Below are 132,423 nucleotides of genomic sequence, written 5' to 3'. Positions count from 1 at the left end.
TGGTCCAGGTCGCGCACGATCTCCCGCACCATGAACTGCAGGGTGCCGCGGCTGTGCTCCGGGTGCAGGAAGGCCAGGAACTCGTCCTCCGTCAGCAGCAGGTCGGCCGGCGGGTTGTCCGCCTGGAACCAGCGGTCCCGGAGGTTCTCAAGGACTTCCTGTGCTGAGAGGGGCAGCGCCGTGAGCCCCCCAGGGCAGCGCAGCCGGGGCGGGCCTCCCAGAGCCCCCGGGGCTGCGGCAGGGGCAGCCGCCTCGGGGGCCCCGCCGGGTTAGGACGGACACCCCGCGCCCCGACCGGCCCTCCCAGCAGAAACCCAGGAGGCACGAGGGCCAGAGAGGTACAGGAAGCCGTGCGGCTCCCGCGCTGGGGAAATGCACGTGGAGCTAGTGAGCTACCACCTCACGCCCCCCGGACGGCTGGACCAAAGAACCTGAAAACTGCCAGGGCTGGTGCAGAAAAAGGGTTCTCGTGGGTGAGACGTGCAGGTGCAGCCACCAGGGACGACCGCCTGGCGGCGCCCCGACGCTTGCACGCCCACACGCCAGGCGCGTTGCTGGAGGCAGGGCCCCGGGCAGGCCCTCGACACGCGGCGGCGATCACAACAGCCACGAGGGGTTAAGGGGTCGCAGCCCAGGCGCCCGCCAGCGTGGGCGGTCTACCGTGCAAGGAAAACCACCAGGCCGCAAACAGGGCGGGCGTCCTGACGCACAAGGTGACACTGTTGAGCCCGAGCAGACACGACACGAGGACGCTGCATGACCTCCCTGATGCGAAGAGGCTGAGGGAGGGTGCAGGCAGCTGCCAGGGGAGGGGGGGCCCGCTGCAGTGCATGCTGGGAGGCATGGGGAGAGGTCGGGTCTGTTACTGCACAAAAACAAAACTGAAAACAAGACAGAAGTCACCTGCCCACAGGCTGGGGTGAAGTGACCCGTTTGCTCGCCCCGACCCTGTGGGGCGCCCCAAGGCAGCCCCCCTGGACCGCCTGAGTCGGGCTGGCCATGCTCCCCCCCCACCCCAGCCGGCCAGGAGCCCCTGGGCACGCGCAGGGCACACACCTGCCCGCCCGCTGACCGCGCTGAGCGTCCCGTTCCTGGGCCCTCACGCTACTGAAGCCACTGACCAAGGACCAAGAGGCCTCAGCTCTGACGGTGACCGTGAAACCAGAGGCTTCTCCGCTGACCGCAGCCTCGTGGCCGGCCCGTGTGTCCCGTCCCATCTCTCAAGTCTTTTTGGTTTTTTTTTAAAGATTTTTATCTATCAGCTCCCTCTTGTTTGTGCTGTCTGCTCCTCTGTCCGTTTGCTGTGTGCTCTTTGTGTCTGTTCATCTTTTCTTTAGGAGGCACCAGAAACCGAACCTGGGACCTCCCACGTGGGGGGCACTCAATCACTTGAGCCATCTCAGCTCCCTGCTTTGTGTCTGTGTTTCCTCTTTGTGTCTCCTTCGCTGCATCATCTTGTTGCATCAGCTCGCTGTACCCGCCTGATGTTCCAGCCCGCTCTCTTGCTCATCTTCTCTAGCAGCACCGGGAACCAAACTCAGGGCCTCCCGTGTGGCAGGCGGGTGCCCAATCGTGTGAGCCGCATCGGCTTCCCAACTGTGAAGTCTTATGAGCACTAGACAGCCCGTGTTAATCAGTGAAGCCCAGAACTAACTCAGCCCAGTCCCTAGACCGTCCTACCAGGCAAAGCTAGACGAAGCTGAAGCGCAGCGGCTTCCGCGACGAGGCGTGACGAGGCGTGCCTTCGACGTGCTCGCGCTCCCCCGCATGAACCTGCCTGTCTTTGGGTCCTGCAGCTCAGGGCTGCTTTGCCGCTCGGTAACGCCCATTCTTTCTGAGCCCGGCGTCTCAGGCACGGGCACAGCAGCCCCCTCCTTCTTGTAAGAATGGAAACTACCGCGAACTCTGACTCACCCTAACCAGAACCTCTTCGCGGAACACAAGGTAAACTTCTTAATTCCTTTCAATTTCTTTCACCTGAAAATTACTTTAAGGAAAACAGGGCTCTAAAGAAAAACCCAGTTTCTAGATTTGACTAAAGCCTACGGTAAACAATCTTCTGAACTCTTCCTCTGCCCCACAAGAGAGGCCTTTGGGCAGCAAGCGTCCAGCCGCCAGGGGCAAAAGCAGGCTCAGCCCCGCCCTGGGCGTGCTGCCGGTGCAGGCGAGACGTGGGTGAAGGACGCAGATGCCCGGCCCTCCCGCCCTGAGGCCGCAGCTGTGGGTGGAGGCCCGCGGCAGGGCAGGGCTGCAGCCCTTCAGCAGCCAACCGTGGCACTTGCCAGCACGTCCCTGGACCGACCCGACCACCCATCTAGAAAAGCTGCTCAAGGGCGCCTTCGTCCCGAGGCGGCCAGGAGGGCCGTGCCCGGCTCCGCAGCGGCTCCAGGACACGTGGGCGTGGCCGGCCTCCTCTGTGCGCACGGCCCCGTGTGGAAAGGCCTTTGCGGCCGTGAACGCGTGAAGGCTCTCGGGTGGACCCCAAATCCAAGGGCAGGTGTCCTTCTGGAAGTGGGAGATGGCTGTGGAGCGGCAGAGCGGGCGAGGCGCTGCGGCGGGGGGGCTCACGGGGCCGCCCGGCGGGCAGCAGGGGTGGGCGCCAGGAGGGGACACGGCACAGGGCAGGCGAGGGACGCGGGGCTGACTTGGCCTCCCAGACCCCATGGCCCGTCTGACAGGAGTGCTTTGCTGAGACCAAAACGAGGAGCTTGTGCTCCTCAGTGCATGTGGGGACCTCAGGGCAGACGGGGCCAAGCAACCCCCGTGAGCGGGGAGACTTGTGGACGCCATGGGCGGGGGGGGGGGGGGGGGGGCCTGGCAGCGATGGGGGTGGGGCGACGGGGTGGGACAAGGGGAGGGGCTTGGCAGGTGTGGGGGGCAAGGAGGAGGGGCCTGAAGGGGATGGGGGCAAGGGGAGGGGCCTGACAGTGAAGGGGGAGGAGAGGGGAGGGGTCCTGACCAGGGTGGTGGGGACGGGACCCCCACTGCTGCACAGCAAGGCCTGAGGACAGGGGCTCTTCCTGGGGGCGGTGGAGCCCCCGCCCCGAGCCAGCACAGGGAGCCCAGGGGCTGCTCGGGCGACGTGCTTCCCTCTGGAGGCCTCACCCTGGCCGCTGGCGCCCCTGGCGGGCGGCTCGACCCTCGCCTGCTTGCGAGGACGGCCGCCCTGGGCCTCGCCTGGCGCACAGCCTCATGTAGCGACATCCGCCGGCACCGGCAGAGTCCAAGTGGCGCCCGGCGAATGGGGCCAGGGACCAGGGCAGCCCTCCCTGTGCCTGAAGACGTGGCTGCAGCACCCGCGTCACACCTGGCCGCGGGTCTGATCTGTGAAAGAACCGTCTACGAGTCCACGAGGCGTCCAGGGCAGGAGACAGGCTGGGATGGGCCGAGGGCGCGGACGGCGTGTGGCCCGGGAAGGCCGCTCGAGCCTGGGCACCCACCGCGTGCGAGGGTGGCGGCCTCAGCGCCTGCAGCAGAGCCTTGGGGAGGCAGCAGGGGCAGGGCAACAGGTCGGAGGGGGGGGGTCCCGGGCCCACTGGGCCAACACTGTGGGATGCACCCCCTCCCCGGAGCTCTGGGACCCCAGGACGGGGCTGGAGGCCATGCCCCGTCCAGCCCCAGTGAGAACGGCGGGGGGCAGGCGCCCCTCCCCAGCTTGGCTCCGCAGCTTTGGGGGTTCCTGCCATGTGTTCTGAGGGGCCCGCTACCTGCACGTCCCCCCAGCTCATAACCGCACAATGAGCAGAACGGGCGGCAGGTTGTGAGCCAATCAATCGCCAGAAGCGACAAGAGGCGTCAAGAGCCTTCCTGGATATTTTGTGTGTAACATTTACATAACCTAAGTTTCTTTTTAAAATTTTTAAAAAATAAATTAGAATAAAAAAAGAAACAAAAGAACCGTTCTCAGGGCAACCCTGGGGGCTGGGGACCCACATTCTCCCACTTCCTAAAGGCCGCAGACGACCTCTCCCTGGGCTGCACACGGCTCCCCGACCCCTTCCCCGCCATGCCCTCCAACCTGGCGGTCCCCCCATTCGACCCTGGCCCCCCCCTCTGCAGAGACGCCCCATCAGCCCCACTGACCCCATGGGCTGAGGGTCCCGGACCAGCCACAGCCAAAACCTGCTCGGTGCACTGCCTCTGGGGCCTCCTGCCTCCCCTTCCAGAGCCACATGCTGGCTCGTCACCGTGCCCCCGTCTCCGCACAGCCGCCCCCCGGACGCCCCCCGCCCCAGGAGCACTGGCCGCATTGCCTGTCCGTGTTTCTACAGCCTCACAGCTCCCCGACGACGCGTGCCCCAAAGACGACTCGGGCGCTGTCCAATCGAGGCGCTGGCCCGCAGGAGGGGCGCCAAGGAGATGCGCCCCCAGGCCCCGAGCCAGCCCTGGGGCTTGTCCGCCTCCACGACAGGCCGCCCGGGCACACGTTCTCATCACCAAGGCCCGCCCCGAGCCGCCCTCCACGCTGCCAGGACACACTTGGGCCCGCGAGCAGCTGACCTCCTCCACCCAGCCAGCGCCCCTCAAGCCCCGGCCCCTCCGCGAGCCCAGGTGGACCCGTGCCAGCACAGAGCACGGAAGTACTCACTTTCCTCGTCGATTTTCAGCTCCTCGTTGTTCTTTATCTTCTCAGCAACCTCTCCTTCGTCGTGGCCTTTGCTTGCCAGAAACTTCACTTTATACTCGTCCCACGACACGCGGCCTGAGAGAGAGCTGCACGGTCACCTTCTGCCGGAGACGCTTCGCTTCCGGAGGGCGGAAGGCCGCGTGCTGCAGGCGGCCCGGCGCCCGCCCGAGGACAGCGGCATCAGCCTGCGGCGCCCAGGGTCGCAGCCTTGCCCCACTCCCGCCCAGACCTAAGAACCAGCTGCCCCACCCCAGGCGGGGCACGCCCCAGCTTGGACGGGCCCCAGGGGGGCGGGAAAGGGAAGCGGATGCCAACGTCACCCCCAATGCACTTTGCAACAGCAGGAGCCACGCAGGGCAGGTGAGGGGCCAGACCCAGGCGGGGCCCCGCCCCCCACGGCCGCACTACGCAGCCAGCACAGCACCCCCGGGGACAGCAAAGGGCGTGCTGCACCCAGGCTGTGGGGTCCTGGGAGACGGGGGGAGCTGGGAGGGGTCTCAGGAGAGACGGGGGCACAGCTCACACCCCTCACAGCTCATCCCCAACAGCTCACCTCCCCTCAGCTCACCGTCCTCCACCACCCCACGCAGTGGCCACTGTTAAGTGAGTTCCCCCCAGACACTGGGTTCTTCCCTTCCCGGGTGTCTGGTGACCCCAAAGCTGAGAACTGTCCTGACACCAGGAGGGACCCGAAAATAAGGGTCTGTGGAGTGGGCCGGTCGCTTAAAGGGACACAGTCCCCACCCTCGGCCTCACGTGAGCAGCCGCAGCGCTGGGCCAAGGCCTCTGGGCCTGAGGCAACCTGGGAGAGGCCGGACCCCCGCCCAGCCCCCAGCTCGGCCCCCAGGCACCGCCCAGGCCCCAAGTGCCCACCGTCGCCGTCGGGGTCCACGGTGCGGAAGTAGAGTTTGTTCTCCTTCACGGCCTCCTGGAAGTGCTCGGCCGTCTTCTCCATGATCCACCGCTGCATCTCCTTGGCGCTGATCTTCCGGTCCACGTTCACGTCCACCCTGTGGGCAGAGGGCACGGAGGTCAGGCGGCCCCCGGGGGACACGCCGCAAACAGGTGCCCAAGGCCAGGGACGCCAGGGGACGTGGCCCCGACAAGGGCCTCGGTGCCCGGGGCCAGGGTGCACAGACGAGCGCCCTAGACCGTGCCTGAGAGCCAGGGCGCCAGACAGCACTAGGCCGGGGCAAGGCTGCCTGAGGGGCGCGGCGGGGGCCAGGGTGCGGCTCTGCTAAGACCGAGGGAGGAAGGCCGGGCCACGCTTCAACCCGCGAGGTGACGCGGGAGTCAAGCCTGTCGCCACAAGTAGCAACGCTCTCTAACCGCGGCCGCCGCCGCTCCAAACCCTACGAGGGCGCGAGGTGGCCAACCCGGGTCCCTGGCGTCGGCTCCGGCAGACCCTGCCGCGGCCCCCAGGACCCGCGCCGCCCAGACGCGCACATGTGGCCTACTTGGAGAAGATGACCATCAGCTTCCGCCGGCTCCTGCGCGGCTCGGCCTCCTCCTCGAAGGCGGCCCTGTCCCTGCCCAGGAACACCTCCTGGTGGAAGTCCCTGTTGAGGTGCCCGTCCGCCTCCAGCTTCACCCCATTCAGGTGGGCCGGGGGCAGCAGCTCGCGCTCCTCCCGCGCAGACGAGCGGTTGGCGGGGCGCGCGGACGCGTCGGTCAGCAGCAGGATGCCCAGGAGGCAGAGGCGGTGCGGAGCCAGGCTGGGGGCGGACGCCTGCCCCGTCATAGTGGCCCCGGCGCCGCGCGCCTGCCACACCCTGAGAACTGACAGCCTGCGAGGAGGACACAGCCGTCACCACGGGGCCCGGCAGGCGCTGCGGCGGAGACTTCCACCTCAAGGCGCAGCCCGTGAGACCCCCGCGCTCGCCTTGGCGGCTGCTTTATTTTAAAAGCTCTCGGTTTCCGCCTCCCCCCTCCCAGGAGTCTGCCTGGCCTCCTGGCCCACTCCGTCCCCTCAGGAAAGAGCCCTGCAGACCCCGACGTGCACACCCGCGACCTCTGTGCACACCCGCGACCTCTGTGCACCCGTGACCTCTGTGCTTCGGCTTCTCAACCAAGAGGAAGGAGCCCCCAACTGGGCTTCCTTTGGGGAGACAGATGGGATTGCCCCAAGTGCAGGACGCCCCACCCCCAGCAGGGCGCCCCCCCAGCAGGGCGCCACCCCCAGCAGGGCCCTCCCCCCCCAGCAGGGCGCACCCCCAGCAAGGCACAACCCCCCCAGCAGGGCACCACCCCCCAGCAGGGCGCCCCCCCCAGCAGGGCGCCACCCCCCAGCAGGGCGCCCCCCCCAGCAGGGCGCCCCCCCAGCAGGGCGCCCCCCCCAGCAGGGCGCCACCCCCCAGCAGGGCGCCCCCCCCAGCAGGGCGCCACCCCCTAGCAGGGCGCCCCCCCCAGCAGGGCGCCACCCCCTAGCAGGGCGCCACCCCCAGCAGGGCGCCCCCCCCAGCAGGACCCTCCACCCCCAGCAGGGCGCCCCCCCCAGCAGGGCCCTCCACCCCCAGCAGGGCGCACCCCCAGCAGGGCACCCCTCCCAGCAGGGCCCTCCCCCCCCAGCAGGGCCCTCCCCCCCAGCAGGGCGCACCCCCAGCAGGGCGCCCCCCCCAGCAGGGCACACCCCCCAGCAGGGCGCCCCCCCCAGCAGGGCCCTCCACCCCCAGCAGGGCGCCCCCCCCAGCAGGGCACCCCTCCCAGCAGGGCCCTCCCCCCCCAGCAGGGCCCTCCCCCCCAGCAGGGCGCACCCCCAGCAGGGCCCTCCACCCCCAGCAGGGCCCTCCCCCCCAGCAGGGCGCCCCCCCCAGCAGGGCGCCACCCCCTAGCAGGGCGCCACCCCAGCAGGGCGCCACCCCCTAGCAGGGCGCCACCCCCAGCAGGGCCCTCCCCCCCAGCAGGGCCCTCCCCCCCAGCAGGGCGCCACCCCCCAGCAGGGCCCTCCCCCCCCAGCAGGGCCCTCCCCCCCAGCAGGGCGCACCCCCAGCAGGGCACACCCCCAGCAGGGCCCTCCCCCCCAGCAGGGCGCCCCCCCAGCAGGGCCCCACCCCCAGCAGGGCACACCCCCCAGCAGGGCACACCCCCCCAGCAGGGCACCACCCCCCAGCAGGGCCCTCCACCCCCAGCAGGGCACACCCCCCAGCAGGGTGCCACCCCCCAGCAGGGCACCCCTCCCAGCAGGGCCCTCCCCCCCCAGCAGGGCCCTCCCCCCCCAGCAGGGCCCTCCCCCCCCAGCAGGGCACACCCCCCCCAGCAGGGCACACCCCCCAGCAGGGCGCACCCCCAGCAGGGCCCTCCACCCCCATCAGGACGCCAGCTCCTCAGGCCCCCCCACTCTGGGTCCACCACAATGGCCCTGAACCCGCAACGAGGCGGCCAGGAGCCCCAGGAACCCAGGAATTCTGCCTCCTGGGTGTGGGGAGGCTTGGGACACCCAGCCAGGAGGGGCACTCACAGCACCTTCCTGTCCATGTCTCTACCTCAGGGACCCCAGACCCTTGAGGAGCAAGCAGCCAAGTCACGGGGCCCCCTCCCCGCTGCCCCTCTGCTGCCAGCTGCTCTGGGCTCCCACCGGGCCTTCTCCCAGGGCTCCAGCTCGCTGAGCCCAGATGCGCCTCGGTGGCGATTCCAGCGTCACACTCCCTAAGGGCGCTCGACTGCCGACTGCCTTCCCGTCCCTGACCTGTTCCTGCAGGAGTCTGTCCGCCTGATAAACACCTGCTGGTGCTTCCAGAAGCAGGACCCACCCCCAGGCAGTTCCTACAAGGTGGACCAGCTGGCCCCCGGGCACAGCCACCCGGCCCAGGGCCCAGTTTGCGGCCACGCTGTCGGAGACCCCCCCAGGCGGGGCAGACACCTGTACTGGCAGAGAGCACAGGAACCCAGCCCAAGCCCATCTGTGACTGCCCTTCAGAGAGGCCGGGCCGTGGTACTGAGCTTTACGGCCCCAGCACCTGCTGCGCTGTCTGCTCACAGCAGGCCCTCGACAAACCCCCACTTACTAAATAAGAACAGGTGTGCCTGCCATAACCCAATATGTGTGTTCCTGAAAAATAACCACGTCCTACAAAAGTACACACTAGAAATCACACAGCCTGTTGTTACACTAAGGAGCAAATGACTTAATACCTACACGACTCTACATCCAGGGCCCAGAGAAGCCCAGAGCCGTGCCGCAGACAGAGGCCTCCTTGGGGACCGCAGGGCGGAGGCACACCACCGGAGCCCGAGGGGCGCCACCCGCCACCAGCTAAGAGCAGTTAGGGCGGCCACAGCAGGTGCTCCCGTTCGATTTTCTTAAAATGCTGAGCTCCTCTGCTCAGCTGCAGCCTGGCCGAGGGCTGTTCCCACCCCTGCTGCCTAAGAACTGATACGGCTGCACTGACTGCGTGCCAGAAGAACGCGTGCCAGAACGGACCGTACCTTGCTCGCTGAGAGAACAAAGTCGATTCCTGGTTTTCCTCTTTATGAATTTACAAGAGTTTTGTACAAAAACTAACCCAAAATAACTGCACAGCCAATGTGGGAGTGCCCCCCCAGTATTTACCTCCCTTACCGGGGGTGACAATGACACACAGCCCAGCTGACGTAGTAGCCAACTGTCTGCTTCCTTGTTCTTCCAACACCTTTCAAAGAGCGGGGTCTTTGCCTTGCTCCCTACGGAAGCCCCATGCCCTGGAGATGAACCAGCCCCGCGTAGTGAGCACGTAGTAGACCCCACCCCAGGATTTCTAGTTAAGTGGAGACCATATTTTCAGTCGTCCTAGGCTTTAATTCTGGTGGAACTAGAAAACTTCTTATAGCTAAAAATCCTAACGCTTGCTCTAAAAGCTTTGCCGACCTTTAAAATCGTCTTGTCCTGCCAGTGACCTGTGCCACCAGCTAAACTGACACTGGCTAAGAGCTTTGCTTCCAAGATCCCAAATCCTGCTAACTAGGAATACCGCCACATTTTACAGACGAGGAAAAGGAAGCACAGAGAAGTTGGGCAACTTGTCCAAGGTCACCTTGCTGGGAAGGGCCAGAGTCCGCCCCGGCGCCCGGCCCGCAGACGCTGCTCGGACAACCGGCCCCTCGGCCCAAGTCTCTCCACGGCGGCCGCAGGTTCGCAAAGAGCTCCAGACAGGACCGAGGGGAGGGGACGGGCCGTCCCAGGGCCGAAAGCGGGGCTCGGGATGCGGCCGCAAGCGGGGCGCGAGACCGCCGCCCACTCCCACCGTGGCCTCGCCAAGGAGCAGAGAGACCGACGGACGCTGTCCCCCAGCGCAGGGCGGACGGTCGGCGGCGACGCACAGCCCGAAGGCCCGCAGCCGCCGCCCGAGACGCCTCACTCACCGGACTCCCGCCCCTTGACCAAGATCCGAAGAGCGGACCCGGGAGCGCCTACAACGGGACGAAGCTCAGGCCGCGGCCATCTTTCTTCCGGGAAGAGGCGGGCCGGCGGGCCGGGGGGCGGTGCGAACGGGCGCCGGCCTCCGCGAAGGCGCGGGCGCCGCCATCTTTCTCGAGGGCGGAAGCGGTCGTGCGGGCGCCCAATGAGAGAGGAGCGCGAGGCCACGTGACGGCCAGGCCGGGCGCGCCCTCGCCGCCGCCGCCGATCGGCCTCCCGGCTCCGAGCGGCCCCGGAACTCGGTCCCTCGGGGCTCCTCCCGCCCCCCCGGGAGGCGCACGGGCCCTAGCCGCTGGCCGCCGCCGCCACCCCCCCTCCGGGCGGCCGCGCCCCCGCGCAGGCGCCTCGCCGAGCCGTGCGCCCCGGCGCGCCGTGCGCACGCGCGCCGCCCGGGCCTCGGCGCCTGCGCCCTCGCGCCCCGAGCGGCCGCCGCGGCGCCATGAAGCTGCTGCGCCGGGCGTGGCGGCGGCGCGCGGCGCTCCTGGGCGGCCTGGCGCTCGGCGGCGCGGCGCTGCTCTACCTGGCGCTGCTCCACCCGGCGCGCTGCGCGCCCCGGGGCCCCCCGCCCGCCGCCGCCCCGGGCCCGCCCGCGCGCGCGCTGCTGGCCGTGCTGGTGGCCTCGGCGCCGCGGGCGGCCGAGCGGCGCAGCGTGGTGCGCGGGACGTGGCTGGCGCCGGCGCGGCGCGGGGCCGCGGGCGACGTGTGGGCGCGCTTCGCCGTGGGCACGGGCGGCCTGGGCGCCGAGGAGCGGCGCGCCCTGGAGCGCGAGCAGGCGCGCCACGGGGACCTGCTGCTGCTGCCCGCGCTGCGCGACTCGTACGAGAACCTCACGGCCAAGGTGCTGGCCATGCTGGCCTGGCTCGACGAGCACGTGGCCTTCGAGTTCGTGCTCAAGGCGGACGACGACTCGTTCGCGCGGCTGGACGCGCTGCTGGCCGAGCTGCGCGCCCGCGACCCGCCGCGCCGCCGCCGCCTCTACTGGGGCTTCTTCTCGGGCCGCGGCCGCGTCAAGCCCGGCGGCCGGTGGCGCGAGGGCGCCTGGCAGCTCTGCGACTACTACCTGCCCTACGCGCTGGGCGGCGGCTACGTGCTCTCGGCCGACCTGGTGCGCTACCTGCGCCTCAGCCGCGAGTACCTGCGCGCGTGGCACAGCGAGGACGTGTCGCTGGGCGCGTGGCTGGCGCCCGTGGACGTGCAGCGCGAGCACGACCCGCGCTTCGACACCGAGTACAAGTCCCGCGGCTGCAGCAACCAGTACCTGGTGACGCACAAGCAGAGCCTGGAGGACATGCTGGAGAAGCACCAGACGCTGGCGCGCGAGGGCCGCCTCTGCAAGGAGGAGGTGCAGCTGCGCCTCTCCTACGTCTACGACTGGTCGGCGCCGCCCTCGCAGTGCTGCCAGCGGAGGGAAGGCATCCCCTGAGCCGCCGCTGGCCCCGCTGCAGGGGACCGCTCTGGACGCTGGAGTCAGAGCCTGTCCTGCTGTGCATTGGCACTGGACAGTAGAGGCCAGGGCAGGACACGAGCCCGCTGGGGGCTTGGTGATGACACTGAGGCTTGTTTGGGGACCTGTGGGTGACACAGGCAGCGAAGGAGAGTTGGGGAAAGCCCCTGGGCGCTGTGGGGGCCTCCTGCTGCCCTCGCAGCCAGGAAGGGGACAGGTGAAGCCCCCAGGGGCTTCCAGGAGGAGGCCAAGCAGCAGGTGGCTCCTGGGGCGTGCGTCTCAGCCACCTGGTGTTCGCCCCACTGCCTCGGACCTGGGTCTGGGAGACGCTGCGGTCTTAGCCGCGTGAACTCAACAGGGAAAGGCATCCTGCTTTGGGTGTGACCTCAGAGCAAAACTTTTTCCGTCCCAGCTGCCCTGTCCCAGCCAGAGCTGGCAGCACCTGCAGCACCTGAACCAAAAAGGCAGGCTCCCACTCCTCACCGTCGCGCACACCTGCTGCCCGTTTTATGTTACAGGGCAGGTGGCTTTTGCCGAAATTACTGTCCGGTTACTTTCTGGTATATCTCAAGTTGGTGTTACTTCTTGTGTATACATCAGATTTAATTTTGCTTCATGCTAATTTGCTTCGATAGTGCTTTAGTCTCTGTGTCTCTCTGGAGTGAATCTGCTGTAAATACAAACATTTGCCTGATACATTTATAAATATTGTAAATGTGTATAGATAAGAGTTTAAACTGGGAGTGTACAATTCTCAGTATTTTTTAAGTTATTTCGGAAAAGACTTTTACATCATAATTTGGAATTTGTGGATTAATCCTTTTTAAACTTGAGTTGTAGACCTCATGACTGCGTGTGTTTAAACTTGGAAGAATTTCAGAACTGTCCATTTGTCTTTCAAGTCTGCACATAAATCAGTCCCGTAGTCTCTTCCCAGAAACTTTCCTTTGCAGGCTTCCCATGGCGTGTGGCTGCTTAGGGTTCTCACGCTCGCCTGTTGTTTCAACATCAGTCCCTGGATCCAAGAATCCGAACTCTTAAAAGTGTTGACGAGGGTCCCACATTCCGTCTTTAGAAAGCCGCGTTTACTGGCAGTCATGTCCTCCTGGAGACAGACGCGTCTCCTGTCCACCTGGCAGAAGCTCGGGATGCCCATCTTTGCTTCCTTTTTATTTCCACTAAATGTGAAAAGTGAAGGCTTTGTCATCACAAAAGTAAAATAAAATGGCTCTGGAGACGCTGGCAACAGCCCTTCTCAGCCTCCTGCTGCGTGTGTGCTGTGCATTTTTATCCTGGTCTCCTCAGGAACCTGGGCTGTGTTCTTGACTGTCTGTCTGTCCACTTTGGAACAATTTTTTTTTTCCTTCCAGACAAGACTCAAAGGTACTTATCCAGCTGTCTCTCTACACGGTGCCAGACTTTCCCATTACCCGTTCTTTTGGGGTCTCAGGCTGAGCATAAGGTCAGGTTTGGGTAGTTTTTCTTTAAACACAGAGGAATATCTGCAACTTGCTGTTTCCGTTGGCACTGCGCAGAGCCCTGCACCAGGAGTGGGGAGGGGGCGGGGCGATGGTGACGGGTGGCCTGAGCTGCGAGCCTCCCCCCTGCGGGGGGGCAGGCCTTCTGAGCAGCCCCTGCGCGGGCCGGGCATGGGGAGGCCCGTGGACGGCAGGGGTCCTGCCACTGCTCTCCCCCGGGGCCCAGGTGCCTGGCCGGTCGTAACCGGGCCTGTCTCGTCCGAGCCTGGGTCATCGGAGTCTAGTACTTGTGTCCGACAGCCTGATCCCCCTGTGACCCCAGGTGCCCCTCGCGACCTGGCTCCACCACGGCTGTGTCCCGGGTACGGGAAGCAGCACAAACGCCCTAGGTTCTTCCTCCACAACAGAGATTTTAAGTCCATGCATGGTGGGTAATTGTCCAGGGAAGGATTTTGAGAAGATCAGTAGATGGCCCTGAGCTGGTGAAACGCGGCGCAGGTGGGGACTTGCAAGCTTTGGAGTAGGTCGAACCTCGTGGACTTGCCAGTAGGCCGCCTTTTTTTCTCCCAACAAAAATAGGAGTTCACGTTGTTCAGCCTAAAATACCGTAGCCCAGCTTGTCTTCGCATCAGCATCCAGCGGCCGCCCACGTGGCCTTGAGCGTGGAGCCCGTGAGCGTCGAGGCCCCATGGGCTGCTCGGGCTCAGGAAGCCGCCTCTGGTCCACCCCGCCTATGCACCCCCCCCCTCGCTGGCGGGCATCGCCACCTGAACACCCCTGTGCCCTGGAGACGGGGCTCAGCTCAGAGCCCGGGAGCCCGGGAGCCGGAGCCTTGAACTGGTTTTTACGGAGGAATTCAAAGCAAAGAACCTGCCTTCTGCTGGTGGCGCCTGCGCCTCCCTGTGCGTGGCCCAGAGCCCCTTTGGGTGGACGCAAGGGGCTGCTGCGGCCTGGGCCCTGGTGGGCATGGGGCGCTGAGGTGTGGAGCCGAGGACAGGGGGTCTTGGGGTACCCCCGGGGGGCTGGCACCCCCTCTACCTGGGCTGTGGGGGTACCATCGAGAACAGCAGCCCCCAGGCCCTGCACTGCCTGCCCCTCGCGGAGATGAGAGGCCCGTGAGCAGGAGTTCCCAGATCCACGGGGCCTGTGGGTGACGCCACCAACGTGCCGCGGGGGGAGAGGCCCACCTGGGAGGCCACGTGCCGCAGGGTCCAGGGACAGGACACAGTGGTGGTGGTGGCGCTACATGTAGATGTAACTAATGCCACAGAACTGGACACTCATGGTCAAAACGAGACATTCTATGTTGTGTGTGTGTTTTTAAGAAGCCCATAGAGGGAAGCAGATTTGGCTCAATGATAGAGCGTCCACCTACCACATGGGAGGTCCACAGCTCAAACCCAGGGACTCCTGACCCATGTGCAGCTGGCCCAGGCGCAGTGCTGATGCATGCAAGGAGTGCCCTGCCATGCAGGGGAGTCCCCCGTGTAGGGGAGCCCCACACGCAAGGAGTGCGCCCCACAAGGAGAGCCACCCAGCGTGAAGGAAAGTGCAGCCTGCCCAGGAATGGCGCTGCACATGGAGAGCTGACGCAGCAAGATGATGCGACAAAAAGAAACACAGATTCCTGGTGTAACTGACAAGAATACAAGCAGACACAGAAGAACACACAGCGAATGGACACAGCAGACAACTGGGGGGGGCAATAAATTTTTTAAAAGTCTTTAAATAAAAAAACCCATAGAACTGGGTACAACCACACTTCTTGTGACTGTGGACGTTAGTTGATGATAGAATTCTAGTCATGTTTGCTGATCAGTTGTAACAGACGCACTACACTAATGCAAAATGTTAATAATGGGGCCATCGGCGGGGCGGTTATATTGGAACTCTCTGTGCAATGTTTTTATACACTGATTAATGTATGTTCTATTAATTAATACTAAGGAAATGAGCTGCCCGCCCTGCCCAGGAGAGAGCTTGCAGGGCCCAGGGCTACGACGAGAGCCACTCCAGGGGACAGGGGTGTCACAGAGCGGGAGTGCCCACGCAGGGCCCCTCCGGGCTGCTGCTGTAGCCCACCGCCCACTGCTCCCTGGGGGCTGTGCCCAGTGGCAGGCAAACCCGGCTCCAGAAGGCCCCGGCAGGTGGGGCGCCCACAGGAGGCCAGTGGCAGGGGCCGGCACGAGGCTGCTTCATGCCTCGGGGCCGGGGTCCACTCGCTGCGGGTCCCTGCTCCTGGGACCCCCAGTCTCAGCTACCCAAGAGGCTCAGCCCACCCTCCACTCTCCTCAGGCCCCTTCCAGCAGGACCCTGCAGCCTCGGGGGCTGAACCCCTGCCCCTCCGTGAGTGTAGGGCGTCCCCTACTTCAGGGCGGGGGACCCCTGCCAGTCAGGGGCCCCTGTGGAAAGTGCTGGCCAAAGCTGCCCCCCTCTCCCCGCGGGCCCCACGTCCACCCGCCCCAGACAGGGTCTTGCCAGCCCCCTGCCCAGCAGCTCCTCCAGCCCTTCCCAACCCAGTCAGCCTGTGGCTGGGACTGTGGCCCCTCACGCCCCCACCCACCCCCTCAGACCTGCCAGCCTCGCACGACGCCCCCAGACCCTGCCCGTGCCCACACTGCGGCCAGATGACCGCTGCCCCTCACACCGGCTGGTGCAGGGATCACCCAAAGCAAACAGCACGCCGGCCTGCCCCTGACACGCGCTGAGGGTCCTCGAGGGTCCCCTCCAGGGGCTCAAGGCACCCTGCCCTCCACCCCTGCCCTCCCCCACCCCCCCTGCCCTTCTCCACCCCCCTGCCCTTCTCCACCCCCTGCCCTCCTCCACCCCCCTGCCCTCCTTCACCCCCTGCCTTCCATCCCCTGCCCCCACCCCTCTGCCCTCCACCCCCCTGCCCTCCTCCACCCCCTGCCCTCCACCCCCTGCCCTCCACCCCCTGCCCTCCACCCCCTCCCCTCCTCCTTCCCTCTGCCCTCTGGACCACCGTCTCCCGCCTCCGGCAAGACTCTGGAGCCCCCAGGGCCCAGGGCCCATAGTGCTGGGGACGGGCTGAGCTGGAGGCACTGGCTGCCTGGGTGGGGTGGTGCTGTGCATCCACCTCTCTGTGCCTGGTGTGATGGCTCCAGCCCTGACTCCTTCCCGACACGCCCCAACGCCCTCGCGGGTCCACCCAGCCCTCCTGACAGGCCAGGGAGCAGGGAACTGAGGCTCAGGGCCTGGGACCCAGGCGTGGCAGCAGCTCAAGGACGGGGGGGGGCTGGGGTGGAGATGGAGGTGGGGGGCTCCGCTGGAGCCTGCAGGCCCCGCCCCAGGGCAGCAGGGCAGCAGAGGGGCGGGAGCCGGCCCCCAGAGGGACGTGCAGGGCCCCCTGCACCCTGCCACTGACCCCAACCCCAGCCCCCCTCTGTGGGGGCGCCCTCCCACCACCCCAGCCCCGGGCCCCTGCTGCCTCCCCGTGGCCTCGGTTCCTGCGGCCAGGTGGTGAGGCAGGGCAGGTGGGCACCTGCGTCCCCCAGCCCGGCTCACCTGGCCCCAGCACCTGACGGTGTTCAAGGCCGGGAAGAAGCTGGAGGCCTCGGGAGAGACGGTGGGGCCCATCCTGGAGGGTGAACGGCCCCTGACCTCGGGGTAAACGGCCGCCCCGTCCTGGAGCGTGACGGCCCCTGACCTCGGGGTAAACGGCCGCCCCGTCCTGGAGCGTGATGGCCTGTGGCAGCCAAACCTCAAAGGCTGACGAGGGAGGGAGGGACAGCCTCGCGCCAGCGCCCTCGGGCCGACCCGGCCTGACCCAGCCCGTGACCCAAGAAGGAAGCCCCAACCCAGCCCCTCTCAGTGGCGTCTGAGGGTCTCGCCCGCCCGCCCGGGCCCCGCCTCGGTCCTGCGCAGGGAGTGATGGATGGCCAGGCCGTCTCCAGGCCCAGCGGGCAGTCAGCGTGTCCTGCCCAGGAAAGAATCGCACACAAGCTCCCAAGCTAGCTGCCCGGAAGTGCTTCACGAGTCTGGCCTTGGAGGATCCTGCTCCTTGGGGCTGTGGCAGGGACAGGCCTGGGGACAGGACCCCTCAGTGCTCGGGGGCTGGGTGTGGGGAGGGTGTGAGCCCCTAGGGAGGGCTTCGGAGGGAGGGGGCTGCTGCTGGGGACTCCCACTCCACGGCGACTGTTGGGCCCTCCAACCCTGCCTTCCCGTCTACCCCTCTGCTTGCAGCCCCACTGTGGGTTCTCCCCAGCACGACAGGGGGCTCATCAGCTGGGCCCCCACCCCTGCGCAGCTCGTGGCTGGCCCGGAGAGGGCAGGCGGCCCCTCAGCCCCAGGTCAGGTGTTGCGAAACCGATGTTATCACACCTGCGCCTCCTCAGATCCCAGCGGAACCGTGAGTCACTGCCCCAGAGCGGCTGCACCCCAAATCCTCCCGACAAAGGGCCTTTGTCCCCAAGCCCACCTGGGTGCCCGTCACACACGAGGCAGGCCACGTGATGGCCGCAGCAAGCACAGGCACGGGTCAGCGCCGTGTCCCGGCGCCAGGCGTCTCCCAACCCACCCCAGGCGGCAGAGACCTGGGGCTGCAGGGAAGCCATGGGGCCGCTCTTGTCCTGGGGAGCTGGGCGCCCACCCCCGACCCTCCAGTGAGGGGCAGGCCTCCTGGGCAAGCGCCCCGGTCTGTGCTCAGCCCTGGGGGGTGGGGGTCCCGCCCAGGCCTGGGACTGGGCCAGCACACACTGGGGGGCGGGGGCGGGGGTCCCGCTGGCCGGGTGGGTCCGTGCGGGGCTGAGCTCCTGGGAATCGGCACCGGGAGGGTCCGGGGAGGCTGGCCAGGCACCCCCGCTGCTCGGGCGGTCCGGGGCCAGCACTGCACCTGCCGCTCTGGCTCTGACCTCAGCAGCAGCCAGGAGCTGCCCCGAGCCAGCCCCAGGGTCCCCCGGTCCCCAAGGCCCCGGCTTCTTCCAGGACCCACTCAGGGGGGCTCCAGATCCCCCAAGGCCCCGGGAGCTGTTCGACCCCTGCAGGGGAGGAGACAAGGCTGAAAGAAGGGCAAGTGGGGGGAGGTGTCCTGGGCCGCCGAGTCGGCTCGCCCTACTGGCCCCGGCCTTTACCCCAGGCGCGGGGGCCGCTGGCGGCTGATGATCAATAGGGGGCAAGCGCAGGGCAGGATGGTGAAGGCGGGCGCCGAGACGCAGGGCCCAGCGTGGTTCCTGCCACCAGCGTCCGCCGGGGCCGCCTACCTGGGTCTCCATTTCATCTGCCGGAAGCCCCCGTGGAGGCGAGGCCTGGCCCCGCACCACTCTGGCAGGCGGTGGGCGGCAAGGATCCAGCACGCCCCGGCCTCCTCGTGGACCCCCAGGGGCGGACGAGGACCAGCGGTGGGTCAGACGAAAAAGCCCCAGCCTGGGGGGAGGGGGTGTAGGCCGGCCCAGGACCCCGCGCCAGGACAGGGCAGGCTGCCCGTGTCCATGCTCCCCCGTGGTGTGCCCCCCCTGGTCCCTCACCCAGCCCCCCCGGCCCCCCTGGCCCGCCCAGCCCACCATCCCCGGCCATCTCAGGCTGAGAACACCCGGTCTGCGGTCGCTGTGCCGCAGACGCCCCTGCAGATGCTGGCTGGGGCCGACAGGGCGTGAGGACGGCAGCTCCCCGCACCTGCCCGCTCCACGGGCACCCACCCTCCCTCTCCAGGCCCTCCTGCCGTGGCCGAGTCCCCCAGGGCCACGTGAGATGCTCTCGCAGCGCCCACAGCCAATCTACGTTCTTAGGTCTGCATTGCAGGAGCCGGGATGCAGCAGGCCCCCCGGACTCACCGAGGGTGCCTGGACCCGTGCGCACCCAGGGACCCCTGTGGAGCCCCATCTTGGGGTGCAGCAGCCCCAGCACCTCCTGCCCCGGCCTGGGAACCCCCAGCCCCCCACGTGTGTGTGCGCTCTGTGCCCGCAGGGCTGCCGTGGAGCCGCACACTTGCCTGCTGCCCACACCCCCAGGATGCTGCTGGGGCTCCAGGCCCGCCCCCTCCCCCACCCTGCGCCCCGCACCCCTTGGCATGTCTCCACGTGCTGCCCGCTCCCAACTCCTGCAGGACCGCGAGAGGCAGATGAGGGCGGGAGGCACCGGGCTTTACTGCCATGACCTTTTATTAACAGAGCATGGGGGCGCCCGAGAAGGGAAGGCGGGGCGGGCGGCAGTGGGGACCGGACACGCAGCCTGTCCTGACCCGCGGGCCTGCTGCTCCTCTCCTCCTCAGCTGCCTTCAGGGGCCCAGAAGCAGGCCCGAGAAGCTGGAGCCGCCCTGGACGGTGATGGACGCCCCAGAGCCGTTGTCCACAAAGATGGAGGCGTACTGCCCGGCCTGGAGCCCCGTGCGGGTCATGGCCAGTGAGCAGCTCAGGCCGGCCTCCCCCCCACACACACCTCCCTCCCTCCCACAGCCCACCCACACACGGGAGCGCACAGGAAGCCCCGGCGAGGTTCTGTCCTCTGCACCACAGAGCCCCCCGGCCCAGAGCCCAGCCCACCCCGCAGACCCCGGCTTAGAGGCCTGGAGAGCCGAGGCAGGGGCGTGTGGTCAGCGCTCAAGAGGCAGCTGCTGGGCGGTGGGCCCCCCCAGGGCCCCCCCCCGCCCCAGGGCCCCCCCCAGGGCCCCTGCGCCCACCTCCAGTCGCAGCAGCCCCTGCACCGACACCGTGAAGACTCTGCTGTTGCTCTCCAGGCCCGCGACGGCCTCCAGGGACCTGGCGGGAAGTGCGGGCGCAGGTGGGGCGCAGGTGGCCTGGGGGTCCTGACCCCACTGCAGTGCCCAGAGGCCCCCGTGAGCCCCAAGCAGCTCAGCAACCTGCACTTGGTTTGACACGTCCACTCTCCATGTGCAAAGTAGTCCGCCCCGGCACCCCCCCACCCACCCGCCCCCGGCAGCACCCCAGCCCTGGACCCTTGCCCCCCACCTGCCCTCAGCAGCCCCCCGCAGCCCCCGACCCACACACCCTGGCAGCACCCCGGCCCCTCGCCCCCCCACCCGCCCGCCCCGGCAGCACCCCAGCCCCGATCCCACGCCCCACGCCCACCCTCGGCTGCCCCCGGTAGCACCCCACCTTTCCGCCCAAGCAGCACTCCGGTCCCTCGCCCCCCCCACCCGCCCTCAGCAGCCCCTGGCAGCACCCCGGCTCCTCACCACCCACCCACCCCCGGCAGCACTTCAGCCCCTCGGCCCCCCACCTGCCCTCGGCAGCCCCCGGCAGCACCCCAGCCCCGGCTCACGCGTGGCGGTGACACAGGGACTGGATGCAGATGAGCACGCGGACGGCGTCCTGTGCCCGCAGGCGGCCCCGACCCTGCAGCTCACTGTGGTCTGAGGGGTTGGGGCAGAGGCCGTGAGGGCCCACCAGGACCCCCCTTCCAGGCCCCGCGCGGGGGCGGGCTGGGGCCAGGGTCTGTGTTCCCCGAGGGGACCCCGGCCCCGGCCGCCCCAGGCTCACCCACGTGCAGGCTCACGGAGAACTGGAAGACAGCGGGCGCCGGTGCGGTGAAGCGGCCAGAGGCCAGGCTGAGGCCCGAGCCCCGCAGGAAGGCGCCCTGGGCGGTGGGCTGCGAGGGCGGTGGGTGAGCGGCGGCTCCAGGCTGGGGGGCTGGGGCCGGTGGGGGTGTCTCCCCCGGGGCCTCAGGCCCTGAGCCCCAGGGGGCAGGTCTCCCGCTTCCTGGCCCCCCACCCCGCGCCTTGGTGTGGCGGCTGGGGGGGGGGGCACCAGCCCCTCCAGGCCCTCGGCCGCCCGTCCAGGGGCGTCTGTGTGTCAGTCAGGCACTCCCAGCCCACCTGTGGGGCCGGCCCAGAGCCCAGGCCCCCCGGCCCCCCGGCCCCCACTCACGGCCTGGAAGCCGTGCAGCTCCACCAGCGTCTTCTTGTCCACCCGCAGCGGGGCCCTCAGCCGGCAGTGGAAGGCCTCAGCCAGCAGCCCCCCGCCCAGCGGCCCCAAGAGCCGGCGCTCGGTGGCTTCTGCGGGGACAAGGGCAGTGGCGGCCAGCGCGGGTCAGCAGGCAGTCCCAGCCCCTCGGGCCCTGGCCAGGCTCCTGGCAGGGGAAGGTCGGCCTCACCTCTCAGCAGCTCCTGGAACTCGCGCAGGAGGGTCTCCTGAGGACCTTCAGCCCCGGGAGGGCCCGGGGGGCCGGGGGGCCCAGGAGGACCTGGGGGGCCAGAGAGGCCTCGCTGGGAGGCAGCAGGGGCAGAGCGTGAGGCCCCCAGGGGTTGCGGCCCCTGCCCTGGGCCCAGGCCCCGGGGGCCACCCGGGTCTCACCAGCTTCTTGTCCCTGGCTCGGCACCGTCTCTTCGAGGGCCCCTGGTCCGGCCGCCGGACGAAGCTCAGCCACGTCGTGTGGGCGTCTGAGAACTCGGGCCCTGCGGCCTCCAGCGGCTGCAGGGCAGGGGGGCAGGGCAGGCGCGATGGAGCGGCGAGGCCCAGCCCAGGGGCCTGCAGCGGGCGTGGTCCCGGCTGGGGTCCTGGCGGGGGCGGGGCAGTGGGCGAGAGCAGCCCAGCTTCACTGCCCGTCCCCCTAGGCGAGGATGGCTGCGCCAGCGACTGGGGAGGGCGCAGACCCTGACAAGGCCAGGCGGCTCCCACCGGGCCAGGGAGAGGGGGAAGCCGAGCCCCCAGTGCCCCCCACATCTGCCTGCTCCCACAGCCTTCCCTGCCCCTCTCCACGCTCGTTCAGGACCCCAGGGCCAAGGCGATGAGCAGCAGGTGGAGGCCAGGGACGGGGACCTGGAGCCACCAGCAGCAGCGGAGGCGCCCGACCTGGACAGGGGCCGCCAGGGCCCTTCTCAGAGGGGCAGCCCCTGCCAGGGGCGGCCAGAGGCCAAGGGACATGGCGGGCCTCCTCCTGCCCCCAGAGGCCCTGCTGGCCGCACCACTGCCTGCCCGGGGGCTGTCACCTCTTACTGAGCCAACCCCCCTCAGCTGCCCATCCTGGAAAATGGGGCCTTGGGCCTCGGGCCACGTGGGTGGGCAGTGGACAGGCCACCATGGCGATGCCGTGGGAGGGGCAAGGACAGGACATGGATGGGGGAGGCCTGCAGCAGTGACCACCTCTTCCCACCCCAGGGACAGACGCTGCTGCACCTGGCCAAGGCCCGGCCTCTCTGCGGGATGGCAGGACAGAGGGACAAGGATGACAGGAGGTCCCCAGAACTGGGCTCCCGGGGCCAGCCCCAGGACCTCTTGGGAGACCCTCAGCGTGAGAGGACTCGGTCAAGATGAGGCCAGGTACCAGCACGGGGGCCACAGCTGCACGTCGAGGACCTGCCTGACGGCCTGGGGCCCTTCCCCTCCTGAATCCGCAGTTGCACCGAAGGCCCGCGCTGACCAGAGGGTCGCCTGCAGCATCAGAGGCCACTGCCGTCCCCGGGAAGCCCTTCCTCCCCCACCCCTCCCTAGTGGCCAGCCCCAACCCCAGCTCCTGCCCCAAAGCCCCTCCCTACCAAGACAGGCTTGTGGTCCAGGGAAGGGGAAGGGGCCACTGGCTGCAGCTGGTGGGAGAAGCAGAGCCGGGGCAGGGGGAGGCTGGCACCCGAGAGCCACCCCAGCCCATGTGCGCCCAGCCCGTGTCCAGCCGGCATGCGCCAGCCCGTGTGTCCAGTCCGTACCCCAGCCTGTGCCCAGCCCATGCACAGTCCATGTGCCCAGCCCATATGCGCCCAGCCCTGTCCAGCCTGCATGCCCCAGCCCGTATGTCCAGCCCATGCCCCAGCCCATGCCCAGCCGTGCCCAGCCCACCCTACCTTGGAGGAGCTAAGCAGTTCCTCGCCGTTGGGGACAGTGGTGCTGGGGGGCTCTGTGCGCTGTCCGTGCGGCCGCAGCCTCTTGGGCTCCCGCCGGGCCCCGACGCCACCAGGGAGCATGAGCTGCGGCCAGAGGAGGGCCACGGCCATGGCCCAAACCCAGCCCCTCATGGCAGCCGGCAGGGCAGCCGGTGGACGGTGGCCAACGGGCAGCACGGGGGCCCTGCGGCCAGGGCGGCTCAGCACTGCGGCCCCCGGGGCCGGGCCCCCGCACGGGTGGGCAGCCGCGGCTCCGCCCCCAGAGCCCCCGTGGACAGGACGGCCCCCGCCACCGGCTGCCGAAGCATGTCTGTGCCGCAGGGAGGGCGCCTGTCCGGGCGCGGCCCGCTCCCGCTCCACCGCGCAGAGCCTCCCTCCCTCCCACGCCTCGCCGCCCCGGGGAGGCTCACACCAGTCTGCAGCCGCCCAGGAGGGAGGGGCGGGGCCAGGGACCAGGGACCCCCACGCCCCAGTGCCAGGGGCCCCTCTGCACCCCCTCCCCTCTGTGAACAAGAGCCTACTCCACCCCCAGCCCTCCCCGGGGGTCCGCCCCATCAGGGAACACTGCCTCTCCCAACTTGCTGCCCCGCGCCTCCGCTTCCCATCACCGGAGTGGCAGGTCAGGGCCCCAGAGGTGTCGGGGTACACCTGGAGACCCCTCTCTCTGCCTCCCTAGATGCCTCAGGCTCCCAGCTGCTCCCCACCATACCCAGCGGGAGCCCTGGGAGAGTCTGAGGGTTGCACCCCAATGGGGCCGTGTGGGCAGGGCAGACCCAGTGGCCCTGAGGAGCTGCCCCTACCGGGCCCTTTAGCTTCGACCAAGCTAAGCCAGTAGAAGCTCCGTCCAGGGTCTCCAGCTCCCCGTGCCGCCCCCCACCACCCCAGCTTAGGAAGCAGCAGGCGCCTCCAGGAACAGCTGCTGGTCGGGGCGCTCCCTCGAGGGAGCTCTCGAAGGCCTCCAACCCCGTCTCAGCAGACCCTTCAGCATCACAACCCACGGGAGCCAGTCCCTGGGTCCCAGCCTTCCGAGGGGTCCCAGAAGGCCATCGTGCCCTGCCCAGCGCGACGGGAGCCATCCCAGGAGTGGCCGGGTGGCACCGCTGGCAGCTCGCCCTCCTTCTGGCGCGGGCCAGCCACCCACGGTTTCTCCCCAAGGTTCAGGACAGGCTCCACGAGGTCGACAGGCAGATGCACGACACTGGCCCTCAGGACTGCGGCTCCGAAGGCCCTGGCCACACCCAGCAGCAGAGCCACAGCGCGGACCAGATGCGAGGGGCAGGACCACCTGCTCGCTGCCACCCCCCAAACCAGGCCATCCTCTGTCCCTGGGGCACAGTGGGCCCAGAGTGTGGGGCTGGCGGACAGGCCACTGCCATCTGCCCACACCAGGCAAGGCGGGCGCCTGCCCCCGTCCCTGGGCGTCCTGCAGCCCCCAGCCCCTCTGCAGCGCTGGGGCTGTCTGGGAAACAGGCGCTGACATTCTTGGCTGAGGAGCCCACGGGGGGCCGGAGGGAGGGCAGCCCCAAGCCCCGAAGGAGCCCTGGCGGCAGGCCCAGCCCAGCCTCAGCCTCCACACCCCACAGGCACGGTCCCCGGGAAGGGTCCTCCAGCGCTCCTGGCTCGCGAGGGAAAGTTTTCCCACTGCTCGGTCTGAGACCTCTCTGGGAATGTGCTGGAAATCAAATGGAATCCTAGGCTGGAGCCTTCCTGCAGATGCTCGGGAAACCTCTGCAGTTTTCTGCGCAGACAGGAAGCACTTCCCAGGCGCTCCCCACACGGCTGGAAACCACTCAGCTGAGGCCACACGTCTCCCTTTATTAGCACAGCATCCTTCACAGCGTCGCCACTGCCGCGCTGCACGGCACGGGACAATGGTGCCAAGGCGGGCACGTGCCTCAAGGAGGCTCCAGGCGGCGGGCCAGCCGCACGGCCCAGCGCCCGGACAAGCGCCGCCCTAGCCAGCCCCTGGGAGTGCAGTGAGGAAGGAGGCCCAGGCACACCTGCTCCACAGAGCACCTCCACTGCAGCTCACGTGAGACCACGCGCACCCTCAGGCTCTGTGCGGCGTGGGATGCGACTGCTGCTGACCGTGGGATTTTAGAAGTGGGGATTATTTCACAACTACGAGGTCAGGAAACCCTCCAGGTGCTAAACATTCCACCCCCAAAGAAACCTCCAGAAGCATCGAGTGTTTTGCTGATGCCGAGGACAGGGCAGGGGCCATGTGGACAGGCAGGGCTTGCGTCCAGCTTGGGGGCCGTGCAGGAGCCCTGGGACGGGGCTGGCAGTCACTGGGGTTGGGGTCATCAGGATCCCCTGCGCTGCAGACACTGCTTCCCCTCACCAGGCAGCCCGAGGCACGTGAGAACGCTGCATCCTCAAGCCGGGCACGGGGGAGACAGGACGCGCGCTCTGTGAGACGTGGACACCGACGGTGCAGAACTTAGGAACAAAGACGTTAACAGAAAGAGATTTTCTTCACAAGAGCAGGTTAAACACACACGAGTGGTAAATTATAGCGCAATTTTAAACAAATGGACCAAAAAACAAAGAGCCAAAGACATGTGAGGACGCTGCTCTGAGCACTCGTCCCTGCCGCCTCCTGTGGCGCCGCACCCACCGCGGCCGGTGGCTGGCCAGGAGCTCCCAGATTTGCACAGGTAAAATCTTTCCACGTGGAGGCACAGACGGGGGCGGCGAGGGCGATGCAGGGAGAGGCTGGCCTTGCCTGAGGGTGACGTGACGCCCAGACGCAGGCCCCGCTCCGTCCTTCGTGGCAATTTCTTCTCCCGCGATGCCTGGTCCGTTTTGTGTGCTGTCGTCAAACACCAAGTGACTCCCGGGTGCGTGGGACCAAGGCGCGAGGGCGTGCCCACCACTCGGGGCGGGGAGGCCGTGTAAGCAGGACTGGTGCTGCCGGCCCCCCGTGCCAGCCCAGGACACTGCAGCGCTGGAGCTCAGTGAAGGCGCCTGCCAAGATCAGACGGCCCCCAGCCCGCGTGGTCCCCAGTGGCCCCAAGGAGGCCTGGCCGGGACAGGCGGCAGCCTCTTGGATAGTGCCCTTCTGACCCCTGGCTTTTCTCTTACTCGAGGAATGCAAACAAAGCCACCCAGGCACTCAGCAAGGGCCTCCAGGCTGGCCCTCAGGTGACCGCTGACCCCTGGTGGTCAGCGAGCAGATGCCCAGTCCTAGCAGAGGAGAAGAAAGTGCTTTGCTGGAAGGAATCCGGTTCAGGCCAGGCAGACGCTGACTCTAGAGGGCTGAGGCCACAGCCATCAGGCCCAGTGGGGACCCCAGGGCTCCCGAGCTTCACGGAGCCCATTTAGGAAGCACAACCGGCACGGCGCGGCTGCGACAGGGACAACAGCCCTGCAGCCTCGTGGCATGTCGGGCGGCTCTGCTAGACTAAGAACGCACGTGGAGGACTGGGTAGGCTTCTAGTTTTATATTTTTTTAAGTGACCAAATCTAATAAAATGAGAAACATGTTTACTAAAACAAGTCCAAAAGACAATACAGGAAATAGGCTATAAAACCAAAGCAAGGCTGCACCCCGGCGCCGCGGGGAGCGCTCTGAGCAGCTTTACAGCCCAGCGGGTGCCAGGCACGAGCCTCGCTCCTGCTGCACGTCCGAGGGCGCCTTTGGGTTTTCTCTCCTCGTGGAGGTTTTTAGAAGCTGAGCCCAGGGCGCACGGGGCGCCAGTAGGCCCAGGGTCCACTCCCGTCCGAGCTCCCACTACCGTGGCCGGGCCCGTGTCACTCCTGTGCTATGCTCCGCAAGACGTACTTGACCGTGTAGGCGAAGGCCGCGAAGCCCACGATGACAAACAAGTTCGCCAGTGCGCCACCCAGCAGTCCGTGGTGCCGGTGGGCCTGCTGGAGCCCCGGGAGGTTGGGCCCCGCTGCCGGCGCGTGCCCGTTGAGGAGCTGGAGCCCATTCCGGCCGTGGTGCGTGTCTCCATCCGGAACCACATCTGGCAAGGGCAGGGACTGCGGTCTGCTACTGAGCTCGTCTTGTGCTTTCTGTTTCTGCTTAATTTCCTGAGAAAAGCAGCATGAAGAAAGGGTCAATTGAAAGAGGAAAGTGGCTTTTTGACTCAGAAGGGTCTCTCGGGAGCTGAGGGTCGCCACGGAGGAGGAAGCATCCTCCCTGACATCGACTGTCCTGTCAGCGGCACGTCCTGGGTTTGACTTTACCCTCAGCCTGAGGCGGGCATGTTCCTGACCCCGTTTTACCGATGAGGGGGTCCAGGTGTCTTTCTGAAGCCACCAAGCCAGCCCTCACAGACGGTGTTCTCGGCAAGGCCCCGAGGACGCAGAACCACTGCGCCCTGGCCCCCGGCGCCCCGTTCCTCTGCTCCCCTCCACCCTCTTCGCCAGAGCTGCAGCCAAGAGGGCTGCGAAGTCCAGCCCTCCTGTGGGACCTGCGGCAACTGCGGGCACTGCAGGATGCTGGCCCATGCCCAGCCGAGACAATGGCCGGGGAAGGGGCCGCTCGCTGCCACTGGGTCCCACGCCCTCAGCGGGATGGGACCCAGCACCTCCCCGATCCCCCTCCCCGCGTCGCGTCTCGCACACCCTGGTCTTGAGGAGGAGACAGTGCCATCTGTCCCTCAGTGCTCGGCCACTCCCTGGGAGCCCAGTGTTTCCTCTGGAGAGAACCGAATGTGCAAGTGTTTCTAACACAGAGAAAACAAGATGGATTTCCAGCCTCCACTTCCTTATTAGACACTTACCTCCACAACTTCAGGAAATAGTTCACAAAAGACTTTGTCCTTTAAATTAAATGCTAAACTTTGCACAGCCAGTTGTCTTTTCTAGGAAGAAAGAGAAAGGAGACGTGAGCTGGAAAGCAAATTTCAACTTTCAAAGTTCTAAAAGCAGACTGGTGTAGGATCAGGGCTACTTCACGTCAGAGAAAGCACATAAGCTTGTTCTTCACGACGAACTTATACACTTAAGAAAGGTATATTGGTGGTTCATTATAGTCAATCAAGGACATTAAACTGGACTCCTATTTACAAAAACAGAAGAAACACACACCTAGTTAAGAAGGAAATGTCGTCTCACCAGGCCCACAGGCTGGCGGGACAGGCCCGGTGCGTCTCCCAATGCACTGCCTGAGGGCTCAGGGCAGGCATGGGCAGCTAAGGAACTGTCCCTCCTGCCCCCAAAATGCCCGTGAACAGTCTGCACTGGGGACCTGGCAGCAGGCAAGTTTTAATGTGGATAAAGTAAGGCCAGTGGGCAGAGAGGGACAGTCGGACCAGGGAGGTGAGCCTGAGGCGGACGCCGCCACCAGCAGGGGGCTGGGGTATGGGCGGTGCCCACAGCCAGCACAGCCCACACAGAAGGGCAGGCGGCAGCAGCTCGGACAGAAAGCAGCAGAAATGGGTGTGAGGGCCTCCCACCCCTGGCGTGCACACCCGGCCTCACCGTGAAGTCCGAGGTCTCCACACTGCCCAGCGTGGGGCCCTTCTCCACCATGAAGCTCAGGAGCCCCGTAAGGATGGTGGACACAGACCACGCCGGGTTCCACGTGTCCGGGTGGAAGTCCGTGATGGACAGACACAGCCTGCAAGAAAGGGGCTGGCTAGAAGGAGCTCAGACGTCCCTCGTGTGGCTGACACGTACCACGCAAAGCTGCTGCGGCACCCGCAAAGGGCCTTACCTCGTATTGCACTTAAATCTTCCATTAGGAGTTATCATATAAATACTAGGAGGTTTAAAAGGAAATTCTCTGGGGAAAATTAGTTTTCCATGATAATAGCCACCTATTCCAAAACAGAAAAAGCAAAGAGCCTGTCATTACCCAAACACAGCACCTCGAGCTCGCGCCGTGCCCCCCGTGCCCATCACCCTCCAGACAGTCCAGCCCACAGGCCCCAGGCCCTGACACCCTGGACCCGCACCCCACCCTGGCCCACAGGCATGCCCCATATGGAAACTCCCACCGGTCACCTGCTCGCCAACAGAGCCCCCACCCCCCGCCACCGATCACGGGAGCCGGCACACACCTGCCAGTGGCCACAGCCCAGCCTTTCTTGGGCCTCTCCCCCATGCCCGGCATGTCCGCAGGGGCCCCCACATCAAGCGGAGGCTGCTCCTCCCCCCAGAGCAAGTCCTGGCGCAGCAGCCACCACTCCCGGGTCTCCTCTCCCAGACTGCACCCACCAGCAGGCCAGCGTGCAGCACCTGCTCCGACCCGGACCCCCAGCTGCCAGCACGCTCCCCCAGGCGGGCCCCCTCAGAGCCACGCCAGAGCTGCCCCGATGCCCACCTAATGCCACACCCAGGCCACCCGGCACATCCTCCTGCAGCCCGGCCACTCACCAGCGGGTACCCGTCCCCTCCACGAGAGGCTCTGTCCAGGCTCCCCCATCCACTCGTGCCCTTGGAATCCCCTGGGTAGTCTCGTGCCAGTGACTCCACAGCCAGCACCTCCAACCTGGCCCTCTGCTCCCTCACCCCAAACTCTGGTCTTGTGCCCTGATATCACCAACACTGCCCTGAGTCACCTACCAGGCCCGTGAACAACTCTAGATGGAACTCCTGGTATTTCCCCAAAACCTATTTGTCACAAAACCGCATCTCCACCCTGTCGGTGATTCAAAGACTGACATGTACTGGAACTCCGCCTCATGTGTCCACGTCACACAACACAGACCCACGCGTTCTCCATGACACTCTGCCCCACATGTCCATCCGTGCATCCTCTGCCCCGTCAAGCCAAGCCTGCCAGCCCCAACTTCAAAGTTACCCAGTACCCCACGCTCCTGCTCATCCTGCAGCCTCCCACTCAACCAGACAACCCTCCCCAGATGCCAGGCACACCCTGCCCGCAGGCGAGCAGCTGGGGCCACCAGAGGCCTCACGCCCTCACGACCCTCGGCCCTGCCGCAGCACAGCAAGGCAGGATCCGCAGAGGACCACTGGGTGCTCGGGTTGCACAACGCGTGTGGCAAGCGGAGAGGCACCGCCTTCACCCCATGCCCTCCTGGGCCCCCCCGCCCTGAACCCCTGGGCATGGACCCAGCCCAAGGACTGTGCGCGCACTGGTCCCCAAAGCCACCACGTCCTCTGCTCACGTGCGCTCTGGGCTCTCTGGCACGCCCTCCCGCCCACTTCACAGGAAGGAGACAAGACGTGCCAGGGCAGGCCGTAAGCGGCTGTACGTTAAGGAAACTACTAGAAATGCGATCTCAGCCAGCAGAATGCGCCAGCCTATTCAGATTGCAGACAAGCCCGTCGGTCAGAGACTAGGTAGGAAATGACTCAGGGAGCAAGCGCACTCAAAATCGAGGAAAAGCCAGAGAACATGGACAAAACACGAAAACAGACACTTTTCCAGAGGAAGCAGGAGTCGTCAAAGCACACTGGAAACCATATTCGGCTTAATCAGAAATGTGACTTGAATGAGGTATCCAACTAGAAAAATTAAAAACATCAGAGGAGGAGGAGGATGACCCAACAGGAGCGCCCCGCTGCGCTGCAGAGCCTAGGCACGAGGACCTCCTGGAGGAGCCGCCCAGACACTAAGCACGGCAGGCGGCGACCTCAAGCGGGATGCGCAGCTTACTCAGGGCAAAGCAAAAATCAAAAAAAACAAAGTAACTTCAGAATTATATACATAGCACACTACTTATATTTTAAACATACAGAAGAATGTAACTTTATGTGCAAGCTTACTTTTATTTGTGGTAAAATAAGCCTAACCTAAAAATCGTTTTAATCATTCTTTAGTGAACGATTTAGTGACATTTCAGTGCACTGCGCACTGTACAGCTTGAACCATACCTATCTGCAGCATCTCAAACTCCTGCCTTTTAAAAAGCAATAACTCCCCATTCCCTCCTCCCTCCACCTGCTTTCTACACAACTCTGTGTACTTCACATAACAGGAATCAAACAATATTCTCCTTTTCATATCTGGCTTGTTTCACTAACATCGTGTCTTCAAGGTTCACTCACACTGCAGCATGTTCCAGCACAGCACTTCTTTTCAAGGCAGAACAATTTTTCATCGTATGAACAGTCCACATTTTGTTTACCTTTCATCAGGTGAGAGACATTTGGGTTGCTTCCATCTTTTGACAATTGTGAAAAATGCTTTGAACATCAGTGTGTAAATGTCTGTCCAAGTCTCTGCTTTCAGTTCTTTTGGGCACATACCTAGGAGTGGAACTGCCAGGTCATATGATAATTGTTTAAATTTTTGAGGAACTGCCAAACTGTTTTCCACAGTGGCATGCCCAACACCAAGGCACAGAGGGTTCCTATTTCTCAGCATCCTCATTAATACTTGTTATTTTGTTTTAATAACAGCCATCCTGAGGGTGTGAGTGACATGGTATCTCATTGAAGTATTAACTTACATTTCTCTAATGGCTAATGATAGTGAGCATCTATTTGGACTGAATGGACACTATATCTCCTACGGAGCAAAGTCTATTCGAGTCTTTTGCCCAACGTTTAACTGGATTGTCTTTTTGAGTTCTTTATATATTCTGGATATTAAACCCTTACCAGATAGTTTCCTAGTATTTTCTCCCATTCTGTAGGTTGTCTATTCACTTTCTTGATAAAGTTCTTTGATGTCCAAGTTTTTAATTTTAATGATGTCCCATTCATCGTTTTTTTGTTTACTACTTGTGTTTCTGATGTAAAATCTAAGAATCTAGTTGCTTAATATAAGATCCTAATGTTATTTCCATGTTTTCTAATAAGAATTTTATAGTAATAGCTTTTATATGTAGGTCACTGATTTTTTTTTTAAGAGAAGTTGTGGGTTTACAAAACAATCATACACCAAATACAGGATTCCCATGTACTATCCTATTATTAACACCTTGCAGCGATGTGGTACATTCGTTACAATCGATGAAAGTACATTTTGACAAGAGCTATTTGATTTTGAATTAATTTTTATATATGGTGAGAAGTAGGAGCCTAAGTTCATTCTCTTCCATGTGGACTTCCAGTAGTCTCAGTACCATTTGTTGAAGAGACTACTCTTTCTGCATTGAATGGACTTGGAGCCCTTGTTGAAAATCAAGTGGCCATAAACATGTGGATTTAACTCTAGAGTCTCTGTTCTATTCCACTGGTCTGTCTGTCAACCCTCATGTCAGTACAATTCTAATTACTGTAGCTTTGCAGTAAGTTTTGAAATCAGGAAGTGTGAGTCCTCCAACTTTTTATTTTCTAAGACTACTGTGGCTGTTCAGACCTCTTAGAATTTCACATGAATCCGCTTGTCTAGTCCAGCAAAAAAGGCTCCTGGAATTTTTATACAGATTAACTGAATTTGTAGATCACTTTAGGTAGCACTAACACTTTAATAAGTTGTCCAATCCATGAACACAAGATCTTTCCATTTATTTAAGCCGTCTTTATTTTCTTTCAGCAATGTTTTGCAGTTTTCAGTGTTCAATGTTTTTCAACTCCTTGGTTAAATTTACTCCTAGGTATTTTATTCTTTTAGCTGTTATTGTAAACAGAATTTTTTAAAAAGATTTTTTATTTATTTCTCTCCCCTTGCCACTGCCCCCCCCATCATCTGCTCTCTGTGTCTATTTGCTGTGTTTTGTGTCCACTTTGCATTCTTGTCAGTGGCACCAGAATCTGTGTCTCTTTTTGTTACACCATCTTGCTGCATCAGCTCTCCGTGCAGCGCCACTCCTGAGCAGGCTGCACTTTTTTCATGTGGGGCAGCTCTCGTTGCAGGGCACACTCCTTGTGCGTGGGGCTCCCCTACACAGGGGACACCCCTGCGTGGCACGGCGTTCCTTGCACTCATCAGCACTGCACATGGGCCAGTTGACCACATGGGTCAGGAGGCCCTGAGTTTGAACCCTGGACCTCCCACATGGTAGGCGGACACTTTATCAGTTGAGCCAAATCTGCTTCCCCAGAATTGTTTGCTTGATTTTAACATTTCTGAGTGTTCGTTACTGGTGTATAGAAACCCTACTACTTCTGCATGTTTATCTTTGCTATATTCGTTAGCCTTGTTTCCTTAAAAGTTATTCGAGATTTTTGATGATCATACCTGTGAAATGGAGTGGTTTTATTTCTTTTTTCAGTCTGGATACCTTTTCTTTTTCTTGCTTGAGTGCTCTGGCTAGAACTTCCTGCACAAAGCTGAGTTAATAGCAGTGAGGGTGGGCATCCTTGTCTTGTTCCCGATCTTGGGGGAAACGTCCTTCACCACTGAGAGTGATGCTTGATGCAGGCTCTTCATAAACAACCTTTATCATGTTGAGGAATATCCCTTATATTCCTGGTTTTCTGAGAGTTTTCACCATGAAAATATGTTGAATTTTGCCAAATACCTTTTCTATATCAGTTGAGATGATCGTGTGGGTTTTTTGCTTCATTCTATTACTGGTAAATTATAGATATTTTATGCTGAAACACCTTTGCATTCCTAGAATAAATCCCACTTGGTCATGGTGTAAAATCCTTTTAATACACTGTTGGTTTCAGTTTGCCAATACTTCGTTGAGGATTTCCGCACCTATATTCATAGGGATATTCGTATTTTCTTTTCTTCTGAAATCTTTACCTGGTTTGGTATCTGGGAAATCTTGGTCTCAGAGAATTAGGCATATTCCCTCATCTTACAGTTTTGGGAAGAGTCTGAGGATTGGGTTCAGTCTGCTCTATTTTTCCTAGTTTCTTTAGGTGTGAAGTTAGGTCACTTGTCATTTACCTTCCTTTTTGAATGTAGACATCCAGAGCTATCAACTTCCCCCTAAGCACAGCCTTTGCCGCACCCTGTAAGCTGTGTAAGCTGCAGCCAACCTCCGCCTGGCCTCCCAGTGCAACCCAGGGCCAGGAGCCACTGGTGAGCTCACAAAGCACTCCCCAGCTGGTCCAGGCCTCCTCACAGGAGAGCACAGGAGCAAACACCCAGCACCCTGTGCCAGCAGCCTCTACTCAGGCACATCCCTGGCTAAACACTGGGGGCACACCTGTAGAACACATGGCCACTGAGAGAAGCTGGGGAGCAGGGTGGGAGAGTACCCGGGGCGGGGAGGGCGCACACCTGGCTCTGTACCCACTCAGCCTGAGAGGCTGTTATGTGGGGGGCCCTTCATTCAGGGTGGCCAAGAAGCTATGAGGGATGGGGTCCTTTTCCTGCGTTATAGTCTGAACTGTGAAAGGCAGGCTGGCTGCCAGCCTCTCTACCTAGTGGGGTGAGGTGCCCCGCTTCTACCTAAACACTCCTGTGAGGACAAGCCCATTTTGCACCTGGAGTGTTCACCACTCTACTGTTAAGTTTTGAGTTATACATTCTAGATATGAGTTGCTTCTCCAATAAGTGGTTGGCACAGATCTTCTCCCAAGCCGGTGCTGGTGTTTTCATTCTCTTAATAGGGTCTCTTGCAAAACAAAGTTTTTTATTTTGATGGGATCCAATTTACCTTTTATGGATCATGCTTTTGGTGTCAAATTGAAAACCAAATGTCACACTAAAGTGTCAAAGATTTTGTTTTGTTTTCTAAAAGTTTTACAGCCTTACATGTGACATTTAAGTCTGTGATCCATTTTTACTTATTTGTTAATTTTTTCTCATTTTTAAAGAAGCTTGGGAGTACATGAACATTACACTGGAAACACAGGTCGTGCCCCATCTGGAGGCAGTTGTTCCACAAGGAGGGAAGTGGACATCCGGTGTGTTCTTGGCCTCCAGCCTCCCCTGAACTGCGGGTACACCTGTCAGACGTCAGCACTCAGGCTGGTCCAGGCTCTCTGCATCTGCTCATCTGTCTGACTTTGGCCAACACCATGTGCTCCTGATGACTGCTGCTTTAGAGGAAGCCGTGGAGTCAGGTAAACGGGCTCTACCACTTGAGTCTTCATTTTAATGTTGTTTTAGCTACTCCAGTTCCTTTGCATTTCCATATAAATTTCAGAAACCTCGTCTATACCCACAGAAAACTGCTGGGATTTCAATAAGACTGCACTAAACCTATAAATGAATTTGGAGAGAACTCTTCAGTAATCCTTGTACTAGAGGACAGCCGGCATGCTCAGGGAACACCCACAGACACCTGTCAGGAGCCAGAGCGCAGGCATGGAGCCCACCAAGAAGAGGGTAGCAGCAAGCCAGAGGTGAGCCGGGGCAGGGGCAGCAGTCGCAGCGAGCTGCAAAGAGTGGGTCAGGGAACCCGGGGTCCAAGGAAGAGCACTTCAGGAAGGAGGCAAGAGCCAGCAACCTCAGACACGACACAGGTCGAGGAACCGAAGAGCGAGAACAGGCCCCTGGAGGGGGCCATCACTAGAGACTCCCAGGAGACCCTGACGAGAGCGAGCGCAGCACAGATGGGGGCTGCAGACAGGCAGGAGAGGCCCCGGGCTGGGGGGGGCAGCAGGGAAGGGCCAGCAGCTCGTGCATCCTGCTGCTTCTGTGAGTCTGGCTGGCCAGTGCTGAGGGGGAAGCAGAGGTGGAATGGTAAACAAAGCTGTTTCTGAAGGGAATGAGCACTGGATGGCCTGAGCACATCTGCTGCCCAAGGGACAGGACCAGCGGAGAAATATACAGATGGGAGAGAAGATAACTGATGGAGCGAGGACCCTGAGACGAGAGGAGGGTGGGTGGCAGCAGCCGGGACTGGGTGTGGACAAGAAGTCAGGAGAAGCAGAACTACCACAGCAGGGCACACCGGGACAGCACCAAGCCCCACGGCAGGGAGAGCACCGTGCTGAGGAGGCGCTGCAGGCCTCCCGCCCGCCCCTGCCTCGCTCCGTCCCACCCAGCCCAATCCAGGCGCCCCAGCTCGTCGTTAACAGCAGCGCCACCGTCCAGAATCCTGCCTGGTGTTGGATGTTGTTGCTGTTGGGGAGTGCTTGGTTACACAATTAGGAGATGTTCACCATTTCTTTGGAAAATTCTAAATAACCACAAAGAATTAAACCTAAAAAGTCAGCCATAATCCCACTTGCTAGATAAAGACAACCTGTTTGGTTTGCGTGTGTATCCTTCAAATTTGTTACAAAATGTATATATTTATGAAAGTTTCTTTAAAGATTTTTTTTTTTTTACTTTTAAAATGTATCCCTGCAGCTCATCTGTCCTCACTGTCTGCTCTGCATCTGTCCCTGGGAACCGACCCAGGACCTCCCACATGGCAGGGAGGCGCCCAGTGGCCTGAGCCACCTCCACTCCCACTTGTTGTGTCTCTAATTGAGTTTCCCCACTGTGTCATTCTACTGCATCACCCTGCCGCACCAGGCCCTCATGCCAGGTCACTGTCTTGCTCATCTTCTTTAGGAGGCACCAGAAACTGAACCTGGGACCTCCTGTGTGGTAGGCAGGCACCCAACTGCTGAAGCCACAGCCTCTTCCCAGTAGGTATTTTTATATTATTTATACAAACTGCTTTGAGACTGCTCTACTCCCTTGTCTTTGGAAACTGGTCGGCAGCGTGGCCTCAATCATCTTCAGCATCTGTCACAGGCACACTTAGTCCATTAAGCCATTTCCAATGTTTTGCTGTTTTAACTAAAGTACACGCCTCTGTTTCTGCAGGACAGATTTTCCAAGAATTGGGAATGCCAGGCAAAAGGAGACTATGCTGTAAGTCTATTGACACCTTTAAAAAAGCTTGGCCACTTTAATTTTTAACTACCCTAAAACTCTCCTCTGACCATCCAAAACAGGCCCAGAGGCAGGCCCACCTGCTGGGGCCCCAGTGGCATTAAAAACCCAGTGCAGGCAGAACTGCCCCCAGTCTCCTCTGTCCCTGATCCTTTCTGGTCACTGGGAGGCCCTGGCTTGGCCCTGGCAGAAGCGGAGAGCTGGAGCAACGAGCCCACTCCCGGTCAACACGCCCTTTAACCTCTCCAAGCCCCAGATGCCTGGTCTACACAGGGGATTCACCCCTCCACTCCCAGGGCTGCTCTGAGGAGCCATGAGACGTGGCACTGCTTGGCAGGGCACACCATGGCGCAAGCCTTTGATGGAGGCACCGTTCTTTCCTTCACAGCATTCACTTTCCTTCACTCCTCTCTTAGGAAAGAGGAGAAGAACATGGGCACACTTTATTCCGTTTACGTCAACCTGCTGTTTCCAGTTTCATGCCACTGATGTCTGAAGCTGGGTACAACACTGACATTTAAGGGCTGGTCCCTGAAGATCTAGATTCAACGGCAAAACCAAAAAAGTCAAGGACTAGAGAAATGCAGAAGATGAGTTCCAAATAAATCCAATTTAACTTATACACACCTGAAATAGAAAGATGTTATTTACAAATAAAAGACGACCAATGAACAGCAACTATTCAGAGCAACGTCTAACTTAGAGCAACAAACTTACCTTCATAAGGAGTCATTTCAGGCCCTCGGACAACATAGTGCCTAGAAAGAGAGGAAAATTACTTGGCATTTGAGGACTGCAAGTTCTCCAAAATCTGAGTCGGTCCAAGCCTGAAACACAGCCACAGCCAAAACCAGATATTCACAAACTTTTAGGTAGTAAATCTGAAATGCTGAGAGCCCGGCAGCAGCATTTGTCATGAGAAGCCAGGGGCCTCCACGCTCAAGCTGCAGGCTCCGTGCTGAAACCTGCAGAGCTCGTGCTGAAGCCTGGGGGGCTCGTGCTGAAGCCTGGGGGGCTCGTGCTGAAGCTGGGGGCTCGTGCTCAAGCTGGGGGGCTCGTGCTGAAGCCCGGGGACTCCGTACTGCACACAAGTCCTCTCGGTGCTTCCACAATAAGACATTCAAGAGTTAACTCTCTCTACCCATTAACATCAACCAAAATGTGGACAACACTTAAAACCTCATGACGCATCCTTGAGATATACTTGAAAATGCCTATTTTTCAACAGGTCCAAACATAAATACTGAAACAAAAACCGACCAAGTGAGGCTGGCCCTGGGTCCCCAGAAAAGACCCTGGAGCAGCTGCCCTGCAGCCCAAGGCCCAGGAACAACCCACAGTCCTCACTAAAACCCAAGCCCTCTAACAGACCACCCCAGCAGGCCCATATGCCTAAGACAGGAACACGGCAAAGACAAGGCTTTGGTCTGGGCTGGATGCAAAGAGGGCTCTGGGCTTTACGCAATTCCAAATAAAACAGAAAAGCACAAGCAGAACGTAGAACTAACCAGAAATCCCATAAACAAAACAGAGCTGTGAACACTTCTCCAGATACAGCACTCCCCTGGGCTGCCAACGTGCCCGTCTGAGCATTCAAGGGACCATGCAAATATGCCACCCCTGCTGCTGGCACAGGCCAGACCCAGAGCAGTCGAGTGGCTTCCAGCCCACTTGGAAACATGGCTCCCAAATGCTGAGCCAAACGTGAGAAAACTAATCCTAAGTCTGGGAAGAGGCTACACACAAGTCTTCCAAGCCAGCGAAAAGCAGGAGCCACACTGCTCAGTGGGCCTGAGGCAAACCAAACAGTCCATTTCTGGAAAAGCACTACTCTTCCGTCAGCTCATGGCTGAAACCCACAGGGGGCCTGACCGCCCTCCTCTGAGAGGCTCACGCCCAGGATGGCCGTTGGTTGGCACCTGGAAACCAAATGATGAGAGGCATCCCGTGCCCAGGTGTCTGTGCACATGACATGGCTCATGCCACATGCCTGCTCCCACCCTGGGAACCCAGAATTGAGGACATAATCAGGCGCCTAGGGAAGGTCTTGGGACCCAAGTTCTAAAAAGTGACCCAGGATGGCAATATCTCACGTACATTGTCACCACGCCACTACTGGAGGAACTGAGCACAGCCTGTGCGATCCCAGAGAGAGAGGGTGCTGGGAGCTTACACATGGTCTCCCCTGGGCTTCCCCCCACATGCCTTTTCCCTTTGCTGTTTTGTTTCGTGTCCTTTTGCAGCAACAAATCTTAGCCATGTGCATGACCACATACCAATCCTGTGAGTCAGGGCTCCTCACCCACCCTGGCCTTGCCCCACTTTGGGGTCCTACCACCTTTCCAAGGCAGTGTCCTTCTCTGTAAACTAAGGACAGTAGACCCAGAATAATTTCTAACCTAAAAAATATTTTTTAACTCTGGTAAATCTCTCTATTCCTGGAACCAAGAAACAGGAGTTTTTAAACGACACCTCTCAAAATCATCGGCAAAGCTGGTAGCCATGGTCTTCTGTAGAGGTGAACCGCCATGAGAATGCCCACAAGGCGTCGATTCTATTAGCGCCAGCCCACAGGGCTACAGGGACAGCTCCGAGCAGAGCTGGAGTGAGGGCTGGGAAATGCCCCCATGCACAGCACAAAGCAGCAAGGAGCAGAGGGGGGTCTGGAACGGCCACTTTCCTTCTAAGTCCCAGACGCTCAAGGAGTAAGAGTCTGCTAGCCCACACAGACCCATGCACCTCCCCTACAGGCCCTGTGGGCTCACATCCCCTCCAGGAAGAAGGCTCTTTCAAGCCCCAGCACAACTAAAGCTGTTCTGTCCCCCACACACCACCGTGCTGAAGGAGTGGTCCCCGCCAATCCACTCCTACCTGAGAAGGGTGTAGAGCTTCACACTGCCCCATGACCAGGAACCAAGCCCCGCAGCCAGGAATACCAGGGGAGATCCGCACAAAGGGCCAGAGGAGCAGGCGAGGGGCTCGGGGTGCAGGCCAGGGGCTGTAGGTACAGATGAGGGGCCGGGGGAGCAGGCCAGTGGCCACAGGTGCAGGTGAAGGGCCAGGGGTACAGGTGAAAGGCCGGGGGAGCAGGCCAGGGGAGCAGGTGAAGGTCTACAGGTACAGGTGGGAGGCTGGGAGAGCAGGTGAGGAGCTGGGTGCACTGAGAGATGGTGGAGAACCTCACCACTCAAGAATGTTCGACGGCAGGGGCTCGGCGCAGATGTAGGGCACAGGGTCTTTCTTGATCCGAAGGTAGTCCTGCTTCAGTCTCTGGGTGGCTGTCGTTGGCGCTCTCTTGCTGCTGGTGCTGCTCATCTGTCGACAACAAGCACACATGTCTGCACAGAAGGAGAAGGGCTCCCACAGCCTCCTCGCCCAAGGGCACCTCGGCAGATGGGCTTTCATCTCTGCAGGCCCAGATCCGAATGCACCGATTTCATCCCTTACTCAGGACCAAAGCCTGAAGCTCCCGACTGCACCTTCACCCACACACCCAGACACCAGCGGGTCTTGCCCTTCTCTTCCCTGTCCCGCCGCCACCTTCAGTGCACAGCACACACTTGCGGCATGTTTGCGCACCTAGCGAAGACGGAGGTTAAGAAACCCTGCAGCCCATCCTGACCAGGAAGGTGTGGTGTGAGATGCCTCAGGGCTCCACCACAGAAGCTGGGAACAGACAGCAAGAACCAGAAGAAACATCTTTAGTAAAGCTCCGATAATGAGGAAGCGCCGAATCAAGGAAAAGGCTACCAAAAGAAGTAGGATTTCCTGGCATCCTGGCTGGCCCCCGCCCCACCCCTCACCATCCTAGTGCGGTGGTCCCGTGCACATGCTGGGAGCGTATACATCTGGCCCAATCTGCCTGGTGATGAGCTGAAGGACTCACCACCCAGAACTTGCCCTGTGTGTAGAAGGCGGCTCACCAAGCTCTCCTACCGAGGGCCCAGGGGAAGCAGGCAGGTGGTGCTGCCTGGGGCATGCTGGCTGGAAAACACAGTGTAGTGCCCCAGACGGAGAGAAAACTGTTTCCTAGGGAAGAAGACTTTCACAAACAAGTAAACAGGGGAATTCTGCAAGGCCACAAGTACACACCTAAAGCAAGAAAGGACTGGAGGTTCCTAAATTCCGCCTGGAGCTAATCTCTAAACTCATTGTATGGATTATCTCTGAAAGACCGCACTGGAACAGATCAATCTGCAGTGACTAAAAAAGATGTGTTCCTTTTTTTTTCGTTACCTCCTGGTATTCAAGGAAAGCTGTCATAACACTAGCTGGATACAAGTTTAAGGAATAAATGCCTCAGAATCTAAATTCCAGCAGTAACCTGTTAAAATATCAAAATGGCCAAGTTCAAACAAAAGAACACAAAACATACACAGAAACAGGAAGTGATGGTGCAGGCAAAGGAGAAGATTAAAGCGCTAGAAACCACCAGTGAGAAGAATCAGACTGGGACATTCCAGACAAAGGCTTTAAAACCAGTCCTGGGGAACCAATGCGGCTCAGTGATTGAGCCCTGGCTTCCCATACATGAGGTCCCAGGTTCAGTCCCTGGCCCTGGGAGCTCAAAGAAAAAAAAAAAGTTCCTAAATACGCTCAAAGAGCTAAAGGAAAACATGGACAAAGAACTAAAGGAAATCAGGAAAACGTGTCAGTTTAGAGATAGAAATTATGAAAAGGAACCAAGCAGAGCTGAAGACCACAGGAACAGAAATTAAAACGTCTCTAGCGGGGTTCAAGAGATTGGAGCTGGTAGAAGAAAGAAATGAGAGAACTTGAAGATAAGATCATTTAAATCATCATCTGAGGAGCAGAGGAAAGAGCGGACAGAGCCTGAGGGACCTGTCGGACACCATCACGCACACCAAGAGACACACTGTCAAAATCCAAGGAGGAGAAAGGGTCAGAGAATAGTCAAATAATGACTCAAAACTTCCCAAATTTAGTGAAAGATATAAACATACAAGTCGAAGATGTTCCATAAACTCCAAAAAGGATAAGCCAAAATAGACCCACACCACACCAAGTTAAAATCAAACTGCAGAATGCCAAAGATAAAGAGAAAATTCTAAAAGGCGCAGAGAAGCAACGTGTCACACACAAGAGAGCCTTGGTAAGATTAAGTGTGGATTTTGCATCAGAAACCAAGGAGGCAAGAAGGCAGTAGGATGATGTATCTCAAGTACTGAAAGTAAAAAAAACACAACCAACCAACCAAGAACCCTCTATCTGGCAAAACTACCTTTCAAAAATGAAGGAAAGATGGAAACTTGCCCAGATAAACAGGAGCCAAGGGAGCTTGTTACTAGACTGACCTCACGAGTGATGCCAAAAAGAGCTCTGCAGGTTGAAAGGACACGACAACACACACAAGACAGGAGCCGCAAAAAGAAACAGAGGTCTCCAGGAGGGCAATGACACAGGTAAATACGAGTACCAGCACTGCTCTATTTTAGGTGTGTAATTCCACTTCTTTCTTACTACAGGATCTAAAAGGCAAATGCACCAAACGTAATAATAAATCAATGGTTTTCGATTCAAAATGTACAAATATGCAATTTGAGACAAAAACTACATAAAGGATAAAAGGGTTGTATATAGAATTGAAGTTAAGGTGGCATCAAAGCAAATGAGACTGTTACAGATTTAGGGTGTTAAATTTAAGCCCCATGGTAATCACACAGAAAGTATCAGAGAATATGCAAGCTCAGAGACAGAAAGCAGAGGACAGGTACCAGGAGCAGAGGGCAGTGGCAATGAGGAGTTAATGCAAAACGGGTGTGGGAGGAGCAAGCGTGGCTTAGTGCTTTAAATATCTGCTTCCCATGTACGAGATCCCGGGTTCAATCTCCGGTACTCCTCCTAAAATACTAAATTTAAGAATTTACACATCTTTTAAAAATGGGCACAGGGTTTCCATTTGGGATGAAGGGGAAGTCCTAGTAAAGGATGGTGGTGAGGGAACTACAACATCGTGAATGTGATTAACCCCCACCCTTAGGAGGGGATGAGGGGGAGATGTTTATGTTGTATTTATGCATCTACAACTTTAAAAAAAATTTTTAGAACATAGAATGTAATCTAACAATGTTAAATTCTTGAACTTGGTAAGTGTACTTAAGGTGATTACATAAGTGAAGAGATATCCTTGTTCATAGGAAATGTACATGGAAGTATTATGTGTTCAAGGAATACGATGTACCTCCTCAAATGTAAACACTTTTGCACTTCACAGGGCTTTATCAAAAGGCTGAAAAGGCAGTCAACTCAATGGGAGAAAATATCTGGAAATCACATACCCGATAAGGTTTTAATATCCAGAACATATAAAGAGATGTTACAACTCAACAATAAAAAGTCAAACAACCCGATTAAAAAATGGGCAAAAGACTTGAATAGACAATTGCCCAAAGAAATACAAATGGCAAAAAAACACATGAAGAAATGCTCAACATCACTAATGATTAGGGAAATGCAAATCAAAACTACAATGAGATATCATTTCACACCTATCAGAATGGCCACTAAAAGGACAGAACAACAAGTGTTGGAGAGAATGTGGAGAGGAACACGTATTCACTGTTGGTGGGAATGCAGAATGGTACAGCCACCGTGGAGGACTGTTTGGCAGTTCCTAAAGCAATTGAATGTAGATTTGCTGCATGACCCTGCAATACCTCTACTGGGTAAATACCCAGAAAACTGAGAGCAGTGACACAAACAGACATCTGCACACCTATGTTCATAGCAGCATTATTCACAATTGCCAAAAGGTGGAAAACCACCCAGGTGTCCTTCAACAGATAAATGGATAAACAAACTGTGGTATAATCACACGCTGGAATATTACACAGCTGAAAGAAGAAATACGGTTGTAAAACATATGACAAGGATGAACCTGGAGGACATTATGTTGAGCAAAGAAAGCCAGACACAAAAGGACAAATACTGTATGACTGCATTACTATGAACCAAATATATATTATAACCTACTGTATGATTCAAAACGAAGCTTATATGTATTCAATACATTCGAGAAATGTGTTTTCGTTCAACTGTGTTTTCCTTTTAGCTTTTAATTGTTCATATTTTCAATCATTAAATGTACAAAATAAAGTAAAAAAAAAAAAAGGTGTATGATGTGTGCAACCTGCTCTCAAACATTCAGAAAACACATGGATGGATGCTAATTAAAATGACATGGCAAAGGTGGCAAAACGTTCAAACTGGTGGATCTGAGAATCTGGGGGACAGTGAGTTCTCTGTAGGCATGTGTATTATTTTTACAACTAACCTGTAAGTTTGAATTTATTTCAAAACAAAAAACTGTTAGAAAGGAAGGAAGGAGAAGGGAAGGAGAAGGGAAAAGAAGAAGGCCAAAGCCCCTTCCCTGGTCTCAAAGGTAAACGACAAGAACGGATGTGGCTCAAGCAGCTGAACACCCGCCTCCCACCTGCGAGGTCTCTGGTTCCATTCCCAGTGCCTCCCTAAAAAAACAAAAAGCAAAACAATAAGCAAAACAAATGAAAAAAAAACAACTCAGGGAAGCTGATGTGGCTCAGTGGTTGAGGGACAGCTTCCCAGAAAATCGAGGTCCCGGGTTCATTCCCCAGTACCTTAAAAAAAAAAAAGTAAATAACTGAAAAGCATTGAATTTGGGGGGGGGGGTGTCCCTAAATAGAGGGTCCTGGAGCCAGCCAGACCACCTCCCTGGCACTGTGCTCTGCAATGCCCATCACTGGAGTGTTCACACCTCAAAGACCAGCACGCACCCAACCCCAGTATCCCCCATCTCGAAAGTTGCTAACAGTCAAAGGATGGGGGGGGGGAGGGGGGAGGGAGGAGGAGCAGAGGAGCCTCTCTCCAAAGGTGGAAAGATGGTGGCCTTGAAAAGATGTGGAGGCATTCACAGGGCAGAAGGGCGCCACAGGTGAACAGAGCCTGAGACCGTGGGGGCTTGGGGAACAGAACCAGACCGCTGCACAGGAGGTGGGCAACAGGGGTGTCGAGGCTGGACGGCAGAGCCTGCGTCCTGGCCTCCAGATGCTCACCGGGGGGCTGCAGGCTGAGCCGTGAGGCAGCAGGAACCAGGTTCAAGGTGGCCTGGACCGAGGTCCCCAGGGCCCTTCTGGGGAGGGGCAGTGAGAGGCAAGGACCGCCCATTCCCACAGAAAGCAGAATAGTGTCATCTCAACCTGTTTTACATCCTTAGAAAATTTAGGTGGAAAAGCAAAGGGTTCTACTGCTAAAAATAAAGTGTGAAATGTATTGGTCTAAAATGCTAGAGGGAGGTGCGTAAGGATGTGCGGGTCGAGGGGAGAAGAGGGACCGAAATCTGAGCTGGGGCAGGGGTCTGTTGGGGGTGAGAGCAGGGGAGGGGAGCCCCAGGCAGCCTCCACCACTCACCTCCACGCTCCCCAGCCTGCCCTTCTGTGTTCCCAAGCCCTGTGGCAGCTGCCTTCTGGCCCAGCATGGTCACAGCACTGGACGCAGGCTGCCAGGACCCACACCCCGGCCTCACAGCAAGCGCAAGTCTGGTCATCCCCTCTCTGGGCCTGCTCCTCCTCACCTCGGCCTCAGGACATCTGCTGACCACTTACTCCTTCACTCCCACCCCTCTCTGCCTACACGCTCCCTCCTCAGAGAGGTCTCCTGGACCCCTAACCCTCAGCCAGGGTGATTTCTCCTCAGAGCACCATCACCTCATCCTCAGGGCACAGCAAGCAAGGCTTACAGGCCGAGGGCAGCCCACCAGCTGCCACTGCTGCGCCTGTGAGATCCTCTTTCAGCTCAGTTCAGGATCTTGTGCCTTTCCGTGTAAACTCTTACAGTGGCCTTCCAGTCAGTACCCCAGCTTCCAGTCTCTTTTCTTCCTTTCCAACTATCTTACACACGAAAATTAGGTAGACTTTCTTTATACCCAGTCTGGTTGTCCCAATCACCCCAAGAGCCCTTCAGGAGCCCCCCGTCACCAAGGTCCCATTAGACGCAGCCCCAGCCAGTCCTTCCAATCCCCAACACAGCCCAAGCGCCAAGCCGTCCGCTCTTCTCACCCAGGCACCTCTGGCCTAGCTGGAGAGCCACCTCCTCTGCAGCTGAATGCCCGCCACCCACTCCAAGCCAGGTGATTCCAGGTGAGACTGCTTCTCCCAATTTCCCCAACTAAATAGGACAGTAGGAAGGAAAGACACGTAAAAGAATCAAAACGTGAACACAGAGTCCACAGCACACACAGCGACGAGAGCCAGAGAAGACGAGAGGCGTCCTACTGGGGAGCAGAGGGCTGACAGACCCGGCACGGGGAAACGGAAGGAGAGCAGCCTGGCTCACTCTTCCCGGGGCACGCTTCCTTCCAGGCTCACGTCAGCTACATCCAGGTGGACTTCTACTTGCCCTGTTCCCTTCTCTGTACGCCTCTTCCCCGCCCTGAGGGCATGCGGCCAAGGTGATGCTGTGGCTGGAGACCTTGACCTCAGCATCGGCTGGCACATGACACACCAAACTGAGGACTTGCACGGAAGCCTCTCCTCCACTAGGATCCCTTCACAGGTTGGACGCAGGCCCAGGCCACCGAGGCGGCCCCCCACCACTCAGCTGGTCTGAAAACAGTGCTGCCACAGAGGTCAGCAACGCCAAGATGTGCAGGGACACTCGTCGCAACCTCTGACCACCAGGATCCAACCGTGCCTAAAACACGCACACTGGACCTTTCAGGTCCTTTCTGGTGAAGCCAAGTCACGCTGAGTTTCACTCACCTGCAAGGAAGAGCCCTGTAACACCGCCACGCCTACAGCCGAACCCGTGACACTTTCATGTGTGAGGTGTCTTCCCAACTGGCCTGGGACCTCCCAGGCACGGAGCTCTTGCTCCTCTTTGCCTGTCTCACGTCTGGGCCCGGCTGGGACCTGGGCTTGAGGTAAAGAGACACTGGGGACACTGGCAGAAAGGGAAGCTAGAAGGTTACACGGGGTCAGAGGCCCAGACCGTGCAGGAAATCAGCAGAAGTGGACAGAGCGGAGCAGCGCTGGAAGCCGGCAGCGTTGGAGTCAGGCTGCCGCTTCCCCTCCTTCTGCCTGAATTTCCTGTCGGCTAACTTCCCGCGGGCCCCATCCTGTGCACACTCGCTTTGCGTCGGGCTCTGGAAAGGAGTCCCAGGGCCTAACTGTTCGAGGCGCGGCGGCGGCGGGCTCCACGGCAGCCCTCCACCCCGACAGGGATTCCCCAGGGCGTCTGTAGTGCCAAGGTGGACGCGGACTCGTCCTGGAGGGACCTGCAGGTGTCCCGCTAAGAAAGGCCCTTTCTCAGGACCCACGGGCCGTGCGGCCGCCCACGTCCCCAAACCCGCCGGCGGAAGAGCCGGCCCGGAGCCCCGGCCACCCCGCCGTAACCAACGGCTCCGCCGAGCCCCCTCCCGCGCCGGCCGCGCCCCGGCCCGCCGCCCTGGCCGGCTCCGGCGGGACGGACTAGCGGCCCGAGGCCCCGGCACTGGCCCGCGGCGCGCGCTCACCTCTCCCCGTCGCCGCGCGTGGATCGCCGCCGCCGCCGCGCCCAGGCTCGCCGTGGCCGAGGCCGGAGCAGGCTGCGGAGAGTCGGGCCCGCGCCGGAGAAAGCCACCGCCGCCGCCCCGGGACCGAGCCCAACACCACCACCACCGCCGCCGCCGCCGCCGCCTCAGCCTCCAAGATGGCCGCGCGGGGCGGGGCCGGCCACACTTCCGCTTCCGACGCGCGGGGCGCTGGCGGCCGCTCTAGGCGGCGCGGGAGGACCTGCCGCGTCTCGCTGGCGCGCTTGGCCGGGCGGGGGCTGGGCGCCCACCGCGTGCGCACGCCCGGGTCCCGCCTCCCGAACGGGGCGGGCGGGAGAGGGGTCTGCGGACACGACCGCCGGACGTGGGCTCCGCCCTGAGCTCCTTGGGACTCCCGACTCCCACACTCCAAAGGATCGGCCCAGTCCTGAGAGGGGGCCCCGGATTTTTTTTAAAAAACGGATTTCTTTTATTAGACGAGTTGTGAGCTTATGAAAGGGCCCCAGATTCATGTCTCCATTTGACAGGAGAGCGCGGGAGTCACTCGAGGTCGCCGGTCCATCAGTCACCAAGCTGCCTCCACCCTCCACCCTCCCTAAGAGTCAAGTCCTGGGCAGCCTGTGTGGCCCCCCGGTGAGCATGGGGTCGGGTCCCCAGGTGGGGTTTGGGGTGCGCAAGCAGGCTCAGCGCCCCACCGCCCGCGCTGGGCAGAACTGTCCTCATAAAAACAGTCGCGCTGTTTCCTCACGAGTTTCCCACCCAGCCCGTGAATGGGCTCATTATGCGCCGGTGGCCTCCCCGGTGCGGCTCGGTTCCGCTCCCACGGTCCCCTCCCAGGCCTGGCGACAGGGAGGGCAGGCACAGCTTGTCCACCAGCTGGCCGGTGCGGGGGTCTGAGGAGCCCCAGCAGCACTGTGCCTTGAATGTAGGGGGAGGCTGGGCCTGGAGGGCCTGGGCCTGAGCTGACCAGCCTGCCCGGACCAGCTCCAGGCCATGCCGGGGCCCGCGCGGGACCCCTCCTTCCCAGCCGCTGTCTGTCCCTGCCCGGCTCGGCCCTGGGGTTCTGGTCCGCGAAGGCCACGCTCGGGCACTGCCGTGTGCCATGCTCAGGGACACGGAGGGGACTGCAGCATGAGCCCTGCAGCCCCGGCCTGCCCCGCTGGCGCCACCTGCCCCCACTCCACCTGCTGGGAGTTCACCTCTCGGCCCCCAGCCCCACCACAGTGGACCCCAGCCTGCAGAGAGGCGGGGGAAGGGGCACCCGGAGGGGCTCAGGGCTGCGCAGGCGCGGGGCTGTGTGGCGGGGGTCCTTCTCATGTCCCCCCACCCCCCTCCGTCCTTGGCAGACCAGGTGGCCGGCCATGCTGCGGTGGAAGCCGAGACCCAGCCCTGACCAGCAAGGGGCCCTGGTGTCTGAGGCCCCGGCCTGCGGCCCCCTCGCCCTGGGTTGCCCACCGAGGGTGGAGCTGGAAGGAGCGTCGGTCCAGACAAGTCAGCCCGTGGGAATCCAGCCCTGCTTCCGTCTCTCCAGCTGGGGAAACCCGGAGCGGAGTGCCCCGCCCCGCCTCCGCGGAGGCCCTGAGTTCACGGCTTTCGCTCCCGCCACCTCCGCCCGCGGCTCTGGCGTCAGCAGGAGCGGACAGAGCTGTTTTCGGCCAGGGGAGTGTTACCTAGGAGCACAGAAGGGCCACAGGTATTCCGCAGGCAGCCCCCACGTCTGCGCCGGCCAGAGGCCCTCTCCTGGCTGCGCATCTTGCGGACAACGGGGGGCCGACTTCCCTGGCAGGAGCTTTGTGGGAGGCGCCTCGGCCCACTCCCCAGCCTGCTGTCATCAGGCTCCTGAAACAGGTGTGGCCCGCAGGTCCTGCCACTGACCCCCCAACCCCACCCCAGTCCCACATCTTCCTCCTTCTGGGCAGCCAGTCCAGGCTGTTCGGCCCTCAGAGTCGAGCCAGTGGCCTCGGGAGGCAGAGCCGGGCACGAGCCGCTGGACTGGCCTGTCCTCCCAGCTGGGGACCCTCTCCCTCCAGGGGAGGCAGGTCCACTGGTCCTGGCCAGTGGTCCAGTGGGCCAAGCAGTGGGCAGGGGGTAGCTGGTGACCCTGCCAGGCCGCAGCGTCTCCGACAGGGCCTGGCTGGGTCCCAGCTGCAAGGAGCCACAGAGCATGGGGTCACAGCCAGCAGGGACTCTGCCCGCTCCAGGGCGGGCACTGACGAGCAGCTGGAGTGCTCAGGAAGGAAGGCCACATGCCACACGGCCTCCCCGGGAACAGCAGGCCCCAGAGCAGGGAGACATGGGGTCCTGCCCACCTCGTGTGCCAGAGCTGCCTCAGGAAGCAGCCGACCCAGGCAGTTCCTAAGCACACATGTGGCGGCCAAGCCCGTCCCGACCCCGCAGCCGGTGCAGGGAGGCCCGAGGAGGCCCCTTGCGACAGGCCGGCCCCCGGCTGCCCGCCCCACCAGCGATCCGTGGGTCTGACTTCACGTGGGCTGGGCCAGAATTCTCCCGGCTGCGGGGCACCCACCTGGAAGACGCGGAGCTCGGAGGAGCACCCAGCCTGGGGTCCTGTGCTATGCCCAGGTCACCCCGGCATCCAGTGGGCCTGGCCTCAGAAGAAGTTCCACCGGCCGACGAGGGGACGAGCTCAGGTCTGTGCGCAGCGCGTGGGGCCCAGCCGTCTTCCCTGGGAGGGCCCAGGGCGTGGCGTCCACATGTCCACTCGCCCGGGCGTTCTTTTGGTCTTTCCCACGCTATGCCAGGGGCTGGGGAGGGCCTGGGGGGAGGTGAGGAAGGGGGGACCGTCCCCAGCCTCGTGGGCGCTGGACGCTGTCTTGAGAGGCAGCGGGAGACGGCTGGGCCGGCGACACAACCTCCGGGGACTCTGGCGGTCAGTACCTGGCAGCTCAGCCCCACTTCCTGCGGCCACTCTTAGGCTGCCCTGGACCCCAGCCTCACCCGGCAGCCCCAGCGCTTTCCCCCACAGCGCTTTCTCGGCCCCAGGAGCCTGGCGGCCGGCGCTGCTCCAGGGTATTACCTCGAGAGAGCTGGAGCCCTTCCTCCTCCCGGCCGAGCCGCCACCCCAGGGCAGTGGGCGTCCCCACAGGGCAGCTGGGCCCAGCCCTCCGAAAGGAAGCCCGCCAGGGTGTGCCGAGAGGCCGCGCCGAGTCCGGGGCTCCGGCACTGACCCTGCGGTGTCAGCCGGGCCTGGGGTGTGAAGAGGACCCGCTGACCCCATTGTCACTTGAGGAAATGGGCTCAGCAAGGCTGAGTAATTTGGGCAAGCCCACACGCCGGCGGGTGACAGGGCCGTGATGCGCACCTCGTCCAGGGGAACCTGGGGCCCGGCTCTCCCGGAGCACGACCCCTCCCGGGACCTCGTCCCTCCTCAAGCCGGGGCCCTGCCAGCTGTGGGCCCTCGGCACCAGCTTGGGGTGGAGCGGCCGGAACCCAGAACCCAGAGTCCTGGGTGGGGGCAGCCGGCCTGAGCCAGCTCTTCCCGTCTGGGACCGGGCTCAGGGGCCGGTCACTCGGGGCAGCGTGTCCACCAGGCCACCCTGGGGACAAGTCGGGCCATCCTGGGTGGACAGGGTTGGGTGAAATCCTGCCCCAGCACAGTCAGCCTCACACAGCCCCTCAGGCGCAGGGTCAGACGCAGAGACAGGGGACTTGAACCCTGCATGTGGTGTGTGGCCTTGGCACGTGGTCTCAGCTTTGTGTGTTCTTAGCGTGTGGCGTGGTTGGTGGCCGTGGCGGCACCATCAGGGAGGCCAAGCTGCGGTGCCAGCCACAGGGTCTCCGGGGCTGCCTCCACGCCCAGGCTCCAGCTTGTCCCACCCCTGGTGTCCGTCCCAAAGGCTGGGTGGCCGGTCCCTCAGGACACCTGGTTTCTGGGAGCAGACGGGGCAGCCCCCCCACAACAGCCACATCCCCCCGCCACAAGCGCCACGGAGACAGGTGCGAGAGCCGGGCAAGCGGGCATCGTCCAGGGCCGGGCAGGAGGCTGGGCAGCAAGGAGGGGCCCGGCAGGTTGGGCGCCCACGGGGGTCTCAGCCCAGCCCGGGCCTCTACTCTCCCCCCTGCAACTGCTGATTTCCCCAGCTCCAGCCGGGGTCGGGGTCCCAGACCACCCGCACTGGGGGCCAGGACCTGCCCCTGCACCCAAGGCTTCCTTTTCCTGACCAGGGCGCCCAGGCCGCCCCGCCCACCTGCCCCCGCCCTGCCCCGCAGCGGCCCGGCTGATATAAAGAGGCTGCCCGGCCGGCCCCAGACGACGCTGTCACCTGCTGTAGCCGCCAGCACCGACCGGGGCATGGAGGCACCTGTCCACGGAGGCCCCAGCCTTCAGGTCTCCAGTGGGGCTGGGGCAGGCGGGCGAGCGGGCTCCTCACCCTGCCGGCCCTGGGCTGTGCAGAGGCAGAGGCGACCGGGACCCGGGAGCGGCCTGGCGTCTGCGTGGCAGGTGCGTGCACAGGAAGCCAGCGGGGAGGAGGGCTCCAGCCCCCAGCAAGGCAGGGCCCAGTCCCCCCCACGTGGGGCACCCAGGCGCGTGTGGAGGCGGGGGCGTGTCCGTGGGGGCAGCTGTGCGCCCGCGTCTGCACTCAGGAGCCTCCAGCCTTCCGCCCCCGTGCCAGGGTCTGGACCCCAACTCAGGGGCGCCCCAGCGCCTCCGATTGGCTCCTGGGAGCCCCTCCCTCCGAGCCCCCTTTTCCTGGCCGGCAGCCCCAGCTGTGCAGGAGGGGGCTGGCCTGGGCTACCTTCCTAGGTGGAGAGGAAAAGCATGCTGGAGTCAGAACCTTCCGGAGCCTCCTTTGCCTCCCCAGTAGCATGTGGGCACCAGCCTTGCCTTCGCTGGGGGGGCTCAGTGAGGTCCCAGGGATGCAGGTATGGGCACAGCTCTGGGCTTTGTGGGGCCCGTGTCAGCGCCGGGGGCCAGCACAACTCCCGGGCGGCCTTCCCGGGCGGGGGCGGTTCTCCAGTGCCCCCCCACTTCCCGACTCAGGCCCCACATGGCTGGCTGGCACCGACACACATGCTCCCGGGCTCGTGGGCTCCGCCTGTTTGGGCATTCATGATGGCACATGTGGGCCGAGCTTGCAGGAACTTCCCCTGGCCCAGCCCCTCCTGGGGGCCCAACAGGCTGCGCCCGGCGACAGGAAGGCACGATGGTCAGACCGAGATGGGGAAGGACAGAACGTCCTCGGGGAGCAGGCAGGTCTGGGTGGCGGACCTGGCCATGTGTGGGCCCCAGGCCTGTCCAGGGAGAGCTCAGCTGGCCAGGAACCTGGAACGTCCAGGGCAGGGTGGAGAGGCCAGGCAGTCCCCAACCAGGGCCCTCGAGACCCCCCAGCTAGCTGGCCACCTGTCCCGGGCCACCGTGTCCTGAAGCTCAAGGTCCATGAGAGGGGCTTCCCGGGGTCTCAGCTTGGAGGACGCTGCCTTGCCTTAGACCCGCAGTGGTGAGGAAAGCTCAGGTCTGACTGTCGGCCCAGATGGGCCAGACCAGGCCGGGCAGCTGGGCTGGGTCAGTCCTCACCAAGCGAGGCCAGGCCGTGCTGGGCCCTGGTGGCTGGTGGAGCACTGAGCTGAGAGAGAAGCCTTCCCCAGGCCCCCCGCCCCTGGGGGCAGCAGCACAGCCCACCCCGCCTCAGGTCCACCTGCAAACAGAACCGGGGGACGGGGACACTGCGTCCTGCTGGCCCCCTGCCACTCTGGACACCAGGCTCAGCCCTGATGAGACACGTCGCACGCGGCTCCATGGGGGCCTGGCCAGGCATTGCATGGGGTACGGGGCAGGGTGGGTCCCAGGCGTGGGCGAGCCTCTGATGGGGCCTATCCTGACCGTCAGAGTGGGCCGGGCCATGGCAGCCGAGGGGGTCCCAGGGGCTGCCCCGGGGTGCAGGGCAGAGGCCGAGCTGAGGCTGCCCATCCACTTGTCCATCCAGGCCGGACCCGAGGCCCAGGTGGCCGGTGCAGTCCCGGAGACCTGCCCGCCCCCAGTGTCACAGTCACCGCCTGAGGAGGGGCTGGTGGAGCTGCCCGGCTCCTTCTCAGAGCTGCTCGCCTTCTTCTGCACCCACGCCACCATCCACGGCGCCATCCGCCTCGTCTGCTCCAGCCGCAACCGGCTCAAGACGGCATCCTGGGGGCTGCTGTTCCTGGGTGCCCTGGGCGTGCTCTACTGCCAGTTCGCGCTGCTCTTTGCGCAGTACTGGCGCCACCCGGCCATTATGACGGTGTCTGTGCACTCGGAGCGCAAGCTCTTCCCAGCCGTCACGCTGTGCGACATGAACCCGCAGCGGTGAGGCGGCCGCACGGGGGGGCCTGGGACCCGGGGGGGGCGGGGCAGAGCCGGCACGGAGGGGAGTCCAGCCTGGGGGAGGGCAGTGCGGGGGTTGTGTATGCTCCAAGGGGGTGCGCAGTGGGGGGCTGGCCCGAGCAGAGCCAGCATGGTACAGGCATGGGGCAGGGGCGGCAGCCACGTAATGCCAGGTCTCCGTGACACCTGGGTTCAGCCAGGCCCCCTTGGTCCTTTGCCTGGGATGTGGCATAGTGGACCCAGAGGAGACAGTAGCGGCTCAGTGTGTCCAGTGCTCCCTGGAGCTGCGGAGCACTGAGGGGTGAGAGGGGGCGGGGGGCTTCCAGAGGGCGGCCTGCAGCTGAGCCTGACCACCTGGCCTGGAAGCAGCCAAGGGCTCAGGCAGGCAGGGTGGGGGGGACCCTGACTTCTCCCTGCCACGCGGGCTGCCGTCAGCAAGGCACACGGGCATCAGGCCGTGTGATGGGCCAGTGCAGCCCTTCCCAGCAGTGCCCCGGGGTGACTGATGGGGCGGGGGCTCCGAGGGACTCAGGCCAAGGCCCGTGCCCCCAGGCCGAGGCCCCTCCGCCGCCATCTGGAGGCGCTGGATGCATTTGCCCGAGAGAACCTCCACTCCCTGTACAAGTTCAACCTCAGCGAGGAGGGGCAGCCCGGCGTGACCGCCCCCTCCGCCGAAGACCCCGGGCCGGCCTTCCAGCTGGACCGAGCAGTCCGTCTGCAGAGGCTGAGCCCCCCGGGCCGCCCGACCAGGGTGGGCTTCCAGCTGGTGCGTGTGCCGGTGCAGGCAGGGTCCCGCACGCTGCCAGTAGGGGGGGGGGGGGGGATGGGGCGTGACCGGGGGCGTGGCCGAGGCGGGTGGGGCGTGGCCGTGCCGGGGCGTGGTCGGGGCGGGGCCGGGCTGGGGGCCGGGCCGGGGCTGGCGGCAGGGCTGCAGGTGGCGCCCTCATGTGTCCACGCAGTGTAACGGCACCGGCGGCGACTGCTTCCACCGAGCCTACTCCCTGGGCGCGGCGGCGGTGCGGGAGTGGTACCGCTTCCACTACCTGGACGTCCTGGCGCTCCTGCCCACCGCCCACGAAGACGCCCCCCAGAGCCACGGAGACCACTTTGTCTTCTCCTGCCACTACGACGGCCAGGCCTGCCAAGCCGAGTGAGGGGGCGCGGGGTTGCGGGGGCGCGGGGGCGCGAGGTTGCGGGGGCGCGGGGTTGCGGGGGCGCGGGGGCGCGGGGGCGCGGGCGCGGGCGCGCGGGGTTGCGGGGGCGCGGGGGCGGGCGCGGGGGCGCGTGGCGCTCGTGGCCTGATGTGGCTCTCCGGGTTCCAGGAACTTCCAGACCTTCCACCATCCCACCCACGGCAGCTGCTACACCTTCAGCGGCTTCTGGTCCGCTCCGCGGGCGGGAGTCACCCACGGTGAGCCCGGGCCCTGGGGAGGCGGCGTGGGGAGGCGGCGTGGGCCGCAGCTGGGCCCACCCCGGCCTCACACTGCCCACCCCCAGGGATCAGCCTGATCCTGAGGACGGAGCAGCGGGGCCACCTGCCCCTGCTGTCCACGAAGGCCGGCATCAAGGCCATGGTGCACGAGCGAAGCCACGCGCCCTTCCTGGAGCACCGCGGCTTCAGCGTCCGCCCCGGCACCGAGACCACCATCGGCATCCGCGAGGTGGGCTGGCGGGCTTCGGCCGGGCGGGCGCGGCGGGGCGGGGCAGCCACGGGACTGGACGCTGGTGTCCCCGCAGGACGAGGTGCACCGGCGGGGGCGCCCCTACGGCAACTGCACGGACGGCGTGGAGGGCGTGGACGTGCCGCTGCTGTACAACGCCTCGTACACCTCACAGGTGCCGGCGGCGGCTCGGGGAGACCCGTGCGCGGGTGGGCGTGGGGGGAGGGGGGCACGCGCGGGGGACTGGGCAGGCCTCGGGAGGGACAGGGGGCCCTGGAGGTCCCCCAGCATGCCGTCTCGTGTCCCCAGGCCTGCCTGGTCTCCTGCTTCCAGCAGCTGATGCTGCAGACCTGCTCCTGCGGCTACTACCTCCTCCCGCTGCCGCCCGGAGGCCAGCACTGCTCCTCGGCCCGGAACCCGGCGTGGGGTGAGCCGCGTCGCGCAGCTCCTGCCCCACTCGGCCACGGCCCGCCTCCCTGGGGGCCTCCCAAACCGGGGGGGCTGCTGGGGCAGACTCGCCCCTCGCCGCTGCCAGGCACAGCCGGTCCCTCATGCCCACCCTTGTGACCCCCAGCACCCCCTGGGGCGGTCTTGACGCGCCTCCTTCCCCAGGGCACTGCTTCTACCGCCTCTACCGGGACCTGGAAACTCACCGGCTGCCCTGCTTCTCCCGCTGCCCCAGGCCCTGCAGGTGAGCGCCTGCGCTGGGCGGCCCGGGGTGGGGGTCGCTGCCCCGGGCCCCGCAGGGCCCTGACGGGCCTATTTCTTCCAGGGAGACTTCCTACAAGCTTTCCGCGGGGACGTCCAGGTGGCCTTCCCCCAAGTCTGCCGTGAGTGTCCGAAAGGCGCTGGGGGCGCAGGCAGCCCGGGGGCCTGGGGAGGGCGGGGGGCGCGGGCAGCCGGGGGGCTGGGGAGCGCGGGGGACGGGGCGGCCACAGCTCGCCTCTGTGCGCAGGACTGGATCCTGGCGGTGCTCGGTGGGCGGGAGCCCCGGAACCAGAGCCAGAGCGCGCAGCCAAGGTGGGTTTGCAACCCGCCCGCTCCAAGGGTCGGGCCTCCGCCCCGCCCCCGGGCCCCTCCCTCATCCACCCCTGGGGGGGGGGGTCCCCCACGAAACAAGGCCCCGCCCAGCCCCCTCACGCCTCTTCCCGCCCCAGGAGCAACATCGCCAAAGTGAACATTTTCTACCAAGAGCTCAACTACCGCACGGTGAACGAGACGCCGCTGTACTCGGTGGGCGGGGGACGGGGGCTGGCCAGGCCGGGCGGGCAGGGGCGGGGCCGCGGTGGGCAGGGGCGGGGCGGGTGCGCGGCCGCGGCGGGTGGGGGTCCAGGGCGGACGCCCCCTGCCCGCCGCGCTCACCACCGCGGCCTGCAGGTGCCGCAGCTGCTCTCGGCCATGGGCAGCCTCTGGAGCCTGTGGTTCGGCTCGTCGGTCCTCTCCGTCCTGGAGCTGCTGGAGCTGCTGCTCGATGCCACCGCGCTCGCCCTGCTACTGGGCTACCGCAGGCTGTGCCGGGGCCGGGCGTCCCAGCCGAGGGCCATGCCCAGCCCCAGGCCGGCTGGGTGCCCGCCCGGGACGGACACACGGTCTGCGGTCCCGGCCGCAGGGCAGGGCTCCTCTCCCACAGCCCTAGCCAGAGTCTCCGCTGAGGAGTAGAGTGAGCACAGCCGGGAGCCGAGGGGTCCCTGGACCCTTCCTAGCCCCAGCCCTGGGCCTGCCCTGCCCACTGTGCCTGCTCCTGGCACCCGAGGGCAGCGGGCTCTCCCGGTGGCCCAGCTCCGCAGGCCCCTTCCCCACCACCCAGGCCAAACCCAGGAGGCCCAGGCAGGAGCAGCACTGCTCGCCCGGCAGCACCCAGCCCACCAGGACCCTCGCTGGCCCGGCCACCCCTGGCCCCGCCCTGGTGCTGGCCACGGTCGCCAGCAGGCTGCAGGCAGTGCCCACACCTCTTGCCTCCTGTTCTGGGTGTGGCTCGTGTATGTCCACGGCAGAGGCACAGGTGTGTCTGTTTCCTCATCTGTCTGTGGGGAGATGTGCTGGGGGGAAGCCTCTGGACAGGGCAAAAGAAGGGTACGGCCAGACCGAGGCCTTCAGTGACCCTGGCCATCCTGTAATAAAATCAGTACACCCCCCGCAGCCTGCGTGCGCGTCTGTGATTCAGCTGAAAACCTCAGGTGTGGGCTCCCACACTTCCTCGGGGCAGGCTGGGGGGTGGGCCGGGCAGGGGTCTGCGGGACTGCCGGGAGCAGGACCAGCCCCCGACCACCCTCACTGACTGGCATCTGCCCCCACCTGAGTCTAGGCCACAGGAGCTTGGGGGGTCCGAGGGGACCAGGGTGGTGGCCGGGGTGTCAGGACGAGTTTTCATCAAAGAAAGCGTGGAAGGCAGGGCCTGGGTTCGCTGGCCGGAGCGAGCGTGAGCTGCAGCCCTTCGGGGAAGGGCCACTGGTCCTGCCCGCACGGGCTTGTCAGCGGGGGAGGACAGGGCACCCAGAGGGGCGGCCCCAGCCGAGACAGAGCAGAGCGAGGCGGTGCGGGCGGCAGAGGTTTATTGACCGTCAGGTGGGGAAGAGGGGCTGGGCCTCACCAGGTCTAGGCCCAGGAGCAGGGCGGGGCGGTGGGCAGAGCTCAAGCAGGGAGAGAGGAAGGAGCCAACTTTGCTCTTTAGGGTTCACAGCCAGTGGGTGAAGGAGTCGGGGTGCCCCAGTCCAGCACCCACCTTGCTGACCACAGAGCTTTGCATAGACCTGCCCACTGGCCTGGCAGAGGGACCGCAGCTGGGGAGGGGGCCCAGGCTCCACCGGGGCCTGCAGAGGCAGCCGAGGGGCTCCTGGACCCTTCCTAGGGCTCAGCCCCAAGGGCTCAGGGCAACGCCGCAGGGATGGGGGCCGAGGTGGTCCTCACGGGTCCAGAGAAGAGACACAAGGGAAAGCCAGACCGAGATTGCTGTGGCAGGTCCACTCAGCCCGTAACAAGAAGGTCGGATGCGGGGAGGAACGTGCCAAAGTCGGTTTATGCGCAGGCTCCGGGCGGAGGACCCGGGAAAGGGGCCTCTGGAGGCAGGGGCACGTCCGGCCGCCCCAGCACTGAAGGCCTGCGTGGCCAGCCACAAGGCCTGCGGACGCCCGCGTCCCGCCGGAGACTGAGGCCCGAGCCAGAGCCCCACCCACCCAGCACCTGCAGGACCCAGCCTGCGTGCCGGGGCCACTGGGGGGTACTCGGGCTTGGCTGACTCCCCGGATGAGCCACCAGACCCGGGGCCTGGAGGAGGCGCTGTGGGGTGCAGAGGGCCCCCAAGAGCAGGCCAGTGTGCTCTGGGGCAGTGAAGGTGGGGCAGGAGGTGGCAGTGGCCCTGAGAGCGGTTTGTGAAGTGAGCAACCCAGGCCTAGAGGAAGGCGCGGGTCACCTGCGGACACGCCCCGAGCTGGCCAGGGTCTCCAGGTGACTCAGCCCCTCCCCCCATCGGCGGAAAACGTGGGGCTTGAGAAGACTCAGTGCTGGGGTCTCTCCCCCTCCCAGGGGTCTGGGCAGCTCAGAGGAGGGAGGAGCAGACGAGGGGTCCCTGGAGCGCCTGGGACTACCAGGAAATGGGCCCGAGCGTCTTCAAGGCGGGGACGGTGGAGGGGACCACGGGCGTGCGGGGCGGCCGGGCCGGGGGCGGGCCGGGGCGGGGTTCCCGCGGCGCCCGGCCCCCGGCCCTAGCTCTCCTCCAGGTGGAGGCCGATGAACTCCTGGATGCACCTGCGGTACTGGAGCTCGGTGGGGCTGCTGCCCGCGAGGGGCGCCGGCTGGCCCGGGGGCGCCTCGGCCTCACGCATCTCCTCCGCCATGCGTGCCAGACGGAGCCTGGGGCGGGGGGGGGCGGGGAGAGGTGAGGTGTAGCCCCGGCAGGGACCCTCCCCCCCGCGGGCCCGCCCCCGCGCTCACAGGGTGACGATGTCCGCGTTGGCCGCCTGGACGGCGATGCTGAGCGGGTCCTGCTGGTTCTGGTCCAGCGCGTGCTGGTCCGCTCCGCGCTTCAAGAACAGGCAGACCTGGCTGAGGGCGGGAGGGTGCGGAGTGGCGGCGGGCGCGGGGCTGCGGGGCTGCGGGGGGGCGGCAGGGTGTGGGGCTGCCGGGCGGGCGGGGGCAGCGCAGGTGCTTTGGGGGCGGGGCGCAGCGTTTGGCCGGGGTGCGGGGGCCGCGCGGGGCCCAGCTGCGGGAGGGCGGGTCGCCCGAGATGCAAGGGGCGGCGGGGCGGGGCTTTGGGGGCCGCGCGGGGCTTGGGGGCGGGGGGCGGGGGGCGGGGGGCGGCGGGGCTTGGGGGGCGGGACAGCGGGTGGGGCTTTGGGGGCGCGCGGGGCTCTGGGGGAGGGTGTGGCGGGCGGGGCTTTGGGGGCGCGCGGGGCTGGGCGGGGCTTTGGGGGGCGCGCGGGGCTTTGGGGGGCGCGCGGGGCTGAGCGGGGCTTTGGGGGCGGCACGGCTCGGCTCACCCGGTGCGGCCCAGCAGGGTGGCGAGGTGCAGCGGCGCCCGCCCGCGGCCGTCTCTTTGGTTCACATCCGCCCCATTTTGCAGAAGAAATTCACAGACGACCAGGGAGCCCTGGGGAAGGGGCCGGGGGGCTCAGACCAGCCGAGGGGCTGGCCTCTCCCAGGGCCCCCACCGGCACAGATTCTGGTCTCCCTCCGGAGGCGAGGGGCGCTCGTGGGTGCCGGCGCCCCCTCCCCGCCGCGCCCACGCAGGCGCCCCGCGCTCACCCCCAGCACCGCCTGCAGCAGCGGCGTCTTGCCCTCGTCGTCCGCGTCCGCCCAGTTGACCTCCGCCCCGTGGGCCAGCGCAGCGGCCAGCGCGGGGAGGTCGCGGGCGCGTGCGGCACGGTGCGCCAGGAGCCCGGGGTGCAGCTCCCGCACGTCGGCCAGGCCCCAGGCCTCGGGCTCGGCGTCCGCGTCCGCCTCCCCGCTGGACTCCTCCGACGCCGCGCCCTCTGCGGGGAGGGGGCGGTGAGGCAGCCCCGGCGCGGAGCCCCAAGCCTGCCCCCCCAGGCCTGCCCCCCAGACCGAACCCCCGGCGGCGGAGGAGCTGGAGGTGGGCCCGGGGAGGCACACCCACCCTCCTCGGTGACGCTGTCCACCACGGAGCTGGCGCCGAAAGCCAGGACGTCCGAGCTGCCGTCCGAACTGCCGCCCAGGCCACTGTCACTGCTCAGACCTGCAGAGGCGGCGGCAGAGGGGCTTCTGGGGAGCACCCGAAGTCCTCCCAGGAACGTGGGGGCAAGGCTGTACCTCTGACCCACCGTCCGGGCCACCCCCTCCCCAGGGGGCACGATCAGCCCCCACTGGGGGATGAGACAGCTTGTCCAGGCACAGAGGGCTCAGGGCGCCTCCAGCGGGAGCTCGCCTGGGGGTCAGTGCAGCTCTGCCTCAGTGGAGGGCACGCTGGGGTCCGCAGCTGTTGGGGTCTTCCCACAGGGCTCAGGAGAGGGCAGCAGCGCCCCCTGCTGACACACACACACCGGGCCGCCCCCATCAGCACACACACACACACACACACCCGGGCCGCCCCTATCAGCGCGCACACACACACACACACACACACCCGGGCCGCCCCTATCAGCACACACACACACACACACACACCGGGCCACCCCCATCAGCACACACACACACACCCGGGCCGCCCCTATCAGCACACACACACACACACCCAGGCCGCCCCTATCAGCGCGCGCACACACACACACACCCGGGCCGCCCCTATCAGCGCGCGCACACACACACACACCCAGGCCGCCCCTATCAGCGCGCGCACACACACACACACACACACCGGGCAGCCCCCATCAGCACACACACACACCCGGGCCGCCCCTATCAGCGCGCGCACACACACACACACACACACCGGGCAGCCTCCATCAGCACACATACACACCCGGGCCGCCCCTATCAGCACGCGCGCACACACACACCCGGGCCACCCCCATCAGCACACACACACACACACCCGGGCCGCCCCTATCAGCACACACACACACACACACCCGGGCCGCCCCTATCAGCGTGCACACACACACACACACACACGGGCTGCCCCCATCAGCTCTTCTGCCCTGCAGTAGCTTTTGCCTGCACTGCCCAGGAGAGCACTGAACCCGGCCCTGTGAAGAAACACCTACCAGCCAATTCCCAGGGTGCCGGGAACAGGTGCACGATACACCCAGGTACACACACCCACACGCACACACACCTGAGCGCGCACACCTGGGTGTGCACTTAAACACACACCTGAGTGCGTGTCCACATGAAGACACACACACCCTACACCTGGGTACACACACCCACATCCAAACACACGCCTGACTGTGCACACCTGGGTGTGCACTGAAACACAAAACACCTGAGCACGCACGCACATGAAGACACATATACACTACACCCAGGTGCGCACAGCCACATGCACACACGCCTGAGTGTGCACACCTGGGTGTGCATTTAAAGGCACTACACCTGAGTGTGCATGCACATGAAAACACACATACACTACACCCGAGTGCACAACCCACATGCTCACTCATGCATGCATGCCACACCAAGGTACACATAACTTCACACACAACACCCGGGTGTGCATACACACACACACACTTGAACGCCTCTCGAGAGCCGTGGCCTCGCCCTCTGGATCTGGCCGAGACACTGCTGGCCCCTCGTGACACTCTCCCAGCCTCGGCCTGCCGACCCCCCACAACCCCTGACCAGCCTCCGGCGCTGGCGCCAGTTTCCAGGCCAGTCCCGCCTGCCGTTGCCGAGCTGCTGGCGATGGCCGGCCACACTCGTCCACCCTCCTGGTGAGCCAGGCCGTGCTGCCTGGGCTGGGCCTGGGGCAGTGGGCAGCGGGCTCAAGAGCAGGGGGCCCTCCTGGTACTCACTGCGTGGGCCTGCCCCAGCAGCACCTGCGTCGAAGTAGGAGAAGAGCGAGTCCAGTTCATCAGGGCAGAAGAGGGAATCCCGGCGGAACCTGCGCTCCAAAGCACCAGCTACAGGGGACAGGGCCGCGTTCAGATGGAGAAACCGAGGACCCGCACGGGAAGGGGTAGTGAGTTGGGCAGTGAGCACCTGCCTCTGGCTTCCCGCCTCACCTCACCCTGATGGGGGGCTCTACGGCTCATCCCCTGGGCCGGAGCCCTCTCCCAAGCCCCACCCAGGTGTGCAGCTCAGCGTGTGCACAGCCCAGGGCCTCGTACCTGCGCTCAGAGCAGCAACAGAGGGCAGGGTGGGCTCAAGCCGGACCTTACGGCGTGTGGTGGGGGCCCGCGGGGAGCTGTGGTGCCGCGGGCACTTCTGCACCTGCCAGTGCTGGGGCCCTCCCTCCCTGCTGGCAGGCGCATCCTGGGCCGGAGCCGCCGGCAGCTTCCCCAGAAACTTCTTTTCCACATACTTGTCCTTGATCCAGGCCTCCTTGTCCTGCCTGGGCCAGGGGCAGAGGTGAAGCTGGACCTGAAGGCCGGACGCCCCCAGGTCCCAGCTGCATCCAGCTCACCTGGGGCTGCCGGCCGTGGGCTTCCGGCTGCCCGGCCCGGAGCACTGGGCCTCGTAGATCTGGTTCACGGTGCCGTTTCCCAGCTCACACATCAGCTGGGGAGACGGCGTGCGAGCGTCAGCCCCCCCTTGCAGACCCCTGCTTGCTGCCCCATGGCGGCTCAGCGCCCCAGGCCTGGCCCCCACACCCACCTTCAGCAGCTCTGGCTCCCACGAGTCCAGCGTCAGGGAGCGCACCTTGGAGCAGTGAACCCCCAGGCTCCTGGAGAGTGGGGGGCAGTGTGAGTTGGCACGGCCCCGCCCCTCACCCCACCAGCCGCACCCGGCCCAGCGGGCGCCCACCTGTGGATGCCCGAGCACTCGATGCACAGCAGCACACCCAGGTTGATGCTGGCCCAGCGGGGGTCCGGCTGGCCACAGTCGCCACAGTGGCCATTGCCGGCCACGCCCTGCACACGCTGCAGCACGCTCTCTCCCTTGGAACTGCGCTCCCGCAAGTCCGTGGCCGAATCAATGCTGCTGGTGGACGGGGACGCGGTGCGGTCCAGCCTCTGGGGGTGGTACAGGGGGCCACTCAGCTCCCGGGGACGCCTGCCTCACCCAGGCCTCAGTTTCCCCAGCAGGCACCCTCCTCTGCCAGCACGGGCCAGGGTCCCTCAAGCACAAACTTGCACGTGGACATGCACACATATGAGGCGTGCACATGCTCACGCGTGCATGCTGACTGCACAGCCCGCCTCAGGACCGCCCGTGGCGGCGTGCATGCGTGGTGATGTGGAAGGGGCTCACCTCGCTGTAGCAGCTGTCCGGGCTCTCCCGGTAGGCAGAGGCGATGCTGGCTTGCACTGCCTGCACCCAGGCCTGCCGCAGCTTCTCGGAGTCAGCCTGCAGCATGCAGCTCCTGGGGGAGGGGGCTGTCAGGATGGGCAGGCAGGGTCCCCCACCCCCAGCCCAGGCCACGCCTCCTCACTTGGTGGGAGACACGACCTCGAAGCAGAACCTCCGTTCGATGTCTTCGCACGGCTTCACGGAGCACAGGCGTAAGTCGTCCACCACCACGGTCAGCGCGTCCTGGGGGTGGAAACACTGCTGGCACCAGCCCTGACCTGGCCTCCAGCCCGGACCCCAGCCCCCAGCCCTGACCCCGGGTCCACAGCTCTGACCCCAGTCCCCAGGCCTGACCCCGGGTCCACAGCCCTGACCCCAGCCCCCAGCCCTGACCCCGGGTCCACAGCTCTGACCCCAGTCCCCAGGCCTGACCCCGGGTCCACAGCCCTGACCCCAGCCCCCAGGCCTGACCCCGGGTCCACAGCCCTGACCCCTGTCCCTAAAACCCTGGCACCAGTGACCCATTTACTGCTTGGCCTTAGAGACAAGGGCTTTGAGCCCAAGGAGAGCTTGGTCCTGTTTCCAACCCTGGCCTCTGGCCAATCACTGGTGTCCATCAGTGGCCTCAGCCTGGTGCTGACCCCCTAAATCCCACCAGTGGCCACCGCACCCTGCAGGGGCCCTGCGTGCACCTTGAGCTTCTTCTGGTAGACCAGCTGGCTGTTCTGGATGGAGAACCACCGCCTGGTGGGGTGGAGGGGGTGGGATGGACATCAGGCCGCGCCGGCCCCCTAGTCCTCTCTGACTACTCCCCAGCCACCTGCCTGGGGGTGGCCCCTCACCGGTTCCAGGTCTTGAAGGCGTTGCTGGCCCTCTTAAAGAGGTAGCCCTCCATCACCACGCCGCTGGGCGCGTCCACGTCAAACTCGGCCTTGGACTCGTCGCAGAAGTCCTGAGAGGGCAGTGCCTGGCCCTCAGCTCCCACCCTCGGGCTGCGAGGCCCCGCTGCCCACCCGCGTGGAGGCGAGGGCTGCGGGGGCCCTTGCTGGAGCTGCTCCCACGCCCTCTCCCCGTGCCCTGCCTGCAACAGGCCTCCCCCAAACCCCAACCCAAAACTCCCGCGGGGGCATGGCCCTGCAGTTCCCAGCCCGGTGTCCTCGGAGCTGCAGCCAGGCCCCCGCCCCCAGCAGGCTCGGGACCAGGAAGGAAGCTGCCCCCACCCGAGTCTCCCATTCATGGGACCAGCTGGGCCCGCTCTGAGCCGGCGGACAGGGCCCCATTCACACGGCCAGGCAGCCGCTGAGAGCCCGTGTCTGGAGGGGGCGGCTTGGGGAGGGGGAGCAGAGAGGCCGGCCTGCACCTGCTCCCCTGGCCGAGGGTGGGGGAGGAACGGACAGCTGCTGCCACTCCCGCGGGGGCCCTGCACAGCGCGAATCCTGCGGGGCAGCCAGGGGTGCCGGCTCCGGCCCCGCGGGTCTCCCGGACACAGGCGCGCAGAGGCCGGGCGGGAGGTGTCCTTGGTGCTGAATCTCCCACGGGGCGGAGGGAGCGAGGGAGGGCGGATCCCCGCCCAGGCCCCCCACGCCCCCGCCCTCCTCAGCCCCCCACCCCAAGGATGGACGTTCACTCACCTGCAGCAGGGTCTGGGGTGGGGACGGGAAGCGGGAATGGGTGGGAGAGAGAGCCACTGAGTGACCGCCTGTCCCGCCCCCAACCCCGCAGGGCTCCACGTCCTCAAACAGCCAACCCACCCGCCCCCCAGCTCCCCCCTGGGTGAGTGCGGGAAGGCGCGGCTGTCGGGCAGGGAGGGGTCCCGGAAGAATCCCAGGGCTTCTGCGGGCTGAGGCCCCACCCACCCTGCCCGAGGGACAGCAGGGCCCCTCCTGCTCCACCACCTGAAGCCCCCAAGGCTAGAGACCCTCCCCCTGGGGTAGAGAGGCGCCAAGCGGTGGGCAGGCCTGGGAGGAAGGGGTGGGATGTGGCCACACTGAGGTCAGCTTGGGGGCCTCACCCGCTGCTGGACCGCGGCATGTCTGCGCTCCATCTCGCGCTTCTCCACCGCAGAGTCGATCACCAGCTGGTCCAGCTGCGGGGCAGGTGCGCAGGGGAGGTCTGTGGGCACTGCCCCCCCCGCCCCCCGGGCCCCCACCCCGTCCCGCCCCAGGGCTCACCTCGGCCGCCAGCTTCTTCATGTAGGGGTCCAGCTGGCGCAGGAGGTCGTGGCCTTGCTGGAAGAAGCTGTGCTGGGCGTGCATGAAGGACAGCATCTGCAGGAGTGCGGCCGGTGAGGCCCCACCCACGCACCCACATGACGCGCAGGGCGCCCACCCCGGCCCCCAGCAGAGCCCCCAGCCCCACAGGGCACTCACAGAATCCAAGATCTCAAACTTCTTCCTGCCCTGAAGGACGTTGATCTGCCAGAGAAGGCACCAGACAGGTGGGGACATCAGGGCCAAGGTGGCAGGGTCAAGGGTCACAGCCCGTTCCTTATCCCAGAGTTCCTTCATACTACTTGTGGCTTCCTGTGACCCCCAGGTCGTCTTCAGCTCTGTACTTCTCTCAGCCCCGGCCTCCCGTGTTCCCCGGTCTCTCCCTGTCCTGACTTGGGCAGAGCCCAAATCCCTGCCTCGCCATCCGCCTGCTGCCCTAGCGCAGGGCATCTGCTGGGCTTGGCTCCAGATCCCCCCGTAGCCAACCTGCAGCACGTAGTCCAGCGCCAGGTGGCGGAAACACTTGCGGGTGAGGGTCAGGGCGCCCGTGGCCTCCTCCACCTCGTGCGGCCGATGCCGGGAGGCCTGCGCGTTCCGTACCAGGGACAGCTCCATTTCCTCCCGCACCTTGTCGAACTGCTTCTTGGTCTCCTTGAACTTCCGCACGTCCCTGGGGGTGGCGGGCGGGGCTCGGGGGGTGCGCGCTGGGGCCCCCTCGGTGCGGCCCCCCCCACCCGGCAGCCACTCCCGCCCACGTCATGCTCGGCCATCGCCGTCCCCTCCTCGGCCACACGGCGGCACCCGGCTGGGGTCCTGGCTCCTTTGACCAGTCCAGGGCGACCCCCACCTCCCCCAGACTGCGGACTCAGGTATCCCCAGATAATTCCATGTTTGCTCTCAGATGTCTGGCAGGCACCCCTGCAAAGGGCCCCAGCTGCGGCACACTGCCCCCCGCGTCCCCAGGACCCCTACCCTTCGCCCTCCGGCCGCACCGGCCCTTTGCTGCCCAGCGGCCTTTGCCCAGAGGTCCCTGATCTGGACGCCGTGGCCCCCCCAGAGGCCCTGGACCACCTGCCTGCTCCGTCCACACTGGCCGCCCTGGACACTGGCCCCCCTGGTGGGCTTGTGGTGCGCAGCCCTTCCCCTGCCTCGCTAGGACCCTCAGCCCTGGGGAGGGTGCCAGGTCCCAGGGCATCGAGGAGAGGCCAGGAGCAGGGTCTGGGGCACTCACTCTTTGACGAAGTTGTGCAGCTGCTGCCGAACGGACCTCTGGGCCTGGTCGAACAGGATCTGCGGGCGAGCGAGGTGGGGGCTGCTGGGCCCGCCCCACATGGCCCCAAAGCAAGGTCTCCCAGCACCCCAGGCAGGGACCAGGCCCGGGAAAGCCCTGCCGGCCCACGCGGGTGCCTGGAGGTGGCAGCTGGGACCCCAGCCGGGTCCCCAGCGGGCGCCCACCTGGCCCCCGCGGCACCCGTGGCCCTGACAGGCTGCGGTGGGAAGGCCTGGGGGCAGGGCCCAGAGCTCCCACGGAGCCTGCGAGTGGGGGAGCCCCCCAGCACTGCCCAGAACCAGAACCAGGTCCCCACGGGAGGGGCCAGGCCCTCAGCAGGGCAGACAGACAGACGCACGAGGCGAGCCGCCCCCGCCCGTGAAGCAGGGCTCTGACGCCCACGCCACGGGCCCCCCGCCCTCATGGGCCTTGGTGCTGGGCAGGGGTCCCGCAGGGCTCGGGGTCACCCCCCAACAGCAGCAAGGCCCGAGCCCCGGCTGCCTGTAGCCTGGGCAGGACAGCGAGCCCCCAGGAGACCGCGCTCCCTGCCCCGCCCAGGAAGCGTCAAACCTCGGAGACCTCGTCTGCCCGAGGCCCTGCCGTCCGCGGCCCTGCACCCCTGCACCCGCCTCGCCCACTCCCGGGGATCCCGTCACCCCTGCTGTATGACGCCCTTGGTGGGGCCCAGCCCTCGCCCACGGACACGGGCACAGGGCAGCCCCCCCCGCCCCGGCTGGCGGCGGCGGCAACGTGTCTCTCCCCAGCCCTGGCCGCAGCCGCCAGCTCAGCTCCCTCCGAGCCAGCTGGGAGCTCCGTTCCAGGCAGGGCGGGGCCTGGGGGAGCAGGGGGTGGCCTTGGATGGGCCGGCACGGGGAGGAGGGCGCCGAGCCACGCTGCCTGGGCCCCTGCGCCCGCCCCGCCGCGGGTCTCACCATGTGGTAGTTCACCATCTCCTGCAGGCTGTCTCCAAACCGCTGCAGACATTCCTGCGGGAGAGGCAGGACAAGGGCTCCACACCTGCCTGGCAGGCCCAGGCCGCGGGACACAGAGCCCGGGGTCCTCGAGGGGCCACAGGAGCGCCCGGCCGTGCCCCCAGCCCCGCCCGCCGGAGGCCACCGCCGCGCTCACCGAGATGACGGTGTCGCCCTGGCACTGCTGGGACAGGTCGCGGACCCCGCTCACGAAGAGCCTGTTGGTCGTGACGTAGGCCTTGCCGGCCTCGATCATGCCGCTGCACAGCTTGACCAGCTGCAGGCGGGTGGGCAGGGCGGGCAGCCAGCTCCCCTGGGGCCGCGGCCTCCCCCCGCCGGCCGGCACCCACCCTCCCCACTGGGGCGAGGCCCCAGCCACCTGCCCGCGCCTCAGAGGGGCCAGGCCCGAGGTGGGGAGGGGGCCAGGTGTGGCCAGGTGTGCCGCCCCTGCCCGCTCCCCCCCAGCCCCCGGGGCCTCCGGGAGCCAGGCCAGTGTGGGTGCCCCCCTCCCTCGCTCCGCCTGCCCCATCCCTCCATCCCTGACCCGCTCACGCCAAGGCCCGGGTGGGCGCGCAGCTGCTGCCCCGGCCCAGATGGGCACACTAAAGCCTGGGGACCCACCGAGGCTCCCCCCGCGGAAAGGCACGAGACCCCGGGAGATCCACGTGCGGCAGGGCGCGATGGGCGGCAGCTCGTACACGACAAGTGTGCACCCTCGTGCGACACAGAGCACACAGGCGAGTGGTGTGAGAGCGCAGCCTCCCCTAGGCGGGAACCGCCCATCCAGCCTCTCCCCTGTGCTGCGAGGTAGCGATGGACACGGCAGCAGGGAAACCCAGCGCCGTCCGGTACCCTACCTTGTCCAGCTTGGCTTCGATCTCGACCACATCCGTTTCCACCTCATCGATGGTCGCCCTGCAACAAAAACCACAGTGATTGGGGTCGCCGGGGACCCCCGTGGCCAGTGGGGCGCCACAGGCCCAGGCCTGCCTCCCCCTGGGGTGCAACCACCTGGGGCGCAGCAGGGGAGGGGCTGCCCACTGTGGTGGACGCCTGGCTGGCGCGGGGAGCAGGATGTGCTCTGGGTCGGGCTGGCTCTGGAGCCCCACAGAGACCCCACAGAGACCCCACGTGCAGGCAGGGAGAAGACAGAGGCGAGGGCGGGGACAGAGCTCTGCATGCAGGGCAGCCCCCGGCCACTGTGCTCGTGGCTAGCGGCCTGGCTTGGCCTCAGCCCTGCAGTCTCGCTCAGCCCCCCAGGCTGGGTCTGGGGGCGGTGGCGCAGCCCGGCGGGGGCTGCCCAGGGTGAGCCGGCACTGGGCCTTGAAAGCTGAGCCTGTGAATGGCTGGATGGCTGCTCTCTCCGGTAGGGGCAGCACCAAGACCCCAGACCGGCTGCGGGGGGCCGGGTTGCAGGCCCCCTCAACTTCCAAGCACCCAAGGGGAGGCCGGGCTCGTTGGAAGCCACCCCCTCCAGGGCGGCCTGACAACGGCGCTGCCCGGGGAGGGGAGAGTTAACACATGACATCAGCAGAGCAGCCTGGACGAGAATCCCCGGAAGGCTGGAAGGCAGAGACAGATGGAGCTGGCACGTGACCCCCCCCCAACGTCCCCTTCTCAGGGAACAGGAAATAGGGCCAGTCCTCTCTGTTCGCCCCCTGGGCTCATCCACCCTCCTGGGGACAGAGACGACAGGGATGGGGCTCAGGCCAGGGCTGTGTGGACCCTTGGGAGGGACCAGCCCCGCCCTGGCAGGGGTGGGGGGTGGGCCGGGGTTTCCTGGTCCCGGAGGGAGGGGCTTGAGGGTCACGTGCCTCGGCGTGTCCTCAATTAAGTAGCTGGACCAGACGCCTGAGCACGCAGGCTGCCCCAGCCAGGGGGCCTTGCGGGAGCCCTGCTCACCCACCCTGGCAAGACGAGGGTGCCCCTGCGCCTCTCTGAGCAGCCCCACCCCTCCCCCAGGGCTTCTGGGACTCCAAGTCCCAGAGCAGAGAGGGAAGACGGGCAGCTGTGGTCGCTTGGACCCTGGGGCCTGGAGAACTTCCGTGCAGCCCACCCGCCCAGGAGAACTGCACCCGCAGCAGCACCCGCCCGGGAGGTGCAGCCCATCTTGGGTGGCCTTGACTCCACGGACTCTGAGCGCTGCTGTGGCTTCGCCGCTCCGCCTCCGAGGGTCCCAGGGCAGGGACCCAACACCTGCTTGGGAGAGGGGGCCGCGGAGTGGGCGACCGCCTCAGGAGTCCCCAGCCAGCCCGGCCCTGCAGCCCAGCGCTGCATGGACAGGGCAGGACAGAGGGCGGGGCTACACCTGGGAGCTGACGAGGTGGGGCGCTCGGCCGGCGCCCCAAGAGCCAGCCCTGACTGGGAGCCCCACTCCTTCAGCACTTCCCCAACCCCCACCAGAGAGCAGAAGCCTCTCCTGAACAACCTGGCTCGCGGGAGGGAGGTGGGGACAGGGGTAGGCGGCCTGCTGCCCCTTCCCCCAGCCGTGACTCAGCGCCTGGAGCCCCACCCAGGCAGGGGGCTTTCAGGACAAGGGGTGTGCGCCTCCCCTTCCCAGGCTGCCTTCTGCCTGTCACCCCGGCTGCCAGTCCAGCTCAGGATACCCCCCAAACACATGCCGTGGCCATGGGTGCTCCCACGGCTGTGCACGAGCCCCTCGGCCAGGCAGGATGCCCCTTCTCTGTTTTGGGGCCACTAGGCTATGACAACACTGACCACATCCTCCTGCCCAGCCCCACCCAAGGGCCAGCTGCCAGCTCAGGACACATCCTCAGGAAGCGCCCAGGGCCGGCCAGCAGCTCCGGGGCCATCCCTCGAACCCCAGGGCAGACCCCGGCCCCAGCCCCCATGTCCACGTGGTGCAGCCCCTACCCAGAGCCCAGCGCACTGCCGAGCCAGGGCCCCCGCCGTCCTTGGCCCTCCCACCTCCTACCTGGGGTCAGCCCTCTTACCCGCCCCCAGGCCAGGTGAGGCACCTTTCCAGGGCAGCCCCTCCCTGCCGGAAGAAGCCTGGGGAAGGCTATGCAGCCGCCCCACCCTCGGCAGGCCCCACAGGCCCAACAGGCTGGCGGAGGGAGGGAGGGAGGGCCCGACAAGTGGGGTGCTGGCACCCCTGCATCCAGCTGGTCCCTCCACCTCTAGGGCCAGAGCCCTCCACACCTGATGGAAGCGAGCACGAGGTTTCCAAGAGATGGGCAAAGCCAGAGGGCTGCACCAGGGTGGACCCCCCGAGCAGAGAGGCCCTGGTTGGCCACCCCACAGCCTGGGCACTGGTCAGAGGGTGGCCAGGTGTGGCCCAGGGTCGGGGATGCACAAGCTGCCCAGATCCCTCCTCTCCGTGACAAAATGGGGGAACACACAGCATCGCCTCTAGGTCCTCTGCCCCATGGCCTGGGGCCCGTCTTGGGACTGACCCCAGGCGGCCCCCCCAGTCTCCTAAGCCTTCACTGCTGGCATACTCTAAGGATTGACTGATGCTGAGGTCCACGGGTGCACCCAAACAGCCCTCTTGCCGGCACCCCCCAGAGACCCAGCACATGACACACGCGTGCAAACACTCATGTGCAAAGACTGATGCTCCCACATGGTGAGATAGACGTGTGTGCCACGGCACAGCCACACACACAGACATGGGGCCCGTGGACACACACTGACATGGCGCCCGTGGACACACACAGACGTGGCGCCCGTGGATACGATGCACAAGAGCACAGGCATGTGCACACGTGAACACGTGTGCCTCGTGGCATAGCTCAGACCTGTTTCTGACCAGAAACACACGCACGCACCCACCTCTGTGCACACGCATGCAGTGAGCACACCCACCCACTGGCGCAGCTCACCCACACACGTACATTTGGGTTCAGGAGGCTTGCACCTCACGGAAGGCGTGCACGTGGGCAGAGCTCACACATGAGCACCCATGTGCACAAGTGAGTGCCAAGGGACGCACTCACACAGGTGTGCTCTGGACAGGTCCCCAGCACCTGGCAGCTAGCAGGTGCTCGTTACCCCGTCCAGCGCAGGTCCCGCAAGAAGGACGGAACGCACACGCGAGCACATGCCCCTGGATACGGGACACAGGCTCATGGGCCTGCCTGTCCAGGAATGATGAAACGTGTAGCCGGCAGCGGTCACCGCCCCAACCTCCCCGCTCTCCCCATCCAGTCTGCCCTGCCCTAGCCCCCTGCCCTAGCCCCCTCCCCTCCAGATCCCTGAGGTCACCCAAGCCACTCCTCGCCCTGCCAGGCGGCTGACCCCAGACCCTTCACGAGGCTCCAGCTGCCTGCCTGGCCCCGCACTGCTGTGGACACGGAGACCAAGACAGAGCCCAGGAGGACGCCACCCACCCACACGCAGGCCCACACGGCGGGGCCGGCGGCCACCCTCCCGCCCCCAGCCGGTGGCCTCGAAGGGGGTGTGTGGCGTCACCGAGAAGCGCGGTGCCCACGACTGCCCAGAGGACAAAGGTGGGGGGCCGGTCCCGCCCCAGGCGGCCGCCCGCGCGCGCGCACCGTCCGCGCGAGTGGACAGAGGAGGCATCTTTTGTTCCGGTCCCTCGGGCCTCGGGGGAGGGCGGTGCCGGCGGGCAGCAGGCGGGGGGCTGCCGGCTTTGTCCGAGCCCGGGGTCTGCACGGCGCTGACCCCTCCTCCCCGCGCCCCGCACAAAGGCGGCAGCGGCGCCCCCCCCCCCCCCCCCCGCGCGGCGGCTCCGGGGCGCCCAGAGGGAGGCGGCGGGCGCCGACCCCGCGGACCACGGGCCCGCCGCGCCCCGGAGCCCCGTCGGCGGCCCGGGCGGCGCACCTGAAGCGCGGCGAGTCCTTGATGCACTCCTCGAACTCCACGGTCATGGCTGCGGCGGCCGCGGCGGCCTCCCGCTCTCACTGGCTCGAGCTCCGCGGCGCGCCGCGCAGCATCCCCGGCCCGCCCGCCGCGGCGCCCGCCCGCCCCGGAACGAGGCCGCCGCCCGCGCCCCGCCCCGCCTGTCACCGCCGGGGAGCGTCGCCCAACTCCGCCGCCCGCGCGCGCCGCCCGCTGTCACCGCCGGGGAGCGTCGCCCAACTCCGCCGCCCGCGCGCGCCGCCCGCTGTCACCGCCGGGGAGCGTCGCGCGCGCCCTCGCCGCCTGCAGCCGGCCCGGGCCCGACGCCCCGCCCCCCGCGCGCCCCGCCGTTGGCATCTCGGGGCGTCTGCAGAGATCACATCTGGGGTTTGCCCAGAACGCGGCAGCGGAAACGCCCCGGGCGGACGGGACAGGGGCAGGGGGGGCGGGAGCGCGCTCCGAAGTCCGCGGGGGGGGGGGGGGGGGGGGAGGGCGGCGGGCCCTGGACCCGGGGCCTCACGCTCCGCCGCGGGCCTGCACTTTGCACCCGCTCCCCAGCCTGGCCCCGCCCTGGGCGTGCCGCGAAGAGGGAGAGCCCGCGGCCGGGGCGGGGCGAAGGCCAGGGCGCAGGCGCAGTCAGGGGGCGGGGCAAGCACCAGTGCGCAGGCGTGGTCTCAGGCGGGCGAATACCAGGGCGCATGCGCGCAGAGCCCCACGTGCGGCCGGCCGGTTTCCCTGCTGCCGACGGGTAGTGCTCTGCTTCGGCCCCGGCCTTGGGCTTAGCTCGGGCGCGTCACCTCGTGTACTTCCAATACCTGGGCACGGTGTTTAAGCACGTTTTCTCGACCCGCCCACCCATCCCGTGATCTGGACCTCAGGCAGCCGTTGCACCTCTCACGGTCCAGGCTGAAGCTGGACGGACTTAGGCTAGACCTGGAGAAGGACCGGCACCCGCGATCCCGGAAGCCCCCCCTCCGCCTGGGAGGGTGGGGATATGAAACTAAATTTAAGACCAACACGTCCGACCCTCGGGCGTCAGTGCGGACCAGTCCGGAAGTGGGATTCCAAATACTCGGGAAAGAAAACTTTGTTGAGCGCTCAAGGGCAGGGCGGGGCCGCCCCGGCCTTGGCCGAAGTCCCAGGGCCCCGGTGGATGCGGCCCGCCTGACCCCCGTCGTGGCCATCAGAGGCTCCCAGCGAGGAGGGAGCCCATGCCCTGGCAACGCGACGCACCTGCCATACAGTGCTGCGTCCACTGTCGCCCTTCTGCGCCCAAGGCCTGTCTAGACTGCGCTTGCGGCTGGTCGGCCGGGCCCCCGGGCCCCCGGAGCCTGGCGTCCTCCCACGGGCGGTGTAGGCCTTCCGGGGGTGGACGACCTCCACGCTCGCTTCGCAGCCACGGCCGGGACCTACCTGTACCGCTGGGTGACCGCTCTCCCGGGCCGGACTGGCTGCCCGTGTTTGAACCGAGCCTGTGCTGGGCGCAGCGAAGTGAGCGCCAGGGAGGGGCAGGCCTGCCTGCCGGCCGCCTCCCGCCCACCTCCCGCCCACGCACACCTGGCCTCGCAGCCCCTGGACAGGGCTGCCACGCAGGAGGGCACATGACCTCACACCTTCCAGCCAGCCGGCAGCCTGGCCACCCTTTGTCCTCCCACAGGAGGGCAGGTGAGGAAGGGCCCCCAGCTTGGGGGCTGAGCTGTCCATCAGCGCCTCACCCCGTGGCCACGTGGAGGCAGGGCTCGCGGTTTATGTCCAGGAGTCTAGGGCTCCCTGGATGGACCTGGCTAAATGTCCGGCAAGCCATCAGACCTGGTTTGGTAGGGCCGTCACTTGTCTAGCCGGAGAGTGCCAGGCAGCTGAGGGGCGTGGCCGCTGCCAGGCTGCGGAGTGGACAGAGAATGCTGCCCCTTTCTCAGTCCTGTGCCCTGCCCAAAGCTTGCTGGTAGAACTTGGCAGCTGCTAAAAAGGTCCCTCAGGGGTCAGGCATCTCCAGGCCAGCGGTTCCAGCCCAGCCTGGCAGAACCAGGGCAGATGGCAGCTGCTGATGCGGGACCTCTGTCAGATGCGTGCTGGTCCGGCTCCCCGCCCCCCCAGGCCCAAGCCCCTGGCCAGGACCTGCCCTGGGAGTGCTACATCCTCTCCCTCCCTCCTTTCCTCCCACCTTTTCCCTGGGAGGATTCTGGGGCGAATGGGAGGGTGGGAGGTGCTGGTGGGGATCCCTGGCCCCCCAGCTCTTTGCAGCCCCCGCCTGCCTCGTGGGGGCTAAGCTGGGCCAGGCCCACGTCCCCAGGAGGCTGCGGTTGGAAAGCCAGTCCTTGGACAGGCAGGAAGTGGGGGAGGCTAGGGTCTGGGGCCCGCGGCAGACTTTTCGTTGGGGGTCACAGGTATGGAAGATGACAGCTGCACTGGGGGCTGTGGATTCTCACGGCCCCCAACATAAAGGAGAGCGAGAGCCAGGACGCCCCGGGCTAGCACCAGAAATGCGTGGCCCTGCCCACAGCTTGCTCCCCCGGCCAGTACTGCGGGGGCGGGCAGGGCTTGGTGAGACAGGGCCCCAAGGAAGGCCCAGGGCAGGGGCACCCAGGCCGACAGAGAGGACAAGCCCCCAGCCCAGGCCAACTGTCCACAGTCCAGCCACTGTGCCCTGTGGAGCCACAGGACCCTTGGAGGCCCGCTGTGGGGTGTCCTGGGGCTCACGTGGGCCTGCGCCTGCCTCACAGAGAGAACCCATGGTCCTCCAAGGGTGGGCTGTCACGTGGGCAAGTCCTGAGAAGGGCCCCCCACAGCCTCTGCCCCGGCCTTTCCCTGGAGCGGCTGCCCCGTGGGTCCCACACCCAGCCCTAAGACCTGCGAGGACGAGTGAAAGGCGAGAGCTCTGGAAGCGCTGTTTATTCCTCCAGCCCGGCGTGGCCGCGCGGGCAGGGCCTGGCCCAGGGTCAGAGGGCTGTGGCCCCCCAGGGCAGCTCTCCAAGTGGAAACCGTGGGGCACCCAGCAGGCCTGGGCCGATGGGCCTCAGCTGGGGGCCTGGGGCAGCCCCTTCTTGAGCAGCGACGTGAGGTAGCTGCCCAGCTCTTCGTCCTGCGGTGGGAGAGGCAGAGGGCTCCGTGTCCAGCCCTCCTGGGGCCCACCGCCGAGCCCAGCCCTGCTGCCCATGCTGCTCCGGGCCCTGGGCCCTCACCTGGTAGGTCCAGGACACCAGCAGCACCTTGGTGCTGGGGTCCTCGGAGTGGGTGGTGGCCTGGACCAGGATGGACTCCACGGTCACCGAGCCGTCGGGCAGGTGCTGCACACAGCGGTCCTTCAGGATGCTGCGGGTCAGAGACCCCGCCCAGAGTCAGCGGGGGCCGGGCAGGACCCCCCACGCAGGGCTGGTCCCGGCGGGGACTCTCGCTGCCCACCTCTTGAGGTGGCTATACACCCGCATCACCGTCTCCTGCTCCTTGCGGGCGTCGCGCAGGTGCACTCGGCAGGTGAAGCGCAGCTGGTGCTCAGCCAGGCCCAGCTCCTTGAGGGCCTGCTCAGACGACACCAGCCGGAAAGTCTGTGGGGTGGGGGCGGGGGCAGGTCAGGGGCCGGAGAGCGGGCCGCCCCACGTGCCCCCCCGGCCCCCACTCACACTGTCCTTCATGATCAGAGTGCCGTGCAGCAGCCGCGGCTTCTTGGCGTCAGGGAGCAGCCCTGCGGGGAGCAGGCGTCAGCGGCCCCCCACCCACACAGCCCGGCGGGTCAGCCCCCACCCCCCGCCAGCCTACCCTGTGCCATCTCCCGCTTCAGCCCCCCACCCGCACAGCCCGGCGGGTCAGCCCCCACCCCCCGCCAGCCTACCCTGCGCCATCTCCCGCTTCAGCCCCCCACCCGCACAGCCCGGCGGGTCAGCCCCCACCCCCACCCCCACCCCCCGCCAGCCTACCTTGCGCCATCTCCCGCTTCAGCAGCCCCAGGGAGATGCCCACGGGGATGCTGGGGCGTGTGGGCAGCGTCACGGTCTCGCCATTGGCCGGCATGTAGCAGCTCACGCCTGGAGCAGGGGCAGAGCGGGCCCAGTCTCGGCCTGGCCGGCCCTGCCCACGGCCACCCCCGAGCGCGACCCCCACCCCCGCCGGGCGCCTACGGAACTCCTGCTCGATCTTCTGCTTGAGGAACTCCATCTTCTTGGCCTCGCCGTGCACCAGCAGCACGTTCTGGGGCTCGGCCTGCCGGACCAGCTGCATGATGCCCTTGGCGTCGGCGTGGGCACTGAAGGACATGTACTCCACCTGCATCTTGACCTCCAGCTGCAGTGCACCACCCGCCACGTCACCCTGTGGCCGGCCTGGCCCGCGGCCGAGGGGCCCGCAGGTGCCTGCCCGGCCCCGCCTGCCGCCCGAGGGCACTCACCACCTGCCGCCCCTCCATCTCCAGCTTGCGCTGCCCACTGAGGATCTTGTGGCCCACGGTGCCCTGCACACAGTAGCCCGGCATGATGACCTAGGGGAGGGCTGAGCTGCAGGTGGGGTGCCCTGCAGAGCCTGCACGCCTGGCCGTACACCTGGAGCTTCCTCCTGGGACCTCCGGCCCAGGCCCCGCCTGACCGGAACCCCCTTGTCTTCCAGCAGCGCCCTGGTGCCCACCCAGCTGAGCGGGGGGTCAGGTCCTCCCAGGGCAGACGCTGGGTGGCAGGGCAGCCCCCTCCCCACCTCCCCAGGGCTGACCCCGGTGCCCACACCCCTACCATGTTCTTCTCGTTCCCTGCCCACTTCCGGAAAATCTGCAGGGACTGGCCGGCATGCAGCATCCCCGGTGTGGCAAACACCACCTGCGGGTGGACGTGGGGCCAGCGGAGCCCGAGTGAACACAGCTTGGATGCGCCCCTCCTCCCCCGCCTGCCCGCACCAGGCACCCTACGGGGTGACCCCCAGCCCGAGTGGGCCTGGTGGGCCCGGGAGCTCCCGTCCTCGGGCCGGGGGCGGCTCCCCCCGCGGGCCTCACCATGGGCCCGGGGTTGTCGGCAAACGCGCGGTCGAAGGCCTTGATGTGCTTGAACTCGAACATGTTCCTCTGCACGAAGGTCTTGCGGATCTTCTGGTTGGTCCAGGTGATGAAGAGCTTGTAGTAGTGGTTCGCCTTCTCCGTCAGGCCCGTGGAGAAGTAGATGGGCGCCTTCAGGTTCATCCGCTCCCTGCACGCAGGCGGTCAGCGCAGCGCCACGGCCCGCCCCCCCGGCCACCCCCCGCACACGCGGGTCACAGGTGGAACAAGGCCGAGGCCCTGCTGCCGCCCCCAGCCCGCTCCTGGAAGGGGACAGCCGGGTCTCCTGGGGGCTGTGCCGCTGGGGCACTCGGCAGGCCCTTGCAGCCAGCAGACGGCGGCAGTGCTCCTGGAGGCCGCGTGTGCAGGGGCAGCTCCCCCGCCCCGCGGCCCCGCGTCCAGGGAGGTCCTGGCGTGCCTACCAGAAGGTCTCCAGCAGGATGCAGAGCTCCTGGGCGCGGCCCAGCGCGAACACCGGGATCAGCACCTGCGGCGGCGGCAGCTTGGTGGGTCCTGGGAGGACCCCGCCGGCAGAGGCCGTGCGGCCACCCCCTTCTGCCGGGTGCTGTCCTCGGCCGCAACCTGACACAGCAGGCCCGCAGAGCACAGCTGGGACCGAGGGCCAACGGCTCCCCAGGAGGGTGGCTGCCCTGGCGTGTTCCTCCCAGGACCAAGAGGAGCCCCCTACCCCGCCCGGAGTGGCCACCCCGCAGGACCCGCACCACCACGGCGAGGGGCCGGAACGCAGGCCTGCGCTGCCCGCATCCCGCCACGGTACCTTCCCGCCGCGCTCCACGGCCTCGTGGACCTTTTTCAGGAAGTCCCTCTCGCGGCAGCGCTTGGAGTCGCGGATGGTCGTGGCGTACGTGGACTCCGTGATGAGCAGGTTGGGGCGGCACTTGTCAATCCAGGCGGCTCTGCAGCAGGGGCAGGACGGGCTGTGGGCGGGCCGTGGCCCCCAGTGGCCCCCGGACCACCGCGGCCAGCAGCAGGGTTGACGTGGAGTGAGTGCCGCACTTAGGCAAGGCGCAGGGGTCCGCCCACCCGCAGGCGCAGCGCCAATGGACACCGCAGCTCCCCACCCAGGCTCCGGGGAGATGCCCCAGGATAAAATGGGGCGCCAGGCCACTCACCCCAGGTGTCGGTCTGGGGTCATGTTGTAATCGCCCTGACAAAGGAGGATGGCCGTGAGGAGAGGCGCCACGCGGGTCACCAGGCAGCGCCCACGCCGCGCCCCACTGACCGTGTAAACCACAGACTCGGAGCCCACTTTGATCTGGAACATGGCCGCCCCCAGCACGTGGCCCGCGTAGTAGGCCTTGATCTCCAGCTCGTCGTCCACCTGCAGGGAGGGCGGCTGCACTCAGGCCACAGGCCGTGCCACAAGGGCGGCCGGGGGACAGCAGGGCCCAGGCGCCGCCTGAGGGCGGGGTCTGCAGGCGGCATCCCTGCGCCTTGCGTCACTTCCAGCCTTTCGCGCCCAATGTCCAGACCCACGAGAGGCGGGAACGTGAAGGAGAAATGAGGGACGTGACGGAGAAACCGCCCCAGGGGCTCCTGAAAGGGGAGCCGGCGTGGACGTTAAAACGACCAGGACCGACAGAGCCCAGGGCGAAAAGCAGATCAAGGAAGACCAGGGAGAAGTGGAGGAGACGCTCCGGGAAAGCCCACCAGGACGCTGCGGCACTGCGGGGCTGTCAGGACAACCACTCTGAACTCAGTCGAGGGACTGCGCCGTGTCCAGGGCAGGGCTGCGGGCAGAAGCTGGCCACGGCGCTCGCACCGGGGAGTGTTGCCCTCCCTGCAGAGGCGCCCACCCCAGCCCCCAGCCGCACGGCAGGTGGCAGTGGGGACCGCAGCCTAGGCTCAGGTCCAGCTCGCCAGGACCAGGGTGGGCGAAGAGGACCCAGACCTCCAGAAGCGGGGAGTGTGGTCTCATCGCTGACCACTGCTTTCACCAGCTACTCAGCCACTGGGGACCAGCTCTGAGGGCAGCTGCTATTCCAGCCACCCCCAGGGAAGCAGCAGAGGAGTCTTGAAGAGGCAGTCCCTATTTTTCCTTCTCTCTTCTCTACCCATTCCCCATTTGGGAGCAAAAATAGTTTAGAAAAGTCACAAGTACATGGCTCCAGCCTTTGACAACAACAGCAAAAACCCTGTCAATCCCAGAGGAGGGGAGAACTAGATTCTAGTTATAACTCAATACTCAGAATGTCCAGTTCTCAACAAAGAAGTACAGAACACAGATAAACAGGAAACTGGCATAATCAAAGGGAAAAAATAATTTGACAGAAACCATCCTTGAGAAAGCTCATATACTAGTACTATTATGAAAAGAGTTTAAATCAACTACCCTAAATATACTCAATGAAATAAGAAATCTACATACAAAAACTACAGAAAATTAGAAAAATGTTGTCCAGGAAAAATAAATAGATGGAAATTACAGAAAGGAATCAACAGAAATTTTAGAGCTGCAAGGTACACTAAGTAAAATAAGAAACTCATTAGGCGATTCAACAGCAACTTTGAAGAGGTGGAAGAAAGGATCCGCAAACTTGAAGACAAGTTGATGGAAATTATCCTGTGTGAGATATAGAGAGAAAAAAGAACGAAGAAAAATTAACAAAATCTGAGGGACCTTTGGGACACCATCAGCTGTACCAACACAGACATGAGAGAAAGGGGGAGGAAAAGTATTTGAAAAAAATAATAGCTGAATCTGAAGACATGAATATGTACATCCAGGAAGTTCAAAAAACTCCAAGCAGGACAGACTCTGACCAAGATCTAACCAAGACACATTAGGGTGGAACTGTCAAAATCCAAAGACAGAGGATTTTGAAGGCGGCAAGAGAGAAGCTACACATACAAGGGGTCCCTAATAGATTAAGAGCAGACTTCTCATCAGAAACCATGGAGGCCAGAAGACAGTGGGATAATTTTTTTCTTTAAGGACTTTAAATATACCATCAGCCAAGAATTCTATGTCTGATAAAAGCATCTTTCAAAAAGAAAAGAAAAAAAAAAAATGAAGGAAAAATTCAGATATTTACAGAGAAACAAAAGCTGAAAAAGTTCATTACAATAAGACCAGCCCTATAAGAAATGCTAAAGGGAGTTATTCAGGCTAAAATAAATGAAAATGCTTAATACTGATTGAAGTGATGAATGCACAACTCAGTGATTACACCAAATGCCACTGATTGTACACTTTTTTTTTGGGGGGGGGGGGGATTATAATGGGTATTTATTTGAGGTAGGAGCTTACGGATACCAGACCATAAAGCATAAGCTACTTCCCTCACTAAAGTCTATTGGAGCAAGATGTCTCACAATGTCTATGAGGGTTTGATTGTACACTTTAGATGAACTGTATGGTTTGTGATAAAAAGAAAATAATAGGTGGGTTGGGGGAAAAATACACCAAATATAAGATATGGACTACTGTTAGTAGTAATACTTTGACAATGCTCTTTCATCATTTGTTACAAATATTTCACAAAAATGTAAGGTATTTGTGATGGGGTGATATATGGGAGCCATGTATGTTTGTTTTGTAAGTTCACAACTTTCACTATACACTTGTTCATATATTCACATAAAAATGATGTACTTCAATAAACTGTTTTCAAAATGGGGGGAAAAGTCACTAGACAGTAACTTGAAGGCAAAAGAAGAAATAAAAAATGCTGGCAAAGTTAACTACAGATGTAAATGCAAAATCTTGTATTATGACTTCATAGGCAATGTAATTAAAGATTTAAAATAACATTTTAAATCTGTGCTAATAGGCATGCAATATAGAAAGATGTAATTTGAGCTAAGAACAATATATAAAGGGGAAGAGAAGGAGATATACTGGCATGGAGGGTCTGCATACCACTAAACTATGTCGGTACTAACCAAACTAGGTTGTTGTTTAAGATGTTAATTGTCATCACAAGGGTAACTAATAAAGAAATAACTAAAAAATATGAGAAAAGAAAGAAGAAGGGAATGTACAACTATCTGATTATACCAAATACCATTGACTGTGCACTTCGGATAAACTGTACGCTTTATTAGTATGTATGAATAAAACTGACTTGCTAAAAGAGAAAGAAGGAAGGGAATCAAATGGTACACTATAAAAAACCAACTGAATATTAAAAAAGTAAATAATGGAGTAATTGGGGAACAAAAACATATAAGGCAAAAAAAAACCAAATAGCTAAAAAGCACAAGTAAATCCTTCCTCCTCAATTACCTTAAATATCAATGGATTAAACTCCCCAGACTGGCAAACTGGATGAAAAAGCACAATCCATCTATATGCTATCTACAAAAGACTCACTTTAGGTACAAAAAAGAGACTGAATGTAAAAGGGTAAAAAAAGATATTTCATGCAAACAACAATCAAAAGTGAGCTGGAGTGGCTATATTATTGTAAGATAAATAGACTTTAAGCCAAAAAAGATTGCAAGAGACAAAGAAGGATATTATATATTGATGAAAGGTTCAATCCAGCAAGAAGACAGAATGATTACAAATATATATGCACCTCACAACATGCCCCAAAATATATGAAACAACAGAATTGAAGGGAGAATCAGAGAGTTCTACAATAATAGCCATAGACTTCGACACACACCACTTTCAATAATGGGTAGAGGAATTTCCCAGCTCATCTTTGGACAGCCAACATCTCCACAGAGCTCTTCAAGGACCTTCACTGCAGCCCCTGGCTGCAGCTTGCCTGCGGAACCTGGACTTGTGCAGCCCACGGTCGTGACAGGGAATTTTATGAAGTCTCATGCTACCTGCAGATTATCTCCTGTTGATGATGCTCCCCTGGAGAACCCTAACTAATGTCTTCCAGGAAGATGGTGGACTAGAAAGACATGGGACTCTTCTCCTCCAGAAAAACAACCAGAGAACAGGCTGCAACAGCCTAGAAAATGATCTTCCAGGATTTAGGACACCAGACGAAGGCTGGACACTGCCCAGAGGAGAGGGACAAAGGAGGGAAAAATTAACAACAGAACAGTGGGTTGAAACCAGCGGCTGCTGCTGGCGCCCTCCCCACCCTAAAGACACTTTAGAATTCTCGGGGCTCTGGGCCTGCAGCTGCAGACAAAGGGGCTCCAGGGATGACCACCCCAGGAGAGGGGGAGAGAGGGACACAGCCTAAGGCTGACTCGGCTTCTGACCCACAATCTGGCCAGCTGTGTCCAGGGCCCTTCCAGGCCGGGTGGGGCTGGGCCGCGCTTGCCTTGGAGCCAGCAAAGCACTGAAGACACACGACCGGCCAATCTCCTCCTCTGCTAAGAGGGACTGATTGTTGAGGACTCAGAGGGGAGGGAAATTACTTCCTAGCCAGGAAAAGGGAGGGGGCTGCCAGAGAAGGCTGGAGGACTCATCAGAGGAAGTTTGAATTACCAGGCTCTTAGCCTCCAGGCAGGAAGCTCCACGCAAAGATCCTGTCTGTGTTGCAACAGACACACTCTGACCAGGCACTGAACTGAGAACTGCCCGAGCGCGCCATCTGCTGGCAGAGCAAGGAAGTTCACGTGAGAAAATTAAAAATAAGCAGGAAAGGCTTTTTCCATCTCGCCTCCATAGCCTCCCACCAATTTCTGGGTCCACAGCCCAGTTTTGAGCAACCAGCAGGACAATCCTAACAATCCAGGTTGAGCTAAGAATCAAAAGAGCAGTGGTAACACACAGCCTCCTGCCACTAAATCCCTACAAAAGAGAAAGAAATTGATCATCTTAGTAAACTATTTCCTAATCAGATGCCTAGATATCAGCAAAAAAAATCACAAGCCTTGCTAAGAAAATAGAAGACATGGGCCAAGCAAAGGAATATATCAAAGCCCCAGAAGAAATGTAGAATTTGAGAGAACTAATCAGTGAGATGTGCACAAATTTCCAAAATCAAATTAATGAGTTGAAACACAATACAAAAAGAATGACTTTAAATGCAAAAAAGTTATAAGAGATACAAAAAAACATTATATATTAATAAAGGGGACAAGCCACCAGGAAGATTTAACTGTCATAAATATCTATGTATCTAACCAGAGTGCACCAAAATACATGAGACAACCTCTGGGAAAACTGAAGGGAGAAACAGGTATCTCTACATAATTGTTGGAGATTTCAACACCCCACTCACATCATTAGATAGATCAACTAGACAGAAGATCAACAAGGAAACAGAGAACCTGAAAAATATGAAAAACGAGTTAGACCTAACAGATATATACAGAACATGGCATGCAAATTCAGCAGCTCATACATTCTTCTCAAGTGCCCATGGATCTTTCTCCAGGATAGACCACATGTTAGGGCACAATGCAGCTCTCAATTAATATAAAAAGACTGAAATTATACAAAGCACCTTTTCTGATCATAATGGAATGAAACTGGAAATCAGTAAAAGACAGGAAAAAAGTAAATTTGCAAATGTGTGGCGGCTGAATAACAAATTCCTAAATAATCAGTGGATCAAAGAAGAAATCGCAAGTGAAATCAGCAAATATATTGAGACAAATGAAAACAAGAACACAACTTATCAAAACTTATGGGAGACAGTAAAGGCAGTCTTGAGAGGTAAATTTAGAGCCCTATATTAAAGAAGAAGGAAGAGCTAAACTTTAAGATTTAACTGAACTAGAGAAACTAGCAAGTAGAAGGAAAGAAATAATAAAGATTGGGGCAGAAATAAATGAAACTGACCAAAAAAAAAAAAAACACAGAAAAAACAGTATAGAAAATCAGCAAAACCAAAAGCTGGTTCTTTGAGAAGATCAATAAAATTGACAAACCCCTAATTAGACTAACAAAGAAAAAAGAGAGAAGATGCAAATACATACAATCAGAAATCAAAGGGGGGAAGTTACAGCTGACCCCACAGAAATAAAAAGAAGCATAAGAGGATATTATGAAAAATTGTATGCCAAAAAACTAGGCAACCTAGATGAAATGGACAAATTCCTAGAAATGCACAATCAACCTACACTGACGCTACGAGAAATACAAGAATTTAACAAACCAATCACATTTAAGGAGACTGAATCCGTCATCAAAAATCTCCGAGCAGGCTTTGGCTCAACAGATAGAGCGTCCGCCTACCACATGGGAGGTCCAGGGTTCAAACCCAGGGCCTCCTGACCTGTGTGGAGCTGGCCCACGCGCAATGCTGATGCGCACAAGGAGTGCCGTGCCATGTAGGGGTGTCCCCCACATAGGGGAGCTCCGCTCTGCGTGAAAAAAGCACAGCCTGCCCAAGAGTGGCTCCACACACACAGAGAGCTGACGCAACAAAAAGAGACAGATTCCCGTACTGCTGACAAGAATGCAATCAGACACAGAAGAACACACGGTGAATGGGCACAGAGAGCAGACAATGGCGGGGGGGGGGAATAAAAGTCCAGGACCAGATGGCTTCACCGGTGAATTCTACCAAGCATTTCGAAAATAATTAATACCAATCCTGCTTAAACGCTTCCAAAAAATTGAAGAGGAGGGAAAATTACCCAACACATTTTATGAAACCAACATCACTCTAATACCAAAGCCAGATAAAGATACCACAATAAAAGAAAATTATAGACCAATCTCTCTAGTGAACAAAGATGCAAAAGTTCTCAACAAAATACTTGCAAATCAAATCCAAGAGCATATCAAGAGACTCATACATCATCACCAAGTGGGATTTATTCCTGGTATGCAAGGCTGGTTCAACGTAAGAAAATCAACATAATATATCATATTAACAAACTGAAGGAAAAAAAATATACGATCATCTCAATTGACGCAGAAAAGGCATTTCACAAAATCCAGCAACCTTTTTTGATAAAAACACTTCAAAAGATAGGAATAGAAGGAAAATTCCTCAATGTGATAAAAGGCATATATGAAAATCCCACAGCCAACATCATACTTAATGGGGAAAGGTTGAAAGCTTTCCCTCTAAGACTGGGAACAAGACAAGGATGCCATAGTCACCATTGTTATTCAATATTATAAGTTCTAGCTAGGGCAATTAGATAAGAAAAAATAAATAAAGGCATCCAAATAGGAAAAGAGGAAGGAAAACTCTTACTGTTTGTGGATGACATGATCCTGGTACTTAGAAAATCCTGAAGTATCCACAACAAAGCTATCTGAGCTAACAAATGAGTTCAGCAAAGTGGCAGGATATAAGATCAATACACAAAAATCAGTAATGTTTTTGTACACTAATACTAAACAATCTGAGGAGGAAATCAGGGGAAAATTTCCATTTTCATTAACAACAAAAAGACTCAAATACCTAGGAATTAATTTAATCAAAGTAGTACAGGACCTATATGCAGAAAACTACAAAACAATGCTAAAAGAAATAACAGATAGAATATTTAAGTAGAAGCTCAATAAGGAAATAGAGGGAAGCGGATTTGGCTCAACGACAGAGCATCCGCCTACCACATGGGAGGTCCAAGGTTCAAACCCAGGGCCTCCTTGACCCGTGTGGAGCTGGCCCATGTGCAGTGCTCATGCGCGCAAGGAGTGCCCTGGCACACAGGGGTGTCCCACATGTAGGGAGCCCCACGCGCAAGGAGGGTGCCCTGTAAGGAGAGCCGCCCAGCACGAAAAAAGTGCAGCATGCCCAGGAATGGCGCCGCACACATGGAGAGCTTATGCAGCAAGATGACACAACAAAAAGAGACACAGATTGACGGTGCCGCTGACAAGAATACAAGCAGACACAGAAGAACACACAGTGAATGGACACAGAGAATGTACACAACTGGGGGGGGCGGGGAAGGGGAAATAAATAAATAAATAAAATAAATCTTAAAAAAAAAAAAAAGGAAATAGAAGACGTGAACAACACCATTAACCAAAGAAACCTAATGGTCACATATAGAACATGGGACTTTTTCCAGGATAGACCACGTTAGGCACAAACAAAATCTTAGTAAATTTCAAAACATGGAAATCATACAAAGTATCTTCTTGAACCACCATGGAATAAAGTTAGAAATCAAAAACAGAAAAAACCTGGAAATTTTTATAAATATGCAGAAACAAAACAATACATTAAAGAACCCAGGGTTCAAATAAGATATCAAGGGAAATTAGGACTTAAGAGACTAACAATAACGAAAGCACATACCAAAACTTATGCGATATAGTAAAGGAAATGCTTAGGAGGGAAATTTATAGTTTTAGGTGACTATATTAAAAAAAGATGAAAGATGCAATGAATGTGTCATGATGATGGAGGAGAATGTTGCTATGGGGGGAGTAGTGGGGTGAGGGGGGTGGGGGGTACATGGGGACCTCATATTTTTTTAATATAATATTTTAAAAATGAATTAAAAATAAATAAATAAATTTTTAAAATTGTGAAAAAAAAGAGAATTTTAAAAAAAAGAAGAAAGATCACAAATCAATAACCTAACTTAATACCTGAAGAAACTAGAACAGGAAGAGCAAACTGAACACAAAGTTAGCAGAAGGAAGGAAATTGGAAAGCTGAGATAAACCTAATAGAAAATAGAAAACTAATAGAAAATCAACAAAACCACAAGTTGGTTTTTCGACAAGATCAATGAAACTGACAAACCTTTAGCCAGACTGACAAAATAAAGAGAAAGGACAAAATAACTAAAAATCAGGAATCAAAGTGGGGGCATGACTACTGACCTTACAGAAATAAAAGTATTGTAAGAGGATACTACAAACAACTGTATACCAAAAAGTTAGAAAACCTAGATGAAATGGACAAATTTTAGAAACATGCAAATTACCTAATCTCATCCAGAAGAAATAAAAATCTTGGCAGGCCTATACCAAGGAGAGATTGAATCAGTAATTAAAAGCTTCCCAATAAAGGAAAGTCCAGAATTGGACAGTTTTACTGATTGCTGAATTCTACCAAAAAATTAAAGAGTTAACACCAATCCTTCTCAAATTTTTCCAAAAAAAATAGAAGCAAAAGGATTACTTCCTAACTCATTCTACGAGACCAGCATTACACTGATACCAAGCCAGATAACAACAGCACAAGAAAATAAAATTATAGACCAGTATCTTGTGAATAGATGCAAAAATCCTCAATTAGAGCAGAGGATAAGGCTCAAGCAGTTGAGCACCTGCTTCCCACACGAGAGGTTCTGGTTCAGTTCCCGGTGCCTCCTAAAAAACAACAACCACCACCAAACAAATGAAAACAATCAACTCAGGGGAATTGATGTGGCTCGGTGGCTGGGCATCAGCTTCCTCTGTAAGAGGTCTGACCCTGGTACCTCAAAAGAAAAAAAAATCCTCGATCAAGTACTGGCAAACCACATCTGGCCATACATCAAAAGGATTATATACCGGGGACCTCTGGCCTTAAATTGTACAGAATTCCTATATGGAGTGATGGAAAAGTGTTGGTAATGGAGGGTGATGATCGTAGTAGCACAACATTGTGAATGTAAATAACAGCACAGCAATATATATGTAAAAGGGGAATTTTGGGTTATATGTATGTTACTAGAAGGAAGATTTCTTTAAAATTCCATAGGTATGTTAGGTATATGGGAATCCCCTATATTCTGTAGATGACTTTTCTGTAACCTAAAGCTTCTTTGAAGATAAAATGAAATGAATAAAACACTGGGAGAATAAGTTGAAGAAAATGTCAGTGTATGAACAAGACAACAGATTTTACAGTGATGAAAGACACAATGCCAAAAATATATACTTTAATTTTTTCAAGTTGTTTCAATTTTTTGCTATTTGTTATTTTTAAAACTACCATTATTATTTCATCTTCTTATTAATTTTATTTGGTTATTTTTTGGTTTCATTTTTGAAGAAGTTTTGGATCACAAAAGGGTCACAACTGTGGCAAAGGGGGATCATTAGTGCAGGGTGTCCGTGATGGGGGATGCGTGGGAGGAGGTTCACCTGGAGCATACTGCTAAGGCATACAAATGTGTCCAAGTTTTCATGGGGCATTGTCAGGGTGGTAGAGATCCACACAATAACAGAAAGAATATCAAATTCCCATCCTGGGGAGTTCTGCCACATCCTCTAATGGGACAGCAAGAACCCCCTGTACAGAGGGGTAGTGAAAGAGGATGGACCATTGTGATGCACCCTTGATACTGATGACCGTACATATGAACCTTTTCTTTTGAAATTGAAACTTAGGCTAGTATTATATGTTGCCTAAGATTTACCTCCTGAGAGCCTCCTTGTTGCTAAAATGTGGCCTCTCTCTAAGCCAGACTCAGCATATAAATACGTTACCTTCCCCCTGGCATGGGACATAACTCCTGGGGATGAGCCTCCCTGGCACTGAAGGATTATTACCAAGCACCAACTAGCAACACACCTCATAAAAAAGTTTGACCAAAAGGGGGAAAGAGTAAATACAAATGAGCTTTTATGGCTAAGAGATTTCAACGTGAGTTGGGAGGTCATTCCAGAGGTTACGCTTATGAGTGTCTCAGCAGGATCTCATTGACTGCCACAGTAAATACTGCCTCAAATAGGGACATCCAGACACTACCGGCAGGGCAGACAGCTCAGGAGTTTGGTGCCCTGCCAGTGGGCTCTACTTTGGAATTTACACTCCCCAGCGTGACAGAGTTAGACTCACTTGTGGTTTCCCTACACATGGCTCTTCCACCCCTTCTATTTAAATCTATAATTAGTACTAGACTTGATAATGTCCAAGAGACTTAAATCTTTGGGCTGCCCATGTGCCATTTGGGTCCTGAATCTCAAGAGAGTTGCAACACCTACTCTCCAATTCATTGGACTCATCCAGGACAACTATTAAGGAAATGATGGTGGACAATGCCCATCCCAAGGAACAGAGAGAGTCTGCAGCTGCAAGCAAGACACTCCCATCCATATGCCCCATGGGATCTAAGCCCCCTCTCAATTAGAGGTGAAGTGGGCATCACCATCCCAGAATCCTCAGGATTGGGGAACAAGTGATGGACCAGAGTACACGTACAGTTATTCTACTATAGACTTATTGCTATTCTAGCAATGGAGGAATTTTTATCATTGTGAAGCAGTGGCCACTGGAGGTTCTGAGGGGAGGAGGGAAAAACAGGTATAATATGGGGGTATTTTCAGGACACTGGAATTGTCCTGAATGATGTTGCAATGATGGATATAGGCCATTATACATTTTGTTACAACTTACAAAATTGTGCAGGAAAGAGTTTAAACTATAATATAAACTGTAATCCACACTTAGTGGCAGTGCTCCAACGTGCTCATCAATTGTAACAAATGTACCCCACTAATGAAGGATATTGTTAATGTGGGAAAGAATGGGAGGGGTAGGGAGTGGGGCATATGGAAATCCCCTATATTTTTATGTAATATTTATGTAATCTAAAGTTAAAAAAAATTTTAAGTACTTAAAAATAAAAAATTCCACAGGCTTGTAGAACACAGGCCATGAACCCCAAGGTAGACCACAGACTGCTGCTAACAGTGATGCTGTAAGAGCAGTATCTCACCAGTGTCAACAAATGGACCAAACTGATGCACAATGGCAACAATAGGGTGGTATCTAGGAACTCCCTACTTACGCATTATTTTTCTATAAACCTACAACTTCTCTAATTAAAAAAAATTTTGCATGGATGAATTTGATTGATTTTACATGCTCAAAAAGAGAACTAGGGAAGCAAATGTGGCTCAAGCAGTTGGGTACCCACCTACTACAAGGAAGGTCCTGGATTCAGTTCCTGGTGCCTCCTAAAGAAGATAAGCAAGACAGCAAGCTGATGTGATGGGATGGCACAGCAAGCTGACGCAACAAGGAGACATAACAAGGAAACACAATGAGACACACAACAGGGAGTGGAAGTGGTTCAAGTGACTGGGCACCTGCCTCCCAAATGGGAGGTCCCCATGTTTGTTCCCAGTGCCTCCTAAAAAGACGATGAGTAGACAGAGCAGACTGTGAGCATAAACAACAGGGGGTGGAGGTGGGAATAAATTAATTAAAAACCTTAAAAAAGAGAGAAAGAACTAATGAAGATTATACATAAGAAGGAATTATCCAACATGAAGCACAAAAGGATGGAAAAGAGCAAAGAAGGGGAAGAGATCAGTCTCAAGTGAAAAGGTGTGACAGATACTTGAAGCCCCAGGAGAAAAGGAGAACAACACTGTGGCGGAAGCAATACTTGAAGAACCTAATGAGAGACATGAGGCCTCAAGCTCTAACAAGTTAAAGAAGAAGAAAAAACACAGGTCAGTCAAGGCACCAATGGTTAGAACCAGACAAGTGGTAATCTTAAAAGTAGCCCAAGGTAAAAAGATTCCTTTCAAACCCACAGACTGGATAATATATTTAAAATCCTGAAGGAAAATAAGTGCCACCTCAGACCTCTAGACTTAGTGAAAAAAAAAAAGACATTTATAGACAAAGAAAAGTTGAGAAAGTTCACCACCAGTAACCACACTGGTCTCCTGCAGGCAGCAGGCCAACCCCCCAAGAGAAGCTGCAGATGTGGAAAGTGACGAGGCACAGTCCACGCCAAGAGGACCCAATACAGGCAGGCACCAATGATTCTTGCTGGACTTAGAGCACAGGCAGCAACAGCCAGTCAGCCAGGACTCAGAGCACCTGAGAGCCTTGCTTTGTCTTGGAAAAAGGTAAAAGTTCCAGGAGAGATCGGGCTTTTGTACCATCACGGGTGCATTTTGTAATCTCTACCACTAAAAGAGTTGTGAGAGAGAATATAATGACTAAGTGAACAAAGGAGAAATGGAGTGAGAAAGAAATCCAAGAAAAGAGAAAGGAAAAAACACAAAACAGGCAAGACCAGTAAGAAGCAAACAGAAGATGGTACATCTAAACCCTAATTTATCAGTAGTAAGCATTAAACGCAGACAGTCTACACACGCCACCTGTTTGATATGGTTATGAATTCCAAAAATAGATACTAGATTATGTTTGTAACCCGGTCTGTCCCTGGGCGTGATTAAGTTATGATTAGGACCTTGATTGAGTCACATCATTAGGGTGTTGAGTCTCCACCCTTTGGTGGGTGGGGACTCACAGATAAAAGGCATGGCAAAGGACAGAGTTGGGGGTTTCTGATGTTGGAGCTTTGATGTTGGAGTTTGATGCTGAAGCCTTAAGCTGGAGCCCCAGGAAGTCAGCAGGCAGAGGAAAGAGAAGCAAGCCCCATGAAGAGAGAACCTGAACCAGGAGAAGAACACAGAGGAATAGAGATGGTTCCTTAAACATGGCAGAAACCCCGAGGAGACAGAGCCGTTCACCTGATAGTCTACAGCCGACCTTGTGGAGCAAACAGGAGCTGAGCCCAGAGAGAAATGAGCACTGGGAGGAGAGGAACCCAGGGAGCCTGAGGCCTAGGAGACATCAGCAGCCATCTTGCTCCAACGAGTGAAAATAGACTTTAGCGAGGGAAGTAACTTATGTTTATGGCCTGGTAACTGTAAGCTCCTACCCCAAGTAAATACCCTTTATAAAAACCAACCAATTTCTGGTATTTTGCATCAGCACCCCTTCGGCTGACTAATATACCACCTAAAAAATTATCACCCTGTTCCTTGTTTTTTTTTTAACACAACTATATGCCATTTAATAAAATCATATCTAAAATACAATACAGCAATCTAAAATACAATACAGCAAGATTAAAAGTAAAAAGATGGAAAAACACATACCATGCAAATGCTAACTCCCAAATACAACAACAAAAGGTGGCGTAATTATATTACCAGGAAAACAAACTTTTAAGCAAAAAACATCACAGATAAAGAAACATACTTCATACTGAGAAAAGATTCAACTGGAAGGATCAAACAATCAAAATGCGTAACCACCTAATAAACACATAAGGAGAAAAAGAAATCCTCAGGTGTATGGGAAACTTTCCCAGAAGTGCTTAAAACCTTTTACTTCCTCCTGATCTGCCCCAACCCCACGGTGACTGCTGGTGCCCTGCAAGGCTCGCCCTGACTGCTGTCGGCGTCAGCCTCGGCCTCCTCCCTGGCCGGCACACCTGAGCTTCCGGCCCCCTGGCAGGCCCCTGGCCCCAGGCACACCTGGCTGGCTTGAGCCCATCTCTCTCGAGCCTTTTCAGTGCCGCGAGAGCACAGGGCAGGATGGGCAGCTCCCATGCTAGCTGGGCTGGAACCCTGGGTGCTCACTCATTGCACCCCAGTGGCCCACAGTGCTGGAGAGAAGACAAGCGAGCCTGGGGTGGGCTGAGCTCAAGCCCCTGGGTTTTCTGAAGCTAGAGCAGCGTGGGCCATGCGGAGGGCCAAGGCCAGGCCTGACCTGGACTGTCTGGTGCAGGTGCACAGCCACCACCTTCTTCATGCAGTCCTTGACCATCTGTGAGGTGAAGAAGTTGGCCTCGCCCTTCTTGTCCACGGCGATCTTGCGGTAGTCCTCCAGCAGGATGGGGCAGATGGCCTGGGTGGGGTGGGTCATGTAGATGGGCCCGTCGTAGCCCACCATCTCGCTGAAGTAGGGGAGTGCACCACAGTGGTCCAAGTGGAAGTGGCTGCAGGGACATGGATGGTCGGCCTGGGACTGCCCTCTTCTCCCCCAAGCCCCTCTGCCCCTCCCACGGCCACCCCACACCAGCTCTGGGCTCCCAGGCCATTCCAACCATCCATCTGTCCACCCATGCCCCACTGAGTGCCTGCAGTGCATCAGACACTGATCTAAGTACTGGTGCCTCGGGAGGAACAAAACAGACCAAAACCCTCACTCCTGGACATTAGAGTATAAACGCCCAGCAAAGCAACAACGAAAACACACAAGGGAAGGCGAGCCACTCTACGAAGAGGAGCAGAGCGCCTAAGAGGGCTCAGAAGCTGCTGTCTCGACAAGGCACTTGAGGAAGGCCTGGCCGGAAAGGGGACGTGGGTGCCCAGGGGGCAGGATGTCGGGACGGAGCCCGGGAAGGGAGCGGGGCCCACACGTCTGTCCAGGAAAGAACCGAGCTGGAGATGAGCACGCAAGACCCCTTAGGAGCCGCCCTGTGGACGCTGGCCCTGCCCGAGACAGGAGCCCGTGGACGGCTGGGGCCTGACGGTGTCACAAAAGCCCTCTGGCCACTGTGAAGATGGACCCGGCTTGGACCAGGTGCTAAGAGCGGGGCTGTAAAAGGTGCTGGCCTATGGGCTCCTGGGAGGGTCTGGACTCCTGGGAGGGTCTGTGTGCAGAGGTGGACGTGCTGCAGGCACCAGGACTGGCAGCTGGGACAGGAAGGCAGGCACCGCCCAACTGAGCGCCCCAGAGTTGGCGGAGCAGCCGCCTGCTCACCTGATGATCACGCAGTCGAGGAAGTCGGTCAGCCTGCCGTTCTGGGTGATATAGGAAAAGTCGGGGAAGCGTCTCTGAGGAAGAGCATAAGGGGAAGCGTGAATGGAGAGGGCTGGCCTCGAGTCTCCAAGCAACAGCAAGGGGCGAGGCTCCGGAGGGGCAGCCCCCGGCAGGCTCCCCTCCCCGTTCCCAAGCATGGACTCAGCAACATCCTGCTCTAAGCCTGGACCCCAGGAGCTGACTCAGCACCCCCAGCCCCCAGGCTTGGACGCTGCGTGTCCGCAGGAAACCTGAGCTCACGCCCTACCCTGAGCCTGGACTCGGCACCAGGGCCGTCCTACTCTGCCTCGCTGGCCACGCAAGGCTTCAGGAGCCCAGAGAGCACGACGTTGGGGGCCAGTTGGGGTTACGAGGTGACCACACTGACCAGGAGCCGAGCCAGGTGAGCTGCTGCTTCAAATCCAGAGGCAGCGCTCAGCTGGGTCACGCTGCCCCGGGACCCCGGCTCATGCCAGACCAGCCCCCACGCCAGCGCATGCCACTGGCACGCCCCCGCCGGGCCCACTGCCCCAGGATGTGGGGCCACCCAGAAGGGCACTGGCCCCAGACTGGGTGCAGGGAGGACAGGCCAGGTGTCCACTTGCCGCCACCTGCACAGCGTCAGAGCCCGCAGGTCACTGGGGTCAAGGCCTGGGGTCCTGCCATGACAGCGACGGGCAGTGGGCAGGGGGCCTCAGGCCACCTCACTCACATCGTCGTTGAAGCCCATGTGCATCCCGCAGTCCAGCATGACGTTCTTGCCCGCGATGGACACGAGGATGCAGCTGCGGCCCACGTCCTGGCCGGCCCCTGTTTGAGGAGAACGCAGTGGGCACGCTACCCCGTGCCTCCCACCCACTCCCTCCCCCTGCCCCAGCCACCGGCCCTGCCCCACACCAGGCTGCAGGCACTGCCGCTGCCCCAAGGCGCAGCCTGCCTGGCCTGTGGCCACGGAGCTCAGGGCTGAGGAAGCTGGAGCCTGCGGGCTGCCGGCGGCTTGAGGCCCCACGAGAGGGTGGACGGAGCAGAGCAGCACGCTGAAATCAGGACGCCGCCACAGCCCAGCATGCACCAGCCTCGCCTCACTCACACCATCGCTGGGGACCCGCGGCCAGCGCACAGAGGACGCTGCACACCAGAGCGGCCGGGTCAGGTGCAGGCAGAGGCCTGGGGCTGCGCACTCGCCCTGTGCTGATTTGAGTCTTCTGCGGACCCTCGAGATGATGCTCCTAAAGCCACCCGGTTCCTTTATGCGTGAACCCCGCACAGGCCTCCGGTTAGACCCACTAAAGGCCCTCATCGGGCCGCAGGACCCAGGCGCTCCTGAGACCCTGCTGGAGTCCTTCGAAACCCTGGAGGCAGCGCCAGAATGACCCAGGAGCCAAAACCAGCTTTAGCCCAAAGCTGAGAGAGAAGGGGAGCAGGGGGAGGGGAGCAGGGACGGGAGGGAGACTGACGGGGAAGCCGAGGCTGGAGAAGGCAGGCACCGCGCTGTGCGGGCCACGAGGCAGGAGCCCAGGGCCACAGCAGCCGCCTTCGGTGGGACCGCGTCTCTGGCGCAGCCTTGGTGTGGACGTCTCCGCAGCCTCTGCGGTCAGCTTTTAGCCTGTTAAATTCCTGTTCACAAGCCAGCCCATTTCTGGTATGCAGCCTGGCAGCCTTTAGTAAACTGAAGCACGCCCTTTCTGGCCTCAAAGCTCTACCCTGACAGCCTGGGGTCAGATGGGAGCCCCTCGCCACAGAGCGTAGCGCCCTTGGCTGGCCCGCACCCTCAAAGGCCTGAGCAGCACAAACACTGGACGCCGGCGCCCAGTGCTCGAGAGGCAAGACAGAGCTACAGGAGCCGCCCCGCCCCGAAGCCTCAGCGGGCGCGCGCCAGGGCCCTCAGCCCCGCTGCCAGCGGCAGGTGCGCACCACGCGGCTTCCTCACAGGACGGCCTTGGTGCCCAGGGGTGCCAACTGCAGGCCACAGTCAGCAACCCCAGCGCAGGCAGCATGCGCTCCGCTGCCGTTCTCCCCCACAGGACCCACCCCTCAGCCCTGACCTCCGAAAGCTTCGCTGGCTCGAGAGGAGCACCTCCCCACGCCATCCGCCCCCCACCCTGGAGCCTGCGGGGCTGGGAAGAAAGTGCTGTGGCCTCAGCAAGGCCTGACCCCAGCCTGGCGATGGCGGGCGAGCCACAGAATCCTCAGCACCTCCTCCACTGGTGCCGAGGGCTCTGGACAGGCCTCAGCCTCTCTAAGCCCAGAGTGGGCACAGGGGTCCTTGAGAAGCTTCAGCCACATGTGTCCACAGCAGGCGATGCCACCTGCATGCTCACCTGCTCGCCCCAGCCACTAGCTGTGGTCCCACGTTCTGTTTTCAAGTCCACTTCCGCCCACGCTCCCCAGACCCCTCCCCCGATGAGGGCTGGGGGAACGTCGGTCTTTTCCAGCCCCTAAAGCATGCCAGGCTCAAGAGACCTTCAGGAAATGCTGGTGGGAGAAGGAAGAGTCACCCTCCCTGTAGAGGAGAACACTAACATCAGAGTGGTGCTGGGGTCTTCCCAAGGACACACCAAGAGGGGCCAGGCCAGCTTTCCACACTGCAGAGCTCAGCTGAGGCAGCGGGTACCCGCTTCCCCAGAGCCCTACAACCATCCCGGTGGGGAAGGGAAGGGCGTGGTCTGAACTGGCTGGATGAAGCGGGTGGGAGGCGCAGAGCAGTCCAAGACTCAGTCAGGAGCAGCCTGTCTGCAGAGAGCAACCTGTCTACACAGAGCAGCCTGTCTACACCGAGCGGTCCAGGACTCAGGAGCAGCCCTTCTGCACGGAGCAGCCTGTCTACGCCGAGCGGTCCAGGACTCAGGAGCAGCCCGTCTGCACGGAGCAGCCTGTCTACGCCGAGCGGTCCAGGACTCAGGAGCAGCCCGTCTGTGTGGAACAGCCTGTCTACACCAAGCAGTCCAGGACTCAGAAGCAGCTCGTCTGTGTGGAGCAGCCTGCCTGCGCCGAGCAGCCCTCCTCAGATGAGGAGGCAGACAGTGGAGCAGCTGGGTGCCAGGAGGGAACAAGAGAACAAAAAAGCAGGAAAAGGCATGGAGGGGGCCTGGGTGGAAGTGAGGCACTGATACCTCTGGCTCCGCAAGAGAGGTCTTCTGGAAAGACCGGTCCAAGCAGGACAGCAAAAGGCAATGCGCAAGGAAGAGGCAGTGTGCAAGGCCCCTTACCCGGGTGGACCGACCCTGGACTCTCGGTGTCAAGACTGGGTGTCCAGGCGGCACAGATAATGAGGGGTGCAGGAGGGGCTTTGTTGGACAGTGGCCCTGGAAGTAGACCAGAGTTGGACTTGGGGTTAACTCAAGCCGTAAGTTATAAGGAAGAGCCCAGAACAGGCAGAAAAGAGGCTGACGGGGGCCGCTGCGAGCAGCCAGAGGCGGCAAAGAGGGCAAAGCACGGTGCTGCTGCAGCTACTGAGCGGCTGGGGGGTGGGCGAAGTGTGCGACAGTGTGGGGCACACCCTCTGACCCAGCAGGCTGCAGCAAGGGTGCTCCTGCAGCTCCATCACCAGCTGCCACAAAGCCCTGGAGCCAAGCTCAGCACCCGTCCCGACGGTTAGATGGGCTCTTCCACAAAACACTTGCAGCCATGGGACAGGATGGGGAGCTCGGGGCAGGACACGTGTGCCAGAAGCTGCTCCCAATATTCTGCCCAGTGAGGAAATGTTCTGGAATCCACAAGGCACGGAGCACACAGTGTCTAGAGGCATCCAGAGGATGGTCACCAAAACGTCAGCCCATGGTGTTTCTGGGATGCTAGATTTTCAGGGGTTTCTTCTTTTTAGCACCTTTATGTGCTCCAGCAACTTGCAGAAAGTATACACGTCTGGGACTTTTGTTTGTTGTACAAAAGGCAGAGCTACTTTTGTAAAGCCCTGTGGTCAAATAAGATAAAACGTGAACCGAGGTGCGGAGGCTGGGTCGGATGGAAAGGGGTCTGCAGGCAGGTCCAGGGTCAGCAGCGCTAGTGACAAGTGTGCAGACCAGAGGGATGGAGGGGTGAGACATGAGGTAGCAAAGGTGGGGAGCAAAGGTGACCTGGAGGACCAGGCTCCACTCAGAGTGAGATAAACACACTGACAGAAAGAAACAGTGAGCAGAGGGACCTTCTGCCTCCCCTGTAACAAAATCTGGGGGACACTCTGGTGTCCCACACCACTGCCCAGGAGGATGTGGAGACAGCATCTACTGAGAACGTACTTGATGCCAGGTGCTGCGCAAGCGCCTCACCTCACAGCCACCTGAAATGTAAGTATTTTCATCCCACTTCACTGTCACGAAAAGCAGGATACAGAGAAGCTAATTCAGCTCTTTGGTACCACAAAACTAACCAGAGCGCCAGGATCCAACCTCAAAGCGACACTCTCCACAATGGCTCACACGCTGGCCGACGGCTCAGGCTGGTGGCCGTCCCAGGCCTCCGGTCCTCGCCAAGGAAAGGAGCGAGCGCCGGCGGGCCTCGGAGCGCGGCGCTGAGGCAGCACAGGCGAGCACGCCGCCCGGCCCCAAAGCGGGCGCGCGCCGCACTCACGCGGCGGTGCCGGGGCCCGGGCGGCTCTCCTGGCCTGACAGCCCCACTCCACGCGACCCTCCGGCGCGACGAGTCTAGCTTACCCAAGGGGGTGACCCTAATCTCCGGCATCTCCACCCGGCCCCGCGTGGGCTTCGGCAGCGAAAGGGCCTCCTCTCCCGCAAGAAAGCGCGAGCTCCTCTCTCAGGAAAGCTCCTCCGCACCCTCGTCCGCCGGGGGCCGAGAACACGCCGCCGCCCGCGGACCGGGACCACCGAGAGACCCGGCGTAGACAACACCACGCGCAGCGACATACGGCGCAGGCGCAACCCCAACCCCGACGGCGCCGACTTCCGGTCCGCCCACCGGAAACGCGTACAGGCGCGTCTCTTGATTGGGCGGCCCGCAGCCAATCAGGGGGCGGCAAGGGCGGGGCGGGGCTTGGGGTACTGGGGGTGGCGACGCGGAAGTGAGCTGGCGGGGCTGGGAGGTGCCGAACCTTACCGAACCCACTGGGACGGCACCGGGGGCTGCGCGGGGCCTGGGTGCGGGCTCGAGCAGGGAGCAGCGTCCTCGCGGAGCCTGGAGCGGGTCGGGCGTCCGAGCTGTGACTCAGGTCAGCCTCCCCCCAAGCCGCCACCCCCTTCCCCAGCCGCTGGGGAAGGGACCGCCCAGACCCCGGGCCTCAGCCCGGTGCCATCCGTAGCCCCCCTAGCCGTTGAGGCTCGCTGGATTCCCTGGTGTCCAAATGCTGGGTCCCGTCCCCGCCCTCCAGGCCTGGGGCACCAGGGTGCCCCCATCTCCTGCCAGGCCTCGGGCATACGCTCAGGAGCCCTCCCCTCGCCCACGCCTTGACGTTGGGGACCCTGGACTGTGCCCCTGCAATCACCTTCCAGGTCTGGCAGCAGGCCAGCAGACACAGCCACTGCCCTTCTTGTTGTTCCAAACCACAGACTGCAGCTCTGGAAGGTTTCCTGGTGGCTCCATGTTGGCTGCTGGCTCAGGTTCTGGGCAGGAAGGACAGGATAGCAGGGTATCTGGGAACCAGGACGGTAGCCCGGGAGCCTCGAGACCCCCCTGCTCAGTAGACAGAACTGAGGACTTGTGAGGGGGCGGGGAAATTTCTGCAGGGTCTTCCTGAGATCCAGCACAGACTCCCCCATACCTGAAGACACAATGAGCTCACCTCGGTGGCTCTACCTGGTGACAAGCTTGCGGCCCAACCTGCCCCACCAAACGCTCCCAGCAGCCTGGGCAGTGAGCAGGGCAGGGCCACTGGCCCCATTTTCCCCGGAGATGAAGCAAAACAAGTCTTGGGGCGATGAGCCACCAACCTGGAACTGGAACAGGAGCCCAGATTTCCTGTTCCTGGCTGGGGCTCTTGCCACACTTTGGGCTGCCTTCTCCTGTACCAGGGGCCCATTGCGGAGGGAGACCAGGGCAGGGCTTCCAGGCCCACCATGGCCAGGTCAGTCCTGGACACAGGAGCCGCCCCTTTGTGCAGACACAAAGGCAAGGGGTGAGACACCCAGGTATGCCCACTCATTGTGCAGGTGCTTGGGCATCTGTGGAGTAGCGCACAAATGTGCAGAATCCAGAGCACTGCCCCACCTGGAGGCCTCTGGCCTGGGGCTAAGGCCCATGGCCCTGCCCTCCTCTGTGCAGACATCTGCAATTCCAGTAGCAAGAGTGAAAAGGAAACATGGATCCAGTAAACACGAATTCTTGCAGCCACTGCTCTGGTGTTGTGCCGCAGCAATGGGCAAGGGAGGAAGGCGGGCCCAGACCCTCCCTCAGCCCCCTCGGCCCCACTCCACACCCCCATCTTGCTCCTCGGCCCCTTCCCCATAAGCTTTGCTGCCCAGAAACTCCCGTGCCTGGTGCTCACTCTTCTTCCTGAGAGAGGGGCACTCTGCTGCATTCGCTCACTGACGTGTTAGTAATTGTTTCTTCCACTAGTAAACAGACGCGCAGTCTAGTGACAAGTGACAAAAGACAGACACGCAGGAAGACTATGGCGAGCAGGCCAAGCTGTCAGTAAAACGTCCAGAGTGGCTCTGTGATGCTGGAGAGGTGTCCAGGGGTGGCCACGCAGAGCTGCAGGCAGAGCCCGTGAGGCCCAGGGAGCAGAAACGTTCAAGAGCGTCCAGCAGCCTGAGGCTGGGGCAGGAGGAGCCGGAGGAGAGGGTGCTGGGGAGGTGGCAGCACCAGCCCCGGGAGGAACGTCACTGCAGGAGGATGTGGTGCCGTCACAGGAACTCGGGCAGGTGGGCGTGACCTCAGCTGTGCCTTTCCAGCTGCTCCTGTCCCCTGCTGGTGCCCGTGAAAGGACCAGCGCAGCCCCGGCCTGTTTCAGTTCTTAGTGGAAAATGGGTGATCTGGAGACGGACTTTAATTTGAAAGTCGTCCTGGTCAGTTTCAAGCAGTGTCTCAGTGAGGAGGAGGAGATCCTGATGGACCACTACATCACCAGCTGGAAGGGCCTGGTCAGGTATGTCATGGGAGTGGGCGTGGGCCTGGTGGGAGGCCTCTGCTTCTGCCTGGCCTGGGCCTTCGGGGAGGAGTTCACGGGCAGGTCCCCAGCACCCCGCAGTCTTGGCGAGGGTATCCTGGCATGAGAGCAGACGCTTCAAGCCCTGCTCCTTCCCCCAGCGGCGCGGGACCCCTGGAGGCTTGGGTAGCTGCCCCGCGGCCGCGATTGCGGACACAGCCCCTGCTTTCCTCACGCAGGTTTCTGAACAGTCTGGGCACCATCTTCTCGTTCATCTCCAAGGACGTGGTAACGAAGCTGCAGATCCTGGAGCGTTTCCGCAGCAGCCCGCAGGGAGAGCACTATGCCAGCCTGCAGTCCATGGTGGCCTATGAGGTGAGCCACCAGCTGGTGGACCTGGAGCGGCGCTCCCGCCACCCCGACTCCGGCTGCCGCACCGTGCTGCGGCTGCACCGTGCCCTGCGCTGGCTACAGCTCTTCCTCGAGGCGCTGCGCACCAGCCCTGAGGACGCCCGGACCGCTGTGCTGTGCACGGACTCCTACAATGCCTCGCTGGCCGCCTACCACCCCTGGATCATCCGCCGTGCCGCCACCGTGGCCTTCTGCACTCTGCCCACGCGCAAGGTCTTCCTGGAGGCCATGAATGTGGGCTCCCCGGAGGAGGCCATGGCGATGCTGGGCGAGTCCCTTCCCTTCATCGAGCACGTCTACAATGTCTCCCAGAAGCTCTACGCCGAGCACGCCCTGCTGGACCTCCCCTAGGGGCAGGCGGGGCCTGCTGGGGCCCGGGTCGTCCCCCTGCTATAGAGCTGGGCTTGGACAGCCCAGGCTGGTGACCCCCCATAGGGCCTTCTGGGGGCCCCCGGGAATGGAAGTGTCACCGTCACCCCAGGAAGCCTCTCAGGACAGCTCCAGGGAGGCCCAGGCAGCCAATCAGGAGAGCAGGTGCCCATCAGCCAGGCCGGGAACCGACCTGCTTCCTGAGAGCATCTCAGCCGCCCCTGACGCTCAGCAAACAGTCCAGTCCAAGCAGTCGGGCCTCACCGAGGGGCCAAAGTGGAAAAGGCAGGGGCGGGGAGGGCGGATGCTCGCAGAATCCCCGGAAGCGCCTGTCTGTGAGGCATGTCTGAAGAGCTGCGAAGTCACAGGTCCTATGGCACAACCTGTGCATCTCCCCCAACCTCGGACCCTTGCTAGCCTGGCGCCCCATGCCCACCCATCTCAGACAGCCTGGGACACGGGTGCAGGTGCCTCTGCCTGCCGGGCCACTGTCTGCTGGCCAGGGGGTCCCTCTGGGCTCTGGCTGGCTGCGTGCTGAGCCAGCTGGCCAGGTGTCTTCTGCAGTTATGGCCGGGAGCTGAGCCCCCAGGCGAGGACTCCAGAGGCCCAGGGCTGCCCTCCCTGCATTCAGCATGCAGCCAACCTGCTGCTGCAATGCTCGGCCGTCCCATCCTCCCGGGACCCTCCCCAGCACAGGAGACCTGCCTCCTGCTGGGCCCTCCATGGCACTCCCACGGCTCTGAGGGTGGGCTCGAGCCCTCGGGCTCTTCCAAGATAATAAATGGCACTTCCTCAGCCAGCTTGTGCTCTAGAACTGTGTGCACCTAGGCACCCACTTGCCACGGAAGGCGGGCCGTGGGCCAGGGTGGGGGGACTGGGCCAGACAAGGTGGTAGCCTGAGCTTAGGTGGTGGGTGGCAGCCCTCGCATCCGAGGTGGGCTCCCTGACCGGACGGGGCTGAGGACACTGCCAGGTTCTCCGAGGGCAGTGGCAGGGCCTCCTGGGGGGGGAGGGGGGCGCAGAGCTGGAAGCACCGCAGGCCGCCAGGTCTCTGAGGGGCTGCAGGACACAAGCCCTACCCAGACGTGAGGCCACTGCGCACCTGTCCCTATCAATGGCTTCAGCCTTGTGGCCGCTGCCTGCCCTGCTTCCGCCCAGGCAGGGCTAACTCAGGCCCAGTGGGGAGGCCCAAAGGCCAAGCAGCCTGGCCTCAAGGGCATCCAGAGGCTCAGAGGACAACAGCATCCCCTCACACCTGGCTGGCCCAGGCTGGGCCCATCGCAGCTGTGCCAACCTGTTTGGCTACACCTTCCTCTCATTTGCATGGGCCCAGGTGTGAGCTCCGCCCCAGCAGGAAGCAGCCTGTGCCCTTCACCTCAGGTGGGCCACGTCATGGGGGCCCCAGGCCTGGGGTCAGCCGGTGCAGGCACAGCGAGCCAAGGGCTCCCAAGCCCCCAGCCCCTGCCAGAAGAGCGGCCAAGATCCCCCAAGTGTGACACTCAAGGCAGGCCGGGCAGGCCCTGGCCCCCACGCCCTGGCTGCAGAGTGGAGACCACTTGGCCACTGTCCGCCAATGTCCCAACAAGTCCACCCAGTGGGCCTGAGGACCTCGGCTGGAGGCTTCCTCCAGGTCACCAGCACCTCTGAGCCCCTCCCACAAGCAGCGGGAGACCCCAGAACCCTCTCCCCTCAGGCCTCTGGATGGCTCCAGGAATGGGGAGCTATGGGGCTGGAGCCCAGGCAGACACCAAGGTCAGGGGTCTCAGAGCCAGCCCCCAGCTGCCCAAAAGAACCCAGCACAGGGCAGGCCTGTGGCCAGGTCAGGTAAACACCCTCCCTCCGCCCCCCTGGCCTTGCCTTCACCAGAGGCCCCAGGGCTGTGCAGGTCAGGATGGCCAGGGTTTTGTTAAACAAATCCACTGGCCCAGCCGCCGGCCTCGCTATATCTGGGGCTCCTGCCAGGCACAGCCGCTTGCCTCCCTGCTGGAAGCTGCCCACCTGCCATGCCCGCCTGCCAGGCTGTCCTGGGCCTCGCAGCTGTTCTGGGCCTTGGGACAGGGGCCCCCCTGTGCCTGTCACGGCAGCTCAGTTCCCGAGGGGACTACATACTGGGTGGGCTCTTCCCCATGGGCTCTGCTGAGGACGTGGACCTCAACAACCAGACGCAGCCCTCGGGCCCCATGTGCAGCAGGTAAGGGGCAGAAGGACGGGTGTGCAGGGGTGGGGGAGGGGAGGGGGAGGCGGCGGCTCCCCCTGCAGCCCCGGGTGCCCCAGGTTCTCGTCCCTCGGGCTGCTGTGGGCGCTGGCTGTGAAGATGGCCGTGGAGGAGATCAACGGCCAGCGGTCCCTGCTGCCCGGGCTGCGGCTGGGCTACGACCTCTTGGACACGTGCTCGGAGCCGGTGATGGCCGTGAAGCCCAGCCTGGCCTTCCTGGCCCAGGCGGGCAGCCGCAGCGTGGCCGCCTACTGCAGCTACACACGGTACCAGCCCCGCGCGCTGGCCGTCATTGGGCCGCACTCCTCCGAGCTCGCCCTGGTCACCGGCAAGTTCTTCAGCTTCTTCCTCATGCCCCAGGTGCGCCCCGCCCTCCCCCAGGCACCACCGCCCCCCTGCCGGCCCGCGAGGGCGCCCGGTGGACAGGGGGCACCTCTCCCTCCGCAGGTCAGCTACGGAGCCAGCACAGACCGGCTCAGCTCCCGGGAGGCCTTCCCATCCTTCTTCCGCACGGTGCCCAGCGACCGCGTGCAGCTGACTGCCACCGTGGAGCTGCTGGTGGCCTTCGGCTGGAACTGGGTGGCAGCCGTGGGCAGCGACAACGAGTACGGCCGGCAGGGCCTGAGCATCTTCTCCAGCCTGGCCGCCGGCCAGGGCATCTGCATCGCGCTCGAGGGCCTGGTGCCGCTGCCGCGCACGGCAGGCCCGCCGCCCAGCAAGGTGGAGGCCAAGGTGGAGGCGGTGCTGCGCCAGCTGCTCCAGAGCGAGGCGCAGGTGGTGCTGCTGTTCGCGTCGGCGCGGGCCGCCCGCACCCTCTTCAGCAGCAGCATCCGCGCCGGGCTCCCGCCCAAGGTCTGGGTGGCCAGCGAGGCCTGGCTGGCCTCGGACCTGGTCACGGCGCTGCCCGGCATGGCCGGCGTGGGCACCGTGCTGGGCTTCCAGCTGCGCGGCGCCCCGCTGCCCGACTTCCCCGGCTACGTGCAGAGCCGCCTGGCCCTGGCCGGCGACCCCGCCTTCTGCGCCGCGCTGGACGCCGAGTCCCCCGGCCTGGAGGAGGACGTGCTGGGGCCGCGCTGTCCGCAGTGCGACAGCATCTCGCTGGCGAACGTGTCGGCCGGACTGCGGCACCACCAGGCCTTCGCCGCCTACGCGGCCGTGTACGGCGTGGCCCAGGCGCTCCACCGTGCGCTGCGCTGCACCGCCCGGGGCTGCCCCGCGGGCCCCGCCGTGCGGCCCTGGGAGGTGAGGGCGGGGCCGCCCGCAACCCCGCCCCGCGCGGCCTGGCCCCGCCCCGCGCGGCCTGGCCCCGCCCCGCGCGGCCTGGCCCCGCCCCCGGCCCGGCCCCCGGCCCCGCCCCTTGGTCCCTGCGAGGTGAGGGCGGGGCCCGCCCGCAACCCCGCCCCGCGCGGCCTGGCCCCGCCCCCGGCCCCGCCCCTTGGTCCCTGCGAGGTGAGGGCGGGGCCCGCCCGCAACCCCGCCCCGCGCGGCCTGGCCCCGCCCCTTGGTCCCTGGGAGGTGAGGGCGGGGCCGGCCCGCAACCCCGCCCCGCGCGGCCTGGCCCCGCCCCCGGCCCGGCCCCTTGGTCCCTGCGAGGTGAGGGCGGGGCCCGCCCGCAACCCCGCCCCGCGCGGCCTGGCCCCGCCCCACGCGGCCTGGCCCCGCCCCTTGGTCCCTGCGAGGTGAGGGCGGGGCCCACCCTGGCCCCGCCCCGGCCCGCGGTCCTGTCCGCCCCGCGCGTGCGCACTGCCGCCCCAGGCCCGGGAGCAGGGGTGGGGTCGCGCTGAAGCCCCTGCTCAGCCGCGCCGCTGCCCGCAGCTCCTGGATCACATGTACAACCTGAGCTTCCGCGCCCGGGGCCTGGCCCTGGCCTTCGACGCCCACGGGAACGTGGACATGGGCTACGACCTGAAGCTGTGGGTGTGGGCGGCCGGCGCGCTCGAGCTCCGCACCGTGGGCGCCTTCCACGGCCGGCTGCGCCTCGACCGCTCCCACATGCTCTGGCACACGGAGAACAACAGGGTGAGCCTGGCCGCCGGGGCCCCTGCCCAGACCCCACCCGGCGGGAGGCGGGAGCGGGCTCCGCCCCAGGTGTGGGGCAGGCGGGCGTGGGGCGCCCCGGAGAGCCGGCTCGAGCGCAGGCCGTGCGCAGGAACCCGCGTCCCAGTGCTCCCGGCAGTGCGAGGAGGGCCAGGTGCGCCGCGTGAAGGGCTTCCACTCGTGCTGCTACGACTGCACCGACTGCAAGGCAGGCACCTACCAGCGCAGCCCAGGTGCGCCTGGCGGCTGCAGCCACCCGCGGACGGGGGCGTGGGCTCGCTCACCCGGAGGGGCCGGTCCCGACACCTCCCCCCACCCCTTGCAGAGGACTTCCTGTGCACCAGGTGCGACCTGGACCAGTGGTCCCCCGACCGCAGCACGCGCTGCTTCCCGCGCAGCCCCAGGTTCCTGGCATGGGGCGAGCCGGCCGTGCTGGGGCTGCTCCTGCTGCTGGCGCTGGCGCTGGCGCTGGCGCTGGCCGCCCTGGGGCTCTTCGTGCGGCACCGGCACAGCCCGCTGGTCCGCGCCTCGGGGGGGCCGCTGGCCTGCTTCGGCCTGGCCTGCCTGGGCCTGGCGTGCCTCAGTGTCCCCCTGTTCCCCGGCCAGCCCAGCCCTGCCCACTGCCTGGCCCAGCAGCTGCTTTTCCACCTGCCGCTCACCGGCTGCCTGAGCACACTCTTCCTGCAGGCAGCCGTGCTCTTCGCGGAGTCGGAGCTGCCGCCGCGCTGGGCGGGCCGGCTGCGGCGCCGGCTGCGGGGGCCGTGGGCCTGGCTGCTGGTGCTGCTGGCCGTGCTGGCCGAGGTGGCGCTGTGCGCCTGGTACGTGGCCGCTGTGCCCCCGGCGGTGGTGACGGACTGGCAGGCGCTGCCCACGGAGGCGCTGGTGCACTGCCGCGTGGGCTCCTGGGTCGGCTTCGGCCTGGTGCACGTGGCCAGCGCCGCACTGGCCTTGCTGTGCTTCCTGTGCACATTCCTGGTGCGGGGCCGGCCCGGCCGCTACGACGGCACGCGTGGGCTCACCTTCGCCATGCTGGCCTACTTCGTCACCTGGATCTCCTTCGTGCCCGTCTTCACCAACGTGCCCCTGGCCTACCAGCCCGCCGTGCAGGGGGCCGCCATCCTCTTCTGCGCGCTGGGCATCCTGACCGCCTTCTACTTGCCCAAGTGCTACCTGCTGCTGTGCCGGCCCGAGCTCAACACCCCCGAGTTCTTCCTGGGGGAAGGGCCCCAGGGGGCCAGAGGCGGAGGTGGCAGGGAAGAGGCTGGGGGGGTAGCGAGTGAGCCCCTGCCTGGGGACCCCACCCCTGTGAGCCCAGACCCAGTAGAGAGCCCCCAACCCAGCAACCCCAGCCTCCCGCCGGGACCCCGCAGCTCGGGGTTCTAACCCAGATGGAAAGCCTGGCCTGACTGCGGTCACTCCTGGGTCTGCGCTGTGCACCCCCGGGGGCCCCATGGATTTAGGGTCTGTCCCCTTCCCTGCAAGGCCTGCCCTGGTGAGCCAGGCCCGTGGTCCTGGAAGCAGGGCCACGAGGCCACCACGTAAGCCACAGGTCTTCAGATGCTCTACAGCTTGGGGGCCTCTGCCTTGGACTCCAAAAGCTGCTGGCTGGGCCATCTGAGGGCCACCGCTGTGTGTCCCTCACCTGGCTTTCCTAGCTTAGGTCCATACCCAGTGGTCAGTGGCCACCAGGCATCACAGAGGGGTGGGTGGGCACAGAATGCCCACAGGGCAAGTGCCCTCTCCACGGGGAGCCCAGAGCAGACAGGGCCAGGCAGGGCAGAGGTGTGCCCAGAGGAGAGCGGAGCCCACCCAGCTTCCTCGTCCTCTCCCACCCACACTGGCCAGGGGGGTCAGCACCACGGCCAGCACCAGCAGCTGCACTGGGGCCAGGAGCCAATGCTGTGGACGGTGCCTTGGAGGCAGGGAGGCCCTGCCAGGGGTGGCTCTCGTCAGCAGCCTCGGGCAGCTGGGCTGGCCCCTGGCCCCCGTCTCCTAAGGCCACCTGGCGGGAGAGGACACAGACCACACGTCAGTCCCATAAAATTAAAAGCTTTTTAGTGTTTAAAATAGCGTTTACACGGAAGCAGCGTTTATATTAACTGTCTGGACGCTGAGGCTCACGGGGTAACTATAGCGCAGGCCACCCGTGGCCAGAGTGGAGGGAGCGGCCACGCGGGACACCTCGCCCTGCCCAGGCCCCTTGCCCCGCACTGGCCGTGGAAGCTGCCCACAGGCGACCTGGCACTGGCTGAAGCCAGGACGTGTGCCCCCTAACAGTCTGAGTTGGCTTATCTTTTACTTCGCTCTACAAACTTTCAGACGCCACGTGTACCGGGAGCGGCCGGGCCGGGGACATGCAGCCTCCGCTCTGGCTGGGGCAGGGCGTGGGAGGCTTACTCGGTCCCCCTCCTCCAGAGCACCCAGGCTGAGTAATAAATAAATAAGTTAGACCCCTCCCCGGGGCCGTCACAGGCCCTGGGGGCTCCACAGGGACGGCCCAGGAACTGCATGGCGAGGGGTCCCAGCGGCTCTGCGGGCGTGTGGGGTGTCGCCTCCAGACACAGAGGAGCAGTGGAGGGGTCACTGAGGTGCCTGCCCTGGACGGAGCCCGAAAGGCCGCTGCCCACAGGGGAGCAGAGGGGAGGCCGGGGCAGCCCCCGGTCTAGGCCATCCAGGGCCCTCCGCCGCGGCACGCGTGTGAACGCAGCGGCCCGTGCTGGACGCAGCCATCGCCAAGGCCACGCCCTGCGCCAGCCGCGCCTCCTGGGCGGGGGCAGGAGTCCCCTGCCTTGAGGGCGGGGCTGAAGGTGCCCTGCGCCGCTCACATGATGTCGACGAAAAACTCGCAGGGGTTCCCCATGGCTTTCTGGAAGGACTGGCGGCTGCCCGTGAGCTCCGGGGGCACCGAGGCCAGCTCCCGGACAGGCGGCCCCCCGGGCGGACCGGCCCCTGCCGCCAATGCCTTGGCCGGCGGGCACAGCGGGGGTAGCCCGGGGGCGGCCGAGGCCTGGCTGCCTGGGCTGCTGCCGCAGCTGAGCTGGCTGGCCGGGCGCTCCCGCCAGCCTCCGGCCCCGCTCTGCGACGGACGGTCTGACTCGCTGCCGCTGCCCCCCACGGTGGCCGCCTGACGCTCCTTCTCTCGCCCTGAGGGCAGGCGACTGCTGCCCCCGGCACTGCGGGTGGATCCGCTGCTCTTGCTTCCTGAGGGTGGCGGTGGGGGTGGGGGAGCGGGAGGGTCAGCGCCAGCCTGGCCCTCTCCAGGAAAACCGGCCATGGCGACGGCAACCCTGAGCAGGGCCAGGGGGTCTCGGGGCGGGGGGGCCGCAGGTGGGGGTCCCAGCCATGCAGAGTCGAGGGCAGGGCCAGCCCCACCCAGGACGGAGGAGCAGCTGTGGGAGCGAGGCCGGGGTGCGCAGCCACGGGCAGGCAGGGGTGCCCCGGGGCCAGCTCGCCACCCTCACCCCAACACTCAAGCCAAGGGCTCCCTCGCGCACAGAGGTCGAGGCCCCGGCCGCCCGGGGTCCCACCCAAGGACCCGCTCGCTCTCCACCACGCTCAGCCCGACGCAGACCACCAGGGCGCAGGGGACCTGAGGACACAGGCCGGCCGGGAGCACGCCGGGGGGCAAGAGGAGCCCCGGCTTACCGGCCCGAGGTCCACTCCGCTAGTCCTTCAGTCTAGCGCTTGCTCAGCACAAAACAAGGAACGGCCAGTTACACGCCAGGGCGGCCGCGAGGGCGCACTGCCCGGTGCCCCAGGCCTGCGGGCCCCCGCCTGGGGCCGGCCCTCGCCTGGCCCCTCCTGGATCCTGGGCCCCTCCGGGACCCCTGGGTGGCCTAGCTCTCCTCCCCAGGCCCCGCCTCAGGGACCTTCCGCCTGCGAGGGGGGCCGGCTCTCCAGCCCCAGTGCGGTGCTCGGCAGTCTGGGGCACGCCACGGGCGCCACCAGGCCGAGTGGTGCCTGTTCACTGCCGGGTCCCCCTGCCTGCTCCCGGTGCTCCCGCCCCCGCCCTCCCCACGCGTTCTCCACAATGAGACGCCAATGCCCGCACTCACCACCACCGCCTGCTGTCCTAGGGCCCCCCCCCGGGCGACGTGATCCCCCCCTCAGACGTCAGCGCAGCCACCGAGACCCTCGTTCCCTTCTGGAAGGACCCCACCCTCGGCCCAAGCATAGCGCTGGCACGGTGCGGGGGCAGCGGGGGCAGCAGGGGCGTGCGGGCAGAGCCAGGCCGCAGGAGCGGCCGGGGGCGAGCGGCCGGTCTGGGGTCTCACCTTCACTCTGCTGACTCCCGCCGCTGCCGTAGCTGAACCCGGGGTCCTGGTAGGCGGGTGGGAAGCAGGGTGGGGGCCCGGGGTACTGGCAGGGGTAGCCCTGACCCAGGGGCCAGGGGGCGGCCGGGTGGGGCAGGGGCGCCAGCGTGTCCTGGTCTGAGGCCCCGCTGGAGCCGTTGCTGAGGCTCAGGGCAGCGAGGTCTGGCGGGAAGAGAGGGCGGTGGGCAAGGGCGGAGCCCGCGCCTCCCAGGGCCCCCGCCCGCGGCCCCCACTCACTGCTGCAGAGGTCCCCGAAGACGTAGTAGCACTGCTCGGAGAAGGTGACCTTGTTGACCGTGTGGCGCAGGAAGCCGCGCCGCAGCATGCTGCCGGCGTACCTGCGGGCCTCGCGCCGGTCCTTGAAGCCATCCACGTGCGCGTACAGCCAGTCCACCACGTCAGCCCCTGCCGGGACGAGAGGGCGTCAGGGCCCCCGTGGCCCCGCCCCCGCGCCCGCGCGTCCCCCGCCGCTCACCGATGACAGCGTTGGCGATCGTGATCTTGAGCCACATGCGGTCACGGATCTCCAGGCCTGAGTCCGGCAGTCGCATGACCTGGACGACGGCCCCCATGTCGCTCTTCACGGTCAGCGGGGCCTCCTCCAGCTCTGCAAGGCACAGCCGCCCCGCTCAGCCCACCACGGGCAGCCCACCGCCTCCAGCCCGCCCGTGCGCCGGCGGGAGAGCTGCTTTGTGGGGCCCGAGGGGCTCGGCAGCTGGGGAGGGCTGGCCGGGCTGGGGACGTCCAGCAGGGAGGGAGGGGCTCGCCAGGTCCTGGCAGTCTAAGGGTGAGCGTGAGCGTGCAAGCGTGCAGGGCCAGGGGCTCCAGGATGAACGGCGAGTGTGCACCCGTGGTGAGCATGAGCGTGCGGGGCCGGGGGCATCTGGGATGAAGGTGAGTGTGCGCCCGTGGTGGGCGTGAGCGTGCGAGGGTGCGGGGCCGGGGGCATCTGGGATGAATGTTGAGTGTGCGCCCGTGGTGGGCGTGAGCGTGCGAGGGTGCGGGGCCGGGGGCATCTGGGATGAAGGTGAGTGTGCGCCCGTGGTGGGCGTGAGCGTGCGAGGGTGCGGGGCCGGGGGCATCTGGGATGAATGTTGAGTGTGCGCCCGTGGTGGGCGTGAGCGTGCGAGGGTGCGGGGCCGGGGGCATCTGGGATGAAGGTGAGTGTGCGCCCGTGGTGGGCGTGAGCGTGCGAGGGTGCGGGGCCGGGGGCATCTGGGATGAAGGTGAGTGTGCGCCCGTGGTGGCCGTGAGCGTGCGAGGGTGCGGGGCCGGGGGCATCTGGGATGAAGGTGAGTGTGCGCCCGTGGTGGGCGTGAGCGTGCGAGGGTGCGGGGCCAGGGGCATCTGGGATGAAGGTGAGTGTGCGCCCGTGGTGGGCGTGAGCGTGCGAGGGTGCGGGGCCGGGGGCATCTTGGGATGAAGGTGAGTGTGCGCCCGTGGTGGGCGTGAGCGTTGCGAGCGTGCGGGGCCGGGGGCATCTGGGATGAATGTTGAGTGTGCGCCTGTGGTGGGTGTGAGCGTGCGAGCGTGCGGGGCCGGGGGCATCTGGGATGAAGGTGAGTGTGCGCCCGTGGTGGGTGTGAGCGTGCAAGCGTGCGGGGCCGGGGGCATCTGGGATGAAGGTGAGTGTGCGCCCGTGGTGGGCAGTGAGCGTGCGAGCGTGCGGGGCCCGGGCATGTCCAGGGGTGGGCGTGTGAGCGCACAGGAGCCGACTTACGCGGCGCGCCGGGCACAGAGCTCGCCAGCGAGGAGGAGCTGGTGCGCGTGACGGCACTGGAGCAGGGGCTCGTACCGTAGCGGGGGAGGGCTCCGGTCAGCGCCGCCGTGTGGGACAGCCAGGCGGCAGGGTCGATGGGCCGCACCGGGTCGGCTGGGCCGTGCGATGACGGACAGACGGGCAGGGCGGGGCAGGAGCAGAGGAGAGCCCTTCAGGCCGGGCGCACGGGCCAGAGCCCATCGCGACGCCCCTCGCCGCGGCCCCCGGCCCCAAGGCGGCTCACCCCTCGGGATGGTGAAGTAGCTCCGCGGCGTCGGGTCCCAGCACTTGGCCACCGTGAGGCTGATGGGGCTGCAGGGCAGGCGGTCCCACAGGCCAGTCCACCGGCCAGCCCCTCCCGTAGCCCGCCCCCTCGGCCCCCCGCAGGGCGTGCCCACACCCCTGCTCACCCGGGCTGGGACACGATCTCCGCAGGACCCGAACAGCGTCATCATTGCTCATGTTCTCAAAGTTGATCTCGTTCACCTGGAAGGAGGGGGCGTTCGGGGGGGCCCTGGAGGAGGGGCGGGCGGGGAGGGGCGCCTGGGAGGAAGGGGCGTTCAGAGGGGGGTCCCTGGGAGGAGGAGGCGGGTGGGGGGGGCGCCTGGGAGGTGGGGGCGTTCGGGGGGGCCTGGGAGGAGGGGGTGGGTGGGGAGGGGCGCCTGGGAGGAGGGGATGTTTGGGGGGGCCCTGGGAAGAGGGGGCGGGCGGGGGTGGGGTCTGTGACGAGGGGGTGGGCGGGGGGGGGCCTGGGAGGAGGGGGCGGGCAGGGGTGGGGGGGCCTGGGAGAAGGGGACAGGCAGGTGGGGGGTCCTGGGAGGAGGGGGCAAGCAGGGGTGGGAGGGGCCTGCCCACTTGGGGGGAGGGTGATCAGAGGGGGGGGCCCCTGGGGGGAGTGGTGGGCAGGGTGGGGTGAGGCCTGGAGGAGGGGGCGGGGCCCCTGGGGGACGGGGGGCGGGCAGTGGGGGTGAGGCCTGGGAGGAGGGGGCGGGGCCCCTGGGGGAGGGGGTGGGGCCTGTGGGGAGGACAGGTGGGGCCTGGGAGGTGGGGGTGGGGCCCCTGGGGGAAGGGGTGGGCAGGGTGGGGTGAGGCCTGGGAGGAGGGGGCGGGGCCCCTGGGGGGAGGGGGCGGGCAGTGGGGGTGAGGCCTGGAGGAGGGGCGGGGCCCCTGGGGGGAAGGGCGGGCAGTGGGGGGTGAGGCCTGGAGGAGGGGGCGGGGCCCCTGGGGGGAGGGGGCGGGCAGTGGGGGTGAGGCCTGGAGGAGGGGGCGGGGCCCCTGGGGGGGAGGGGCGGGGCAGTGGGGGTGAGGCCTGGAGGAGGGGGCGGGGCCCCTGGGGGGAGGGGCGGGCAGTGGGGGTGAGGCCTGGAGGAGGGGGCGGGGCCCCTGGGGGGAAGGGCGGGCAGTGGGGGTGAGGCCTGGAGGAGGGGGCGGGGCCCCTGGGGGGAGGGGCGGGCAGTGGGGGTGAGGCCTGGAGGAGGGGGCGGGGCCCCTGGGGAGGGGCGGGCAGTGGGGGTGAGGCCTGGAGGAGGGGGCGGGGCCCCTGAGGGGAGGGGGCAGGCAGTGGGGGGAGGGGACGGGTGGGGGGGACTGCCCGCCGGGGGGCCTGCACCTGCAGCAGCATGTCTCCCGGCTCGATGCGGCCGTCGGCGGCCACGGCGCCACCCTTCATGATGGAGCCGATGTAGATGCCGCCGTCGCCCCGGTCGTTGCTCTGGCCCACGATGCTGATGCCCAGGAAGTGGTGCCGCTCTGCAGGGCAGGGGGTGAGCAGGCCAGCCGGGACCCCGGCGCCCCGCGCCTCCCGCGCCCCCGGCTCACCCATGTTGAGCGTCACGGTGATGATGTTGAGGGACATGGTGGAGTCGGTGACGCTGCTGAAGGACGAGGCCTGCGGGGGAGGCCGGTGAGGGCGCAGCCCCCAGGCTGGCGGGTCAGGCCTGGAGCCCCCCTCCCCGCCGGGACCAGCCCCCTCCCCGCCCCAGGAGCCCGCCCCTCACTCGGTCAGTCTGCCGCAGGCGCTGTCTCCGCCGCCGCCGCTTGTGCTTACGGATGAGCCTGGACGAGGTGCTCTGCTCCGTGGAGCTGCTCAGCCTGGGGGTGCGGGGGGCACAGGGCCCTGAGTGCCCCCGGGGAAGCCGACCCTTCCACTGGCCTTGGGGGTGTGGGGGACCCTGAGGCCGCACGGGCTCGGCGGGAGCAGTGTGCCCCAATGCCCCCACATTCAAAAGACCCAGTAGCCGCAGGGCAGGCGGGGGGCTGGCGGACCCGCCCAGCCGGGCCTGGACACGGCAAGGCCGGGCACCCTCGTGTCCTCCAGCCCCAGGGCCCGAACACGCCAACACACACACACGCAGACCCCACGCCTGTCCTCGTGCAGCCGCAGGAGCCCAAGCCAGCCCCACAGCGCCCCCCACCGACACGATCACGCCGCCCCCACCGGCTCGTGCTGTCGTCCTCGTCCGAGTCGACAAAGCTGCTGGACTCGAGCTCGCTGCTCATCATGGTGGACGCGCTGTCGGGGGGCAGGCCCAGCTCCCGCCGCCGCTCGCCCCGCGGGTGCCCGTTAGCCCGGGAGGCTGTAGGGTGTCAGGGAGGTGCCAACTGGGAGACCCCAGAGGCCCCACCTAAGAACTAAGGGCCTCTACCGGGGTCTCAGGGGCTCCTGGAGGCAGCCAGCAGGGGCTCAGCAGGCACCGCCAGCACCCCCAGCCCAGGCAAGGCTGTGCCGCGCTCGGGGCCTCCTGGGGCCCCTGCCTGGGCCTGGGTCCTGGGGAGCTGGTCAGGGCTGGGTCCTGGGGGGCTTGGCAGGCAGGGGGCTGGGACCCAGAGGCTGCTCAGGGCTGGGTCCCGGGGGGCTTGGCAGGCAGGGGGCTGGGTCCCGGGGGGCTGCTCAGGGCTGGGTCCTGGGGGGCTTGGCAGGCAGGGGGCTGGGTCCTGGGGGGCTTGGCAGGCAGGGGGCTGGGTCCCAGGGGGCTGCTCAGGGCTGGGTCCCGGGGGGCTTGGCAGGCAGGGGGCTGGGTCCCAGGGGGCTGCTCAGGGCTGGGTCCCGGGGGGCTTGGCAGGCAGGGGCCTGGGTCCTGGGGGGCTTGGCAGGCAGGGGGCTGGGTCCCAGGGGGCTGCTCAGGGCTGGGTCCCGGGGGGCTTGGCAGGCAGGGGGCTGGGTCCCAGGGGGCTGCTCAGGGCTGGGTCCCGGGGACTCGGCAAACAGCAAGGTACCCTCCTCGCGGTTCCGGCGTCGGGCTCGCTCTCGCCGATGGCTGAGCAGGGACTCCGTGCCCGTCTCATTGTCCATCCCATCACGGCTACTGGCCACATTCGGACTGAGGGGTGGGGGGGAAGGGGTGGACGGGGCTGAGGTGCACTGTCCCCGCACCTTGGGCTCCTGCAGGATTCGCCTGCGCCACCTGCCCTCCCTGAGCCTCTCTGGCCGCCGCCTCCTGACCGTGGCCCTCCCCTGGGCACCCCCCGCCCACAGGTGGGCCTGGCAGATGTAGGTACCCCAGCGCCCGCCCCACCCACCAGTCCTTACTGGAAGGAGGGGGGCCTGGAGTCCCCGATGCCCCCCGTCCGCTGGAGAGGTGGGGGGCAGGTCCACGTGGCTGTCAGTGCCCTGAGACCCCGCCTCCGAGTGTGCGCCCTCGGCCAGGACCAGCTGCGGAGGGATGGGCCGCTCAGATGCCCGCCTGCCTCCAGCAGCCCGCACCTGCGTGCCCCCCACGCGCCTGCAGGCACCCACCTCTCCGTACTGAAGGCCCACCCCCAACCACCCCACCAGGACAGAGCCGGGCTGGTCCTCGGACTCACCCAGGACACCACGCGGCCGTTGAAGCAGGGCAGGCGGGCGTTGTCGTCAGAGATCTCCTCTTTGACCACCCTGGGAGAGGCTGCGCCGTGAGGGGCCAGCCCTGCCAGGGCCGAGGCTCCCCCACGCCCCGAAGGTGCACCCCTGCACACCCCCCAGCCCCTTCCTGGAGGCCCTCGTCGCCCCACCCAGGGCCCAGTGCCGAGTAAGCAGACCCCTGCCCCTCCAGCACCGTGGCCGAGCTGTGCCCTGCCTGTCCGTCTCAGTGACCCCAGGTGTGCCCAGGTGTGCTCTGGACCTCGGTCTCACCGTCCCGCAGCCCTGGGCAAGTGGCCAGCTGTGGCTCCAGGACAGGGGGAGGAGGGGCAGCCAGCAGCGCCAGGTAGGTAGGCAGGTATGGGAAGCCCCCGTGCCCCAGTGCAGCCCTTCACCAGCCCCCCACCCCAGCCCCACCCCCAGGGGCCTCATCCCGATTCACTTCTGCCCAGGTGACCCCCATGTTTCCATCTTGGGGTTCCTAGCCCCTGCCCAGTCTCGCGGAGGCCCTCGGCCCCCCCACGCTGGCCAAGCTGTGCTCCGCAGCTCCCCCAGATGTCCACACCCCACTGCGTGGCTCGACCTCCCCCCAAGGACCAGCCCTTGCCACAGCTCCCTGCCTGACCCAGGTCCAAACCACCCCCTGCAGGACCGCGATCCTCCGGGGGCTGCTCTCGTGTCCCCCGCCCCAAGGCCAGCCCCATGTCTTTCAGGGCTTTGCTCAAACACTCCTACACCAAGCGGCGCCCACACCCGCCGCCTGTCCACCCTGCTCCGTGTCCGTCTGCCTTGCTGGCGCGGTCACCTGGGTGCGGCGTTGGGCTTTCCGGAAGCATGCCTGATGCAGGGTGGGTGCTCAGCGGTCGCCAGGACACCCAGACCCTCCCACCCCCGCGCACGCCCCAGGGGCACAGCGGCAGATCCCACTCCTGGGGCTCGTGAGGACCGCCCTGCCGGGCCTGGAGGGCGGGCTCCAGGTCCTGGGGGAGCACCCCGCAGGCAGCACCCCGCTAGGGGCAGGGCCAGGGCAGCTCCAAAGGGGAAGGGGGCGGGGCCCGCAGGTCCCCACAGGAAGGGGCAGCAGCCAGCACCTCGCGCAGCAGCGCGGGCATGGGACGGCTGGCTGGCGGGCAGGCGGCGCTCGGCCGCTGGGCCCAGGGAGCAGGGCGGGGCGGCGGGAGGCCGGACGCCCCGCCCCCGCCCAGGCCCGCCCAGCACAGGAGGGATTTTCCATGCCCTGGACTTGGCCCCGGTTGGAAACGGGAGCGCGGCGGGGCCTGGGCCCGCGCCTGGCAGGAAGCGGCCTTGGCCCGGATGCCAGCTGCAGGGCGCCCCGGGCCGCAGCGGCAGCAGGGGGGGACGCTCATGCCCTCCCTGGACGGGCCGGCCTGGGAAGGCCCCAGGCCTCAAGAGTCCGCAGCGCCCTGACACCTCCCAGGCCTGCGAGCCACCCACGAACAGGCAGCAGGGGGTCCTCTCAGGACCCCCAGCCCACACATGCACCCCTCCAGCCGCGCAGGGCTTAGCCGGCCTCCCGGGGAAGGCCCGGAGGAGGCTGCCGCCGCAGGGACCCCTCCCACGACCACGAGGACGAGGGCACGGCCCCCAAGTGACCCCAACAGGGACCGGGGGTGACTGTGCTCCCACCTCAGCCCCACAGGCACTTCTCGGAGCACCATGGGCAGGCGGCCACCAGCAAGCACCCACCCAGAGGGCCTGCCAGCCCCTGGCCTTGGAACGCCCCCCGCCCGGAGCAGCCCCCAGCACCCAACAGCCAAGCACGAGCCTGCCACGAGCCCACCCCTGGCCCAGCACTGCCCAAGCTCTCCAGTGCCCGCCCGCACCTCCCCACCCCCACCCTGCCTCGACACCCTCCAGGGTCTTGGGCCCCAGCCCGAGAAGCCCTCTTCCCTCGCCCCCCGGCGCGTGATGGGTGTGTGCCCCGAGCCCCGCTGGGCACCGTGGCTCCCAGCCCCAGCGAGGACTGGAGGACACAGCCAAGGCCCAGGACAGTGGGACAGAGGTGACAGGGGACAGCCTGCGGCTCCACAGGGGCAGCCCCCACCCCAGCCAAAGAGGGCACAGGTGCCAGAGCCCCCCGCCTAGTTTGGACGGGCAAGGCACAGCCTTCGCCGATAGCTCCAAGGTAGGGTTGGGGCCCAGGAGCAGAAGAGCCCACCTCAAAGCATCCGGGGACCCCAAACGGGCAGGGCTCATTGACCAGACTCTGCCCCCATGGCACCGGGCCTCTGGGCAGAGGAGTGGACCTCAGTTTCCACCGACTGTCGCGGCACCCCACGAGAAGCACCCCTACCCGCCCTGGAATTCTTGGCAAGATCCCATAATCTGGAACTTGTGGCTGTGGCCCCGCCTGCCACCCCCGCAGACCCACCCCAACCAGGAATCTGCGCTGGGAGAGGGAGCGACCGGCTTGGGGCACGCAGTGCGCCCCAGGCCAGTGCCCCTGGGGGCGCCCCAGAGACCCAGGACCTCACCCGAGGACGGGAAGGTGGCCCTACCCCAGGCACTGCCTGCCCCCTCCAGCTGGCAAGCACCCACCACTCAACACCTGGCTTGCGTGCTGGCTGTCCCGTGGCCCCACCCCATGTCACACCTGAACCTTGGGCCCCTCTGAGCCTTCCCTGGGACCTCTGGCCGCCAGTGGCAGGCATGTGTCACCTGCCGGGCACCGCTGGGGAGGGCAGAGGGGCCTGGCCAGCCATGCACTCGGCCCCTGCCCAACGGCCCAGCGAGCACAGATAGCACAGGTGGCTTGGGCAGCTGTCAGGACACCTGTGCCCACGACAGCCTGAGTGACTGGCCATGGTCCCGGAGCCCTGGAGCCCCCAGCTAGCTGCCTACCCCTCCCTGTGCCACCACCCACCAGTGCTGGGACCCTCCCAGCTAACCTGCCATAGGACCAGAGACCCCTCCCAGGCTCACCTCCAGGCTCTCACCCTGTCCCTGCAGCCCCCCACCTCCACCCCCACGAGCCCCTGCCCAGACACACTCCTAACCTGGGCCGGTGGGAAGGCCCCCAGAAGCCCCATGAGCCCAGCCTTCGGGGCTGCCAAGGACGCGCACTCCCCACTCGTCCCCAACGTGTCTAGGCATCCACACGTCCCACGGGCCCACACAGCGGCCTGAGCCCAGCCTGGCTTGGGACTGCATAGGCCTGCGCAGACCAGACTCAGGAAATGGCCTCAATGTCAAAGGCCCAGGACACGGCCACACACAAGGGCACGGGCTCGCCTGAGAGCAGCCGAATCACACCTGCTCCAGCCGAGGGCCAGTGCCACCCCCCCCCCATCCAACTCCCCCCCCCCCCCCCCCTGCGCCAAACTCCCCAGGCAGGCTGCGCTGGGACTCGGGTTACCGGGCTGTGCTGGGTCAGGCCTCGGCACACAGGCAGCCTCCTGCCCCCAGCTCCTGTGGCCTGCCCTGGCGCAGGCAGGGAGGTGCCGAGCCGGACGCAAAGATGCCCACCCAGCGGGGGGCCCGGGCTGCCCCCAGGAACACAACTGTGTGCGGCCTGGCAGGAACGCAGGCCCTACGGCCGGCACCCCAAGGCAGAAGTGGGTAACTGACCACCCACGGTGCCCGGTCACTCCGGCCTGTCAGGCACCTGGAGGACAGGGGCGCCAGGAAATTTCGGCAGTCCCCAGCAGACACCCTGTCCCACCCGCGCCCAACCTGAACGGAGGCTGAGGCTCTGTCCCCGGCCCGACTTGCTTCCACCTCCACGACCCTCTGTCCCCAACCAGGTCGGAGCTGAGCCCCTCGGAGGGAGGCGCAGTTACGGCGCCTGGACGGGGGCCAAGGGGGGCCTGCGGGAAGGGCCGCCCCTGGGCCACAGACCTCGACCGGGTCGTGGACCTCCGGCACACGGGACCAGGCCCGCCGCGCGGGGACGCCCCCTCCCGACCCCGGCCGGGGCTGCCAGCTGCGCGGACAGGCAGGTGGGCACACGCGCCGCCCCGCGCGCCCCGCACAGGCCCGCCCGGGTGCAGCCAGGCCCCGGCCACGGGACCCCGCGGCCCCGCCGGCGCCGACAGGTGCGCCGACGCCGAGCGCGCGCCCGGCGCGCCCCCGACCCCGGAAGGGCGGCCCCGCGGGCCACTGACCCGAAGTCCTGGTCCATGGACTTGAAGAAGAATTTGTAGGCGTGCACGGGCCGGTTGCCGAGCACGTTCTTGAAGTCGGCCAGCGTGACGCGCTCGGGCGCCACGGGCAGCTTGACGAGGTACGGCGTCTCCTCCTCGTCCATGTGGTAGATGATCTTGGTCTCCGCCATGGCGCGGCCCGGGGCTCCGGCGCTCCCCGCCCGCCTGCCCGCCCCGCCCGGCCGCCGCGCCGCCTCCGCCCGGCCCCGCCCGGCCGCCCAGGCCCGGCCCGCGGCCCCGGCGCGCCGCCCCCGGCCCCGCTCGGGCCCCGGCTGCTGCCCCGCGGCCCGCGCCCGCCCATCCGCCCCCGGCCGCCGGGGCCGCGGGCGCCAGGGGAGCAGGCGGGAGGGGCGCGCGCGTCCGTCGGGCCGCCCCCCGCGCGTCCGTGCGTCCGGCCGCCGCCGCCGCCCCCTCGGGCCGCGCGCAGTTGAAGGGACGCCCGGCCCGAGGCCCGCGCGGCAGCCGCCGGGGGCGCCCGAGAGCGCGGGGGGGCGCGCGTCGCGGGCGGCCGCGGGGCGGGGCCGCGCAGGCGCGGGGCGGCGGGGCGGGGCCAGGGCAGGCTCCTCCCCCGGCCCGGCCCCGCCCCCAGCTGTCAGGCGGGAGCCCCCTCGCCCGCGGTCCCGGCCCCGCGCCCCCTCGCGCGCCTCCCCGGAGCCGGGAGGCGCCCCGGGCGCTGGGGCGGGCTGCGGGGCCGGCACGGGGGCCGAGGGCGCTTTGCTTCCGGGCTGGGACCTGCGCGCTGGGTCCCCTCTCGCCCGCCGCCAGGTCCCACCGGGGCTCCGAGAGACACGGGCCGCGCGTGGACGCGAGTGCTGGCTGCCGTGTGAGCGCGTGTATGGGTGGCGGCTCGAGGTGACAGCCGGGGGTCAGCGCGGGCAGATCTGAGCTCCGGCCCCACGAGTGCAGAGGTGCCCACGGAGGGCCGGGAAGTGGCCACACCACGCGCGGCTCCCGGGGCCGGGCTGGAGCGGCGCCGCCCCGAGGAAGAGGGGGCGCGGGGCCGCCACAGGGAGTCCAGACTCGTCGGAGACGGGGCGCAGCGGAAGCCCCGGCTCAGCGCAGGGGGTGGGGCGCCCCTGGCAACCCGTCCCGGGCACCAGCCTCGAGGCTGGACCTCTAGGCCAGCACCGGCCTGGAACCTGGCTGAGGGGCCAGGCTGCGCCACCCCCAGGGCAGCAAGGTTCTGAGTCCCGGGGCCCCAGAGCTGACCGGGAGAGCGGGCAGGGCTCCACAGCAGGTGGCCTCGGCCAGTGGGCCACCCACGCTCACTGTGCCCGGAGCCAGGGTCCTCTCCCCTCAGGGCTTTGGCTTCCCCAGAGGTGGACTAAGGAGCCTGGGCAGGACCGTGTCCAGGGAAAAAGGAGGTGCCTGTGGCTGCTGCTCAGGAGGAGCTGGGCCCTGCCCACCAGCCCCCCGGGGCCTCCCTACCTGACACTCAGCCCAGGTCAGAGGAAAGCTGCAGTGGTGGGCAGCAGAGGCCTGGGGGCAGTGGTGGGGCTGGGCCGCGGCCGGAGCTGCAGCCCTTACAGGAGGGGCCTCGTCCCGTGACAGCACAGCCACTGGGGAGCCAGGGGCCAGTGGGCTGGAGCGAGGGGCACGCTCAAGCCGTCCCACCACAGCCTGGCTCCCCTGCCCTCCTGCACTACTGTGGGCTGCTGCTTGTGGGTGTCCATCCGCCTTCCCTGCTTTCTACTGTCCTGGGAAGGTGGGTCAGGGTGGGGGGACAAGGAGGCTTCCTGCCCAACACCCCCAGCTGCTGTGTGCCGCCCCCTCCCCTGCATTCACACCTGCTCCTGGCGACGAGCAAGCACTGGTGCCAGTCCGGGTCCATCTGGGCAGCTCCTGGGGCCGTGGCCCGCTGTTGCCCTGGCTGGGTTCTCCCCCAGCCCCCCCACCCGAGCCTCCTCTCTCACAGGCACAGACCCGCGTCCCATCTGAAGGTTCTCACCCACTCCTGCTGCACGCCATCATTGCCCATCGCGTCCCATCTTGCTGTCTATTCACAACACGCAGCCCCCCCCCCTCCCCGTCCCCATTCCTGCCAACGCGTTCCCCTCCCCCATGTGCAAATACCAGGGGAGGCTCTGAAAGTCCACCAGGAGCAAGCAAGTGGAATCCAGCGCCACTTCCCAGGGCAGTGATCCCTAGGAGGGCTGGACCGGAACCTTCCACTCAGGCCTGGGATGACCGTGGCGGAGCTTCAGGTGAAGGTGAGGAAGGCACCTGAGGGCTCCTGAGGCCCAGGTTGAAGCCCCAGAGACGGAAGAGCACACCTGGGCCGGCTCTGAAAACCACGTGTGGCTTTATTGGGACAGTGGCAGTTCTCAGGAGCAAGTGTGGATGTGGGGAGTGGCAGCGGAGACCACCCAGAACCACCTTCACCCCCTACCCCGTCCTCGGCCAAAAGCAGAAGCCCCAGCCCGACTCTAGCCCAGGAAGAGCCCCCTGGAACACAGCCAGGGTCAAAAGTCACGCGGAGCCCGGTGACGGTCAAGGCTGAGCAGGGGGTTGAAAGCAGAGAACGGCACAGGGCAGCCTCGGGTGGCCTGAGGCAGCAGGCAGGGGCACTGGCCCCGGGCCCGGCGTACGGCAAGCCCTAGGACCTCAGGCAGAGCTGGTCACTGCCCGGCTCAGGGTGACCCACAGTCTCAAGGCTCCTGGTGAGCTCAGGCTGCAGCTCGGGGGGCTGCAGGCACAAGCCCCGGGGATGACCCCCGGCTCCCCTGAGGCTTCAGTCTCGCCAGCCCCTCCAAGAGCACCTTCCGGCCCCCAACCCTATGGAGCCAGGTCTTTCAGGCCTCAGCAGGCAGAGGCCAGGAGGGACAGAGGGCTTGGTGAACATGGACAGAGTCCCAGGAAGTGGGGGAGTGCAGGCAGCAGTGTGGGGCCAGCAGTGAGCACAGGAGCCAGCGAGGGCCGTGCAAAGGGGCCTGTGCTAGCCAGGAGTCCCTGCTTAAAAGAACCGGGGGTGGGGCACGGGGAAAGAGGTCTGGAGGCAGCTCCGCTCTGTGCCAGTCCAGGCCCAGTTCCGGGAAAGCGGGACCAGCCGCTGGAGGGGGTCCGGGTGGCACTGAGCACCTGAGGGTCAGTGGGACTTTCTCCAAGTGGGTAGAGAGGAGTTTGCAGAGCTGCTGGGCCAGCCAGGAGCCCAGAGTTGCCTTATTTGCAGTATTCCTTCCTGAATTCTGCAAGTCAAGAGAACAGGCTGCGATCTGCTGTCTACTCCTCCCTCAGCGGATTACTCAGGGCAGATACTCAGCAGGACTTCCCAGGGACTGGGCCACGCAGGTGACCAGGGGCCCCCTCAAATAGGACTGACTGAGTGCAGTGGCTTCAGGGAATGGGTGGGGTGGGGTACAGACCTGGGTTCTGGGAGGGAATGGGGGAGCCACGAGGGCCTCCCTCCCAGCCACTGACCTTTGTCCAGGTCCACGTGCTTGGCCGGCAGGGGGCCCCGGGCCAGCTCGGCCCTCTCCTTCAGGATGTTATTTTTGTAATCTGGTGCAGGAGAGAGCAGGGTGAGCAGCCCCCCTAGGCGGCCCCTCCCGCCGAGCCCGGGAGCCCCCAGCCCGCCCTACCCTCACCGAGGTGGATCTCCTCACTCCTGTAAAAAGCCTGCCCCACTGAGGCCACAGCGAACTCGGCCAGGTCCCCGTCCTTCCTGGAGGAGGGGGCGCGGTGGAAGATTAGGGGGCTGGGGTGGGGCCAGGGGTCCCAGGCCAGCCGGGGGCGGGGGAAACGACACTCACCCCTGGGGCTTCCCCTTCGGGTTCGAGTACTCATAGCCTGGGAAGGGAGACGGTGTTGGCCTCGCCGCTCCGCAGCCCCTCCCCAGCCCGACCCCCGCGGCCGCCTCTCCTGAGCGCTGAGCGCGGGTGGCCGGGCCCCAGCCGCGCGCCCTCACCTCCGCGGCGGCGCAGACGCGTGGCCAGGACGCTGGCGACCAGCAGCAGCGCGACGAGCAGGAGCGCGGCCAGCACGTAGCCCAGCGGCGGCGAGGACGGCGCGCGGGGCTCCGGCACGAAGACATTGATGACGCTGCCGCCGCCGCGCGCCCGCGTGGGGTCTGCGGGGCGGCCAGGGGTTGGCGTCAGGGGCGGGACCCCCCGACCCGGACCCGTGCGAGGTCCGCGCGGGGCTTCCCGGCCCCAGCCTCGCGCCCCGGGTCCCCGCAGCGGCCTCCCGCACCTGGGCCCGGGGCGCCGCCGCTGGAGCCGTTGCCGGGCCGCGCCCGCGGGGGCGGGTCCGCGGCGGGCTCGGTGACTCGCAGGTGGAAGACGCGGCGCTCGTGCAGGCCGCAGTAGTGGTGGTGCAGGTGGCAGGAGTAGGTGCCCTCGTCCGCCGGCTCCAGCGGGTCGATGCGCAGCGAGAAGTCGCCGCGCGCGAAGGCGTCCGCGCCCACCGCCACGCGCTCGTGCAGGAAGGGCGGCCCGTAGGCGCGGCGCTCGCCCGACGCGTAGAGGTCGAGCAGGCGGTCGGCGCGGTCGTGCGGCACCCCCGGCGGCTGCCGGTCCCAGTGCACCACCTGCTGCGCCTCCTCCAGGTGCCGGTCGGTCCACACGTGCGCGCGGTTCACGCAGGTCAGAAGCGCTGGCGCGCCGCGCTCCACCACCAGCACCTCCTTCTTGCCATCCCAGTGCGCGCCAGCGGCCCGGGCTGCGGGAGCGGCGGGGGAGGGCGATCAGGGGCCGGCAGGCGGGCCAGGAGGCGGAGCGCGCGTGGGGCCAGGGCGAGGGGGTGCTCCAAGGCCAGCCGACCCCGGGGAGGCGGCGGGGATAGGGGCGCGGGGGGGGGGGGGCGGGCGCACGCACGGTCGTCGGTGACCTCGAGGCGGACGGCCAGGCTCTCGTAGAGGTGGCAATAGTGATGGTGCAGGTTGCAGGTGTACAGCCCCTCGTCCGTCTCCTCCGCCGCTGCGGACCCGGGAGAAAACCGGCGCGATGAGCCCGCGGTCCGGCCATCCGCACCCGCCCGCCGCCCCGAGCCCGCTGGACCCCGGGGCCATGCGCCCCAAGCCCGGTACCGCGGATGAGCAGCGAGAAGTTGCCGTCCTGGAAGGCGGAGGGCGACAGGAGCAGGCGGCCGCGGTCGCGCGGCTCGTACACGCGCTGCTCGCCCGCGGAGTACATGTCCACCAGCCGCCGCGCGGGGCCGGGGCCGCCGCTGAGGTCCCAGTGGACCACGCGCTGGCGGTCGTGCAGTCGGTCCTGCGTCCACACCATGCGCGGGCTCTGGCAGCGCAGCACGGCACGGGCCCCCGCAGCCCAGCGCACAGCCGACTCGGACACCACCGAGCTGTCCGCCGTCGCCGGCCGGGAGGTCCCTGGGGGTGGGGGCGAGTCAGTAGGGGAGGGGGAGGGCCCAGGGGACAGATACCAGATGGGCCCAGCAAGAAGGGGGAACTGGGTGGGGGGGGCCTGGCCCCAGGATGCTGGGGTCGCTCACCTGAGCACAGAAGGACCATGGAGCCTGCAAGAAGAGGAGAGAATCAGACCCCCCGGGAGAAGCCGCCGTCCTTGCGCCGGGCACCCCTGCGGCGTCCCCGCCTGGGTCCCTGGGTCCCTCTTATGGGCCTGGATGAGGGGGGTGACGTGACCCCCTCTTCACAGACCGGGGTGGGGTATAAAGCTGCAGGAGTCGGGGGGGGGCTTTCCTGTGGAAGCCATGGTGGGGGGCCGCCCAGCGCCACGTGGGGGCGAGGGTTAGACCCCTGCCGGGCAGTTCCGGGGTGCATGCTTGTCACCACCGGCCGCCGTTCCTGCCCCCCAAGGCCACCGGTGCTCCAGAGCCGAGGCCCGAGCCCAGTGGGGGCTCATTCCCGGGCTCTGGTTCCGCAGCTCCTGTGCGGGGCAGGCGCTCGAGCCGCTCCCCTCTCTGCGGTGGCACAAGCACCTGCTGGGGCCCTCACAGGGTCCTCAGGTTGCAGCAGCCCCTGCCCCACGCCGCTGACGGGGTCTGGAGTCCGAGAAGGCCATCTGCCCTCCCACGGGCCGAGCTCCTGCTCCCGCGATGTGGCCGAGTGCCCGGGGCCGCGAGGAATGTGCCGGGTCAGCAGGGGCCCCGGGGCGGGCTCAGGGGGCCTGGGAGCGCGAGGGCGGGGCGGGAGCTCCCCAGCCCCCTTCGGCCCCCGACCCACTGCCCTCGCCCTCCTCACAGCTCCAGCTCCCGCGGGCTGAGGGGACCTGGCGGGAAGCCCCCTCCGCCTTGGTGGCCCAGCAGCGCGCGAAGGGACACGCTGGCGGAGGGCTCTCTGAGGACCAGCCCCCTCCGGGGTCCTAGGCGGGGCCTTCGCGCAAGCTGCGTCCCTCAGCACCCCCAGACCCAATCCCTTCCCCGGCGAGGGTCCCCACCCCTCCCGACTGCCCCAGACACGAACTTGCTCAGACCACGGCGGCCAGAGCGGGCAGGACCCCCGAGCCCCTCTCGCGCCCTCCCGCACTCACTCTGCAGAAGTGCAAGTTTCCAGAGCAGGACGCGGGCGGGCAGCTCCATGGCGCCCCAGCCGCTGGACGTGCTTTGTCTCTCTCGGCTCTGACTCCAGAAAAACAGCCTGGCCCCCTCCCCCGCCTTAGCCCCCGCGATGACATCACGGAGCCCTGGGCTGGGACACAGGCTGTGGACCACCCCTCCGGCTCCGCCCCTGCCCCGGGGCCTCCCCATCCTCGGCTGGCGGGGGGGGGGCGGGGCCGCAGCCACCCAGGACAGACGTGGGGGGTCAAGCAGAGGCCCCGCCCCGCTCCCCCCAGGTCCTGTGGGCCCAAGGGCCTCGTGCCCGAACGCCGGGTGGGCTGCTCCAGGGCTGGGGCTCGGCCATGAGTGTCCTCCAGCCCCCACCCACGGAATGGGGAGCCCGAGAGAGCATGGCTGGGACCCCAAGAAGGCGGCCCCTCGCTCTCACGTGCTGCGGGAGCCGAGGTCCTGGTGCAGGCACCCCCAGGACCCGCCTGGCCGAGAGCTGAGGGCACGGCCCTCTCTCCCTGGGGTCAGAGTCTGGCCCCCTGGCCCAGCAGCTCCTGGTTCTCCAGGACCAGGAGGAGGGAAACGCCCCTCCCCTCCTGGCCTGGGGGTCCAGCGCCCCCGGAGCATCCTCCCCAGGAGGTAGCAAGAGGGGAGCGGCCCCCAGAAGGCACAAATTTGAAGTTCTGGGAAAATGTACCAAGTCACACGAACAACTGCGAAATGAGAGGGCGCCGGGCGCACAGCACCCACCCCTCTCATTTAGCAAACCTCAAAAAGACAAACCCTAGGAGCCACAGGCATTTCGGCCTGTCCTTCAGACTGCTCTTTTGGACTGGACTGGGTCGGCCCCAGTCCCCGCTGGCCCCCGCCTCACCCTCGGGCCCCGTCCTGGTCTCCACGTCCCCAGATTTGCCACAGGCAGGTCCCAGCCCGGGATCCCTGGGCCACGGCCAAGAGAAGGAAGGTGCAGCGAGAGGCGAGGAGGGGCGACCCAGGAGGGCTGCCGGGAGCGCCCCCCAGCCCAAGGGGCCTCAGCAGGGTCCAGGGCGGGGGGTAGAGCCCCTTCCCAAACCGGTGTCCTCACTGCGCCAGCCCCTCCCTGCGGCCTTGCACTCGGGAAAAACAAGCCCTGCCTGCCGGCTCGGGGCCTGGACGCTCCTGTTTTTCTAGCTGGTTTCTATTAGCTTCGTGGCTGCGCGCCGTCCCTCCGCCCACACTGCCTCTGTCCCCCTGCCCATCCCTGCTTCTGTCTGCCCGTCCTGGCCTCTTGCTGCGTCTCGTCTCTCCGAGCCTTGCTGGACCTGCTCTTCCGGGCGGGGCCAGAGCTCCAGGTGCGGGTGGACAGGAGGGGCCGGGGTCAGGAAGAGCCTGGGGTCACGCCTCTGGCTCCCGCCAGGCCCCTTCTCAGGCTCTGTGCTGAGTTCCCACGGGGTGGTGCCGCGGGCAGGTCCTGCTGAGGGGCTGGGGCCAGCTGAGCTCCTTGCAGCCCCTGGGCCAGGAGGGACGGAGGCGGCTGCCCACGGCACCCCCTTCCCACCCCGCCCGCCACTTCCTCTTTTGAGCCCAGGGCCTGCTGCCCCCCCTGCACCTCCCCATCCTTGGCAGGAAGGAGCCCCAGATGAGAGCAGAGCCCAGCAGGCGGCCCGGGCCGCTGACCAGGCCACCTGCCCCTCCCACAGCCGCGGGCCGGAGCCGCTCCCTCCTCGGCTGGAGCCCCCTGTGCTGGGCAGCTGCTGTGCGGGTGACTCGCCTGGAAGAGGGCAGGCCAGGGCAACAATGCGGCCGCTGGCAGCGGTGCCGTCCCAGCCCAGGGCTCCCGCCAAGCCCCCTAAGACTGAGCTCTGGACCCGCTTCCCGAGGTGTGGCCGAGCAAGGCGGGTCAGCCGGCCAACTGCGCCTGGGCCGCGCAGCGGTCTGGCTTCTACTCCTGGTGACTCGGACATTCCAGGGAGCCCGGCTCATGGGGAAGGAAAACCACAGGCACAGCCAGACTCACAACCAGACACACACAGCCAGACAACCAGACACACAACACTCACAACCACACACATACAACCAGACACACAGCCAGACACACTCACAACCACACACAACACAACCACACACATACAACCAGACACAGCCAAACACACACAACCACACTCATAACCACACACACAACACAACCACACAGATACAGCCAGACACACATAGCCAGACACACATAGCCGCACTCACACACAGAGCCACACAACCAGACACACACAGCCAGACAACACACAACATTCACAACCACACACATATAACCAGATACACACAGCCAGACACACACAACCACACTCACAACCAGAAACACACAACCAGACAACTGTACACACCAGACATACACAACCAGGCACACACAAACATATTCACACACAACCACATTCACATACAACCACACACACAACCAGACAACACACACAACCACACACACACCAGACACACTACACTCACAACCACACACATACAACCAGACACACACAACCACACTCACAACCAGAAACACACACTAGACAATACACACAGCCACACTCACACCAGACACACACAACCAGACAACTGCATACACCAGAGACACACAACCACACTCAGACACATGACCTGACAACACAACCAGACACACACACAACCACACATACAACCACACACACAGCCAGACATAACAGCACACACGACCATTCTCTTGCGTGTTCCCACAGAAAGCGAGCAGACCCAGCCCGCAGCAGGCAGTGCTCACACTCCCTCCCACTGGCTCACGACGACCCACTGCTCGTCGGCACACCCAGTTATTGAGCGCCTACTGTGTGCCAGGCGTAACCCCAGCACTGAGGCGTCCCTGGCAAGGAGCTCACTGCCCCTGCCCCGGGGCTGGTGGCGGGAGCAGCTCTGCCCGGCCGTGCCAGGGCTCCTTCCCGAGAGGGCGCCAGCCCCGCGGAGGTGTCTCAGGCCAGGCAGTGGAGTACATGGAGGGCGCCCGCTGCCCGGGCAGCAGGAGGGGCCTTCGCAGGGAGCAGGCGGGCAGCCCTGGGGCGGAGAGCCCGAGGGTCCGCGGGTGAGCCTGGCAATGGCCTCTGGGAAGGCCCCAAGGGCGGGTGAAGCCGCTCCCGTGGGGTGCCCTTAGGCAGCACGGGCGACACTCCTGGGGCCCCGAGATGCCACTGGGGGTCTCCTGCTTCACTGTGAAGGGGGGAAGGGGGGGAAAGGGGAGGGGGGCCCGGGAAGAGGGGGGTGCAGGGGGGTGAGAGAAGGGGGTAGGAGGAGGGGGCGCGGGGGGGGCCGGGAGGAGGGGGGTGGAGGAGGGGCGCAGAGGAGGAGGGTGGGCAGGGAGGAGGGGGCGCAGGGGGAGGGGGCCCTGGAGGGGGGCGGGAGGAGGGGGCACAGGAGGAGCTGCGGGCAGCCCAGCCAGCCCCCGCCTGTGAGCCCTGGGAAAGGGGGCCGGGAGGCGGTGACACCCCAACTTCAGGCTGGGGGACCCCAAGCAGGGCCCGCTCAGCAAGCGTCCGCACATCCACCACGGAAGCCATGAGGTGCAAGCCGGCCGCGTCCTCGGCACAGCGGAAGGCCGACCCACTGTTCTCCAGATCAAAAACAAGGACAGGATTTTAAGGGGCAAAAGCCCCGCACCTCACAGGAAGTGACCGCAGGCTCCGCGGGCAGGGAGGGGCGGCCCACGCAAGGCCGTCGGCCCCCAGCGCCCCGGGCCGGATGCTGCTCCCGTCCTCCTGCGCAGGCGGCCGGCCTCGCCGTTTGCCACTGTGCTGGCAGGGCCGCACGGCCCCAGAGCCCGGGCTGTGTCACAGACCCGGCTGACCGCCAGGACACACGCCCGTCCAAACGGGGCCGAGAGGACTCGAGTCGAGTCGTGGTGACTCGGGGTGCAGGAAAGGCGACCAACAGAAATGTCATTTCCCGGACCAGCCACCCCTTTTCTCCTGAGAAAACGCCAAGGACCTGAGACGAGGGCCTTCGCCAGCCACGGGGCAGCCTCGGCCAGTGACTGGCCTGGTGGGGGGCCGTGCTGTCCCCTGCCCGGCTGGTTCTGTGGACGTAGGTGCGGTCGGGGGGGCTGGTCGTCGTGAGCTGGACCAGGTGGCTGACGGGGGCGTTAACCCCTGATTTTTAAAAATCATTTATCATGCTGGAAGTACGTCCTCATTGTCCTCATTATCTCCTCAACCTCACAGCGGAGACCAAGAGGGGCGGGCGTACCTTTTCCAGAGCCCGCCTGCGTGCCCAGCTGCGGGCCGGCCGAGGCGGCCCAAAGAGGGGCTGCCCGAGCCCCCCGGCGGCCCTGAGCATTTCCCTGCGGGAAGTGCTGCCGTGGGTCACCTTTAAATGTGGCCTTTCTGGCATGGCTGTGGGAGGCAGTCACCTCCTGATAGGAAAGAGCAAATCTGTACGGCCCCGTGGACCCTGTGCGGCTCAGGCGCTCCTCCTGGGCTGTAAGCGCGCGGCCAAGCCTCCCGGGCGTGGAAGGGTCACCGCAGAAGGCTGGCGGTCAGTGCCAATGGCATGCGGACCCTGGAGGAGCCCTGCCCGGCTGTGCATCCTCAGCGCGGCCACTCGGCGGTATTGCAGCAGCGGCCTGGCCGGCCCTTCCAGCGCCACGGGCCTCTCGGCATTGAGACTGGCCCCGGCCATGCGCCCTAAGCCCCCTCACCGGCACCCTGTCGCCCGGAGTGTCCCACCCTCTCCGTGTGACCGCCAGGGGCTGACCGCGGGCCCACCTGCAACCGAGGAGTGGCCTGTTGCTGCCCAGCGACCGCTGACCAGTGGGCTTCTCTGCCGCCCGAGGCGTGGGGTGCCGGCCCCCTGGAGGTCTCCCCCACAGTTTCCGTCTCCGATTGAACCAAACCCGCCTGCGGTGAGGTGGGCTCACGCAGCCCTGAGCACGGCAGCCCCCCGGGCCCCTGCCCCGCGTGGTTTGGAGATGGGTCAAGTGAGCACCCTTGCTGCTTCCCGCAGAATCTTCCGTCTCAGGCTTCGCTCTGCGTTAGTCCTCCAAAGGAGATTTTCCTCTGAACTCTGAGGGTCAGTTGGAGCAAGACACCATTTAAAGACACCGTTTTTACAGACTGGCCAGTAAGCTTGCTGAGGATCAAAGTGACAACACGCTGCGCCAGGCTCCCTACATCTGCTTGGAGCAGCCGCTCAGCCCCGCCTCCACCCGCGGCCTGGCTTAGGCCTTATGCTTTCCCCAGTCGTCTGGTTGTGGCGCAAGGAGTCCTGGCCCTGGCTGGGTCCTCCGGGTGGGTCCGGCAGGTGCTGGAGGGCGGCCACGCGTCGGCTCGCTGGGAGTCTGCTCCCTGGACTGCTGCATCAGGGGCCTGGCGGCTCCCTTCCAACAGGCCCTTCTGATCTTGAGGCTGCAAGTCCCTTCCGATCGGAAATCCAGGGCAGGGCTTCAGGCAAGCGCAAGGGGCAGCAGCAGCCACCTGCCGACGGCCAGGCCGGGCTGCTCTCGTTCACGGTTGGACACTTGGGCGCCATATTCGTGGGGACACGTTCCAAGACCCACCGCGGATGTGAGATCACCAACATCCTGCCACGCGCCGTCGCAGCTACCTTTGCAGTTCGAGGTGCAACAGAAAAAGTAGCCGGAATTTCGTTTTATGCTTCATCACGTCACAGGCTGAAGAGTCGTCCTTGCCATTCGATCTGGCAATCTCTGTACACAATTTTTTTAATTTTTCAGTCATATCGAGGACCTTTCCTTTTCACTAATGGGAAGTTCTCCACAGCTTCTCTTGGGTTTTGAGTCACCACTACTCCTGCTCTTCTTCGAGGCCATTTTTACTATAAACAAAGGCGCTGCGATCATTTACAATGAACGTGGGAGCAGCCGACTAGAGGAAAGTGTGGCAAGGGAGCCTGTGTTGGGAGCACAGGGGATGAGTCGACGGGCTGGCGCGTGTCGCCATCGTAAAGCCTGTACTTGCTTGGCGGGCGGTTTGAAACTTACGAACTGTTTATTTTTTATTT

At 63.6% G+C, this 132,423-nt stretch overlaps 11 protein-coding genes across 18 annotated transcripts in view; 4 read left to right on the top strand and 7 right to left on the bottom strand.

The window, feature by feature from the left end:
• SDF4 (stromal cell derived factor 4) overlaps window positions 1-10,141 on the bottom strand; it is an 11,725-nt gene extending 1,584 nt beyond the window's left edge. Inside the window, exons 1-5 of the mRNA XM_058304690.2 lie at window positions 9,965-10,141; window positions 6,085-6,414; window positions 5,501-5,637; window positions 4,589-4,702; window positions 1-163 (exon numbers count right to left, since the gene is read on the bottom strand). The exon at window positions 1-163 is cut by the window's left edge and continues 172 nt beyond it. Coding sequence (XP_058160673.1) covers window positions 1-163; window positions 4,589-4,702; window positions 5,501-5,637; window positions 6,085-6,368 — 698 coding nt within the window. The 5' untranslated portion in view covers window positions 6,369-6,414; window positions 9,965-10,141. The remainder of the gene's footprint in view (window positions 164-4,588; window positions 4,703-5,500; window positions 5,638-6,084; window positions 6,415-9,964) is intronic.
• Window positions 10,142-10,443: 302 nt separating this feature from the next.
• B3GALT6 (beta-1,3-galactosyltransferase 6) lies at window positions 10,444-12,736 on the top strand. Its single transcript, XM_023586043.2, has one exon. It carries the CDS (start codon window positions 10,459-10,461, stop codon window positions 11,440-11,442), a length of 984 nt encoding a protein of 327 aa, XP_023441811.2. The 5' UTR covers window positions 10,444-10,458; the 3' UTR covers window positions 11,443-12,736.
• A 6,313-nt stretch (window positions 12,737-19,049) lies between these two features.
• C1QTNF12 (C1q and TNF related 12) lies at window positions 19,050-22,860 on the bottom strand. The gene is made up of 8 exons (XM_058304835.1): window positions 22,726-22,860; window positions 21,209-21,382; window positions 21,009-21,120; window positions 20,783-20,910; window positions 20,396-20,504; window positions 20,178-20,268; window positions 19,576-19,654; window positions 19,050-19,272 (listed from the first exon to the last, which is right to left on the bottom strand). Exons 1-8 carry the CDS (start codon window positions 22,858-22,860, stop codon window positions 19,174-19,176), a joined length of 927 nt encoding a protein of 308 aa, XP_058160818.1. The 3' UTR covers window positions 19,050-19,173.
• Window positions 22,861-26,159: 3,299 nt separating this feature from the next.
• UBE2J2 (ubiquitin conjugating enzyme E2 J2) lies at window positions 26,160-47,026 on the bottom strand. Of its 3 annotated transcripts, none has more exons than XM_012521530.4 (7): window positions 46,842-47,026; window positions 39,519-39,649; window positions 37,052-37,092; window positions 28,400-28,502; window positions 28,165-28,303; window positions 27,465-27,545; window positions 26,160-26,769 (listed from the first exon to the last, which is right to left on the bottom strand). In XM_012521530.4, the coding sequence occupies exons 2-7, from the start codon at window positions 39,647-39,649 to the stop codon at window positions 26,485-26,487; spliced, it is 780 nt and encodes a 259-aa protein (XP_012376984.1). In that variant the 5' UTR covers window positions 46,842-47,026; the 3' UTR covers window positions 26,160-26,484. The 3 variants fall into 3 exon arrangements, with proteins under 3 accessions (XP_012376984.1, XP_004483420.1, XP_023441799.1); XM_004483363.5 differs by lacking the exon at window positions 46,842-47,026 and adding an exon at window positions 46,090-46,172; XM_023586031.3 differs by lacking the exon at window positions 46,842-47,026 and adding an exon at window positions 39,914-39,987.
• Window positions 47,027-47,171: 145 nt separating this feature from the next.
• On the top strand, window positions 47,172-56,975 carry SCNN1D (sodium channel epithelial 1 subunit delta). Of its 2 annotated transcripts, XM_071217837.1 has the most exons (16): window positions 47,172-47,492; window positions 48,206-48,707; window positions 49,440-49,507; window positions 51,042-51,318; window positions 52,802-53,157; window positions 53,728-53,941; window positions 54,135-54,325; window positions 54,498-54,586; window positions 54,673-54,836; window positions 54,913-55,011; window positions 55,146-55,263; window positions 55,449-55,527; window positions 55,609-55,666; window positions 55,792-55,856; window positions 55,994-56,069; window positions 56,214-56,975. In XM_071217837.1, the coding sequence occupies exons 4-16, from the start codon at window positions 51,169-51,171 to the stop codon at window positions 56,493-56,495; spliced, it is 1,941 nt and encodes a 646-aa protein (XP_071073938.1). In that variant the 5' UTR covers window positions 47,172-47,492; window positions 48,206-48,707; window positions 49,440-49,507; window positions 51,042-51,168; the 3' UTR covers window positions 56,496-56,975. The 2 variants fall into 2 exon arrangements, with proteins under 2 accessions (XP_071073938.1, XP_058160672.1); XM_058304689.2 differs by lacking the exon at window positions 51,042-51,318 and having other exon boundaries at window positions 47,226-47,492.
• Window positions 56,976-57,371: 396 nt separating this feature from the next.
• ACAP3 (ArfGAP with coiled-coil, ankyrin repeat and PH domains 3) lies at window positions 57,372-72,594 on the bottom strand. The gene is made up of 24 exons (XM_058304688.2): window positions 72,443-72,594; window positions 68,494-68,551; window positions 67,794-67,913; window positions 67,598-67,651; window positions 66,627-66,685; window positions 65,882-66,065; window positions 65,555-65,599; window positions 65,357-65,452; window positions 65,197-65,271; window positions 64,817-64,828; window positions 64,028-64,137; window positions 63,878-63,929; window positions 63,328-63,428; window positions 63,147-63,258; window positions 62,700-62,908; window positions 62,550-62,619; window positions 62,359-62,453; window positions 62,063-62,286; window positions 61,748-61,855; window positions 59,929-60,027; window positions 59,577-59,803; window positions 59,312-59,421; window positions 58,767-58,877; window positions 57,372-58,685 (listed from the first exon to the last, which is right to left on the bottom strand). The coding sequence occupies exons 1-24, from the start codon at window positions 72,487-72,489 to the stop codon at window positions 58,538-58,540; spliced, it is 2,526 nt and encodes an 841-aa protein (XP_058160671.1). The 5' UTR covers window positions 72,490-72,594; the 3' UTR covers window positions 57,372-58,537.
• A 2,740-nt stretch (window positions 72,595-75,334) lies between these two features.
• INTS11 (integrator complex subunit 11) lies at window positions 75,335-104,991 on the bottom strand. Of its 4 annotated transcripts, XM_058304685.1 has the most exons (18): window positions 100,254-104,991; window positions 99,255-99,372; window positions 94,530-94,627; window positions 93,779-93,852; window positions 92,783-93,011; window positions 78,712-78,810; window positions 78,602-78,636; window positions 78,247-78,385; window positions 77,891-77,955; window positions 77,430-77,619; window positions 77,173-77,256; window positions 76,839-76,928; window positions 76,573-76,735; window positions 76,372-76,479; window positions 76,078-76,139; window positions 75,860-76,002; window positions 75,640-75,769; window positions 75,335-75,539 (listed from the first exon to the last, which is right to left on the bottom strand). In XM_058304685.1, exons 1-18 carry the CDS (start codon window positions 100,284-100,286, stop codon window positions 75,474-75,476), a joined length of 1,926 nt encoding a protein of 641 aa, XP_058160668.1. In that variant the 5' UTR covers window positions 100,287-104,991; the 3' UTR covers window positions 75,335-75,473. The 4 variants fall into 4 exon arrangements, 3 of the variants coding, with proteins under 3 accessions (XP_058160668.1, XP_058160667.1, XP_058160669.1); XR_011649792.1 differs by lacking the exon at window positions 100,254-104,991 and having other exon boundaries at window positions 76,573-76,697; window positions 99,255-99,576; XM_058304684.2 differs by lacking the exon at window positions 100,254-104,991 and having other exon boundaries at window positions 99,255-99,563.
• CPTP (ceramide-1-phosphate transfer protein) lies at window positions 100,730-101,618 on the top strand. The gene is made up of 2 exons (XM_004483358.3): window positions 100,730-100,856; window positions 101,096-101,618. The coding sequence occupies exons 1-2, from the start codon at window positions 100,735-100,737 to the stop codon at window positions 101,616-101,618; spliced, it is 645 nt and encodes a 214-aa protein (XP_004483415.1). The 5' UTR covers window positions 100,730-100,734.
• On the top strand, window positions 103,640-107,353 carry TAS1R3 (taste 1 receptor member 3). The gene is made up of 6 exons (XM_071217836.1): window positions 103,640-103,827; window positions 103,911-104,211; window positions 104,299-105,093; window positions 105,667-105,870; window positions 106,001-106,121; window positions 106,214-107,353. The coding sequence occupies exons 1-6, from the start codon at window positions 103,640-103,642 to the stop codon at window positions 107,269-107,271; spliced, it is 2,667 nt and encodes an 888-aa protein (XP_071073937.1). The 3' UTR covers window positions 107,272-107,353.
• A 1,216-nt stretch (window positions 107,354-108,569) lies between these two features.
• Window positions 108,570-120,149, bottom strand: DVL1 (dishevelled segment polarity protein 1). The gene is given in 17 exon segments (XM_058304683.2): window positions 108,570-109,089; window positions 110,163-110,363; window positions 110,439-110,606; window positions 110,677-110,808; window positions 111,922-112,074; window positions 112,205-112,272; window positions 112,371-112,392; window positions 112,395-112,446; window positions 113,570-113,709; window positions 113,779-113,848; window positions 113,958-114,051; window positions 114,398-114,536; window positions 115,177-115,280; window positions 115,490-115,545; window positions 115,547-115,612; window positions 115,765-115,834; window positions 119,923-120,149. Coding segments are annotated over 17 exon segments (2,085 nt in total). The 5' UTR covers window positions 120,093-120,149; the 3' UTR covers window positions 108,570-108,709.
• Window positions 120,150-122,239: 2,090 nt separating this feature from the next.
• On the bottom strand, window positions 122,240-126,518 carry MXRA8 (matrix remodeling associated 8). Of its 2 annotated transcripts, none has more exons than XM_058304681.2 (10): window positions 126,405-126,518; window positions 125,407-125,430; window positions 124,985-125,284; window positions 124,773-124,874; window positions 124,150-124,617; window positions 123,866-124,027; window positions 123,711-123,747; window positions 123,540-123,622; window positions 123,379-123,459; window positions 122,240-123,146 (listed from the first exon to the last, which is right to left on the bottom strand). In XM_058304681.2, exons 1-10 carry the CDS (start codon window positions 126,451-126,453, stop codon window positions 123,121-123,123), a joined length of 1,332 nt encoding a protein of 443 aa, XP_058160664.1. In that variant the 5' UTR covers window positions 126,454-126,518; the 3' UTR covers window positions 122,240-123,120. The 2 variants fall into 2 exon arrangements, with proteins under 2 accessions (XP_058160664.1, XP_058160665.1); XM_058304682.2 differs by having other exon boundaries at window positions 123,546-123,622.
• Window positions 126,519-132,423: the final 5,905 nt, after the last annotated feature.

Source organism: Dasypus novemcinctus, chromosome 9, assembly GCF_030445035.2.
Source record: "Dasypus novemcinctus isolate mDasNov1 chromosome 9, mDasNov1.1.hap2, whole genome shotgun sequence".
Lineage (NCBI taxonomy): Eukaryota > Metazoa > Chordata > Mammalia > Cingulata > Dasypodidae > Dasypus > Dasypus novemcinctus.
Note: the sequence above shows the minus strand (reverse complement) of the source record. Positions and strands in the feature narration are given on the sequence as shown.

Coding starts and splice junctions, on each gene's coding strand:
- SCNN1D (XM_058304689.2), top strand. CDS start 47,370: ATGTCTCCATTTGACAGGAGAGCGCGGGAGTCACTCGAGGTCGCCGGT. Junction 54,587..54,672: donor GCGGGCGGGAGTCACCCACG/GTGAGCCCGGGC, acceptor GCCCACCCCCAG/GGATCAGCCTGATCCTGAGG. Junction 55,528..55,608: donor CGCTGCCCCAGGCCCTGCAG/GTGAGCGCCTGC, acceptor TATTTCTTCCAG/GGAGACTTCCTACAAGCTTT.
- TAS1R3 (XM_071217836.1), top strand. CDS start 103,640: ATGCCCGCCTGCCAGGCTGTCCTGGGCCTCGCAGCTGTTCTGGGCCTT. Junction 105,094..105,666: donor CCGCCGTGCGGCCCTGGGAG/GTGAGGGCGGGG, acceptor CGCTGCCCGCAG/CTCCTGGATCACATGTACAA. Junction 105,871..106,000: donor GGCACACGGAGAACAACAGG/GTGAGCCTGGCC, acceptor GGCCGTGCGCAG/GAACCCGCGTCCCAGTGCTC.
- ACAP3 (XM_058304688.2), bottom strand. CDS start 72,489: ATGACCGTGGAGTTCGAGGAGTGCATCAAGGACTCGCCGCGCTTCAG. Junction 65,600..65,881: donor CGCTGGACTACGTGCTGCAG/GTTGGCTACGGG, acceptor CTTCTCTGGCAG/ATCAACGTCCTTCAGGGCAG. Junction 62,454..62,549: donor GGGAGCCAGAGCTGCTGAAG/GTGGGTGTGGGG, acceptor CCGTCTCCCCAG/CTGATGTGTGAGCTGGGAAA.
- C1QTNF12 (XM_058304835.1), bottom strand. CDS start 22,860: ATGAGGGGCTGGGTTTGGGCCATGGCCGTGGCCCTCCTCTGGCCGCAG. Junction 21,121..21,208: donor GAGCCAGGGACAAGAAGCTG/GTGAGACCCGGG, acceptor GCTGCCTCCCAG/CGAGGCCTCTCTGGCCCCCC. Junction 19,655..20,177: donor TCCCTGTGTCACCGCCACGC/GTGAGCCGGGGC, acceptor ACTTCCCGCCAG/GTCCCTGGAGGCCGTCGCGG.
- CPTP (XM_004483358.3), top strand. CDS start 100,735: ATGGGTGATCTGGAGACGGACTTTAATTTGAAAGTCGTCCTGGTCAGT. Junction 100,857..101,095: donor AGCTGGAAGGGCCTGGTCAG/GTATGTCATGGG, acceptor TTCCTCACGCAG/GTTTCTGAACAGTCTGGGCA.
- INTS11 (XM_058304684.2), bottom strand. CDS start 99,528: ATGGGGGAGTCTGTGCTGGATCTCAGGAAGACCCTGCAGAAATTTCCC. Junction 78,811..92,782: donor ACCTGCACCAGACAGTCCAG/GTCAGGCCTGGC, acceptor CCCTCCCTGCAG/GTGGACGACGAGCTGGAGAT. Junction 77,620..77,890: donor ATCCTGCTGGAGACCTTCTG/GTAGGCACGCCA, acceptor GCCTGCGTGCAG/GGAGCGGATGAACCTGAAGG.
- UBE2J2 (XM_012521530.4), bottom strand. CDS start 39,649: ATGAGCAGCACCAGCAGCAAGAGAGCGCCAACGACAGCCACCCAGAGA. Junction 37,093..39,518: donor CCGTCGAACATTCTTGAGTG/GTGAGGTTCTCC, acceptor CTCTCTTTCTAG/GCACTATGTTGTCCGAGGGC. Junction 27,546..28,164: donor TGGAGACCTCGGACTTCACG/GTGAGGCCGGGT, acceptor CTTTCTTCCTAG/AAAAGACAACTGGCTGTGCA.
- MXRA8 (XM_058304681.2), bottom strand. CDS start 126,453: ATGGAGCTGCCCGCCCGCGTCCTGCTCTGGAAACTTGCACTTCTGCAG. Junction 125,431..126,404: donor GAAACTTGCACTTCTGCAGA/GTGAGTGCGGGA, acceptor CTCTTCTTGCAG/GCTCCATGGTCCTTCTGTGC. Junction 123,623..123,710: donor CCGAAGGGGAAGCCCCAGGG/GTGAGTGTCGTT, acceptor CCCCTCCTCCAG/GAAGGACGGGGACCTGGCCG.
- B3GALT6 (XM_023586043.2), top strand. CDS start 10,459: ATGAAGCTGCTGCGCCGGGCGTGGCGGCGGCGCGCGGCGCTCCTGGGC.